At 48.6% G+C, this 121,896-nt stretch overlaps 3 protein-coding genes across 4 annotated transcripts; 2 read left to right on the plus strand and 1 right to left on the minus strand.

The window, feature by feature from the left end:
* Positions 1 to 60,223: 60,223 nt before the first annotated feature.
* LOC144169141 (uncharacterized) lies at positions 60,224 to 121,270 on the minus strand. Of its 2 annotated transcripts, none has more exons than XM_077698169.1 (6): positions 121,144 to 121,270; positions 89,540 to 89,685; positions 71,164 to 71,327; positions 68,528 to 68,610; positions 62,391 to 62,468; positions 60,224 to 60,512 (listed from the first exon to the last, which is right to left on the minus strand). In XM_077698169.1, exons 2-6 carry the CDS (start codon positions 89,663 to 89,665, stop codon positions 60,304 to 60,306), a joined length of 660 nt encoding a protein of 219 aa, XP_077554295.1. In that variant the 5' UTR covers positions 89,666 to 89,685; positions 121,144 to 121,270; the 3' UTR covers positions 60,224 to 60,303. The 2 variants fall into 2 exon arrangements, with proteins under 2 accessions (XP_077554295.1, XP_077554296.1); XM_077698170.1 differs by lacking the exon at positions 121,144 to 121,270 and adding an exon at positions 105,584 to 105,668.
* On the plus strand, positions 90,850 to 98,439 carry LOC144168246 (uncharacterized). Its single transcript, XM_077697270.1, has 4 exons — positions 90,850 to 90,869; positions 91,669 to 91,860; positions 94,815 to 95,087; positions 97,143 to 98,439. The coding sequence occupies exons 1-3, from the start codon at positions 90,850 to 90,852 to the stop codon at positions 95,068 to 95,070; spliced, it is 468 nt and encodes a 155-aa protein (XP_077553396.1). The 3' UTR covers positions 95,071 to 95,087; positions 97,143 to 98,439.
* Positions 108,086 to 120,064, plus strand: LOC144169143 (uncharacterized). Its single transcript, XM_077698171.1, has 2 exons — positions 108,086 to 108,471; positions 119,468 to 120,064. The coding sequence occupies exons 1-2, from the start codon at positions 108,397 to 108,399 to the stop codon at positions 119,987 to 119,989; spliced, it is 597 nt and encodes a 198-aa protein (XP_077554297.1). The 5' UTR covers positions 108,086 to 108,396; the 3' UTR covers positions 119,990 to 120,064.
* Positions 121,271 to 121,896: the final 626 nt, after the last annotated feature.

A 121,896-nucleotide genomic window follows, 5' to 3' on the forward strand; every position in this document is an offset into this window, starting at 1 on the left:
TCACGTGTACACCACGCAGTTATCAAGCCGCTATAACGCCGCTGAGTCGCCAACGCACGCCGCTGACGACGTAGTTTGAATGCGTTAAAGATATAAGGCGCGTCTAACACTGATATTACCGTCGCGTCCGTAGCTTGGTCGGTAGAGCGTCGCGCTGCGGCCGCAAAGTTCTCGGATCGAAACCTGGCGCCGGATGCTGTTTCTTCTTTGAAGAGCACTGCGGACGCCGCCGACGCCGCCGCCGCCGCCGCCGGCGGTGGATGGTTTGGGGTCGCTTATAAAGTGCATCGCACTTAAAACTGGCCCAGGAGCGACAGGGCAAAAACTGGCGCACGATATTGGACCGCTTATCACATGAGCGGCCGCTGCTGCCGCCGCTTCCACAACCGCCGATGCCCAGTTGAGTAAAACTGACTGTGGGCTGCACTGAAAGCGGGCTTTCTGTCGAACTGGAACCCGCGGCATGTGGCAATCAGACGCGCAACTCTTGCGCTACGCGATATACAGGAACTCTAAGAATAGGCGACTGCTCGCTCCCTCTGGTGAGAGGCAAGTTGGAGCAAGACTGTGCCGATGCCTTGGCTACTGGCGTCCGTCTTCAGGATGGTTGGAGCAACGTCATCAAAATGGGCAAGCACTGGTCTGGATGGGAGAGCGTATTTTATGGACTAGAAAGCCCGTTCGCATTCCTCATTACAAACGAAAGCGAAGCGAGAACGCAGGGGGCGGTTCAGGAGAGACGCAATTCTATCGAAATTTTGTATGAAGCGGCGAAAATAGTGTGCTAGCCCGAGGGTGCTGCGGTGGTGTTTCTGCTATAGTGAACATGGAAAATTTAGAACGGCGTAAATTTTCACTGGGTCGGGTTGGGTTATATTTTTTCTGACGACGTGTCCCAATATTTGTATTCATTTGCTGGCGAAAGTACACTTTTTTATTCAACTGCAGTCCTGCATTTGAGGGGCATGTCAGCACTTCGTCTATACGTTGCAGATGTTGATCAAACGTACCGTAATTACCCGATTCTAACGCGCACCTTTTTTCCGGAAAAATAGGTCGAAAAATCGCATGCGCGTTAGAATCGGATACGAAACCAAAACTGCCGAAACAACGGAAATTTCGTCTCGCCCATCGCCATCTCAAGATGGCGCCAAAGCTTTTAGCAACAATTTTTCGGACGCAGGAAGCATACGCGCCCAGGCTTTACTATCGGTGTTCACACAAATCGTCAAATCGTTCCACTTGCGCACTTGATAACAGCAATGGCAGCAGCGGCTCTCACACGTTCAACACGAGTCGTCCGCTGAAGCGTGCGCCTCTGGAGAAGTTCGCAGGGTGGGCGTGCGAGGCATGGACCACGATCCCATCGATCATGGCTGAACGTTCGTTATGAAGTGTGGCATCGCGAACGCGCTTGACCGAACCAAGGACGAGATGTTGTGGTCAGCGGAGAGCCACGAGGAGGGAGGTGGGTGAGATTACTCGAGAAATAAATCGCCCGTTTATCTCGCATTCGTTTTTCTTGCTCACAAAGTTCCGTGCGCGTTACAATCGGAAGTGCAAGTTTTTTCGGGTTTTTTTTGCCAGGAAAATAGGGTGCGCGTTAGAATCGGGGGCGCGTTAGAATCGGGTAATTACAGTAGCTGAAAAAACAACGATGTCGTCCGGATAGCAAAGACGCCTTTTCAATTTGAGCCCGTGCAGCACTGTCTCTATCATTCGTTCAAATGTCTAAGGGGAATTGCACAGAGCAAAGGGCATCACGTTGAACTCGTAGAGCCCGTCGGGAGTAGCGAAGCCAGTTTCCTTTTTGTCATCTTCGTGGATCGGGATCTGCTAATATCCGGAGCCTAGGTCAAAACTAGAGAAGTATTCTGCGCCTTGGAGACTGTCCAACGCGTCATCGATGCGGGGCATCGGATACACATCATTTCGAATTATCTTATTTAGCGCATGGTAGTCAACGCAGAATTGAACTCAACCGTCATTGTATCCAGAAGCACAACCGGCGATGACCACGAACATGATGAGGGGCATATGACAACACGGTTTAGCCTGCCAGAAACTTGGTCTTCTAAATTTTACGTTCGTGCAAAGGTACTATGTACGGACGACAGCGTACAACGGCTGGGCCGACCGCTTCAATCCGATACGCGGCGACAGACGTACGTTTGAGTGTGTTGGAAGACACGTCGAAGAATGCGCTGTCATTCTTCAGAACGGTCAGCAAGTATTCCGTCTGCGCTGCCGTGAAGTCAGGGCTAAGAGTGGCAGCAATGGCAGACAGAACAACCGAGGAGGAAGATGCTGCATGCGCGAAGATGTAATGGTTACAAAGAGGGGAACAGCTTAACATAGACGAAACACAGTAAGAAAGTGACAACCACAAGTGCTGACAGCACTCGTGGTTGTCACTTTCTTGTTGTGTTTCGTCAATGTTGCGCTGTTCCCCTGTTTGTAATTATGCACCAACTCGCCCAAGCCTTCACCATTGCAAGGTGTAATGGTTTTAGACAATATGGTGTTGAGCGCTGCCAGAGCTGCCAGTGGTGTGTAGTGCTGCCAGAGCTGGAAATCCCCGCGAAATCCGAACTAGGCTGTAGAAATGACGATTCCACGGGGAATCAAGAGGCTCGCAGGAGTAGCTATCACACCGCCTTCAAAAATGTTGCCCGATGAAACCTTCAGGGTTTCTTCGCAACCAGGCGGTAGGACGTGACCAGCATTCAGGGTAAAAAACCGATGTCGTAAGTTCGCAGCAGATGTAAACTCTGTATCTGTAATTTGAATGGCTGGGTGGTGACGGGATACAACGGCGGGAGCTGAGGAGAGATAGGTTCATCCCAAAATTACTTTATGAGAGTCCTGTGACAGGACCGAAAATGGATATGATGACGACCTTTCCTGAAGAACACTCGTTCACCACTGCAACTTGCGACAGGCTGCATAATGTGTCAGTTTGCATTAAATAACGAAGGGTCAGAGTAAGGGGTCTTCACTCTTCGTAGACGACAACACAGATTAGCCCCCATAACAGGAAAGCTGGCTCCTGTGTTAATTAAAGCTTGCACGAAACTCCCTCCCACTTCAACACAAGACACCTTTGAGGGGCGCTCTGAGAGCACAAGGTGACGAGAAACAGGGCTGATGGGCGACACAAAATGACGTGGACGGATGGGTGAACGACGTCCCGAGTCCCGGCCACTACGCGAATGGTAGTTGAGTCTTTAAGGGACGGAGAGCGCTGTCCGAAAGAGTACGCAGGTCTTTGAGGTGTGCTTTTGAAGCGGGCGTCGTGTTCGTAAGGTGCGTAGCCTCGGCGTTCTTCTTGCAGACGTCATCGGCAGAAACGCGTGATATGGCCACGAATGCCGCATCAGGAGTAAACAGGACCCGCCACGGTGGCTCAGTGGCTAAGGCATTGGGCTGCTGAGCACGAGGTTGCTGGTTCGATACCCGACCGCGGCGGCCACTTTTCTGATGGAGGCGAAAAGCAAAAACACCCCTGTGAACGAGGGTTTGGCGCACGTTAAAGATCCCCAGGTGAGCCCTCCACTACGGCGCGCCTCATCGCCTGCGTTGCGTCGGCGAGTTAAACTCTACACTCAATCAATTAGAAGTCAGCCGGGTGTTCGTTAGAACGAACGTCTAGACGTGGCCGCCAGTTCGAATAAGCACTGTGAACGGAACACCGGCGCGAAACGGCTGCTGACTGACCGAGCATGGGCTAGGTGACGAAAGGTCAACAGGCACAACCGGTGGTCGTTGCAGTGCGTCCGCGTAAGAAGCGCCGATGGGAGTAACTGGGTGACCATTGCGAGGACTGCCAGTCATCGACACAAACTCATTTTTGAGGACTTCTCCCAAGTCAGTTGCTGGCTGGGAGCAGCGGTCACTGTGAGCGCAGGAGCTCATGGAGCCTCGTTGCTGCAGCTCTTCGCGGATGACGCTGTTCATTAGACCTCGCAAATCTGGCTCTGGCGGAAGACGAGTGAGTCCCGTAGTCGGCTGTATGTGAATTGCGTGAAGCTGATCAAAGCGCTGGCATGCGGCCTCTGTGTTATTTAAGCTGTATGGATTTTGCAGGGCGAGGGCATTGAAGGCAAACTCAGCGATTTCCTTGAGGATGTGACAGGCTTTGTCTACTTGCGACATATAAGGTTAACCGGACGGCAAACAGTGCGGACATCCGGAATATACGACGCGCACGTATCATCGGGATGCTGCATTCGGGTTTCAAGTTTCGTTTTTGCTACATCCGAGCGAACGGAAGGAACGACGAAAATCTTGCAAAGGTCTTCGGTGAAGGTAACCCAATCAGTTATCTTTTCCTGGTGGTTTATATACCATGCTTCGGCAACTTCATACAGGCAGGAATAGACATTTTGAAGTTTAAAACCGTCGTCCCACCTTTTAAACTGACTGACTCTGTTGTACTATTCCAACCAGTCCTCGGCGTCGTTGCCACGAAGGCCACGGAAGAACGGAGCCTCGCGCTGGCGGCAAGTCACCAGGAATGCCGACGAGAAAGAGGCGGATGTGTTCGGCGCACTTTCTCGCTCCAAAAGGCGGCCGGAACGGAGTTCCAGGAATGTAGGTGGATTAGGTAAAGGCAAGAATCAAGCAAAACCCTCCCCCACTTGTAACGAGACAGGACGCTTCTCTCACGGAGGCAGCAGACCGAACAGTTGCCTGTGTTACTCGCCAGATCGCCAATATAAAACATAGCGACTTGTGGCGGTGATTGTGTACAAATGATTGTTATAATGGTTATGGACAGGTTAGAGATTGACCACAACGGTGGACGGTGGGCGGGCATGGTCTAGGGTAGTTCCACGATGCATTTAAGTCCACCAGTGCAGTACCTGAAGTGAAATATCTTGGCGTCACACTCTGTGCGGATCTGACTTTCAAACATCACATTGATAAAACCGTAAAGAAAGCAGTTAGTGTACTAAACTTACTCCATCGGAACCTTCGCAATGCTCCTTCATCCGTGAAAAAAGCCCCATATTTTTGGCTGGTCAGACCCATCCTAGAATATGCGAGTGTCGCATGAGACCCTCACCAAGACTATTTAATACAAAAACTTGAAGCAATACAGAATCGCGCAGCCAGGTTTATTCTCAGTAATTACACTTGGGGGGCAAGTGTCACAGAAATGAAATCATCAATAGGCCTAGAACCTCTCAGGGAGCGACGTAGAAAGCATAAATTAAAACTCCTCTAGTGTATATATAACAATTATACAGAAATAATGAAGGAGAAATATTTGCAAACCCCCCACTATGTTTCCCAAGGACCATAGGTCGGCAAAACAGAAAGAACTCACTGAAACTCAATCACAATTTTTTTTCATTCACGCTGTACTCAACCAAACTCAGACTCAAAAAGCTCATCTGTTCACAAAATCACTCGTACTCACTCATCAAATACTCATTTGTAATCATACTCACTTGTACTCAAACTCATTTGTCGTCACGAGTATTCGTACTCAATCTGTACTCATGAGTACTAAACTTGTACTCATGAGTACTCACTCTGTACTCATGAGTACTCAATCTTCTGTACTCATGAGTACTACTCATTCTACACTCACGAGTACTACTCATTCTGCACTCATGAGTGCTACTCATTCTGCAGTCATGAGTACTCTATCTGTACTCATGAGTATTGAATTTGTATTACTCACGAATAATCAACTTATCTGCACTGTTAACTAGGTCCTATCTCGAATGGGGGAATAAATAGAAAAAAATAAAATGTTTAACTGATTAGAAAAACACAGGTTACATATAGATCAGGACAGAGGAAGAAAACGTCTGACGCGGTGCACTGTCGTAGGGCGACTTACTGCGCGGAGGCACGTACATGTGAGAGAGCGAAACGGAACGTAAGCACTCTCGTTGCGTCTGGCATCTCCTCTTGTTTCAGAAATAAAACAACGAAGCCTAGGCCGGGTCGGGCTCAGGGGAGCTCGGGAATTGTCGGTGCGGCCATGGCCGTTAACTGCGGTTTTGTGCATGTCTTCGGGTGGCAGCTTTTGTCGTCCGTTTTCGTTTCCTGGCGCGCTGATACTCTCGTAATCGTGCTCCAAATCTGAATTGTGCCTGCCCGCAGGCACAATGAAACGTTTGTGTAGATTGACGTCCGTTCGTATCCAGATCACTGTCCGCTTATTCACAGATGCTCGATGCTGGCGTTTGTTTTTTATTGTTCCGGATACTAGTAACTTCGTTAAGGGGGTGTTCGTCTAGTTGAGTTTAGGTGAATTTCAAATCTGCTTGATTTTATTGTGTGTGTGCCGTGGGATTGCCTTCGTCAGACCTGAACTTGACAGTGTTTACGGCGTTGCGTTAGCCGCGCCGCTTCCGTCGGCGATTGTGTTCGTGTAGTCCGTCGCGTGCTTGATGCATGTGGGGGCGTAGACGTCCGGTTTGTCCGGTGGCGAGCTGCGTTGTGTAGGGATGGCATAGTTCGGCGTGTTGAGGACGTTGCTTGAATTGTCGTGTGTGTTGCGTATGGTGCGGGAGCGGCATGGCTTTTCGTTTAGTGCGCGGTAGCGTGGCGTTTTCGTATACGGTGGCATGGCTGATCGGTCAAGGTCGTTGCGTCTCCGTGCTCGCAGTCGCAGTGGTTGTTTCCCAAGTGAAACCGTTGTGGTGGGGAAGCAGGCGTGGTTCATGCTGTCCGTTCGGTACCACATTTCTTGGCGTCACAAGCGTGACTTCATCGATAGGGCATTCGATGCCTTTGTCTGGATCGGGTTCATTTGTTTCCGTTCTTGCTGTGTCCGTGTCGTCGCTCAAGCCCTCGTCTTTTGCCCGTTGTTTCGAGAATGCTATAATCACTATCTCTCCCATACAAGCAGCCTCGGTTCGTCCCGAGTCCGCTTGCTCGCGGTTGCGTCCTAAGCTTGTACGAAATGTTGTTTGTCGTGTGAGTCTCGGTCGGAGCGTGGGTACTGGGGATCTTGTTCGTTCTAGCTCGGACATGCCGCATGCGCTAGCCGTGTCGTTGCTCGTTGACGGACCTACCTGCACGAGCGTTATATCGTTCGTCCGCTGGACATCGGGCTGGAGCAGCGGGTGTGGAGAGCTCATACGTTCTGGCAGGGTTGAACTGCGTGCGCTGGGTCTATTGTTGCTTGTGGCCAGCTGATTTCTGCGGTTGTAACATTCGCTGGCCAAGTCCGGATAGCAGCAGTGGGAGCGGAGGATGTCACGAATAGTAGTTTCCTCCGTGTGTGCTGGCTTGGTGGCGTTCCGTGCGCTGTGCATTTCGTTCGTCGTGGTCAGCTCCACTGGTTCAAGTTGGATGTCGTTCGTCGCCTCTGGTGCGTTTCGTGCGCTGTGCGTCTCGTTTTATCTAGGAAACTCCCCTATAATTGGTGTGCGGTTGTTCGCCACGTATGGTGCATTTCGGCCGCCGTACGTCTTGTTCGCTTGTCGTGGCCACATCCACCAATCCGGATGTGATGTCGTTGGTTGCGTGGACCTGCGCCGGGACAGCACGAGCGAAAAATGTACGTACTGGCTCCGTTGCGTTCCGTGCTCTCAGCGTTCCATTCGTGTTCGTCTGTACCGGAATAGCGGGTGCCAGGAGCGTGGTGCCTTCTGGCTCGTGCACGCTGCGTACGTTGCTTGTCTCGTTTCTCGTTGCTGGAATGACCTGCGAGTGGGCGATGTAGCTCGTGGGCGATGTAGCAGAGCAACGTGTCTTCGTTATCTCGCCAGAAACGCACTGACCTTAGATTCGTTTCCGTAACCGTGGCAATTACCTGGGAGAGGTCCTGTGAGCACGCAATCACAATTTTGCATGCGTCGTCTCGTTCATGTGCCTGCCGTCGTGCATTTTGCCTGTGTCCGGATCTCGTGCAGTCCAGGCACCGTGGGGAACGTGCGGCCGGCTCTCGCCAGTTGTCTCTGAAAACTTTCTTGTTCATCACGCACTCTTAACAACTGACCTGATCATATTGTCAAGTTTCTTAAGATCGTTTTGTCATACCTTGAGATAGGGCACTGCATATGTTATGCGGCTGATGACGACGGCCTGCACTAGGCGGAGCGTCTCGCATTCCTGGAGGCCCCCGTGTTTGCCTGATACTCGACCGATCATGCGGTTGATTTGATCACACGTGGATTTAAGTTTGTTAAGGGCAATGGCGTTATTGCATTTGCTATTACTCCCTCCTAAAACGTCCACCGAACGTTTAACACAGCTCGGGATGCACAATACGATCACTGAGCTCATAGAGGCTCAGTACACGAGTCAAATCATGCGACTGTCAATGACAAGTACTGGCAGGCAGGTCCTTGAAGATTTCCGCATCGCTCTACCCCCTACCACTGAAGACAGAGCGGACATTCCTCCCCCTTGGCGCCGCAAACTAATCGTTAAAGCTCTGCCCCGTAGTATGCATCCTTACCGAAACTCAGGAAGGAGGCAAGCCCGAGCAACAGCCATAACAAAATAATATGGCACCCGTAAAGGCGTGTATTATGTAGACGCAGCGGGGCCCACACTGGAGGGAATCTGTACGGTTTTGGTCCTGCATTAGGGAATACAGGTGGATGGACTATCGGTGAAAACGAGGAAAATTGAGTTTGCTGAAGAGACGGCTATAGCTTTGGCCGCCACTCACTCCGAAGCAACGCACATAATGTCTGACTCGCAACAAGCTTGCCGAAATGTCATCAGGGGTCGGATAGCACTCCTAGCTAGAAAAAAAAATTTGCACAGATGCCAATCCAGAAGTATCCGACACCATAAAACAACTTGTATGGGTACCTGGCCACCAGGGAGTAGAGTGGAACGAGGCTGCGCACACAGCCCCCCGAGCGTATCTCCGCCGGAGTTCCTCTGACTTCCCAGGCTCTGACCGTACACTTGTACCTTACCCGCTAACCATATTCTCTGAGGTCACAACATACCTGCGCCACGGTAGGCGGGCGTTCCCAGTGCACGCCAAGGGCCTGGATAGAACTGAGGAGCGCCATCTTGGCCGGCTGCAGACGGGCTCATTCTACAGCCCCGCAATGCTATAACACATCAACCCGTCCTTCTCTGGTTCGTGTAACTTCTGCGGTCAGTGGGCAGACACGTATCATATGGTATGGGCCCGCCAGTGTAATCCAGGGTTAAAAGTCAAAGTGAAGCCAACGAGGGAGGGCTAGGAGGTGGCCCTGTCCGGCTGCTCGGACCTAGAGTCTCAGCGGGCTCTCGTCCAGCGGGCACGGGTGGCGGCCTCGACCAATGGAATCCCGGATTGAGGAATACCACCCACGCAAGAAAGGCCTAACCGCCGCTCCCTCTCTTTAACTCTGTCTTGTACATTAAGAAAGTTTTTCATCCTCCTCCTCCTCCTGCTCCTCCTCACGCGGCCTCCTGCTCTCAAACAGCGCCGCTTGCAGGGTCCTCTGCCGTTTGGTGTCGGAGGCAGCCTGAAGTAGCGTTGGCACATTCGTTCGTTTGGAGAGATGGCGACGTTCTCCGTTGTCCTCTAGAAGACGCAAGACGATGTCGTCCTTACGGCCAGAGCAGGGTAGCCTTCGTAATCGTAGTGCGCTCACGAGCTGCTGTTTCTTCGCAGAGCATAGGACGTAGCGTTCCGTTGAAGACAGCAGTGTGTCGACCAACACTGACATGGAGTCCGTCGGTGCCTCACGTCTGCGTGCCGCACTCTCGTAGTCGTGGTGCGGTTCGTCCACGTTGTTCGTCTCTTCGTCCGTTCGTCCTCTCATGGCCTCAAATCCTGATCCTGTCGACTGCAACATCTTAGCTAGGTCGTGGCTCGAATGAAAGACTAAACAGAAAAAAATTAAATGTTTAACTAATTATGCGAGGCTAAACAAAATAAATATGCGAGGCTGAACAAGGCGTCGCACGCGTTCAACTGGATATTATGATGTCCGATTCACAACTCACAAATGTGCTTAGGTGTACTCGGAATTTTCTTTCCATTGCTGGGGCAAATTCCACCGCCGCGCCTGTACGGTGGGGCTACATGCTCACTTGTAAATGGCACTACACGAGACCATATTACTAGCGAACCTGAGCAAAATGTTTCAAAACGGGAACCTAATAAAACCATATCGGCGCACGTACGTCAGCGACATTGTCGCTTGAATACGCACAGCGGAATAGTGCGGACAATTTCGGTGAGACAAACGTTACAAACCACGCAGTCGGTTTGACACGAGTTACGTAAATTAACTGCGACTGCTGAAATGAGCGGTTCGGCTCACGAAACGATTACACAGCGTGACATGCGTCTACGGAAACTTCTGAAGACCGAAAAATAGGGACTTCAGTACGCCTAGTGCGTGCATTGTTAGCAGCCTCCACCGCCTCTCCCCTAAAACAACTGGAAGGGAGCAAGCGCAATGAAGCCGCCACGCGTTCACAGGCCGCGTCAACAAAAATAACTGAGGCAGTCAAGTGCCATAGGTGAAGAGCAACTGCGGCCGTGTTTCCCGCCGGGCCCTCACCCCCTCGTTTTTCCCTCGTCACCGTGACCCCTTTGCGAGCGACCGCCGAGAAACGCTTACAGCGCCAAACAGGGACCGGGAAAGGGGGAGGTGCAGTTTTCGTTGTCTGATTTTGCCATCCTTGACTGTTAAGCTGCACATTGGCACCGCTAAATGTTTGCGACTCGTACACGCGCGTCCGGACTCGAGCTCGTGATAAAACTTGTTTGCACTCCTGTACTCACGAGTGCATATACTGAAGAGTGCAGTATTCATGAGTATTGTACTCATGAGTACTGTCTACTCATGAGTACTGTGTACTCATGAGTACTGTGTACTCACGAGTACTGTGTACTCATGAGTACTCATATTCATTAGTACTCAAACTCATGAGTATTCATACTCATGATTACCGTACTCATGAGTACTCACAATCATGAGTAGTGTACTCATGAGTACTGTACGCACGAGTAGTGGACTTACCCCAGTACTCACTCGTCATCATACTCACCTTTTTTTCTGGGTGTGCACTCAATCATCATCGTACTCACTCGTGAGTTTGAGTACAAATAAGTACAAATGAGTGGACGCACGAGTGAGTACGCCGACCTATGCCAAAGACAGGACCACATTAACAAAACACGAGAGATAAAATGCAGGACCAATTATAAAAAGTTTTCTTTTTTCCCTTTGACTATATCTCAGTGGAATGAATTGGCAGCCGACATCGTTTCGAATAGTGTTGTGACGTTCACTCGCGTGCTTAGTGTGGGGAGCGCCTTGGCACGACATCTTCTGGCCTAAAGGGTGTTGCCCGGAGCCTCTCGCCGCGAGCTCCCTTCCCTCACCCTCCTCGCCTTCCGTGCGGCCACCGGGCCGCGGGACCTGGGGACGTCGGGGCCCGAGAGATGGCGCTGGCGGACACGGGGCAGCGGGGAGTGAACGTGTGGGAGCGGGCGGTGTCGCGGTGGGGAAGAAGAACCGCGCGCGGGGACTCGGGGACTCGGGACGCCGAGAGTTTTGGTGGTGTGTGCGTATGTATGCCCGGACGGGCGACAGCGACGTGGAAGATGTAAGTAAAGAGTTCTTTCACGCAACCGCAGTGTGCCTCATTCCTTGGCATGCCGTAGAGAGCAGGCCCACATCTGGCGCCTGAACGTGGGGCTGATGTCAAGCCCACCCGTGGACATTTGCTCTCTGCGGCTGCCGGGAAGGGTTTGGGACGGCATTCCTTTGTTCCGGGAAGGAAGCGCCATTTTGGCAGTGGGAGACCAGGGCTTTGAGCCATGTAGATGCATGTTTGTAAATTAGTTGAGGCCAGTTTTTTTAGTTTGCTTAGGTTTTACTATGGCTGTGGATGCCTGAAGTTTTCCTTGCGTTCTTTTTTTCTGTTGTTTGGTTAACGGCCTAAGTGGTTCCATTGCGAGTGTATTTAGCGTTTGTAGGGATATTAGTGGTTTGTGTATTTTGACGTGTCCCTACTGTAGTTTTTTTTTTTGGTATTTTAATGTGGCTGTAGTTCAGCCCCGTTGGTCCAATGTATTGTCTTGGCGTTCCTTTTTGCTTCCATTGTAGATTTGTGTGTGGGGTGTGTTTGTCGCGTTGCGTATGTAGTTAGCGCGGCTTGCTCTGTATCTTCGCGTCTACGGTTTGGCGTGGTTGAGCCAGCTTTTTGTTGGGTAGTTCGCTGGCAATGGCTCCTACCACACGGAGAGAGACGGGAGAGAAGGAGGAGCCGCAGGGCTCGGGGGACGACTCAGCGGCCGCTGCGCAGGAAGCTGCTGATCAGTTGCAGCCCGCAGATCTCGCCTCAATGATGAGGCAAATGACCGGGATGTTCGCGGAGATGACCCGAATGCTCGGTTCGGCGCCAGTGGCTCCCAGCGCGAGTCCTGTAGTGCCAGTCTCGAAGCCGCTTTTGAATATCGAGGTTCCCTCCTATTCCGGCTACGGAGACGTGAAATCCGTTTGCGAATACCTGCAGCAACTGGATTTGTATCAGACTGCGGTAGGCGCATCGGATGATGACGTGCTGAGGCAGATCCTGCCCGTGGCACTGGTAGGAAGTGCTGCGCGTTGGAGACGCTGACAATTGGCTTTCGAGTCGATGGCAGATTTTAAGGACCGCTTCCGCGCTGAATTCCTGCCGCCTGATTACGAACACCGTATGAGGGACGAGCTCGCCCTTCGCACGCAGCACCCTGAGGAGAGCCTCCTCGACTACGTGCGGGCGATGCAGGAGCTGTACGAACGGGCCGACCCCGAGGCAGCCGACGCGGTCAAGGTAGCGCGCGTGTGCAGGCAATGCCACCCGCGTTTCTGACCGTACCTGCGGGGCCGGAGTTTTCGCAACTTGGAGGCCCTCGCAGAAGAAGCGCGAGTAATTCAGGCGGATTTACTCGCCGAGCTTCACTACAGGTTGCCGCCGAGACCCGAGGAATCGCTCGAACCGGGTTGCGCCTGGTCGGGAGGGGAAGCGGATAACGGCCCCACAAACTCCTCGGTCGGAAGCAACGCAGGCGACGGAAGAGGGAGGCAGGACGAAACAGCCCGCTTGTGCTGTTTTTGTCGCAAGCCTGGCCACTTTTCCCGTCAATGCCCCGAGAAAATGCGTAGCACGCAGGGAAACTCGGATCGCCGGCGGCGGTGAAGGGCGGTAGCTTGTCGTCGCCGGCGGGAAGCGAGAAGGGGGTCCAGGCAGAGGGGGTGCGAGGGATCCCCCAGAGCACCCCGGCGCTGGCACCGGCGGGCAGCTGGCCCCCTCCGCATGTAGGGCACACGGGGACCCATTCATGCGATTGCAATTGCTCGGTCGCGAACTTTTTGCACTGGTCGACACAGGCTCGACGGTGTCTCTAATAGGAGACGAAATGTTTGAGGCCTGCCGGAGAAGGAGAATCCGAGTTAGGCCCGCCGAGACACCCTTGAGCTTAGCAGCAGGGTCGGCAAAAGCAGAGGGAGCTGTGAGACTCACGCTCGCTTTTGATGCCAGAAAGCGCAGACAGCGTTTTGTTTGCTTGCCTGGTTTGTCTGTTCCAGTCATACTGGGCAGAGATTTCCTCTCGAGGGAGGGTGTTGTGCTCGACATGGGAAGGAACGGCTATAAGTACGGGCCGCAACCCCCTTTCTTTCCTTTCGCGAACGCGCCGATGCACCGTTTACAACCGCACGGGGCAAATAAACTCTACTGCGCTGCGGAAGGCCAGGGAGAGGCGTCAGGAAAGATGAGCACTGATGTAGAAGCGATCGTCGCATCTTTTTCAGGATCTGATGATCAGCGCCGAATGTTGGCGGAAAGTTTGCTCCCCTTATCGAAAGGGGGTAGCGGAAGCGCGCGCGCCGAGTGCAGTGGTTTCACGGGCGGCGCGGGCCGCCCCGAGGGGGGGGGAGGAAAAGGCCGGACGGAGGAGTCGAGGCCGGCCGCAAAGAGAAAGAAAAGCGGCATCTCGCAGCGGCGATTTCTCGCCCCCCGAGAACAGAGGCAGAAAAGAATCTGTCTTGGGGGGAGGTAGTGAGTAAGGAAGAGCTCATTGAGGCCCAGTAAGCAGACGGTCTGTGCCAGCGGGTGCTGAAAAGGCTAGCGAGCGGCGTAGCTTGCACCGGTAACGCTGAGGGGTTTGACGCGTATCTGCTGGGCGACGATGGCTTATTACTTCGCTACATTCCCCAACTGGACGACGAAGAGGCGGTTTCATCCCCCTTTCGAGTCGTGGTCCCAAGGAAGTTGCGGAAACGGTTCATGCGGTACTTTCATGACTCAGCGCTGGCAGGACATGGCAGCGGCAGTAAGACTTACGACAAGTTATGCCGTGTCGCGACCTGGCCAGGGATGAGGAGAGACGTAATGAGCTATTCCCGCGCTTGCCCTCTTTGCCAGGTAGCGAAGCCGCGCGCTGGGAAGCCTGTGGGTTTCATGAAGCCGGTGGAAAGCAGCTACCCGTGGCAGATTGTAGCGTGTGACGTAATGGGACCCCTCCCAAGCAGTGGCGTAGCCAGGGGGGGGGCTGACCGGGCTTCAGCCCCCCCCGAAATTTTTCCGGCCGTCGCCGTGCTGCCTGTATGCATGCCTGGTACGTCGCCTGTGAACAAAGCTGCATATCCTTCGAAAGTGCCACTAGTAGAAGCATTCACGACTCAATGTCTGCCCTACGCAAGGGTGTTAACACAAAACCACGGCCGGACTCGACTCTTTTTCCGCGCTGCGGAAAGGGAGTCGAGTCGGGCCGTGACAAAACGAAGCGCCTGAAGGGTGCGAACCGCTGACGGATGATTGCGGAGGGGGGCAGCCCCGAAAGCCACGGCGCCTTCTGGTAAGCTCAACTCACGGGACACCAAAGGCATGCGTTGTGTCCCTTTGTGCGAGACATGTGACAACACAGAGAATAATTGGCCGGCTGAGTCGTTCTCAGCAGAGGAGATTGACTCGGCCGGGGTAGCAAGGAGTGGTCCGACCTAACCCACGGCGGAAAAAAAAGGGACCGCCGGCCATTGATGGTTGAAGACTGGTACGATGCAGGCCCGAAAGGGAAGAGACGATCTTTGTATGTTAAGCAGAACAACGTGCAAGCGGCGGTGGCTGACCATGCACGGCCGCTCCATCTAGAAAGGGGGAGATCAAGCGGCCGTGGGCACACATTGAAGACTCGTGCAAAGTAACTGAAGAATGCGGTGGGGCTACGTAATGGATGAAACCTGCAGTTTAGCTGGATGAATGTCGTGCGCGGGCAGCGGGCCTTTGCGAATGAGACACACAGCAAGGTATGCCCCTCTTCCTCGCGCCAGCGGGCCCTTCATTCTTCCTTTTAAGTGCGAATGCACTTCTTAAGCGAGCCTGAATCGTCCGCCGCCGTAGTCCGCATAGCAACAGCTGCGGGTGCGCGCGCTCCTCGTCTTCCTCCTCGTCTTCCCTAGCAACGGGGGGAGATGGGCGCGCGCTACTCTCCTCCTCCTCTCTCCGCTCAGTGACTGCGGGTGTTGGGCGCCTCCTCATGGCACATACCCACGTGAGGGATTGACCAGGAATCGACGCATACTCCGGCGACGGTATCTTCGTGCTAACCGCCTACCTCGCCCCCAACCTCTCGCGCGAAGCGGTCCTCCAGTACGTGGACGCGGCCATGGAGAGCGTCTGCGCGCGTTCCAAACCCTCGGATCCCGTCGTCTTGGTCGGCGACTTCAACGTCGACGTCCGCAAGGACGGAGAGTGGTTGGTCGACTACATGCACGCCACGCACTTCATGTCGTGCGTACCCCTCGACTCGCCCACCACCATCAACGGCGGTTTCATCGACCTGGCCTTTGCGAGAAACCGCCAAGTCCGCACCGTCCTCCAGGAACCTTTGACGGTCCATTTCACGAACCACAAAGCGATCCTTCTAGCAATCAAGTACAACGACAACACAAATAGGTGTCTGTGAATAAATGCATCTTTCTTTTAAGTGCGAATGCAACCGTGCATTCGCACTTACACACTCTCCCCCTCGGGGAAGTGCGAGGGAATTTTTTTCACGTTTCTGTCGAGCCCGGGAGGGTTTTGTTGGAGTGGGCTCAGATTGCGCGCACTGAGTGTCCCCTTGCGATGGCGATGTTGCGACAATCAATTTCACCCCTGCGATTAGGCAGCTTTGTTCGGTGGTATTCTCCCTTAACCTAGGAAACTGGAGAACAGCGGGTCGACAAAAAAGGCGCGCTGCGGCTCCCCGAGCCAGTCCCAGACTTTATCCTAAATGTGAAGGCACGACGGTCACCAGCCCTACGGCCCCTACCACAGGCAGACGGCGTCGCGACAGTAACAACGATCAGATCGCCATATTCTACCTCGATCACAACTAAAGCCTCTCCATTGCGTCCACGGCCGCTTTTTCCCTGGACGGCGGCTGCCCAGAGTAGTGTATATTCAGGGGCCTGAAACACAACTGCAACATGCCGCGAGGATAGAAGCGTGCCTGGTTTTGAGAAGCTCATGTTGCAAGTTCCAACACCTAAAAGAGGCCTCGAATTGTAAGTCATTTTCTTCATGATCACTGATGTCTTTTGGCGATGGAGGTTGCATTGTACGTTAAGTTGTGAAGTGCAGATCAGTTATGCATTCTTTGATATTTGAGTAATCATTTTCTTATATTTACACGATGCCACAGTGCCTTGCGTCTGCGAGCTAGAAATGTGTATCTCGTTTTATTTCGAATGCAGTATTTGCGTTTGAATTGGTCGTTGAAAGCGCCGACGGTGGAGCGGATAGGTGATTTTTAATTAGGGAAAACGTAAATTTAACTCCTGTACACGCCTAAATATTTTATTATGCGCGTAGTTGGTGAGGGTTACTGAGAGTGTATCAGGACAGTGTTAGTATCAGTACATGAAGAGTGAAAAATATATTTGTTCTGGCTGCAGTTTTAATAGTTTGCTTTTACTGGGACGAAACTCCATGTGAGGTAGCCGCTGTCGCATTGTGTCCGCGATATCGGGACTTTTGTTACCGCGTTTCATATCTACGCGTGCATCCACTGCTACACCCAATTTTAAACCCATAGCAGCGTGCACAGCGCAAGTGAAGGACCTTCGTACTGCTGGCGAAGAAACGAACGTGCCTTTCTGGTAGGATTTTCCTTTAACTCTTCCTGGCCTTCTTTGAAGTTCTGTGGACGCAGGAGTATCATTAATTCAAGGCCCAATCGGTCGTGCAAGACAACAGAATTTCCAAATTATATAAACGGGCTACAGCCGCAGGCCCTCTCAAGAACACCAGCACACCTACGCTCTCCTCCTCCCCCCCGCACATACGGGTGCGCGCTGTTGTCTTTCTTCCTGAATCCACAACTGCTACGTATACATTCCAAAATGTTGCATGAAGGGCATTTTGAGCAATCGCCAGCATTTCTTAAGTAACCGAAATTGACCGAGGAATTATCACAACTTTGCAATGTTTAGCCAATCGATCCTGTTGTAGCCTGAAACCATGCTTCAGTTTCAACATCACGGTCGCTCTCAGCCAAGGAAATAGTTTAACTGCGTCATTACTGTCCGCTTCATGCTGAAGCATGGTAGTCTTTGGTCATTCTGTATGCGGGGCCATGCCAATACGCATGTTTTCTTGGTGCACTCCAGGAAACAAAATGCTGACCTTTTTCGGGCATCGTATACCATGCCCGAAGGTCATGCTCGCTCTGCACAGCTGCCCAGTCCTCCGTTTTCTTGTGGGCCAAGGAGATTCCCAGCATAATTTCCATTTACCCGCCGCGGTGGCTCAGTGGCTAAGGCGTTGCGCTGCTGAGCACGAGGTCGCGGGTTCGATTCCCGGCCGCGGCGGCCGCTTTTCTGATGGAGGCGAAAAGCAAAAACGCCCGTGCGTACGAGATTTCGGCGCACGATAAAGATCCCCAGGTGGTCAAAATTAATCCGGAGCCCTCCACTACGGCGCGCTTCATCGCCTGCGTTGCGTCGGCGCGTTAAACCCCACAATCAATCAATCAATCAATCAATCAATAATTTCCATTTCCCGCGTCTCTAACGAAAACTACCGAAAACTCCTGTGCGTCCTATACATTCCAGAGCCGCCCATGCTCATGAACTGCAAATACTTTTTTATCGTTTAGCTTTAAAACCGGCAGTTGGCTGAAAAATGGCAGCGCACGTGTCAGCTAAAAAAGTATGTCCTTTCATTAAAGTTTGAAACCAAAATGGTAGAACCGCATTATAACTCTTTCCTCAGATCTCACGACAAAATTCAAAACGCAGCAATATTTTGCTCAGCTTGCACAGAACATGCCTAACCGCAAGAGTATGGTCAGACATCGTCGTCTTTGCGTTATTATTTTTTCTTGCTAAATATAAAGTTCGATACAGCATCGAATGGTGAACTTTGCAGTGACTTGCTCTACCTCATCTGGGAGTGGTACCTAAATGGGGTGGCTGCTCCGGAAAAGTTACTGGATAGTACACGCCTTCAGGCAGACTATAGGGCATTTATGCACAAAGCATTGAAAACTTGACAGGTAATAATGCAACTATTTGAGAACACCAAGCTCATTACAGCAGACTACATTTGGGCTGTGCCGAAATGTAAACCAGGTCCATTATGTTACAAAGCACAAGATTCTCATGTACGCCTGGAGACCAGATAGAAGCTACGAAATGGACTGCGTTGAGACTCAAAACAGAAGCGCAAATTTAAACTGGCATGACTTGACAAATACTGATGGCTGAATTATTCCGCTTTGCGTGTGGACTAATCCTGCCATGTTCGTGCAATTCTCGCCCTTAACAGCGCTGTTATTGCGCGTGATGTCTGTGTGTTTAGGGTTGATATTTGTTAAAATTATTGCTACAGACATAATGCTTCTTGTATGTATCATTCATAGCCTCTCGTTTTTTTAAAGATAAAACCTGCGCTACACATAACGCAAGTGCATAGATTCGATGTATACTGCACAGAATGAGCTCCATTGGCCTTACACTGGCCGCTACTGTACGGGCGTCGAATGCAAAACGTTTTATTTTGCATCTTGGACAAGAACAACTAAATAAAAAAATCTAATTCTTACGGCCTACGTCATTTTATTGCGGATGTCACACTCACCATACTCCACATATTGAAATAATGTAAGTAATTGCATGAAACTATGGCCGTTCAATGCAATGTCTGTACAAGGTTCCCGTGCGTGCAATGTACGTCCAGTATCACGGGCAGAGATTTGCACCACGTGGTCTGCGGATTTCCGCCCAGTTTACAACTTCAGCTGGCACAAATACAATCATAATCAACACCAATATCATGAGAGAACCTTAAAGGGTCTTTTAAAGACAAAATACAACCTTGTTCAATTGAATAGCAACTAGCCTTTGGTAACTCGCACAGCTCCATTCCAATCGCAGGCGTTTTATTTTTTTTTTCAACCGAAGCAATGCAACAAATGTCAAAATTTTTTAAAATTTAGCGCTGCAGTGAAGTGATATCGGCAATGGAGGCCCCTCTACAATCGACCAATCATGTTCCTTGGCGGTGACTTAACGTTGGGCGCCAATCGTACAAACAAGATCCTGAACTGTCAGTGAAATCGCCGCCGGAAAGTGGGCGGGGATTCGCCATTGCTTCAAACGTTTAATTTAATATATCGATTATTCCTTTGAAGTTTGCGATAAAACTGGTATCATTGTTATCGGCCCACGGCAGACTTTTTAATGAACCAAACATGTATTTTATCTTGATAGCCTTTAAGGGCGCTTGCAAACTAACGGGCTTTTTCTTCTTGGGGGGGGGGGGGGGGGGGGGGGCGCGGGGTCAACCTTAGCCCCCCCCGAACAAAAATCCTGGCTACGCGCCTGCTCCCAAGATCCGCGCGAGGGAACCAGTTCATTCCACTGATCTCCACCAGAGTTACTGGATGGCGCTTCGAGCTCTCCGGCGCACGGCCGCCGGAAGTTCGAGCGCTCGTCCCGGAAGTCGGGCCGTTCCAGCATAGCGCATGCTACGCATGGGCTGGTTTCGCACGCATTCCGCCAAAAATGCCTGCTTGTTGCGCCGTAAACTGCACAAGCAGACCAGAGAAGTCGTCTGGGAAGACGTTCTACTTGGAAGTGTTACAATATTCTGAACGACGTGCGTGATACGCAGCGAAACGCAAATGTCATATCAGTGTCGTTTTTAAGCTGGGGCTCTTGTTACGTAGATTCCCTCGCTCTCAGCCGGATTTATACCGGCGTTGGGTGGCAAACTAGTTACACGGCGCAAGTAACCGCAGTTAAGTTTAACCGTGGTTACTAAACTTTAACCGCGGTTATCGCCAACTGCGGTTTTGGATGTTGCAAGCGAAATTGCAAGTTTGGTAACCGCAGTCACTTGATTATGAGCGCAACAAAAATAAATTACCACACTTTTAACTTCACGATAAAAAAAAAGAGAAGCAGTGTAGATAAAAAGAAATATTGTTAAAACATTCGCTTCTGACACAAACGCAACGCACTCGTGCGCGGCGAGAAGAGGGGCTTCCCCAACAGCTCGCAACCGGCTTGGTTTGCTTAGGTCTGTTCGGTGTTGGGAACTTTCATCTTAGCATCGCGGTAGATATTTGACCACCGCTATCTCTGCAACTGCGAATTACAATCCATAGCCCAATTTTTCACCGCACTAACATCCATTTTCTCGAATGCGGAAGTTCTTGCCCGCGATCAGATTGATTTCGAAGAGCGGCGATGCGATAAGCTGTTGCTGCCGTGGTCTGGGACGGTTCGGGCCGCAAGCAGTGCCGTGCGGGCAAGCGTGCCGGCGTGTTCACAGGCACGGCCGACGCGCGCGCCGATCGTTTCCGTGTGCTGAAAACGCTTCAAGATTGCCTGCTATATCCATTTCTGGCGGACGACGCGCGGAATGTACAAATTTAGCACGGCGTTTGTCGTAGTTGATCGGGCGGATCGGGAAACGAGCCGCTGCTGACGGGCAGTCGCGCTGATTGCGAAAGCGATGCAAAGAACCTAAGCTTTTGGGCGTCCGCTATTTGAGAACCTTTGTCTCTTCCGAACGCCAGGTGATTTTTTTTTTTCGCCTCCGCTGATGCGCCGCCACTTGCGTCCGAACTGAATTGTGCGATTTTGAGCACTGCGGCTGCAGAAAGTGCGGTTAGCGTGACCGAACTGAGGTGCCAAGCTCAGTTTGCGCTAACCATGGTTAGCGACGTAACCGCAGTTTTGTCTGTCGTGTAACGCAGTAAACTGCGGTTTTGTCTAACCGCGGTTTGCTTAACCGTGGTTAACTGTGCCCGTGTAACTAGCTCTCCATCCCCAGGCAGCAGGCTCTGCAATGACCACTTTACTGACAACTGTTTTGACAGAACGGGCGCACGAACTCGGCTACAGCCTGTCGCCGTGCCCACGTTGTTTTCTTTCGAGCATAAATCCCTAGCATAAATTTCTAGCATAAATCCCGTTAGAGCTGCGTCGTCTCTCAAACCAAGACCCAAGTGACATTTTCGTTGTCCTTTGCAATTAAATTCTGCTTCATATTAACGTCGCATATTTCGGTATAGCATATGTTGCGATCTGAACGCAATGTGTATAGCCAAAATGCAATAAAGTGAGAACAAAATGCCAAAATCCGCCAATCGGGACGCTTATCAGCGGTTGAAAAGCATAGTAGACGCCCGACTTCCGGGACGAGCCGTTGAACTTCCGGTGGCCGTGCGCGCGCCCGGCCGCCACAGCGGCGAAGCGCCATCCAGCAACTAAGTGGAGATCAGTGGTTCATTCTGGTTATAACGGACCACTTTTCTAAGTGGGTGGAGTTGTTTCCCCTTAGAAAGCTAGCGTCGGAGCGGATCGTAGAGAAGCTGTTGGAGACATTCACTCGTTTCGGCTTCCCCTCCGACCTGATCACTGACAATGCTTCGTATTTCACAAGCAAAGTCTTTTCAGACTGTTGTCGAGCGCTGCACATTCGGCATAGGAAAACGAATCCTTATCATGCTCAGAGCAACATCACTGAGAGGGTGAACAGGAACCTGAAGTGCATGCTGGTTGCGACAACCAAGGAGCATAAGGACTGGGACGCGCGTTTGCCTGAGCTGGCTTTCGCGACTAGGACTACCGTAAATAGGTCAACGGTTTTGACACCAGGTTACCTAAATTTCGGTAGAGAGATCGCTTTTTCAATGGAAAATGCACTGCTGTATGCGGCGGCGGGTAACGCCCCTTCTCTGTCGCAGTACGCGGCTAAGCTCCGGGAACGCGTTTTGGCAGCGAAACGAACGGCTCGGGAGAATCTCGACGTGGCGCGCATGGAGCAAGCCGAGCAGTATAACAAAGGCCGTCGTCACCTTGTGTACAACATCGGTGACCTAGTGCTAAGGAGAACACACCCACTCAGTTACGCTGCATGCGGTTTCACCGCAGCGCTCGCACACAAATGGCAAGGGCCATACAGAATTACGGCGCAGACGACTCTGCTCACGTATGAGATGCAGTCGCTTGAAAGCAACGAGCTGGTGGGTCCTGTGCACGTTAGCGATCTCAAGGCCTATCACGTTCGCACTGGCGATGACGAACAGGTGGTAGCGCAACCAGAAGTTGGGGGTCCCGCTTTTAATGACAGAACGGCCGGCGATAGGGTTCGCACCCATCGTTACGACCTGAGGGTGCGGTAGTGTCTACCCCCCACGGGTCCGGGTCTCACGTGGTTCTACCACGGAGCAACCCGCAGCGCAACACAGTCACCGCTTCAAGTTTCATCGCGCCACCTGTGTGGTGGTGCGAGGCGTGGTTTTGTGCCTGGCCGTTACGATGCCAGCCTGGGCCTGCCGACAGCGGGCCCTTCCGGTGCGACCCGGGAGCTTCGCGCCACCGGCCTAGTGGTGCGGGGCGATACGTTCGTGTCTGGGCGTTGCGAGTCTGGCCCGGGCCTGCCGAGCAGAGGGCCTTCCTGGTTCGACCCGGGAGCTGTTGCCTCGGTCCGGGGGTCCTGCTGCCCTTCGGAGATGTGAGGCGGCTGCGGTTCGCCTCCTGGTCCACGGCGGAGTCGTGTTCATGGGTTGGAGGCCTGCTGAGCTCATCGCGGAGCTGTAACCCTGGCGTGGAGGCGCCGGTGGGCGCAGAGCCTACAGCTCGCTCTGGGGCTGCGAGCGCCCGTCAACCGGGTTTGCCCCGGGCTCATCGCGGCGCCTCCGTTTCCGGCGCCGAGCAACGGAGATCGGGACACCGGGGCGCTGTCGAGAGGGGCCTGGCCGCTCCGTGGAATCCTACACCGGGCACCCGAGAATGCGCTCCTGCGGACGCCTACGTGGTGACGATGGCGACAGAGCGGCATGCTGCCACACTTCGGCGGGTGCCACCCCACCCACAGCCGCACAGGGCGCCCCCAGGCGCCGACCAGTGGTTCCTCGCGCACTAGTACCCCGAGGACAATCTTCAATGATGGAGCCGTATCCTGTGTTTGAGGGGGGGAGAGATGTGGGGAGCGCCTTGGCACGACAACTTCTGGCCTAAAGGGTGTTGCCCGGAGCCTCTCGCCGCGAGCTCCCTTCCCTCGCCCTCCTCGCCTTCCGTGCGGCCACCGGGCCGCGGGACCTGGGGACGTCGGGGCCCGAGAGATGGCGCTGGCGGACACGGGGCAGCGGGGAGTGAACGTGTGGGAGCGGGCGGTGTCGCGGTGGGGAAGAAGAACCGCGCGCGGGGACTCGGGGACTCGGGACTCGGGACGCCGAGAGTTTTGGTGGTGTGTGCGTGTGTATGCCCGGACGGGCGACAGCGACGTGGAAGACGTAAGTAAAGAGTTCTTTCACGCAACCGCAGTGTGCCTCATTCCTTGGCATGCCGTAGAGAGCAGGCCCACATTAGTGAATTGTGATTCTTTAGTTGTATAAATGTTATACTGTTGTGTGCTCTCTTTTAGGTATTATATTGTTTACTTGCGGGCTTAGTGAAGTGCGATGCTGTCGTTGTATAAATATTATTTTGTTGCGTGCTCCCTTTTAGTTATTATATATTGACAAAACAGTGACTGTGTTCTATTGACTTTATTGTCATTTGTACTATGAAACCCACTCCCCTGCTGTAATGCCTCGGCGCTGCAGGGTAATGTGTAAATAAATAAAATAAATAATAATTTCGATGGGTTAGTATCGCTTTCGATGTTGTAACTTATTGTTTCTGCTCCTCATGTGAGATTAGCTTACGTTGCGGGACGTCACTTTAGAAAGAGCGAATTGGTTCCTGACACGGCGGTTTGCGAAACTCCGAAACTCCAGTGGAGAACTTTCAGTGACTTCAGAAGACACTTTAGACACAGCGTTTATGAATTGCTTGAGCGCTGGCTCCCTCGTTCCCCCATACTGGGCGCCGCTGGGTAGATACTGGGCGCCGCTAGCGCCCAGTATGTACAGCCGGTAAAAGGCTTGTCTATAACACAGCGTTCGTACTCTCAGCCCTATCCTGCCCCGCCGGAGCGGGATTTGAATAAAACTACTATGGAATTCTGAAGTCTTAGCCCTTCGCTTTTGCCTCCGACATGTTTGGAACGAGTATGCTTCGGCAGTTTTCGAATGTAGCTGGTGGAAGTTGAAATCGCTGTTATAGACAAGCGTTTTACCGGCTGTACATTTCCCATCTCTCGATGGAAGGACCCATGTGAAGACACTAGGCAATCGATGCAAGTGCTTATTCGACGCTCTCTTATACATGATCGAGTCGTCTGACTGGCAGCCATACACAACACACTCCAATTCGTACCGCAAACTTCACCCTTACCTCTTCCGAAAGGGATAATGAACAGTTTACTGATGACCCTCCTGTTCGTTTCATCGTCTAGCTTCATTGTAGTTATTACGGTCGTCCCCCACTGTTTCTCCTCAAGACGGAGCCACCCGCACAACGAATATCGCAACGCCAGAGAACTGTCCCCGCTTGGCACATTCCGCTCCTTCTTGCAGGAGGCACTAATCCAAGGCCAATATTAATAAACAGTGTTTGCGTGGGAGCACAGCTTTTCGAGGGAGCACAGCCAGACATCACCTGAAGTAAGTATGGGGTTATATCACAACACAAGCCTGCCTAAAGTTCCCTAATTCAAGCGATCAGATATAAGTAACGTAACAGCAAACAGTAGCCTACAACGGACTGAACGTCTCATTCTAAAAATCAGCGTACCAGTATATTTACATGCAAAGCCGAAACCAACCTCACGCGGCCAAACAACCCAAATTGAAAAAAAAAACAATTTCAACCAAAATCCACCCAAACAATAAACAACCACTAAGTAAAAAACGATTTAAGGGGAGTTGCCGAAACAAACATATCAGAGACAAAACTGCAAAAGCTTACAAAGAAAAATCAGCTGAAACTGATCTAAACGAAAGAAATTTACCCCAAATCCCATTAGTAATTCCGAAGGACATCCTAAATAGATTTGACGCTAGCTAAAAATGTTACGCTTCAAATATGAACAATTTAAAACCGAGTTCACGATCATCAAACCCGGCTCCTTAACCATGATATCCGGAAGCGGCAAACTACACTATGAAATCAGGTGGCCTAGCTTTCTTAAATAGAGCATCAAAAACACGTTGATACATGTTCAAACGTGACCCTTGACTACGTCACGTCTCCCTTGGCTGTTCTCAGTAGGAAACGCCTATACGCTGTCTAATGTATTAGCTTTGGTGGCTTCATGTTTTAAAGATGTGGGACTTTCTTTGGCTACTTAAACAAACCCATTTTCCTGTGTCGCTCGGTCTTAAAAGATAAATTCGTTACCAAACAATCCTGGTATCAGTTATACCAAGTAACAACCATAAACAATAAAACTGCCGCAGGGCCCGCTTCTACGAAACTAACCTAGCCCAAAGGCTAGCCGTTCCAGGACTCTGTCTCTCCATTCAGTGGTACAACCAAAAGGTTGAAAAAAAGTCTTCTCGAAGAAGTTTATATAGGCAGAACCATTCCAAACTACTATAGCCGCTTGCGCAAGACATACTTGTCCGCATCGTACAGCGCAAAGCAACCTTAGGCACGTTTGAGGCAATGTTTTAATTTCGATTTCAATTTATTGCAACATTTAATTAACATTTAATACAGAACAATGTCCCAAAGTTATAAAACTGTCAAGGGGACCTTCTATTATTACATAAAATAGATGAAAAGTAGAATATTACAGGCAGTTTAAATAATGAGTATATAAATAAGAATAAATTCAAGACTGTAAGCTTGCTTACCCAGCATGAATAAGAACATCAGGCGAGAAAAAAGAAATCGACAAAATAAGTATACTGGAAAAAAATTATGCAACGCAAAGGATCATCAAAAACATTGATAACATTTACATCGTTAAAACAGAGGAGCCACAATAAACAATATGTAATAATTTAAACAGCGTTCATGCCATAGTTCTTACGAGGTAGTGTTTGACACGTCTTATAAATGCCTGAAATAGAACTCTTGATGTCAGTAGGTGGTTAATTCCAGAATATAATTCCCTTAAAATATACCGTAAATTTTCCGCAGTTACTTTTACTCTTGGGCAATAGTGCATTCTTGTTTTCGGAGAATTTCATGGGGTTGAGGTTAAGCAAGTTTGATTCTGTAAAAGTAACAAGGGATATTTCGTTTTTCACTACGCGGTAAATAATTGTTGTCAGCTTCGTTGAAAATGGTTTTGTAATAGTAGTACATTGAGACTCCTGAAAATTGCGTTTGCGTTGCTCCAGACCGTTCGGCCACGAGCCAGCGGTGCCCGCGAAAGGGAAATATAAGGTATACAATGTATAACCAGTTTGCACTTTTAGTTAGTCTTATAATTTCAAGCAACTTAAATGACTATTTGTTGTATAGCGCTCGTGCAGTAAGCGTCCCGCAAATTTCCACGATATCTCACGTCTAGCAATTGAATTTCATAGACGGAAAAGCATTTGCAGATGCGTAGTCGTGCCGCTGACCGCTGGCTTGTTCGCCCAGCGCGAAAAAGTGCTTCCTGCACCCTAGTTTTACGCTGTACCAGAGTCCTTCAATGCTTTACTGGTCACGAAACTTCGGCGCTCGTTTCATATAGGGACCGCGCGCGCCACTACAGGCGCCACCGCCGCACGAAGGTCATCCAGCCGCCGCGCGTGCGGCGTATTGGCCAGCTCTTGGCGTGCAAACGCTTGCTGATTTTGGTGTCTGCGCGCTGATTAAGTGGTTTTTTTTTGTAGTAGTAGTTAGCGATGAATAGTCCAGTCATTGTGTATATCACCTGCCTTCAATGGAGTTTTATTTTTCGAAGTAAATTACCGTAGAACGGCAACGAAGTAAATTACCGCGAACGGCAACGGCTTCTGTGTGCTCTGGCACAAGCGCTGCGTCGTCGTGTTTACGGATTTTAAAATCTATTTTGCTTCTTTTCTTAAAGCAAAGTTGTAATTACCACATATACGGTAGCTTTAGTCACGGACTGCTGCGGGCCTATCGGTAATACAATAAAAAAACTGAAAGAAACGAAGTACGCGTCGTTCAGACTACGCTTAATGAATCCGTTGATTGCTAGTGAGTTGCACAGAACGCTAAAAGAGGTAGCCCAATAGTATTGTCGTTACGATGAGTGGGTACATACTTGAGAACATCTAAAAACGCTGAAGAAACACGAAGGATCAAAACACGAAGAGATATATGTTGCACCATGTGTCTTTCTGCATCCACGCTTTGCAATACTTGCAAAAACAGGAATCGAAAAAAGAACAATGAAACTGATTTTATCACACGCAACAAAAAATTCAGTGTTACGAAGGGAGTCAAAAGAGCGTGGTCCAGCGTACAAAAATTTATTTTTTCGCGCTGCGATGTGCAGCACACGGAAGAAACAGAATATTTCCACGTAGCCAAGAACGAAGCAAAGCTTTTCTGAACGCAGCGAGCTAGCGATCTCCTGAACTACAAAAGACTAGAATGAAACATAAACGTCGAAGAAGCAGTCCGCAGTGTGACGTGCACAGATGAACGTCGATAAAATGAGTTGCGCGGCGTTTGCTATGCATGCATTACTCTCGGAACGTTATTAATTTCAGATTCATGGAAATAGGATCGAGAATGTGGAAGAAACAAAAAATCAAGTTAGCGACAAGGTGGCACCCTTTCCATATCAAGTAATATTGCCCGACTGGACGTACGACAGAGCAAACGGGCGCTCCGGTTGAAACGCGAGATAAGAAACCGGAATCGCCCACGCGCGGTTACAGAACAAACAAAACAAACCCTAAGGGATAATTCGCGGAAATATGAACAGTAAAAGCCCACGGACGTCCAAAAGCTTTTTTACACGCGAGCCTGAGCGCAAGGTAATACAAGTTTGCAAACAGGTAATGAAGCACCGCTACAACCTGACTTATATGACAAAAATCCGGCTTTAAGTTAGCCTTGTACAATTCTAGGTCCACGATGCTCTCAAAATAGTACATTGCTTTTTCCATTCTCACACACAGTGCATTTCCACACACTGTCCCTCACTTATTATCGAAGCTGAAATCTCCCGTTGCTTGCCTTGGAATGGCGCGCCTTTAATTCTCGCGCAGCTGCCCGTCGCTCGGTCAACAGAACAAGGAAACATTTTCTGTGGTATCGTTGTACAAGGAGCGACATCCCGGGACGCAACACATGTTCGGCATCGTCGTTGAACTACTTAAGTCGCATCACGAGAGCGCGATATGCACGTTACATTTTTTTTCCCGCACAAAACAAACACAACTCGCCGCGGCTCCGCCGTTCGAGCCAGCGCAACGCCGCTCGAGGAGTGACCTCAGTGAGAGGGTGGCGCCACCGCGCTGCGGCCAAACGCAGCATATGAAGCTCTCCCATTGAGTTACGGAGCAGTTTCGTGACCAGTAAAGCATTGAAGGACTCTGGCTGTACGGTAGACGTTTCAGCTGATTTTATTTTCTTAGTACCTAAATTAACTTCGCTGACTCTCCTCCTGCTTTCAATTGGCCTTAGATTTTCCTACTAGCGTACCTGTCAGCGAAGCGTCGCATGTGCGCTTGTGCAGCAATTGTGTGGAGTGACGTCGACGTGGAGCTAGATATAGTGTACAAACTAACAAACTAAATAAAGGCGCATTCTTCCATTCACAGACGTGTCGTGGCTTAGTTTCAAATGAGCGAACGAATTGCGACGACCCGTCGGCACCAGGCGGACTAAACGCTGGGCCGACCAACGCTGTCGGAAGGTCGGCGAGCCGTGCTATAGCGCAGTCAAGCCAAGTCATTTCCTCCTGACGTCACACGAAAACTCCGCAGAAAAAAAGCGAGGATGCGGAGAGGAAAACAGCATTTTTCAATAGATTTTTCTACTAAATAGATTCGCGTAAACGCACACGGAATGGTCGAAACATGGCCTAGGGACTGCAGACTACAATTTGCGCTAGTAATCCTGCAATGTTCATAAATTACTTCAGTGTCCCTCTAAGTTCGCACTATGATATCGGATTATTTAGGTGTGATTTTAACTAGAATAATACTTCAGTTAGAGATTTCTTGTTAGCAAGTATAGTAGTGTAATCAGACTACAACGCGATAGTAGTTACCTTAAGACAATTTGGAAGTTCATTGATGTACACTAAAAATAATAGTGGCGCTAGAATGGAACCCCGCGGAACACCTTTTTTATTAATAAATTGGGTTGTCATAGGCAACCGTTAATTTCCACAACCTGAGACCTATTTGTTAAAGGAGTACTGACACGAAATTTTTATGTTACGTTTTTTTCGCTGCTATGCGTGCCTACCAGCCCACTAATCATAGAATGACAGATTAGACGGTCGAGCGCAGCGTAAACATTCATTTACGGCGTCGTTTATTCGTGCCAGTTTCGGTTTCGACTGAAAAACGCCGAGCGGCCGCCATGACAGCATGTATAACATGACGTCACCATTCTTGCCGTATCGCTGCCTCTCTGGAAGCGCGCGCGAGCGAGCGCACGCGCGCGCCCAGACCGGCCGAGGTTTTCGCCGTCCCCACAGGCCCGGGAAGCATGACGTCAGTCCCAAAACCATGACGTGTACACACGCCCGAGCAGCGCGCGCCAACCACAGCCAGCGCGTCGGCTTCGTCACGGGAGCCCCGACGTCGGCAGTTTGGGGCACGTAGCAGATGATGTCACGTCGGCCCGCTCTGGGCTTTCTCGTGCGGGCGAAGATTAAAATGGATTTTAAATATGTTTCGCTGAACGGTTGCTGTTGAAACTTGCTGGGAGATATCTTCTGATAAAAAGGAAGCGTTTTACATAGTTATCTCAGCTTTGAAATTTCGTGTCAGTACTCCTTTAAGTAACTGGGTATTAAAGACAGAGGATGACCCCGATTTCCAAGTGCATCAAGCTTGTGAAGAAGATTAGTTTGGTTTATCATATCGAATTCTTTAGTAAAATCTATAAAGATTACCCTCCCAATGTGACCCATGTCAATAGTTGGCTTTATAGTATCCGTAAAAAAAATAGGGCAAGTTCTGTCGAAAATCCTGGACTGAAACGAAACTGATGAGGGAGAAACGATAGAATTTGTTGAAATATTTTATAGGCATGTTACAATTAGCTTTTCAACGATTTTGCTGAAACATGGTAAAATAAAAATTGGTGTATAGTTTGGAACCCCTTCCGCGTCACACGCTTTTGGCACTGGGGTAATTTACCTGCTTTAAACTGGTCAGGAAATGTACCTTGTTTAAACGCAGTTTATAATATGACTTAGAGGAGCGGAGACGTCTTCCCAATCGTTTTTAGTGAAGACTGAAGCACTCCATCAAGCCTGGGGCCCGTTGATTTTAGATTAGATATTATGCCGCTGATTTCGGAGGGGTTCGTAGGGTAAAGATAAAAAGGCTGCGGCGACTGCACAATCTACGTAGGAGAGGCATCGGTGGTGGTAGGTATTTCATTACCGGTAAAAAAATCCGTTAAATTAATTTGCGATATTTCTTGGTGCCATAAGCGTCCGCGATGCCGTGTTGATTTTAGACATTGTGTGCCTCATCAATGGAATATTTTGAAATAGCTTTATCAGTTCGCACGTGTTTCTTGGATCTCTTTTACGTTTAATAATTTCCTTTTCAAAATATTCACGCTTGGCGTTTTTCAATAGTGTCCTAAGAGTATTTAAATAGTCATTGTATCATAGTTTAAGGTGTACATTGAATTATTGGAGCTTAGTTTTCTTATACAGGTTGTGTCTTTTAGTGTTGCTGCGCAACAGACAACGTGTTATCCAGGGATTTCGTGGCGTCAAAGACCATCCTGTAAAGTTGGCAGTAGAGCTGTATTGCTGGGATGCTGGCTCAATAATGGTACTGTACTTTTTAAAGGCAATACAGGGATCTGATTCAGATAAAACAAAACACCAATCAGAGTTAGAGGTTAAAACAGCAAACTTCTTCTTATAAAAGTTTTGTTTTTGTTTTGTTTTGAATGTCCTTGGATTGTTAGATTGTGAAGACAGTGTAACGATCAGAAATAGAAATATTTACTGCACCTGAAAGTTGCTCAGTGGTTAGGTTGGAAGAGATGTGATCTATTCAAGGTTCCGTGCCGGTTGAAGAACATCTAGTAGGTGCACTAATTAATGATTGTACGCAATGCCCAAAAAAGAGTATATATAATTTCAGCATAGCTTATCCGTCGGATCCAATAAGCTAATAATAATGTCGCTGAAAAAAGAATATTTTTATCTTCACTTGCAAGTTTATTTAGAGTTGTTTCATGTTCTGAGCAGACCTCTGTGTCTGATGATGATAGAGATCGGTAGGCAGATCTGATTACTGTGCTACGGCTACTGCGACGCCGAAAGTTGATATCAAATTCTAGCCAAACTGATTCATTGTTAGCAGACGAAAATGAAATGTCACTACGACGACGATAAGGCTGGTTGGATGATATGTATGTGGCAGACCAAACCATATCGGATATCGTCTCGACAACAAAACTCAGCAGAATACGGAGGGATATCATATACGCTTATGTCGCTTGAGCGTAGCCAAATTTCCGAAAGACATACAACTTGAAATGGTGATCTAACGTAGTGAAAAAGTCAATCATTGCATCAATGATTTTAGAGAGACTGTGGATATTGAGGGGGCTGAAAGATTTATGATCTATCTTTTTATTATTTATCAATTTTTATAATTATTTCTATTTTTATTTATTGGTTGTTTTTATTGTTATTTTTATTTATTTTATTTTTTATTTTATTATATTATTATTTTATTGTTTATTTTATTTTTTATTTTTAACATTAAAATTGTTTAAGTGAGCATTCACCCGGCCTGTCCGAGAGCATAGTGCATTGCAGAAGGTAGTTCTGACCTAGGTGATGCGAGACAGACCAGCAGCACTTCCGATGACGTAAACGTTGCTGTCCTCAGTTTAATTCGGTGGTGGTCGGTCCAGAAGAGCTTCCATTCTTTTTCTTACTTTAGTTTCAGTGCTTGCGCGAACAGGCATTTGTTGTCGGGTGTCAGATGCTCTTTTACAAAGATTTTGCTTTCTTCCGATTCTGGAAGATTCAGGGTCCTTGTCGTTATGCGAGCTTTCCTTGCCTTGCGAAGAAAGTCGGTTTTCTGTGTGCGTGAACAGAATCTAGCGAAAATGTTCGCATTATTTTCCGCAGTAACGCGGTGCCCAACATCTACATCAGCAGGAGTTACGGAGCAATCAACTGCTGCCCGATTATTCCCAGTATGTTTGAGCAAACCTCGCCTTGCGCGCAAGGGATCCCCTTTATCTCGGCGTTATTCAAGCGACTATACTGACCCGATTCTGCTAACCGCTTATACCACTGCTCGGTCTCTTTTTTTTAGCACTTTTGTTTAGATGTGAGCTGCTCTTCTTTTTCCTTCAGGTTTTCATACAAAGCATCGAACATCCAGGGGATCTCTTTAATATTTTCAATTTCTTGATGCAAAGATCACGCGCCAACTCAGCATTCGTCGGCATCGTTGGGATCAAAACACGCTTGGCAGCAGCAGCCGTGGGCAAAAAAATGGAAACTGAAACGCACATGGCCTTGGAGCTGACCTTCGTATCAGAAAGGGTGAGTTCAGCAGCACATGCTTGTTGTCACGACTGCCACTGCCAAACGATGTTCTGTGGTGGTCGAGGCTATTTATACGTAGATTTCAGCAGCAGCGCCGGCTGGCGGTTGCCACAGGCCCTCTGAGATGATGGACCGTGCCACTTCCTTGACTGCGCAGCATAATGTCGATGTCGTCACTGGGCCGTAGCGCGTGCCGGGGACAACGCAGCTGAGATGTTATTCGGGACGCAGTGGTTACCGTGCCCTCTTGCCAGCAGCTCGATGATCTGCGTATCAGAATGGACGAGTTTAGTAGCGCATGCTTGTTGCCACGACTGCCACTGTCAAATGACCAGTTAGCACTTACCTGGTAGTTCCCGCGTTTTTTTTTAGTTGGGAATGTCAGTTGGGTTGGTTTTACGATGGCAAGTAAGAAAAATCACGCACTCTTCCGCCTAACGACGACGATGGTTGAACGCGGAGCTTTCTTGTGATTGATGTTTTGGTTGGCCAATCCCACACTCCAAGTATATGCTACTAGAGGAGAGAGAGAGAGAGAAAGCTCTTTATTAGAGGAAAGGAGAGAGGTCTGCCGGCATGTTAACGCCGACATGCCACTCTGCGGGGAACAGAGGAGGGAATAAAGTTGCAATACGAAGAAAGGCGGAAGGGAGAGAAGAAAGAAGAAAATAAAAGAAGCAAAAAAAGGAGGTAGCGTGTGCGTTGGGGACCGTCAGTGCGACACGTGAAAAGTCTATGGACGGTTGTATAGTGCAAGAATGGTCTGGTTTTACATCAGCTCAGCGACGCCGATGTCACTGAGGTATTCAAATAATGCGGTTAGCACTTTACGCTGAGAGGAGGGAGATGGCCATGGTCCCAGAAGTGCTTTTAAAGTCAAGGAACTGTGGTTGACGCACTCGATCTTCTGTGCGAGGTTGTTCCTTGCTTGACAGTATGTAGGGCACTCCAGTAAAATATGCTCGACGGTTTCTGGTGAACCGCAGTTGTCACAATAGGGGTTCGAGGTTAGGCCAAGGCGATAGCGGTAGGTATTTGTGAGCGCCACGTTGAGACGTAAGCGATGGAGCAAAGTCTCTAGCCGACGTGGAAGTCGCTCCGGTAACCTCAGTGCCAAAATTGGGTCGACATAATGCAGGAATGGGAGCTGGTTCTCGGGAGAGACCAGAAGGTGCTTCTTTTCCCGAAAACAAGCTCCTTTCGTAGTCTAGAGGCATGGTGGTTCGTGAAGAAAATGTTCCTCACGTTCCGCAGTCGTAATCCTCTCTTAGCAGCCTCATCTGCTTCTTTATGCACCTCTTTTGTACCGTAAGCTACACTGGCCGAGATTGAGCAGTTTCACGTGGACACTGAAGGGTCGTGCTGCGCAAGCGCGAGGAGCATTGGATTGGATAGGATTTGGATTGGAATATACTTGATTGAATTGGAATAAATTGGAGTGTATTAAATTGTATTGGAAATACAATCCAATTGGAGCACCGGTGTGTAGAGAATTGGGTCTGCATATTTGCCGGTCTGCGCATTCCAGAGGAGTAACGTCATAGCTGCGGCAGACGCACCGGCACCGGCGCCTGCCCAGCTGTACGCCTCCGTTGCGCAGTAGCCAAGTCTGACACTGCACCGGAGCCGTTTGATAGCCGTCTTGCGTGGCTACTGGAGAGCCGGGCGGCGCATGCGCGAGGAGCAGTGACTGGACTGGACTGGACTGGACTGGACTGGACTGGACTGGACTGGACCGGACTGGACGGGACTGGACAGGACTGGACTTGACTGGAATCGATTGGGTTAAATTGGATTGCTGCACCTTAGCTCACGCTACATATATTCTGCCATAGCCGAGCTAAGCCATTGGTATTTTTGTTAGGATACCCACAGCAACAATCCAGTGTGCACTCCGTAGACCTAACGTTTGGGTTTGGGGCGTACGGTGCGAATCGGTACCTACTGCTTGGTATTCGGTGAGCAATTTTCCGGGGTGGTGCCGGTTTGAGGTGTTAAACCCCAAGATGTGACGTTAGGCCTCACATTGTAAACCTCAACAGGGAAAGTTAGGCCTAACGTCTTGTGGCTAACGGCCTTACGGCACGCAGAGGAACGCCATTCTTCTCGGGTAGGATTCTTTGGTTCTCCGAGTTTTCGAAACCGCTTCGACAACGTCGAAATGGAGCAATAGGATAGACACCGGCTTCATAACGCCAGGGAACGAGGCTCGATTTCGGCCACGGGAAGCGTTTTTTTTTTTTCTCACTTCACCACCCATCATTCATCGTCATCGCCAAAAAAAAAATTGGCTTTCCTGCAGAGTGCATTTATGTAGAACGTCATCAGTGAGGACACTGAAGCTTCGCCATAAAAAAGCGTTCAAATTTAAAACTACCGCTGAAATCCTCCACATCGCGCGAGATAAACCAAGCATGAAAAGAACAGAGTTTCCGCTCGTGCTGTTCCAGGCAGAACAAAAAAAACATGAAGAAAGATAAAGATGAAGATAAAGATGAAGCAAGGAAAATTAAAGATAAATACAATAAAGATACTAAAAAAGATAAACAAGGATAAACAAAATATTGAACCTGCGCCAGCAGATTGCGCGCGAGCTGTCCGATGGCGGGAAAATTATATTGCATTGAACAAAGCTTCGTCCAAATTATCTCGAGTGTACCAAAAGACATAGAGGGGTACAGCATGAGGGGTGGTAGCGGAGAGCGGAGAGTGGGTTACGTGGAAGAGGCGGCGGGCGACTATCATCTTTCGACGACAGTTGCAGAGAAGCGAGCGGATGAGCACGCGCTCATTTTTTACACTTCGTTTTGTTTCTCAGTGTTCACAAAGCACAGCACAAAAACTTCGACCAGAATTTCTTATCAATGCGATTACTATAAATTGTTGTTTTATTTGTTTTTCATATTCAACGCCCCAGTGGGAAGTGGTTTTGCGTTCGTATTTTCATCATCTTGTAGTTGTTTATACACGGTGCCCGCTTGAGAGATATATTCGTTTTCTTTTCGCGAGATAACGCGTCTGTACAGATCACCGTGGTTTCGGTCTTCAGCGTCACATATCGACATTCCTAAATAGGCGGAAAAACCTATTGCGGATCACTATATGTTAGGTTCGTCGGCTGGTTGTGTTGTCCGATCAGGCGGCGTTTGCCTGGCAAGATGTTCGGACAATCGCTCCTCCGACCGCCACCTAAGCGTGAATAGAATGACCACTTCACGATGACTTCGCGAGGTCCGACCTGGCGAAGTCTTATTTTCACAAGGAAGCTAAGAAGTTACGATATCTCCCAATGGCATATTCAACGACCCCTTAGGAAAACAATGTGGTCCATAGTGGTGCATCGGGCTTCCAACTTTCTCACATCTGAGAAGGGTTCCGCCTGCTCTGCAGCATACCCCGGGAAATATGTTAGGTTGAATTAGATATCTCCAAGCACTGCACATGACGAGTGGAGACGCCATCGCACGAGGCCCATCTTGAATCGTCAAGCAGGGGTGTTCACTTAGCACGCTCGAATGCGGCGCAGCAAACTTGCATCCGCTGTTGTAAATCTGATGGTGATCACCCAAGGACCCTCAATTAATAAACAGAAACATAAGACCGGCGCACCGCCCATTGACACAATTCTGTTCCCGATGGCTACCAGTTAAAGACGCTAAAGCTAATTATTCTTTGTGGACAAACTGCCCATGGTCTCGAAAAATTGTCGACAACTGCCCACCTGAAGACGATAGATTGGTCGTAGGAAACTTTACCGGTAGGTGCAAATTACGGAACATTCCGTGCAAACTGCTCAGTGGCCTCATTGTCCTTGACGCCAGCATAGGCTAATTTTTCCCTAGTAATGTTATCTCACTACAGCAATAAATTCTTATTGTTTCCTCTCACCGTCTTCGCGGTGCGAATACCTATAATACAATTGATTGTCAGTAGTTTTCAAGCTGGGGACATGTGAAGCTATGTTGCACCAAGTTTTATTGGGTTAATGCCTCAAGCATTAGTATTCATTGCGGCCCACTGCGAATGGTCAACCGCCACTACCAACTGCTCTGGAGCTAATCTCTCTTGATCACCCTCATTAGAGAGTAAGTCATCGGCGAGTATCATTGACTGACGCAGCTTCTACACCACCGGTTCGTGGTAATAAAGCCAATATTATCAATCCTCAACCGCCAAGATACATCGTCAACATGTGCGTTGCTGTGGTACTACATATGTTGTTTGTAATTACCATCATCCTGTGCATCACCATTGGGGATATTACCAGAGCAATCATCATCGTTATCATAAAATGTACACTTGTTATATGTTTTTCCATCTACAACCTACTTTAACAGAACTAGTTACTTCCTCATCTGCCTGCTTTCTTGCCTGCTTTCTTGTTAATTTTTATTTGTTTCCGAAGTGGCAAGGAAAAACATTTCTTTGTTCTGAATCTTGTGCATTTTTGTTTATTGTCTTCTAGCTTGTTGATCTGTGCTTGTACCGAATGCCCACTCCTGCCTTGTGTCTGCCTTGTAATAAGGCTGGCAGTACTTTACAATAAATAAATAAATAAATAAATCATTCTGCGGTTCCATGTTAGTGGATTGCCCATTCGGACAAAAAATGTGACTTTATCTGGCTGTAGTTGTGGACCAATTACCCTAATTTAGCACGTTAATGAATTACAGGAAACAGAAATAAGGAATACACAGCCTACATGAGTCTTGATCATTCTTTTGTATGCTTTTATTGTGTTACTTCCCAAATCTTGGCAAACCTCCTGACCTTCAGCTATGTTCAACTCGTTCACTTTGCTGCGTGCAATAAAAAACGTAATCGAAGAAGAAGAAGAAGCAGACGTTTAGAAGTGTGGCAGCTTTCCACGACAACTCTGCGCTTCAACCATGGAGATTTTTTTTACTGAGCGGCTCAACGACCGCGACTTTGTACTTAGCGAGTCATTCGACTGCTTTGATGGCTTCGGTCACGGAGCTTTTCAGAAGCGCTTGTTTCTGATTTGCATCATCAGCATATTTGCTGCCAGCAGTCACAGCTACATCACGTCGCTCATCACCGGAGACGTCGACCACTGGTGCAGGCAACCCCCGCACACCAACATGTCGGCGATTGCGTGGAAGACCGAGGGCATCCCCCTGGAAGCAGATGGGCAACTAAGCAAGTGCCTCCGGTACGACGACCCAGAAGACCACAACCGCAGCCGGATAGTTCCTTGCGAAGAATGGGAGTACGACGATGACCAGGCGATGACGACCATGCGAAGCAAATGGAACCTTGTTTGCGACAGGCAAGCGCTCTTCAAGGCTGCTGTCTTGAGCGAAAGGGTCGCATCAGTCGTGTTCGGGGTCACCGCAGGATTTCTTTCAGACTGGTTAGGTCGCATCCCGATTATGCACATGGCAGTTGTGCTGCTTTTGGCGTCAACGGTGAGCAGCTGCTTCGCGAGTACCTACGAATTATACGTAGCCTTCAGATTCCTTGCTCAGGGCGGCGCCATAGCGACGTACTTGATCACTGGAATCTTGTTCTTTGAAGTGACGACCCACAAGAATAGGCCGATCCATGTCGTGATAAGCGGGGCAGCCGCCTCGGTGCTTTCGGAATCGTGGATTGTAATTATGAAAGAGGCAAGGCTGGCTTGGGAAATTAAGCAAGCGGTCTTTGTCGCACCAACGCTTTTATTGATAACGACATTTTCCATTCATCTGGAATCACCACGGTGGCTGATTTCGAAATCCCGGCTTAAAGGAGCAGAAGACGTCATGCTTGAGGCTGCCGAAATAAACAACTTCCCATTGCAAAACACGGCCTGCCTCATTCGAGAGCTACAAGACGAAGCCGCCAAGGCACCCCGCAAAGTTGCCCTTACTGAAGCCCAAGCCCCCCTTCTCAGTGGAGCTTCGGTCCGGAAACATGCGCTTGCCACATTCGCACTTTATTTTTCTCTTGGGTATGCTCTGCGTGCGGTGAACTTGCTGACTGAGATGCGAAATGAACCTCGAGTCAAGCAGGCTGCCTTTGCCGTCAACTTACTATGCTTCCCCGCGATGATCCACCTACTGAGAACAGTCACAATGCGCCAATTTATCACAGCGTGCTTCTTTCTCCTCGGCGTACTCATGTGTCTGCTCAGCATCCTGATCGCGCTTGAAGCCTCAGTAGCGAGCGACGCGTTTCTTGCACTAGCCAAAGCTCTGAGCACTCCTGCGAACATAGTATTCACCACCTACACGCTGGAGCTGTTCCCTACTGGCGTACGTGGAACCGCTTCTGGCTGGGTCTTCGGCTTCGGAGCGACGGGCTCCCTCTTCGCAGCGGCCAGCCTGACTCTGCGCAAGGACGCGCGCAAAGCCGCGACTTTAGCTTCTGCCGCAACGTTTCTCTTCGCTTCAGTTCTCGCTCAGCGGGCCCTTCCACGGAACACCACAGCGGAGTGTGCGATGCTTTCAAGCAGGCGGTCGTCCGCAGCTCACCTGAAGGTGCTGAAACATATGATGAGATCCCTCGAAACACCGGCGCAACGCCAAGGCAGAACTGATGTTCTCGAAGACTTCTAGCGCCATGCAGAAAGTTTTCAGCACTGAAGCCTACAGAACAAACGATTTGTCGCAATTCACGTCACCCTTTTGCTTCCCAGTTATAATGAACCCTGTAATGTCATGTGACCCCCCTTAGACAGAGTACTGTACAGGCGGTACAAACATTTTTGCTTTCTCCGTACGCCCGCAGTAATATCCCTAGAATTATTACTAAACTTCATCGTTTTTATTATATTTCAATAGTCTTTTTCTGTTGCTCAATTCAAGGAGATGAAAATTTGCTGTGGCACTCTGGTTCAGAATTAACCGAGAGAAGGGCTGGGATTAGCAATGAGAGTTTACAGCGGCTCTAAGTGTTTAAAGAGGAGTGGTGACCTCTCGCGATATGAAAATGGCCGAGTAATGGGTGAAAGGCTTACGTCTACATGTTTAGTGGAACACATTGCGATCTATACAAAATAGGGGTAAGAGGGGAGGAGAGCGCGCCGGGAAAGCGAAATAGTAACTCCGGAGAAGGCTAGGCCGCTGCCGCATATGCAATGGCAGTCGCCTTGGAAGGTGGAGGTACCGTGTGGGCGAGCAAGAGGTTCATGACCATGAAGAGCGAGCGGAACGGACTTTGTAGAGTGCTGGTCAAGTGGTCACGGGTGCGGTCACCAAGTTCAAAAGAAATTGCAATACCAGGTTAACCGAAGGCCGGAGTAGCTTTGGCCTTCTCATTCTTAGAAACTCCTAACCATCGCCCGTAATTTTTTCACTGTACACGCATTCTTTGACACCGTTTCCGTTTCGAGATTACCAACAGGCCACGCCGTTCAGCATAGCTGCTCTGCGAGAAGCGATTGTACGACTTGAACGGGGATGTGGTCTGCATCCTGCTTTCAAAAAAAACGGTAGAGAGAGAGGGAAACTGGTGGTAGATGAGGTAGGAGAGCGCTCACGCTGGAGTTGTCTCCGTGCTGGCTCGGGAGCTGGTCTCAAGAAAAAAAAAGGTCTTTTGGTAGGGCGCCACGCTTCGCACATCGCGGCAAAGTCATTTTACTTGCCGTACACAGACATCAGGAGATAATGTGGAGAGCATGCTCCGCTCATTAATCTCATTAGGGACAAATGCATTTGTTGTGCGTTCCCGGGCTTTAACATGAAAGAAGGCCATGGTGCTGGGCCTGTTTGTTTATACTTGTGAAAACGCGACGGAACATAGCCTTCGAAGACGCGTAGACTAGGAAGAGAGATGCACACACACGCACGTTGGGAACATGCGTGGCCCATGAAGGGGAACAATTATGTGAATGCTAATTGGAATATAGTGACCTTGTTTTGACCCTTTAGTCGGTAAAGAATGTTCAGGTTACCGTCATCTAAAGCTGCTTTTTTTAGTTTAAATATTGCAAATGGACCGGTCGCTATCACGCAGGGGAGAATGACGTTCGTTAGAAGTTTCGTTTCTGCTATTTCTTGACGTTAAAAAAAGCGTTTAACTCTCTCGCCACCGCAGGAAAATTGACCGATTTTAGTGGTCCAAGAAAACATTTCTTCCTGCTAAACCAATTGGTTAGGCAATAATCATAGGAACACAAAATGCAGAATATTGAACGGCCTTTCAAATAACACCAGTTTTATAACTGTTTTTTATATATCATAGTTGTGAAAAAAATATCAAAATCAAAATTTTTTCAAGTTGTCGAAAAAAAATGATAAAAAACGAGTTGTGGATATGAAACCACCGGTAGTAGAAAACAATTGGTATATACATTTTGCAGGGAAATATTTCAAAAACACGCCCTAGAAAAACTGTCCACTTGCGCGGAACAGTTTTTCGGACATAAAAAAATGTTAGCACGCACGGTGCTCGTGTCATGCGGTGAAGCCCAACCTCCAATTCAAAATGTGCAATTTCGGTTGCTTCCCTGGAATAAATCTGGCGGTGTGACATTATCAGAGGCGCCAATTTGCCCCCACATAACGTAACAACATCTTGTCAATGACTGACTTTGCATTTACAGCGACTACAATATTTGGGACAAGCACGCAATGCGGAAAAAAACATGCATGAAGTTGAAAGCGGAACGCCGTGGTTGATGCTTGTTGACGTTCACGGTCAGTTATATCTCAAAACATAAATCTGAGCTTTATTATCATCTTCTTACTCGCAGTTGTAGCCTTGCTTTCAAAAATGAGGCACAATGCGCTGGAATCGTGACCTGCGAACTGTGGCCTAGTTGCAGTTGCGAGATAAAAACTATCAGCACCACAAGCCTCCTTTATTGCAGCGCCACCTAACATTTTTCAAATGAAACAGTACAAAAACTTATCGAGGACTCCGAATAGACAGTTCAACTAAGCGGCGAACAGCTGGCAGCGCATGGAGGAAAGAAAAGGTTAGGAGAGGCCCTGATGTCAGGTTGGTGAAGCGGTGAAGCCACAGCCGCAATGACATGATCCATGCATGATCCCATTGAGCCCCGCACTTGTTCCCACTATCCTCTGCTGTTTCCGGTTTGATTTGACTAACATGGCGTCGCCCTGCCCTCCCGCTTCGCAGCGAAAACAGCTTCGTCGCTAATTCCTCGGTGCGCTGTCATGGTCTAAGCTGTTCATTTCGCCTTCAATTTGGCCATTCTAACCCTCACCAAAAGTTTCAATCGAAAAACGGTCCTTGTTCTTGAGATAGAAGGACGATTTTTAGCTCTTAAGCCTGGCAAAGTAGCGTTTGTCGTCGTCATAGCAACGGGATTGCGGGATCACGAGTGGCTACTGCAGTGTCTGTTCGTAGACGGCGCTAGGACTCCAGACATCCCACGCGCGGCGATCGTCGCGCACGAGTTGGAAACTACATGCGGGTGGACAACGTACGCTTTTCACGTTTGCGTACATGAACTCCGTACACTCGTGAATCTAAAACTGTCTAATTTCATTTTACGGGAATAACTGGCTGCACTGGTTTGCAAGATGCCTCACTGTTGCGTGCCGGGTTGCCGGTCGCACTCGCGGTTCACAGGAACGTATATTCGCCCATGCGCTCTTTTTCGAGCAAAACGGAAGCACTACGTGTCTGCCTCTCTTTGTTTTGTGTTCGTTGAGAATAGATTCCCAACTGAAGCAAATCGCCGCAGAAAGTGGCTCGACGCTGCCGAAGCCGCCAGCGCGCACCTTTTCACCGGCAGACGGATAAGGATGGAAAAGAACTGCGCGAATCGACGAGATATCGCCACAAGATAACTATGATCACCGACCATGCCAATTATTAACCATCGGGTGTTGTTTTCGAAGGAACATTAGAGCACAAAGAAATGGCAGTAGAAGAAACGCTGCGAAATCAGCTGTAGTGAACAGATTGCAGACGACGATGACGCCCCAGCGGCAGCCGCGCTGTGGTGCCAACGTAGCGGGGAAGCCACAGTCAAAGCGCCGTAAAAAAATGTCCGTGGCATTTTGTCAGGTTTAGCCACCACAGCCGTAAGAAACTAGGCAACACTGTTTATGGGCTCAAGAAAAAAGACGTCACTTTCTTCACACTTTTTGCAATGAAACTCTATGGCTAGGGGGCCTCTCCTGAGTATTCTTTCCTCCATGTGGCAGTGGTTTGAAGCGCTGTCCTCGGCGGAACAGATATCTGGCGACTGGGTGTGATCTTTTCGTTTGCATCCGAAGTCCTTATCGCAGAAATCGGGTTGTGGCGGGGGGAAATCAGGAGCGGCGTGCTTTGTTCGAGGATCAGTCGCGGACGCTCAAGGCGCCCTGGCAGGTAGCCTTGAAGTTGGGTAACTGTGTAGTAGCGCTAAATATGAACTTCGCGATGCAGAAACGAAACCTAAACTGTTGCAAACTGTTCGTGACTGCTCCTGGGGTAAATAGAACTACCACACCACTTACAACAACGTGCGCAAAGGAAATAAAAATGCCTAAAATCATAAAGTAGCTTTTCAAACAGGCACTGTTTGACATTTTCAGCCGATATCTTGGATTATTACTGTAAGAGTGCGAACCTGACGATTGAAAATCGTTTGCTGGTTCACCATTCACGCCCTGATAGCAAAAAACAAACGCTTGTGCAGAGTAATTACGAGTGGCACGCATTTTTCGTCGGTAGCAGTGACGCGCGATGACCACGCCCCTTTTCCACACCCAGGTGATTCGAACGTGTGTCAAAAATCCCGTTTTCGTTCCAAAAATGAAAACAAAACTGATTTTGAAAGGCCATTTTCCGATCTAACTCCAATTTACTTGTTCGAGCAACGCCTGGAACACTATGAAAAGGCGCTCCCAAAGTATCGATTAAATTGAACGATTTTGAATAGGCGCGGTAGTTATTACAGTGAACCACGATATATTCTGCGATATATTTAACCGTTATGGTTTCCCCCTACCATTTCTATCTCTGCTTCTAAGTTACTTTCGGGATCGCTCTCAGGTGGTATCACTTGGATCAGTGCTGAGTGATTCTATCCGCCTTAAAAGTTGTGTTCCGCAACCATAGATCTTGTCACCTTTCCTAATGCCTGTATGTTGCACAATCTAAAACTATTATTGCGTTTCTCTTTTCAAAAAATACTTGCTCAAACTTTGGGTATAGTGTTTTCCGTTATTGCATGTGCTGTTTTCCCAACTGCTGGACTACCCGGAAAAATAGAGCCAATAGTATTTTTAAAAATGCATAGCCAATAGTGTTTTTATAAGTCACACATGCCGGATTCGGACGGTGTAATTAAAGCAGGCGGTTTACAGTAATTTCATATTTGTTGAAGGAAACCGCACTGCTGAAATATTTTAACTGTACGAATTACCGAACCCTCAATTTTAAGCCTATACCTCTGGGGCATATACCTCGCTAGGTGACGCCAATGGTCCGTGCCCATTACGGAAGGGCTGCAAGGCAGTATTATATACCTGCTATTTTGAATGAATTGTCTGACAAAATGTTCTCTTCAACTACGCGATAACATCCACATGCTGCCATTCTAGCATTAGAATGCTGCTGAAGTATATATGTGTGCGCGGTGACCGTTTACCTAGTTCTTTGCTTTCTAGGTGTGTCTTGATGATGAGAGCGCTTACGATGGTTTGCAAGAGTACTAATCGGTTACAAAAGTGTGAGGAGTTGTCCTGACAAATGCTCAGAATGTAGGTATACCCAATTTTGATTGGTTGCACTTTTTGTTTGTGTCTGTTGGTCCTTGTTTTTCTATTTGTCTTCTTGCTTGTATTGTTCTGCTTCTTTTCTTTTTTCGTTGCTTTTTTCTCTTTTTTCACCGCATTCATTTATCGCTACCAATTAGTACTTTTGACTGTAATTATGGCAGATGTTGCTGCACGAAGCCGCTAAAGCCCATGGCTGTTGGCTTTGGCGGGCCCATTTAACCTCTGTATTACGGTGACGTGAAGGAACACTTCGAGCAAAGAGGTAGTCACACAGTGTATTTACAAGCCTGAGAGCACCACGCAGGCAGGGCGCAAGATCATCTTCTGCTTCTACTGTTAGCGCTGTCCCTGAGTCTCAGAGTGCAAACTCCGTCTTCTTTCGGCGGCTAGCTGGCGCATGTCCGAATGTTGCGCGTAGGCTACGAACTACAGGTCCCGTGGTTCTTCCTCTTCAGCTGAGATACTGTAGCAGTAAATACACCTTATTAATAATAAACAGCAATATTATGAGAAATGCATTATTGAAAAATGCACCACGCACCATCTGAGTTCATTCTGTTCTGCACACATTAAAGGTAAACCAGCACATGCATCTGTCATGGAAACAATAAGCAAGCAAACCATAACAACGGAAGAAGTCTTGACGCAGATATTTTCAGAGGAGGAGAAAGCAGGACAGCTTGGCCCAGAAGTCAGTGTGCCGCGCCAAGTCAGTGTGTGTGTGCGTGTGTGTGTGTGTGTGTGTGCGTGCGTGTGTGTGTGTGCGTGCGTGCGTGGGCGGGGGCGTGGGCGTGTGTCTGTGTGTGTTTGCGTGCGTGTGTGTATGTGCGTGTGTGTGTGTTTTCCTGTGCGTGTGAGCGTATGCATGTGTGAGTGTGTCTGTGCATGTTCGAGTGCGTGTGCGTCTGCGCGTGCGTGCGTGTGTGCGTGTGTTATTTCTGTCTATATATATACCGGGTGCACGAGGTAGTTGAGGACGCTATTCCTTATCGCCATAGGCACCAGCAGGCTCATCATATATATTTAGGCGTACGGCTTCATATTCGTCCACACCTTATGCTTCATACTGCGCAGTTTGTTCAGAGGTGGAATTGTACAAGTTGAAGCAGGGAATCAAACGCCATGCAGTCCTTGTCAGCCTGGCCGCGCACCACAGGTACTTGGAAATTGCTACTTTTCTGAAAGGAGCGAAGTCTTTCGTGTACAAAGTGCGGACGGAGGTGGTATGTTGTGGCGGTTGCGTGGCATGTGTAGCAAAAAAGAAAAAAGCACGTTCAGTGTTCAGACATCGCCAGGACCCCTTAATTTCTCCGGCGGTGGTGTTCTCCGTTCTCCGCAATGAGGGTCACGGCATGCTGGCACACTTTTCAATGCAAGGCATCTCATGCTCGCCCGTCTGTCCTTCCTGCGTCTGTCCGGCGTTGTCCGCACAGCTGCGCCTCTCCTCCTCTCCTCTCTCTGGCAGCGGACATCTCTCCCAAACAGCTTCCGGTTGGCGTAGCGCGCTCTCACTCCGTTGCTAGGCGCTAGTGGGCGGCGCTGCGCACGCTGCGCCTGTGCAGTACTCTCTCTCTCTCTCCGCGCTCTCCTGTCCTTCGGGCGCTGTGAATATAAAGCGGCATGCCGCGCTCCGACGGTCTCAGTCGACGGTGGAACCATAATGTACCGCGGGTAGAAACTGGCCCTGAGATAGTATGTGGGTGCGTCTCTGTAAATGCTTGTTTGAAAGCACGCGGAACAGACCACCATTGGTAGCCTCAATTATTTCTCACTAAATTTGCAACTTGGGCTAGTTCTTCTGCATATTGTGACAAAAACCAGCACGTAAACGAGGACAACAACAGGAAAACAGGAGAGCTCATATTTGTGTTTTCCTTTCTTCGTCCTTGTATTTGCACGGTTTTTTGACAAAATGCCGACAAGTCTCAATTATTTCGTTCGTGACTTCCAAATTTTTGATGCAGTGATATTTTACTAATCAGGTAGCTCATTTGGAGAACATAAGTGTTGCACTCACTGCAGCATAAACGAAAGAATGAAACAGGTACCCGTGTCGTGTGTGATGGGACGCGTGGTCCTAATTTGGAGCCTTCCTTTCTATAGCGTCCAATATTGCCAATGTGTGCTTTCAGCATAAGAGCAAAAAACCGTATTTTTATTCCCCGGAAGCCAAATAGCCATTCTGTGTAACAAACCTTTACTTTTACAAGTCGCCTTTCTAGCTAGAAAAACACAACGCACAACAAGTTTTCTTTCTCAGAGACTTGCCATCGAAAAAGCACCTCGACATCGAACTTGGGGTGGTACGAATGTGATACTACATGCTTGCGAAAACGCTACGCACAGACTAACTCGCTCGGTTGCAATATCTTATCCGTTCTGGGGATTGCCCGGCGCCAACGTTCAAGTTGAGCGGGCTCCGACGGAGCTCTAAAAAATGTGGTTGACGCATCTTTCATACGAATCGGTAAAACACGCAAGTGCAATGTGTCTTCACAGGAGCATTTATTGTGCATCCATATGAACTTGCACACCGCTGTTTATATTACGTGGATATGGCACCGTTTGACGCATAAACGTTAGACGCTGGATTGCACGCGCCGGAACGTTGCGTCAATCCGACTGAAACCGCAGCCCCTTGAAAACCGTGCGAACAAAACGGAACCGAAACCGAAAGCAGTAGGTGGCGGAGCGTGCCTCAATTCACCCGCGTCCCGCGTATACGAAGACGCTGGCATCGAGGCGCCAACTGTCGGGGCTCATTAGTGTCATAATGACCTACTTCGCTTGACTTCTCTTAGACGGCATCATCTCCTAGATGGCATCTGAATGCAGCAAGTAGTGGGAGAGATATAAGGCGCGTTCGTAGATCTACTTGCGCTTGAATTTGTAGCGCAGTGGGCGGAGCGCTGTGTACCTCCCGTTGCGGCGGGAGAGTTCGTGGCTCGAATCCGGACGCAGCCGCGTCAATGGAACGTTTTTATAACGACGTCATTTCCGTGGCGGATATGACGCCGGTCAGATCTTGGTGTACCCGGGCATAAAACACTTTCGTGTTAAAAGTGGCACCTGAACTGGACTACTCTGGTAGTCTGATCTACAGTTGGGTGCGAAGCACTTTTGACCCATGATCGCGTCCAGTCGACTCCTGGGCCCGGCTCGATTTCGAAAGCGTGGCACTGCAACGGCCAACACGTGACAGCCACCAAACACATAGGCCACGACATCAGCGCGCTGCGTCGGCCCGCTCCACCAAGTCAGCTTGCACAAGGATCATTGCGGCTGGTCCCAAATCGTGACACAAAAAGCTACGCACGGTGCTAACCACAACGTGGAAGCTGGAACACAATGTCTAATCCCCGTGGTTCGCTAATTGGCAGCAAAAAACACCGAAAAACAGCTTGAAAGACACCAAAGAACATCTTGAACCACGCCGCGCAGCCACTCCGCAAGCGATGGCCTGATGATGATCATCATCATCATCATGATTAGTTGCTCTCCCTTTGAATCGAGGCGTAGGTTGTCAGCAACCGACTTGCCTGTTTTATTTCACTTGCCCTACTCCTAGCTAACCTAATAGATTTGCCTTCCCTCATCTCCCCCTGACCCCAGTTTTAAACTCCCATCGCTCCCTCCATATTTTTTGCCTGACCCCGCTGTTCTAAATTCTCATCCGTATGATTACTCCAGCTGCGTACCCATCTCTTCCCTACTTTTGCTCCACCACCACTTCAGCCGCCTCTTCGTCACCTCTATGGCCCTGAAGATGAGGCTCCCACTCACCCCAAGTCCCAAAGCCTCCGCCAACGTCGTTTCCCCCTCACCCCGCGGCGGTCGTATCTCTGTGCAGTCTCTGAAAATATGGCCTATAGTTTCCCGATCACTGCCGCATCATGCACATGTTTCATCCTGCTGCCTATAGATACCCGTGTATGCCCGGGTTCTCAGGCCCCCGCCTTGGGCTTCGAAGAGCAATGCACTTCCTCTCGTGCTGTCATAGGAACCTTCCTTCCTAATTTCTAGTTTCTGTGTCCTATAAGTCTCCAGGGTTTTTTTCGCTTCCATTCTCTATGCCCACTTCATCGTCTCTGCTGCCTTGACCTGCTTTTTAACTGTTGTGTAAACCCCGCTTTCCCCTACCGACTTTCCGTACCGCTTGGTCAGCTGTCTGGTCCTCCGTCTCCACCGCGCGTCCACGCTCCTCAAATACAGCTACTTAAACACCCTCGCGGCCTATTTTTCATCCTCCATGTTACGAAGTCGTTCCCCAAACTTTATCTTGCACTGCGCCTCCCTTTCCTCAAAGGGCGACCAGCCCATATCCCCCTGTACTGCTTCGTTCGAAGTTTTGCTGTGGGCTTCTAGGGCCAGTCTGCCTACCGCCCTCTGATTTACCGCCAGTCCCGCTTGAGTCTTTGGTTTCCCACATAGAACCGAATTTCCGAAAGTTAATCCTGGTACCATGACCCCTTTCCAGACGCCCCTTATCAGCTCGTATTTGTAGCCCCAGCCGGCTCTATGCTTCATTATAGCCGCGTTCCGTTTTCCTTTCCTCTTAAGGTAAGCCTCATGCGCATGCGTATAATCTTCGCTGTCGTTAAGCCATGCTCCTAAATATTTATACTCTTTCACCTGTGGTATTTCTACTCGCTGCACTGATACTAGACCGTCATTCGCAGCGCCCCCACGCCGCTGCGGTTGGCGCATCTACTAGAAGGCGAACAAGATCTGGTCGCATTCTCCGCCGCGGCATCCGGCTAGTGTCTACACCTAAATATTGTTACAGCGCGGCCATCCGGTCCGGAAGCGAAGGACACCAGAAGTGACGATTTTCAAGATGTTCTATGTAATTATTTATAGGGCGCTCAAGTATAGAAACTGCTATTTCGGGTTGGCTTGCCCAATAAGCATCAATAATAGGAATAAAAAGAGAACAAATGTTTTGTAGCACTCCTCCTTCATATAGGGCAGAACGACATTTCTCTTGTTTTCCCCTATTATAGGGGCCCAGGGACCTTTCTGGCCACCTTGTAAGGCGGAATATTTCGGGTTCATACTGCTGCCCCGAACCATGCGATTCCCGCGAACCATGCGAACCATCCGTGAACTGCACAATTTTCCAGCTCTCTGGCAACGTCGTAAAGTGGCACGGCTGTCAGCGAGAGAAATATACATCTTTTTTTTTTTCAAAAAAAGAATTTCACGAAATTTTGTCAAGTTTCTTTAAGTTGCTTAAAACTTCAGATATATGAAATGGCCAATTTTTCACTCAAGAAGGCCTCACATCGAAGATAAATTCTTACTCATCAACAGGGAAGTAATTCGTTTCGTCAGTCTGTAGAGCTGTTAATACACACCTTGATTTTTGATATTGTTGGCTGCGGGGACTCTGCCATAGCCGTTTGTAAATAGTGGGAATAGATCGTTCATAATCATTGATGGTTCGCGTCCTGCCGTCGTGTAACCAGTGTTATGTCCTGATGGACGCGGGCGTAAACCCTGGACCGGTGACAGGCGGCCAGAATCTATTTATTGAGGGGTACTCACCTGTTGACATTCTTACGGGACTCACTACTTCATCACCCACGGACTTAAAAACAATCGCGCACCAATACGAAAAGCTTTACACATACATATCAATGTTTACAACGGCCTAGTTTGCTTATTTTAGAGATATATCACTTCTGTACTGAAAAAAAAAATTACACCATCTTCCCGTAGGGGAACCCTGAGTAGTATGCGAAGCAACCATGGGGTCGACTGAAGTGCCCATTAGTTTTCAGTTCGTCGTTTCCGTTGACGTTCAGCTTCGCGTGCCTTCGTTGTATCAGTAGCTTCTTGACGTAGTTTGAATGAGTGAAGGACATAAGGCGCGTTCGTAGCACGTGCTCCCGTCTCGGTTTGCAGCGCAGTGGGAAGAGCGCCACGTACCCCCGTTGCGGCCAGAGAGTCGTGGGATCGAAACCGGGCGCCGCCTAACTATTTCTTTCTATTGTGGACTGCGCTGACGTCAGCCCAAACGCTGACGGGGCTGAAGAGACGCGCGTGCGTAGTAGAGGGCGGACGGCGGACAACGACTACGACAACGATGGAGGGAGGGACACAGCCCCGAGCATGAGATGCTTCGCATCTAAAAAATAAAACTCTTGCTTGCTAGGCAGCTAGCGCCATGAAGTGAAAAACTGGATAAACGAAAATGTGTTTCTTGTTTCTTTTTTTTTTTTTATCTCAGCAAAGAAGTGATATGTTTTTAAAAGAAGGAAACTTCGCCCTTAGGAACATTTTTGCGAATTTTTAAACCCTTTTATATCCGTACACGATTATTATTAAGCCCGTGGCTCTTGAATTAGTAGTCCCATGGGGAATGGGGTCAGGCGAGTGCCCCTTAAGTGAAGCGCCTGATGGCAGAGACCAGACAGAGGGGACGTTTAGAAGGCGGCCCCTGAAGATGGCGGTGAGATACAGGCACGCGATCGCGGAAGCTCGAGCTGGTGGTGGTGGTGATTTATTAACAAAGGAGGGAGAGAGAAAAGGCCTGGGGATATTGTTGAACTCAACGGGGAGTTCACCCTCATACGACCCAGTCCAGGGAAGGGGATTGGGGCTTCAAAGGATAGGAAGAGAGAAGGGGGAAGAGAAGAGCGGTAGGAGAGTGGGAGATAGTCTATATCGCGTTCGTTTAGTCCATGACTCGATAGCTACAAACGCAGCGCTAGTCCTGTTGTAACCAGGAAGTTGACTAGGTGCTGGAAGACCTCCCGTCGGATGGCGTCCGGTCCAGTGGGGAACAGGAAGTCTTCTAGCTTGTGGCTTGGGGCACCGAGTCGCTGGAGTTTGGCCCGGAGTTGTGCCCCGTCGTCGTCATGCTCTAATGTTGTCCAACGCACATGGCGCGTACCCCCAACAGGGAGATTGTACGAGGTTAAGAACGTGGTGGTACGTGTCGCAAGGTGGTGGTACGTGTCGCAAAAGGTTGTACGTGTCGCAAGAAGGCAATTGTCCCAGTATCGGCGGGACAACATTGAGATTTGGGATGTCCAGCACCCCTCTTTGGACTTGTTCTGTAGAATGCATGGTGTTTGCCAGCATCCCAACGCACAGGGAGCTGTCGAACATGGCTCAGCAGCCATTGGCTACAGCGACTAATTTTAAGACGCAAAGTTTTCCCAAGAGTGCAAAAATCTAGACATGTGGGAATTGCTCTGTAGATCTGTGTATTTGCTGAAAGAGTGGTAGATATACGCATAAATCCGCAGGTGTGGGTATAGTAGTAATACATGTGCGTTGTTAGCTCTCTGACTTCAAACCAATGTTTTGTTTGTTTGTTGGTTTGTTTGTTGGTTGGTTTGTTTGTTTGTTGGTTGGTTTGTTTGTTTGTTGGTTTGTTTTGCGGTCGCTGTCGATGAGAAGAAAGCACGTATGTGCAGTTACACGGCTTTCTAGATACAGCGCAAAAATCACATCCGGGATAAACGTATACGCCGCGCGTTCGCACGTCTGTAGCTCACGCGCGGACAAGAAGAAAGAAGCGACAACTGTATTTGTGACCGACTGGCACGCCATCCGCTTGCCGCCCCGCTCCCGATACGGCCGTTCCACATTTGGCTTCACAATGCGTAACAAGAGGAGGCGCTCGCATTTCCCTTCGCCTACCACGATGCTCTCCTTCTCTCCCTTTCGGCGTACACAAAAGCGGCGACTCGCTTCCAGCCGCACGCGACGGGAGGTCAGCTGCCGCGCCGCGCCGGGGCATACGGAAGGACCTGAGAACCGGTCATGACAGGGGGCTGCTCCTGCCTTCCTCCCTCCCTCTGCAGCCGCCAGGACTCGTGTGTTGCTACAACAGCATCACCCTAGACCCAGAAGGACTGACCACTTTCGTTCGCGTTCCACCAGGACCGATCCGCACAAGTCTTGTTAACAGGAAGGAAGGAAGGAAGGGTGTAGAAGGAAGGCAGGAAAGTTAACCTGGCTGGAGCCTAGTTTGCTATCCTGCACGTGGGAAAGGGAAAATAGGCAAAAAAGAGAAAAGAAAGAATGAAGAGAAGTTGGAGTAGACACGTATGCCCAGCGCTGAAGCACTGACACTGACACTTGAGGCGTTCAGTCTATAGTCTCGTGTTTAAGTTCCTCGCCCGTTGAAAGCGTAAAAGTTCCTTAGTCGCCTTCTGAGCGGATGACAGAGAGGGCCAGTAGCGCAGAATCGTCTCTTCTGAAAATGGCCGCCGAGAGTCCAGGTTTCCAAGTGCTAACGACAGGTTTTTTTTTTTTTTTTTTTTTTTTTTCAGGCGAGTAGCAGAACACCGCGATTTCTATTGCAGCTGAACGAAGAAACAGCACTGGCTGCAACTTTCTTACAAGTGATACTTACGATAAAAGAGAGTTATATCATAGAAGAGTGCCGGTACCGGTAGGGCACCTGGTTCGCGACCGGCGCTACTGCGCCTGCGCCGAGGTGTAAAAAACAAAAAAAAAACTGGCTGTGCGCATGCGCAGGCGTACCGGGTACCGTACCGGGACCGGTTCCCCGCTCCGCTACAACTGTCTAATTTTACCGCAGAAAGACAGGACACGGTACAGGAATACAAGGAGCAAGCGCTAGTTCCGTGCATTCCGAACTCGTGTCCGCACTTCAGGCGCTAACATTGTGTTTTCAGTATCATGCAACCAATTGTTCCAACTTTCCAGCCTTAGTTCTCTTTGAAATGGTCCACCAAAACCGAGCGTCCCTTTCGCCGTCCAGTGGCCCATGAATTTGTTGGCCAACCCATCCTCGCAGCATTTTACATGGGTAGTGTTCATCTTCTGCGCTCTGTGGCCTTTGTTTTGCTCTCCGCCCTCCGTGTATCCAAACAATTTCTATACATGGTTTCAAATTCCCCCTGTTAAGATATAATAAATACCTTGGTCAGTATACTTAATCACTATCATTAAAAAATCACTAGACAAAAACATATATACATATTCTTTTTACGACAATCCCCTCAAGATCGCATACGTGACTGAAGGCACGAAGACGTGCGGCCCAGCCATCCCCTTCCTATAATCCCAGTAATATAAGGGCCCGTAGCACTTGGGATACGAGTTTCCTCGTTAATAAAGACAATCAATCGATCCACAACGTATCAGGCCGATTAAATAGGAATATTATTAACAAATGAACATTGATAATTCTCACCCTTCCAAAAAAATTGTTGGGAACAGAGACGACGGAAATATAAAACGACAAAATGGAAGAAAGCAGCCAAACAAACGCGAACAATTAGCAAGGCTGTCGACCTGTTGCTCTTTTCTTCATAGATGCTATGCAGATTCACGCGATACTGTTAAGTATAACTGTTTCGACTCCTTTATACAATACATGCGAGCCACTTAACTTCAGAGCCCCACAGCGGGCAGGCCTTGTCGCGGCGGTGGCGTTGCAGGAAGCCACTCCGGCAGGGCAATCTCGTGGGGAGAGGGTAGGCGTACGCCGTGACCCAGAGACCGTGAAATTCCAGATTGGCAATGTAGTATTCGCGGTCGGTCGCCTCACCTCCCTCGCCGTCTTTTACGGAACCACGCGAGGGGGCGTGGCGCGTACGAGAAGGCCCAGGCTCCGACTGCGGAAGCCCGTTTTGCGTCTCCTGTTCCTCTTGGGGGGACACCCGCATTCGATTCACACGCGGGACTTTGCCCCCGGCGACAGCAGCGAAACGGTCGCTGCCGCCTCTCAGCCCGTGCCTGGAAAGGATACCGTTGCAGCGAGGTCCCGCACCACTGACGATGCAGCGGCAACGACCGCTCGACCAGGGGACCTTCTTGCGGTAAGTGGGCGACATCTGCACGCGAGAACGATGCAGGCACGAAGGTCCGTTCAGATACTCATTGCTTGTCGCATGGCGCATATTGTCTGACGCTCTGATCATGTATTCGCGTTGACGATTACACAGCTCTTCTACCTGAATGTTTAAAACTAGTCTCACGCTCTATGCCGAGGCCAGCGATTAATAACGCGCCGCAAATGTTAATCATTTATAAAGGACGTTCAGAGCTGTTTACATACCTTCTTCCAACTCTTAAACAGAACGCACAGGGTATCCATTCACCTGGTATAGAGAACTAGAGAATGAAAATTCAAAAAAGTTATGAGCGAAGTCTGCAGACGTGACAGCATTCTCGCCTTCAGGTACCGATAACGCTAAGAACGTTCCGAGGTTCTATACTCAAGCAAAGGAAACAGCGCCTGTAGCACAATGACAACCGCAGGTGGTTTATTTCAATTTGTGCCCAGTGGGGCCACTTTCGTCACTTTCGTTCCCGTAAAGACGACAGACAAACAGGAGACGCGCTTCACGTAACCAGGCCGGGCTGCCGCTCTGTTGGGTCTATTCGTTTCACCTGCACTACATGAACCAGTTCAGGCGGTGCAGCGCTTCGCCGTTCGTTATAGTGGTGCAGGTCGCGGCACATAGCTGAACCGTGCCGTTCGGTTCACCGGTGGTGTAGGGGGGGTGCAGGACGAGTTCATGGTTTGCCTGCACTCCCTGCCGAGGAGGTGCAGAAACAGACGAAAAATGGCAGCATCTCCACTCCGTGGATGATGGCGAGGGTGCGGAGTACGGGGCTTCGAAATGACATCCAAGTTGCGCCCCGAGTAACATCTGATTTGCGGCCCGACCGCCATTTGATTGGAACCGTGAGTTGCACCTTGAATATTCCCTAAACGAAACTGCCCCTCACGGCTCAAATCGCATTTCGCTTGATTTTCTCTTGAGGGTGGTGTGCTCACGGATGGACGCGGACGGGTATTGGGAGGTCCTAAGGTACTCCGCACCGTTACAGGCGAGGAAGTAAGGCGTTTGACTCTCGGGCACTAATTCGCGGTCGTAGCCCAGTGGGTAAGACGACTGACACTGACAGATCTGTCTGGTCTACCAGACACAGGCTCGAATCCTGCCGGTGCCTCTGTTATTTTTTGCGATTGTAAATGCTGTGCGCGCGGACGCGGATCGACATTGTGCGGTCCTAAGGTACTCCGTACCTAGAAAGTGCAGGTCTGATTCCGCCGATTATTCAGGATGGCGGAACCCGGTTTGCACCGCTGTGAACTGGTTCAAGAGGTGCAGGCTGAATCGAATGGACCCATTGATAGCGACCTGCCTATGCGAGTAACTCCGCGTGCGGAATTTGTTTTTGCATGTTTGGATTCTTTTAGTTCGTTACGACGCCACTGCACCGGCTTGCTTTGCATTTGGGCCACATTTCACCGCTGCATGCGCATTTGCGCGGCCTGCCGCCGTTCTTTTGTCTTTTCCTCACTCCGGTGTGCTCAGTCTTCGCCGATTCACCCTTGAGGAAGATCACGCATCCTGTGAGGTCGACGGTATGCTTAAATAAGAGTATTTTTAACGAGAAATTGTTACTCGGCTCGCTTGGAAAAAGTACGGATCCGGCTGTCGCCCTCCTTGAGCGCACCCATCCGCATATATGCAAAAAGCGTCCACAGGCGCTAACCCTTTGTTAACGCAATCCATAGCGTTCCACTCGTTTCATAGCGCGCGTACATCAGAAAGAAAAAAAAAGCACAAAGAAATATTCAACGCGTTTTGTTCCATAGCATGGATAAAAAGAAAATAAACACAAAGGGAATTTTTTTTCGCCATGTTCTCATGGCTTCAGCAGCGGGGCAGCGGCTCTAAAACATATCCCGAAGTCAACTGTGGTTTTCTCCCTACGCATTGACTGGGACGGCTATCATGCGTGTTATACCGAAGTTCGACATTTGTTGCGCTTGTACGCCACCGTGAGAAAGCTCTTAAAAGCGTGGCACCAGTCATACCGTGGAAGGAGTCGCCGTCGATTAGTGCTCTCTTCGCCGGAAATACATTCTGGTTCCGCCCAAGAATCACGGCGCTTCAACACACAAAAGGACCCTGTTGGAGCTCCTTTACACAAATTCTAGCTATCCCTTCAAACTCTTCCATGTGCATAGGCGAGCTTGATAAAGCTTATAGAGCTAAACCCAAAGTTCAGAATGTTTCAATGAGGGGAAATGCTCAAAAATAGAGAATTGTAGAGGAGGCAAATGTAGTAGCAGTGTGACTTATTTGTCTACGTTGAAGATTGCTTATCTTAGAAGCGGTTTCGGACTGAACCGTCCAGGGGGGTATTGACACAAATTTTCGGTGTTAATATTATTACGTAGTTCGCTCCCACTACTCAACAGAATACCCTCACGAAAATGTGAGCGACCTGCGACGCAGGGAACATCCTCCAATTTGATCTCATTTATCACGCCGACGGAACAGCACGCGGAGCGGCCAGCCGCAAATGGACGTAGGCGTGACATCACTCTGAGGAAGCGAAAAGAAGTGAGGTGGCCGCGTGCCTACAGCGCCTGTCAGAAACTCTTGACGTGACTTCACACGCGCGGCCGGGTGAGTGGAGACTGTGCCCCTGCGCGTTCACAAACTATGCATGTAGTCAGAGCTAGTCATAATAGCTGCCCAAAAACGCACTATTGAGAAAAATATAGTTCCACATGCGGTGAAGGAGCCGACAATATAGCCCACAATGGCAATACAAGTCGCCATCAGGACTTTTATTGGAAACGGTCATCGAATTTTCGCCGCAATGGTAGGCTTTACGCGTGTACCGCATGGTGCGTTTTCTGCTCGCGAAAACGCACCGCGCACGCCACAGGCGCGCTGGCTCTGCCGCGGAACCACCCGCACGCTGCGCGCGGCGCGGCCGGCGGCGGCTTCGGCCCATAGAGGTAATACCATGGAGGAAAGAAAAGGTTAGGAGAGGCCCTGACGTCACATTTGTGAAGCCGAGTCCCGCCATGACTTGAGCTCACTGAGCCCAGCACTCTATCCCATCATCCTTTGCTGTCTCCGGTTTGATTTGACTAACATGGCGTCGCCCTGCCCTCCCGCTTCGAAGCGAAAACAGCTTCGTCGCTAATTCCTCGGTGCGCTGTCATCTTCTAAGCTGTTGATTTCGCCTTCAATTTGCCCATTCTAACCCTCACTCAAAGTTTCAATGGAAAAACGGCCTTCGTTTTTTAGATAGAAGGACGATTTCTCAGCTCTTAAAGGAGCCATGAAGAGAAAACAAAAGTTTGTTTTATTCGAAAGATTAGGTGTTTCATAGTACCCTAAGCGCTTTCCCGGAAGCAAATGGTGCTTTATTCACTGAGAAATAAGGCAATTTAAGCCAAAATTTTAAATCTCCCGCTAAATTGCACATTTCGTGACGTGAACAATGGCGTCATACGAGCCGGTCCATGAAGCAGATACTTAGTATGTCGACTCCATATAGCACCCACACGCGGCAATCAAACAGGAACCGGAACTCGTGCCGAAACCGAGACGGCGGCCATTTTAAAAATACTAGTAAAAACTAGTGCACCCGCAGCCCTAGTCATGGAATCGCCTGATCCGGAGAACAAAACTCTTTCCGAGAAGCTCGGGCTTGCATTTAACAACCTCACACCACTTGAACGCTCAATGCTTCTAAGTGCACGAGCGGCAGGAGTTGTGGGATACGCGGATGGACCGGAAAGCGACCATTACGCGATAGCCACAACAGACGAACGCCCAGCCGTCGGCACCGCTGCCTGGTCAGCCCCGTCGCGACGGACGAATACAGACTGGTACGTATGTGCCGTATTTTTATTACGGTTAATAATAGTTCAATTTCAGTAGCAGTATCGCTTATGCCAGTTGGCCGGTGTCGTGTACGGAAAGCCGTTCGCGCGAGCTCTCTGCTTCGACCAGAAAGATACGAGCGTCAATGCGCGGTGTGTACGGCATTTTTTCCCCCAAGCTCAGAGCGCTTTGACGGCGATTTGACGAAGTCGGCTACGAGCGCCAGCATGTCCCAGGAGTGAGCTAACGTAAGGGTCCCTGCCGTAATCACTTCCTCGTAAATGAAGCGAGCACACTCGTACTTCCTTTAGCTCTCTTTCTCCTCCGTTTGCAAAGTTCACAAAACGTAGCCACTTGCTTCGCCGAGGTTCGTCGTTGGGCAGCACATAAAAGGAGATCTCCTCACCGGCGGGGATGTCGCACTCCCTCGACGATTTGCCCGTACTAAATGGGCATTTCAAAACGTAGCAACGAAATTTCATTGAAAAGTACACGAACAAACTGAAGTTTTCAGTGGTTGTAAACTGGAAACTAGCTCCTAACAATAGCAGCAAGCCAACACCATTCCGAAACTGCGACGACTGTCACTATCTCGTCGCTGCTTGGCGCAAACGTCGCTGCATGGCGGCCGCCTTGGCGCAAACGCGACTTCAGCGTAGCTGCGTACGGCCATTCTAGAGTCCCAGAGCACTGTGCGGCACTCAGCGTCGGTGGCGTCGGTTCACCGCACACTCGCAGTCGTGGTCTTGGTGCCCGTGGAGGCCTTAATGGCGACCGTGACGTAGCCTTCATGCTGGTACTCTGCCGCGTCGACGTAACGCGCGTGCCCGTATTTGGCGAGCATATCGATGCGGGCCAAATTTGCCTCACGCTGCACGTTCCTCCTTGTTATGCTCCGGGTGGGCGTTCCTGGGTATCGGGTCAACGCATAAGTGCGCCATCACTTCCTCGTTATGTCGCGCTGTTGCCGGTCCGGCGTGCGGGGTTGTAGCCAAGGTTCTCGAGGATTTGGCGTCCCGTCTTTGTCTTGGAGAGACGTTCCAGCTGCGCCGCCAACTGCGCCTCCACGATTTCTTCCAGGATATTGTGCACTCCTAGCTGGAGTAAGCGCACCGTGCTCGTGGTTTCCGTGAGGCGCAGTGCCGATTTGTAAGCCTTCCGTGGGAGTGTATTGATCTTGGCCCGTTCCATGACCCTCCAGTTATGGTACGCGGCCACGTACGTAATGTGGCTGACGACAAAGGACTAGAGGAGTCTCACGAGGTTGTCCTCCTTCATCCCCGTTCTTCTCGAGAAAAATGCGGCGAATGAGGCGAATTGCCTCGTCCGTCTTGCTGCTGACCTTGGCGAGGGTTTTGTCGTTGTTGCTGTTCTTGCCAATGATCAAGCCCAAAACCTTGATTCTTGTTACTTCGGGGATGCGTTGTCCCGATGCGGTGACTATCTTCACACGATCGGCTTCGCGCTGCGGCGTCTTGCCCCTGCGTTTCGGTGCGAGCACGATTAGTTCAGACTTCCTAGGCGAACAGACCAGGTCGGAACCAACGAGGCGCTGCCCGATGGCGATGACCGCCGCTTGAAGTTTATTCTCGATTTATGCAGTACTCCTTTAAATTCTTGGTGTTGGCCGTTATTATAGCTTCTGACTGACAGGGGCAATCGGTATTGATTGGTACGGCCTCTACAATTTATGCGAGCCGTCGCAAATCGCACTGCGAGCGAAGCGAAGCTGGAGAGGTTTACCGTTTAGGATTACATTTTGCACCTCCTCACGGGGCGTGCCTTCCCTACACGGCAATATTTTGGCACGCTGGCTCCCATTGTCGATGGCTGCTATGGGCATAAAGCCGGTCATGCTCAGAAATAATCAGATCACACGCGAAACAACTCAAGCATGAGTACCTTGACCTTCAGTATTGTTTTATTGTTTTAGATTCAGACAACTTTCTGTGCACTCAAATATGAGAATGTACAGTGACATGTATACCCTATCATTGTGTTGGGGCAGCCGGCGTTGTTGGCTTCGGTTTTGGCGGAAACGGTGGAAGTGTAACCAGCAGCTTGTCCTGAACATTACGGCATATTGTTTCGTTGTAAATGTAGTACTTTTGCGGTCCACATAGCAGCTCATAAACGAATTCGCAACAATCCGGGAGTGGCTTGTTGATGTAGCTTTCGTGAACGTTGAGATCGCAGCCACCTAATAGGACAGTACAGATATTGTATTGAAATATTTTGAGTTTATTTCACAACCACGTTGCAGCAAGACCAGGAATAAAAGCTGTTAAAACGGCTTGAAGGGTCCTTGCCACCTTACACATAGCGCAGGAAGTCAAGCAATGCAAGACGAATTACACAGGTCTGTTAAAGTCGTCCACCGTCTTAGCTGGAGCAATGCTTTACACGCTTATCGTCTTTTCCTGCCTTGATATAAGGAAAATTAGCCCCCACTGCTGCCAGTTTAAGGGCTAACTTAAGCATTACGCATTCTTTTAGGAGTGCTTCAGAATTTTAGAGATATACCACGCTAAAGACGAATCTGGTGCTCCAGCTAAGCCTGTGGACGACTGTACAGTTCATTCAGTACAGAGCAATTATAAATGTCAGGTATAGCCTGAAAACAAATCTTGTTACGGTGCATTGGTTTTACAAATCATATCACACAACTCTCTGAATGAAAGCGTTGAAACGGGGACTTTTTCAAATGACAACAGTATTTAGCGTTGCAGGTAATAAGTACTGGATCATTTGTGTGCCGTAGTTTGCGTGGCATCTATTTACATTCCAAGGTTCTGGGGTAAGGGCCTTGTAGACTCCGCTGTTTTCTTTTAATGCAGTAATCCTGGTTAGTACATCGTCATTACTGATTCAACTAATTGAAAACAACTATAAAGCCCATAGGAAGTCATGAAATTAATTGAAACAATGTCGAAATTTTCAACCAGCAGTGTGTGAGAGATAAGGAAATTTACAACACTTCCGAACGACTCGTTTTTGAAAAACTGTGAGATTGTGCAAGTTTTCATTCGTGGCAATACTCCAAATAAGAACTCCAAAGTTAATCAAAAACAGAATAATGAGTTATACAGAAGCATGTTCATTGATGTTGGAAGATGAAAATTGTGGCGGTGTATAATGCCGATAGTTCTAGACAAATTGCCGATAATATATAGGCAATGCGGTTATCCCATAACATGTTATCATTGAAGTACACTGTATGATTTTAAAAGATTTTAGTACTTCGATTTCTGTGTTGTTTAATTTATTAGGGAGTAACTCAATTCTTTTGTTACGAGGGGGGGGGGGAGTAAGCGAATAGCCGTAGTTTTACCAACATTTATTCTTATACAATTATCAATAAAGTTTCGTTGTTCCTTCAATGTCATTGTCGTTTAAGTTTTGGCAAATAATCTCTGTCTCAAGTATCGCACAATCTAAAGAACACGTCCCAATCAAAACAAGAAAGGGGCAGCAATAAACCGTCTGAAAAATATTATTCGTTTAGTTTAAAATTCGGCCTCCATGAAACTTGTGCGCACGTGAGTTTTGTGTTGGTCCACCTACAATTTTGGGAAACCATTTTTAAACTCTCAAGGACCTTCTGATTAATGAATGTTTTTGTTTTCAGAAATTTTATGGAAAAACTTGAGGGATGGAGCAACTTTTCCGCATTTCTGTGCGACTGAAGTTATTCTTGTCGGATAACTTTTTCGGTATGGGAGACTTGGAGCTCCTGGGCTCTGGTCATTTTGCCCTAAACTGGTAACTTCAAAATTTATTTGTTCATTTCCTCGCTCAACACAATTAAAACTTACCAACCCTCCTCCGAAATACAAAAATTACTTTTTTAACATTTCTACTCCCCGATAAAACACATAATTTCACCACAGACAACAGCTTTGATTGCGAGAAATTTCCCCGTAAGGTTTTCGCTTCATAAGCAAAACAATAAAAAGAGACGTGAACAGTTGATCTGCGATTACGAGCGACCAGAAGCTTCTGCACTCCGCTTTATTTGACATGACAAATGAAAGCGTCATGAATGAAACACGTATGCAGCACCAGAGTGACGTCTTACCTCCATAATGTGGCGCTCTTAGGATGTTGCAGGCTTCGTAATCGGAGAACACAATGGTGAAGTTAAAGGGGAATCCACCTAGAAAGCAAACCGATTATTACAATCGGCTCACAATGGTGTTCTGGTTGATGTAGGCGTTACGAGTCCTTCACTACTTTACTGGTCACGAAACTGCTCCGTAACTCAATGGGAGAGCTTCATATGCTGCGTTTGGCCGCCGCGCGGTGGCGCCACCCTCTCACTGAGGTCTCTCCTCGGGCGGCGTTGCGCTGGCTCGAACGGCGGAGCCGCGGCGAGTTGTGTTTGTTTTGTGCGGGGAAAAAAATGTAACGTGCATCTCGTGCTCTTGTGATGCGACTTAAGTAGTGCAACGACAATGCCTTACATGGGTTGCGTCCCGGGATGTCGTTCCTTGTACAACGCTACCCCAGAAAATGTTTCCTTGTTCTGTTGACCGAGCGACGGGGAGCTGCGAGAGCAATGGATGCGCGCCATTCCAAGGCAAGAAACGGGAGATTTCAGCTTCGATTATAAGTGTGTGACAGTGCGTGGAAATGCACTGTGTGTAAAAATGGAAAAGGCAATGCACCCTTTTGAGAGCATCGTGGACCTACAATTGTACAAGGCTAACTTAAATCCGGATTTTTGTCATATCAGTCAGGTTGTAGCAGTGCTTCATTACCTGTACGCAAACTTGTATTACCTTGCGCTCAGGCTCGCGTGTAAAAAAGCTTTGGGACGTCCTTGTGCTTTTACTTTTCATATTTCCGCGAATTATCCCTTAGGGTTCGTCTTGTTTGTTTTGTAACCGCGCGTGGCCGATTCCGGTTTCTTATCGGGCGTTTCAACCGGAGCGCCCGTTTGCTCTTTTTGTCGTACGTCCCGTCGGGCAATATTGTTTGATATGAAAAGGGTGCCACCTTGTCGCCAACTTGATTTTTTGTTTCTTCGAAAATGTTCTCGATCCCATTTCCATGGATCTGAAATTAATAACGTTCCGAGAGTAATGCATGCATAGCAAACACCGCGCAACTCACTTTATTGACGTTAATCTGTGCACGTCACACTGCGGACTGCTTCTTCGACGTTTGTGTTTCATTCTAGTCTTCTGTAGAACAAGAGCTCGCTAGCTCGCTGCGTTCAGAAAAGCTTTGCGTCGTTCTTGGCTACGTGGCAATATTCTGTTTCCTCCGTGTGCTCCACATCGCAGCGCGAAAAAATAAATTTTTGTACGCTGGACCACGCTCTTTTGCCTCCCTTCGTAACATTGAATTTTTGTTGATTGTGATAAAATCAGTTTTATTGTTCTTTTTTCGCTTCCTGTTTTTGCAAGGATTGCAAAGCGTGGAAGCGGAAAGACACATGGTGCAACATATATCTCTTCGTGTTTTGATCCTTCGCGTTTCTGCAGCGTTTTTAGATATTCTCAAGTATGTACCCACTCATTGAAACGACAATACTATTGGGCTATCTCTTTTAGTGTCCTGTGAATTCCAGAGCAATCAACGGATTCATTAAGCGTACTCTGAACGACGCGTACTTGGTTTCTTTCAGTTTTTTTTTATTGTATTATCGATAGGCCCGCATCAGTCCGTGACTACGCAGCTACTGTATGTGTGGTATTTACAACTTTTGCTTTAAGAAAAGAAGAAATAGAGATTTAAAAATCCGAAAACACGACGGCGCAGCGCTTGTGCCAGAGCACGCAGAAGCTGTTGCCGTTCGCGTCCGAAGTCTACGGTAATTTACTACGAAAAATAAAACCCCATTTAAGGCAGGTGATGACTGGACTATACATCGCTAACTACTACGAAAAAAAAAAACACTTAATCTGTGCGCAGACACCAAAAGCAGCGAGCGTTTGCACGCCAAGAGCAGGCCAATACGCCGCGAAAGCGGCGGCTGGATGACCTTCGTGCGGCGGGGGCGCCTGTAGTGGCGCGCGCTGTCCCTATATGAAACGAGCGCCGAAGTTTCGTGACCAGTAAAGCATTGAAGGACTCCGGCGTTACGTAGTAATCCCGCGCATACGAAATGCTTCAGAAGAAAATGCATCGATTATCTTGCGGTGCTTTTATCGGCAGCCACAACGCTTGTGAGACGCAGCGGTCGTGGGCTGGCTGGTTATTTACTGTGCCATCGCTGCATCTGATGCAGATTAGGCTTCGAAATATATGCCGCCAGCTGTCCTTCTTACGCTCCCCTAGTGTGGCACTAAATTCCGAGTTTTTCACAACATGATAACCCTGCAGCGATTTAAATATGATTAGACTTTTCAGGCTTGCGATATTTAATTCACGTTTAAAGGGGCCCTGAATGGAAGAGAGAGAGGCAAACTTTACCAAAAAAAAATGACAGAGAGTTTGTGCTACTTTGGCTCATTCGAAAGGTCGCCTCGTTAAAATAACACTGACACCTCTTTTGAAGCAAACTTTACTCAAAAAATGGCACAGCTTGCAATAGTGGTGCAAGGCTGGAGAAACCGCAGAGCGGACGGCCCCTCTTCCTTCGTTGGAGACCCGGCTGTTGCACCTGACATTGATTTCCGAACTTGCCGCTGAAAGTTCTCCATAACTGGCAGGGCGGCATCGTTTTGTCCGCAGGCTTTCAGATCTCTCCCAAAGTGGGCCGCGTAGCACGCGCTAGAAACCGTGGCAACCGGCTTCGCGAACTCGGTTCACTGTGCTCCCCTCTTCGGGTGCGAACACTCGTGAACTGGTGAGGAGAGCAGCATACAAGAGATCACGCCACGAGCACAATCGCATAGAATCCGGTTTATAACGTGAGGTACCCATGTTAGATTCCGTCCACGGGAGGCGTTTTTCCCCTGGTGCGTCTCTTTTTGCTTCACGTCGCACCGGTCTAGTAATTGTTTTCTGTTGGGCTTAATTTGGGGGGTCAGGTTATCGCTTTTTTCGTTCTTTTATTATTTCTGACTGACAAATAGAATTTCCAACCTTCAAACCCATGTGTGCATTTGCCTTCCAGTCTCGTAATGAGACGGCCTGGGAAGGCGAGATGCAATGTTTATTTGCTCGATGTGAGCGCCTGTATTCGTTGTAAGGTTTATTTAGTTTTGTTCTGCTTGAAAATTAACCCATTTCCCTCCAATACTTGTGAAAATTCCAATTTGGCCTTTTTTCCTTGTAGTTGTGCCGCACTGCGTGCCAACACATTTTTTTTTCTTTTTCACATGTTATTGTTTCCTGGGGCTGTTAACCCGGTACCCTCGCGCCTTTGGGGTGGCCCAGTGGGTGGGATGCCGGTTTACACGGCGAAAAGGTACCGGGTTCCATTCCCGGGACCTCTCTGACCGCATTTTTTTCTTGAAGCTTGCACTACCAACTCCTTGCCTCCTCGCCACTTTTTCTTACATTTAGTGCTCTAGCATTTTCCCCTCTCCGCTTCGCCTATGATAATATTTTTCTGGTAACGCTTTACGGCAGAGCGTTACCAGAACATCTCCGCCGTTAAAAGTTGTAAAATGAAAAAAAAAAAATAGACAGAAAATACCGACGACTGACAGAAAACATCTCCGCCGTTAAAAGTTGTAAAATGAAAAAAAAATAGACAGAAAATACCCACGACTGACAGAAAATAGACAGAAAATAGCGAATCACCGACGACTTTTCTGCACTGAACTTTTGACGTGTTATCGGCAGCTCGCTGCAATTGGCAGCTTGTTGCAATTGGCGGAGGCCGACAAAATCCAACGCAAATCAAACAGTGTAAACGGATTATAAGCAGGGTAAATAGGGATTACATATTGAAGGGGCCATGCAGACAAAACACAAGTTTGACTTATTCGAAAGATTTAGCGTTTCATAGGGCCCTAAGCGCTTGTTCGGCTGGAGACGATGCTTTATTCACTGAGAAATTAAATATTTTCAATCAAAATTTCAATTCTCCCGCTAAGTCGCGTGTTTTCCTGACGTCGACAATGACGTATTGAGAGCAGGGCTGTAAAACTAAATATAGCCTGCGGACCGGGCCTGCTGACATCTCACAGGCGCAAGTTTGATCGTGGCCTCCGCGATCGGCTGCCGGCGGCGCGCCGCCGGCAGCAAATCGCGGAGGCCACGGTTTGATTATCTTATTTATCGCCCGCTTTCACAGGTGGCGCTGCAATACTGCTGAAGTGTCAGTGTTTGGTTATCTTGTTTATCGCCCACAGTGACAGATAATGGCGCTGCAATACTGCTGCTGAAGTGCAATACTGCTGCAATACTGCTGAATAAGTAGAATAACAGAGGCAAGTCGGTTGGTGACAACCGACGTCCCAATACAAATAGATGCCCTCTAATCATCATCACCATCATAATCATCGTCAGTTCCAGTGTTCACACTTTGCTTCTGAACGAACTGAAGACCTGCTGTATTTTATTTACGGTTCATACCAATCGTTTCCTAAAGAGGGCTACGGCCTAGCTCAGCTAACCTTGGATATGCAAAGCAAAAGCTTGGCTCAGTCTGGTTGAGTCTTCGCTTCGCTTGGTTAAAGGAGTACTGACACGAACTTTCAAAGCTGCGATAACTATGTAAAACGCTTCCTTTTTATCAGGAGATATCTCCCAGCAAGTTTCAACAGCAACAGTTCAGCGAAACATATTTAAAATCCATTTTAATCTTCGCCCGCACGAGAAAGCCCAGAGCGGGCCGACATGACGTCATGTGCTACTTGCCCCAAACTGGCGACGTCGGGGCTCCCGTGACAAAGCCGACGCGCTGGCTGTGGTTGGCGCGCGATGCTCGGGCGTGTGTACACGTGATGGTTTTGGGACTGACGCCATGCTGCCCGGGCCTGTGGGGACGGCGAAGACCTCGGCCGGTCCGGGCGCGCGCGTGCGCTCGCTCGCGCGCGCTTCCAGAGAGGCAGCGATGCGGCAAGAATGGTGACGTCATGTGATACATCGTGTTATGGCGGCCGCTCGGCGTTTTTCAGTCGAAACCGAAACTGGCACGGATAAACGACGCCGTAAATGAATGTTTACGCTGCGCTCGACCGTCTAATCTGTCATTCTATGAATAGTGGGCTGGTAGGCACGCATAGCAGCGAAAAAAACGTGACATGAAAATTTCGTGTCAGTACTCCTTTCACCTCCGGTTTAGCTGTATTACCGACCATGTCTCAAAGCCGTTCGCGTGCGTGCAACGCTCCCAGATGGAGGCCGGGCGAACGCGGCGTTCGCAGGGGCAAACGCGGCGTTCGTTCACAGCGAACGCACTGTTTCTTTCCACCAGGCGCGAGACGAGTCACGTTGCCCGAAACGACGCAGCGCCGCATGCATGGGAGGCCGCGGGTTTGGTCGGCTGCCGATGAGCTGAGCGGCCGCTCCCGTCACGGCAGCCGCCGCAGAACGACTTAAAGTGGAGCCTTGTGCGCAGCGCCGACAGCGGGCCCGGCGACTCACGCGATGCGCTTCGAGAGGTGTGTGGCCGAGGGGTGTCTCCGGTCACAAGGTCACCTTGCGCAACCTCCGGGAAATAGCTAAACGAAAATAGTAAAGCATTGCGATAAAACTTAAGCTATGACATGACAAACATGGTCACGTAAGCGACCGTGCCACTTGTGTCAGTTGGTCAGTGTTGTTTGAGACAAGTCCAACGCGTCCGACGGCTGTTAGCGATGTCAGCCGGCAAAGTGCCGCACTCACTGCTTCGGTATTTACGTGTTCGTACGTAACTCTAATTGTTCACTCCACAATTCTTACTGCTATATAAAGAATGTGCCCTGCATCTAAGCGCGAATATCTCGTTCGGCAGACGTATAAGCCCTACCTAATATGCGTTTGCTTTTGACGGTCTCAGCATAGATTATAGGTTATAACATCATAGGATCAATTGCGGGAAATGAGCTAATGGGTCGCATGGCCGTTCTCTTTTTTTGCTAATTATGTAGCTTATTTGAGCCAAGTGTGCGTTAAAAGTGGTGTCAGAATGATTTTAATGAAGCAATCTTTGTACGGATCCAAAATTGTGCTTTTTCTGCATGGCCCGTTTAACCAAGCCCTATCCTCTTCACTGCGTCCCGGGTTACTTCACCCAGTTCATGAGAATCCGCATTCAATGATTAAACTACAAATTTTAGTTGACATGCTGTTGACAGATAACTGAAAAGACAGGAAATCGTTACCTACCTGGAGATTCTCTTACGATGAATTCATTATTCACAGAGTAGTTTGTTGTGTGGTTCACACTTACGTACGTGGGCCGGTAAAATCTTCAATGAAAGATATATAAATCGCAGCGTATTAATCGTCTTTTTATTACAATAAACTACAGGCACATACACACTAATACACAAGTTTAAAGGAATATTTTATGCAGGGGAGGGCGGATGTACTCTATTGTAATACATCATGCTTTTATGCGTCCCTTAATGCTCCTAAATATCTATATTTTGGGAATGTCCGAATTATCATGATCTGATATCTCTATATGCCATTTAACTGTCGCTAACTACAATAGCTGCTTGGTAAAACTATATTATGGTTGATAACTTTCGTTACGCCAATGTCCACGGGTATTAGGGTGGTCACAAACCTCACTTTGACTGCTTTTGTCCAACTCTGTGCAGCAATTTTAGTGCGCAAGCATTTTGGCGGCCGCTAATGTAGTTTGGCGGAGGCGATGGCGCCGGCGACGGACTCGGCGTTGTAACCGCGCTAGCGAAGACAAAAAAAACGGTGGAGGAAAGTGTGGCGAAAGTGTGAGGCGGAGGAGGAAACGCGCTGCTATGACATCATCTCCATGCCTCCCCCTCACACTTTCGCCAGACGCTACTCCTCCGTTGTTGGCTCATCTGAACCACGTGAAATTTGCGCGGAAGGTTCAAACACGATTTGCAACAACATGCGATCGCCGCCGATGGCGATGCGCTGCAATGTAAGAGCACAGTAGCGCGCACCGCCCCGCGTTCGGTGATTACACGATCACTTCCTGAGGCGCAGCAGATATTGGCCGTGACCGAGAAGACTGCAGTTCGCGCTCCGCAAAAATTTTGGCATTAGGGAGTGTAGTAATCGTCAGTGCATTTTTTTACTGCGATCTTGCAATGTCGATTTTAAAAATTAATTCCATCGCACCTCAACTGTACAGTCCAAACTGTAAGACGATCAAACATTACATCCCTAATGAGCACGAAAAAAAGCGTGTTAAATGAAACCCAGTGTGCATAGTCCCATACGAGAAAAAACCCGGACATTTTAGGTGAAACCGAATACGAGGTAACTTTAAATAAAGGTCATGCTAGGTGCTTGTTGGATTTGGGCGTAGCTTGTGCTGCTTATGGTTAAATCTGTACCTAAATTCTTTAAAAATTGCGGGAGAAAGCTCCGCAATTGGTAACGCTCAAACTTGTTTGCGTCTGACAATAACCGCCTCTCGAGTCTTACATGCCCTCACTAATTACCACAGCTTCGCAGGCACCAACGTCTTTCCTCTATATTTCGCGCCAATCATATCCACTGTGGTTTTCTATGCTATCGCATCCATAAATAAAGCTGTCTGTTATGCAGAAGATAGGTGCCATGACTGTATAAAATGTCGGAGCCGCATAAAAGTACATTTTGATCAAAGGGAACTATTTTCGAACACTGCGCTTGCGGACCAATATATATTTATAGTACGACCCAGGATATTGGCCAGAGAAAGAACCAAGAGAAGACATGAGAGCAGACTAGACGGGTCCCTACCAGCGCGTTTCCCAAATTACACGAGGATCACTAATAACTTGTCTCCTAAAAGAAAACTTTCAGTACAAGCTGGCGTATCAGCTTATTGTGGGAACATTTTCGTCGTTGTAGAAATGAACATATGGCTGAAGCTATCATGAATGACGCTGAATTAAGGCTTCCGAATTTTTCCCATCCATACTTTCGCTGAAAGCACGAGGTTAAGAGATTTAACCTTGGCCGTATAACATTTTTTTCTGTTTCAAGAACTTATTACAACTATGTCACGCTACCCTTGTGTAAGCGTCTTGGGTAATGAGCACCTGCCCTGCTAGCACTGCGTTATTGTTCATGTTAAATGAAAAACGCTTTCTTGACACTGTTGCTAAGGTGCACCTATCTGAATCAAGACTGGACGAATGTACGTTTCCTTTCCATGTGTAATATCTCTTCCTCTGAGGTCTTCATCGCTCAGACATTTTCGTGCACTCAGGCACCAGTTCGTCTCACCCCAACCGCCCTCCTCCAAATACAAATAAGTTAGCCTGAAATATAACAGTGAAAGCAGCGGGTAGTGTCTACTGTACCGTTAACAAAATAAGCATTAAACGAAGGAAACTATTTGAAAGCAAGAGCGACGCATTCGAAAATATTTTTTGTTTAGCAAAAAAGATTAATCAACTCCATTACGGTTGGCCGAAGAGAATTTCTCCCTTAACTAGTGGATGTGAGGAACTCATTCTTTACTTCGAGCATATCTTTTGTTCGCACTGAAGCTATAGCCCCTGCGTCATGAAAAGTTTATTTCATACACGAACTTCATCGCCACCAAACCTCGTACGTCAATTGGTACAATTCGTCTTTTTCCCTAAGTGAAAATAGAGCCACGTGAATAAAGAAAACTAGAAAGGCAAGCTTTTCCAACCCGGTAACGAAATAAAATTTCCAGGTAATGGCAATGTGCGTTAAAGGCCGCTACTTTATTCTGTGCACATACTGCGGAAAACAGAAGCTGCGCACGCAGTTCGCCACTCATGAACTAGCTGTTTCTGCGAACCTGACAGCAGTCCCTATGTCGCGCTTAGAACTGCGAAACTTACAGTTTACCGGCTGTTGCATTGTAATATCCCATATCAAACACCATGCTGCCATCTCCACACTGGTCTGTCAAGTTTGCGAAAGCACAGGAAGAATTGCCGCCGAAACCAAGATCCCATGGATAAGATCTGTAGTATGAGTAGAACGTGCCGTTTTTGCGTAGTGCCTGGAAAGAAAAGAATATCGCGAAAACAGACGCCGTGAAAACCCTAAGCTATGACGTTGCTCGCATAAAACGGCAGTGACGTTTACTGAACAGATCAATGCAAGGAAATTCCTAAGAAAATTCGTATAAAGATTCCTCCAATAGTCTCGTTACCATTTTGGCTGTATGCATCCCTTGTTATGCCCAAGTAGGTTTCACACCAATACACTTTCCCAATGTGGGTATCTAACTTGGCACAAAAATAAACAGGGTGCTCTCTGCATAGATGCTATTCACATAACAGTTTAGAGGGCGATTTCTTCCCTTGGTAACACTGAAAACCGCCATGACCGCGTCCGCCATGTCGATCACTAACTACCGTCGAAACGACGGTAGTTAGTGATCGCAGTACAAAACTTTCGTCTTGGTATATCGTTTGGTCGGCAAACTGTGCTTCGGCTGTTTTCTTTTACATAACCAGCATAGCTGAGTTAAGCCGCACCCATCTTTCCCGATACCAAGACGAAAGTTTTGTACTGCGATCACTAACTACCGTCGTTTCGTCAGTTTCCGAAGCCGAATTCGAACGCTAGGAGTTCATATCCGCCTCTAGAGCTCGTCGCTGTCGCCCTTCTCCATCCTTCTCCCGACGCTTAGCTCGACGAAGTTCCCATTCTTCACTCGTTTCAGCCAGCCGCTTTGCTCGCTCGTACTCGCGTTAGCAAGCCTGGCGGCGTCTGCAGGATGGCCGACGCAACTTGCCACTTTCGCCACTGGGACTGCGAAGACACCACAACTTCGGCACAGATGCGCCACGGTCCTCGCTCCCTACACGCTGCGGTCGCACTCGCCCTCCTCCTTCTAACACCCTCATCCCTCCCCTGCTTTGCTACTTTCACTCCGCGACGGTGTGAAGGAGGGAGGAGGGATGCGCTCGAGCAGAGGCGGCACCCGCCGCAGCCGCAAGTCCCGTGGTATCACTTTAAGGTCAAACTCAAACGCACGGCATGGCTTTTGGGTAGGTCAATATTGCTTCCGCAATAAAATCGCTGTTGGGCTGAATAGGTTCTGCACTGAGCGCAAAAAATTCAGCTCAGGAATTTGAGCCTATTTAAATCGTGAATCGGTGTAAGTTCTGGGTCAGTCTGATCCATCTGTCTATATGTGTTGCGAGACTTTGTGAGTTCTAAATTCAGTCGAGTTCTGAGTCTGTCTAGGCCCTTGTGAGCCTGATGTGTACCTGAGCCTGTGAAAATGATCGAGTTCGAATAAGTTGCGCTTCGAAATGAGTCCATATGAGTTCAGCACCCATGGAGATTGCTGATTCTGGCCTAGTTGTGAATAGAAATTAGCCGTTAAGAGTTGTGAGCCCATGGTGAGTGCTCAGTCATTGCAAGTTTTGAGTTAAACTAATTCTTGCTCTAGCTCTGAGCTTGGGTTTGGGTCAACAAAGAGGGCTAAAGCAGCGGCACTGAGTTTTAGTGAGCCCAGACGGAATGCTATGCCAGTAGGCTTTGGTGTCGGGCTAAGCAGTGTAAGCTGGGTCGAAGCGATGACGAAGCAGAAGTCAGACCACTGCCCTGGGAAGTCTACCAGGAACTCTAGGATATTGAATAAGCACATTTCAGACGACATAAAGACAAAGAACAAAGCCGATCTGAGACGCACGGTGTGGAATCTACGCATGGGGCTAAAACAAACAATTAACTTCCCTGAGAAAGGAAACGTGTGGTTCATACAAAGAATAGGCAATTTCGCAATACCTAGCTGTTACGCTAACACAAAAGGTAACAGGTTCGGTACCGCATGAATCTGGTGCCTACACCGTATGAATTGTCAGTAAGTGCGAAACTTCAACAACAATAAGCAAATGACGGCATAGGTGCCACCAGGCCAATAAGCAACGTCGGTGAAAGTAACCTGATAGCTCCCGCATTCTCTCACAGCTAGACTGGGCTACCCACAAGCCTGGGTGTGCTTTTAGTGCGTGTTTCTATATGCGAAGAAATCTTGGCGCGCGTCGCCAAGTCTGTTCGTGTCAATTCTTTGGTGCCACTTCTCAGAGGGACGCGTTTCTGGCGGGACATTTCTGTGTTTGTCTTAGAAATTCTCTCGTAAGAAATATAGTTCACAAGGGTGCTGCTTTGGGCCTGTTGGTATGACATGACGGAATCTTGAAGCGCTAGGACACAAGGACAAGCGAGTGGGACAACACAATGCGCTACTTCCAACAGTTTTATTAGCAGACGAAAACACATATATATACACATGACCACTGGCCCACGTCATAATACATTCTTACACGTCACATTCCATTCAGAAAATCACGCTCTTTCTTCGATAAGGCGACAGACGCCGTACTAACACAATCGCGGCCCGCTTTCGCTATCATGTCAGCTTCTATTATTTCTCGCGTAAGCTGATTCTTATGTTTGGCGACAACTGCGCACTTGTCGAACAGGGGCTTGCAACCATGCTGCTTACAGTGTGATGCAAGCCATCCCCCCGTGTTGTTTTTTACATTATTGCCGTGTTCACGGAGACGATCATTTAGGCACCGCCCTGTTTGGCCGATATACCTTTTCCCACAGTCCAACGGAAGGCTGTAAACAACGCCTTCTGCGCAAGCCACAAAGCGATTTAAGTGCTTTTTGTTGCACCTCGGTCTCGTGGGAAGGCTGGGGTCAGTCAGTTTGCAAAGCTTGCCCAATTTGTTGGGAGCCGAAAAAACGACCCTTACTTTTGACCGCTCGGCTATCTTTTTCAAATTGTGAGAGAGTTTGTGCACGTAGGGTATAACTGCCGTTTTTTGCTTTTCGATGGGCGTTGCCTCAAACTCACCGTTGCCTCTTTTTTTCTTTTCCTTGAGCAATGATTCCGCTACTGCAACTAACACATGTTTGGGGAACCCGGCCTGAGACAAGCGCGCATCTTGATTGCCAAGGCTCTGACTCATTAAATGAGGACAAGATTTATTTAAGGCATTTCCCAAGCATAATTTTACGATTCCTCTTTTCACGAGCTTGGAATGTGCAGAGTTGTAGGGGAGGAGCGGCTTATTTGCTCGTGGTGCGTAGCTCCAGCAGACATGTTTATCTTTAAATGAAATACATAAATCTAAAAACCGGATTGATCCATTGTCGGGAAGTTCATGAGTTAGTTCTAGCGGTGCGAGGCACTGCCTAACTTTTGTTAATACATTGAAAGCCTCCGACTCAAACATGTCACGCTTGCAATTAAGAACAAGTAAATAATCATCAACAAACCTAAAGATCCTAACAACCGACGTCCATTCAAGAGAAGAGGAGACGACCTTGTCGAGTCTTGCAAGATAAAGATTACTAAGAATGGGGGCAATACTACGGTGTTATTGCCTTCCAAAACACTACCGGAGTAGCTTGCAGTAATTTTTTAGAACTTTTAGCTTTTTATCTTAGGTCTACCTTTATCAGGTGGAACGATCAAGCGCACCTTCAGAAGTCGGGCATTTGCATTGGATCCTGTATTGCCCCCATTCTTAGTAATCTTTATCTTGCAAGACTCGACAAGGTCGTCTCCTCTTCTCTTGAATGGACGTCGGTTGTTAGGATCTTTAGGTTTGTTGATGATTATTTACTTGTTCTTAATTGCAAGCGTGACATGTTTGAGTCGGAGGCTTTCAATGTATTAACAAAAGTTAGGCAGTGCCTCGCACCGCTAGAACTAACTCATGAACTTCCCGACAATGGATCAATCCGGTTTTTAGATTTATGTATTTCATTTAAAGATAAACATGTCTGCTGGAGCTACGCACCACGAGCAAATAAGCCGCTCCTCCCCTACAACTCTGCACATTCCAAGCTCGTGAAAAGAGGAATCGTAAAATTATGCTTGGGAAATGCCTTAAATAAATCTTGTCCTCATTTAATGAGTCAGAGCCTTGGCAATCAAGATGCGCGCTTGTCTCAGGCCGGGTTCCCCAAACATGTGTTAGTTGCAGTAGCGGAATCATTGCTCAAGGAAAAGAAAAAAAGAGGCAACGGTGAGTTTGAGGCAACGCCCATCGAAAAGCAAAAAACGGCAGTTATACCCTACGTGCACAAACTCTCTCACAATTTGAAAAAGATAGCCGAGCGGTCAAAAGTAAGGGTCGTTTTTTCGGCTCCCAACAAATTGGGCAAGCTTTGCAAACTGACTGACCCCAGCCTTCCCACGAGACCGAGGTGCAACAAAAAGCACTTAAATCGCTTTGTGGCTTGCGCAGAAGGCGTTGTTTACAGCCTTCCGTTGGACTGTGGGAAAAGGTATATCGGCCAAACAGGGCGGTGCCTAAATGATCGTCTCCGTGAACACGGCAATAATGTAAAAAACAACACGGGGGGATGGCTTGCATCACACTGTAAGCAGCATGGTTGCAAGCCCCTGTTCGACAAGTGCGCAGTTGTCGCCAAACATAAGAATCAGCTTACGCGAGAAATAATAGAAGCTGACATGATAGCGAAAGCGGGCCGCGATTGTGTTAGTACGGCGTCTGTCGCCTTATCGAAGAAAGAGCGTGATTTTCTGAATGGAATGTGACGTGTAAGAATGTATTATGACGTGGGCCAGTGGTCATGTGTATATATATTGTCACGAAGACAAGGACGATGCAGTGGTGTTGAATGAGAAACACGTTTATTGGAGCGAACTTGTGCTCCCCTAACAACTCAAAAGAATACAGAGGCGGCGAAGCAGCGGTCAACAAAGTGACTTGCACAGGCGAGTGTCGTCGAATCGAATGCCCCGGCGTCCGCACTGCAGGCTTTTTATCTTTCGGTGCGCGTGGTTCTCGAAACGTCGATTCACATCGAGAACATAGTAGATCCAAGAAGATTATTCTGGGCTGTTCACGTTAGATCGGAATGCTCTCCCTATCACGACAGATAACAGATGCGGCACAGAAAGAAAGAATGGAACACGCGCTTCCCTTGGCGCAGAGATAACACAGACCGGCGCAGCCGGGCGGTAAAAGCAAAACACAAATAAACAAACCCAATGTATGGTTCGCGGCATTACCCCCCCTCTAAGAGTGCATCGACCCGATGCTAACATAAGCGACAGTCCGAAAATAAAAATAAAATTCGTTATCGTCCGTAGAAAGGTTTTAAGCGAACCACGTGGACGACTTCGGGCCGCGTGCGTCGTCGTGATGTTCCGGAATCACCATCGGGGATCACCTCGTAGGTAAGTTGGCCGACACGTCGTAGAATCTGGTAGGGTCCGAAATACCGTCGCAGGAGCTTCTCACTGAGTCCGCGTCGTCGGATGGGAGTCCAAACCCACACACGATCCCCTGGTTGGTACTCGGCGTCTCGGCGTCGGAGGTTGTAGCGGCCCGCATCCACCAGCTGCTGGTCCGTTATACGAACTCGAGCGAGCTGGCGGGCCTCCTCCGCACGTTGAAGATATCCGTGGACGTCGGCGTTGAGGCCGTCGTCTTCTACGTGCGGAAGCATGGCGTCGAGCATCGTAGTCGGCCTTCTACCGTAGACAAGCTCGAACGGCGTCAGCTGCGTCGTCTCCTGGATAGCCGTGTTGTACGCAAACGTGACATACGGGAGCACTTCGTCCCAAGTCTTATGTTCAACGTCAACGTACATTGACAGCATATCTGCGATTGTCTTGTTCAGACGTTCTGTTAGTCCGTTCGTTTGGGGGTGGTACGCCGTCGTTCTTCGGTGATCCGTGTTGCTGTAGCGTAATACTCCTTGCTTCAGCTCCGCAGTAAATGCCGTTCCGCGGTCTGTGATTAGGACTTCCGGGGCTCCATGTCGCAGCACAACTTGGCTTATAAAGAACTTTGCCACTTCTTGTGCAGTCCCTCTCGGAAGAGCGGCGGTCTCTGCGTAGCGCGTCATGTAGTCTGTCGCTACGACAATCCACTTGTTCTGTGATCGTGACGTAGGGAACGGGCCTAAAAGGTCCATTCCAATCTGTTGAAATGGTCTCGATGGGACGGCGATCGGTTGTAGAAGTCCGGCGGGTCTTGACGGCGGCGTTTTTCGTCGCTGGCAGTCACGGCAGCTCCGGACGTAGTGGGTGACGTCAGCGGTAAGGCCGGGCCAGTAGTACCTCGCCTTGATTTTTCCAATAGTGCGGGCTGTGCCGAGATGTCCGGAAGACGGGTCGTCGTGGCACGCTTCCAAAATTTCGTCACGAAGGTCCGCGGGGATCACGAGAAGGTAATTCGCTCTTGTTCCGGGGCTGAAATTCTTCTTCACGAGGACGGAGTTTCTCAGGCTGAATGCTGGTAAGGTGCGTTTGAAGGTCCTAGGAACGGCAACGTTGCATCCCTCGAGGTACTCGATTATGGCGCGTAAGTCGGGGTCGGCACGCTGCTGGGCGGCTAGGTCGATCTCCGTCACGATCCCGAAGAACGCGCTGTCTTCATCAGAGTCTTGTGGTGGTGGGTCGACGGGGGCGCGGGACAGGCAGTCGGCGTCGCAGTGTTTCCTGCCGGATTTATAAACGACTGTAACGTCGAACTCCTGCAGGCGCAAGCTCCACCGCCCAAGACGGCCAGAGGGGTCCTTCAAATTGGCGAGCCAACACAGCGCATGGTGGTCTGTTACAACCTTGAATGGCCTTCCATACACGTATGGGCGAAATTTTGAAATCGCCCATATAATAGCCAGGCACTCTTTCTCAGAGGCAGAATAGTTTTTCTCCTCCTTAGACAGACCACGGCTGGCATAGGCGATTACCCTTTCGCAGCCGCTTTGCTTTTGGACAAGGACGGCACCCAAGCCTATATCACTGGCGTCCGTGTGCATTTCCGTTTCGGCATTTTCGTCGAAATGAGCGAGCACGGGCGGGCTTTGCAGGCGTTTTTGCAGCTCGCAGAATGCTTTTTCTTGGTCGTTTTCCCAGCTGAAATGGGTGCTGTCTTTTGTCAAGCGCGTGAGTGGCTCTGCAATGCGTGCGAAGTTTGCGACGAAGCGCCGGTAGTATGCGCACAGCCCGAGAAATCTTCGCACGCCCTTCTTGTCTTTCGGCCTAGGGAAGTTCGCGATAGCTGAAGTTTTTGCCGGGTCAGGTAGGACTCCCGCGGCGTTGACGACGTGGCCCAAGAACTTGAGTTCCTCGTATGCGAAACGGCACTTTTCAGGCTTCAGCGTCAACCCCGACGTACGAATGGCCTCGAGTACAGACTCCAACCTTGCAAGGTGTTCGTCGAAAGTCCGGGCGAATACCACTACGTCGTCGAGGTATACGAGGCAGGTGTGCCACTTAAGGCCAGCTAGCACAGTGTCCATGACTCTTTGAAACGTCGCTGGTGCTGTGCACAGCCCAAACGGCATCACCTTGAACTCGTATAGGCCGTCTGGGGTTATAAATGCAGTCTTCTCTCGGTCTTTCTCGTCCACTTCAATTTGCCAGTAGCCGGTCTTCAGGTCCATCGATGAGAAGTACTTCGCGTGGCAGAGGTGGTCGAGGGCGTCGTCGATTCGGGGGAGGGGGTACACGTCCTTTTTCGTGATTTTGTTCAGTCGCCGGTAGTCAACACAAAACCTTAATGTGCCGTCTTTTTTCTTTACGAGTACGACGGGCGCAGCCCAGGGGCTTTTCGATGGCTGTATAATGTCGTCGCTGAGCATGTCGTCGACTTGAGTCCGGATGGCTTCCCGTTCGTGTGAAGAGACGCGGTACGGTGACTGTCGGGTAGGTCGGGCTCCATCTTCGGTTATTATTCGGTGCTTCGCTAGAGGGGTCTGACGTAGTTTTGCGCTCGACGAAAAACATTCGCTATAGCGACGCAGCAAAGCCAATAATTTGTTCCGTTGTTCTTGCGGTAGCGCCGGATTCACGTCGAAGGGCTGCGGGAGCTTGACGGTTTCTACGGGGGTGCGTTCAAAGTCGGCGACCGCGATCACGTCACTTGCTTCTTGCGTTTCTTCGAGGAATGCAATTGCCGCGCCCTTGTTTAAATGCTGGTACTCCTCGGTGAAATTAGTAACCAAAATGTGGGATTGGTGTTCCTTGAAGCGCGCAATGCCTCTTGCGACAGACACACCGCGGTCAAGAAGCAACCTTTGGTCACTCTCCACGATAGCGTCAACGTCAGGAGCAGCACCTTCACAGTAGACGGTGATCATCAAACTTGCGCGGGGTGGCAGGGTGACATGATCATCGGCTATCCTTACAGCTGCACGGATTTCGGGGTTCGATTCCGGCGTCATGGAGTGGTCGGAGGAAAACGTTATCGACTTCGTCTGCAGATCGATTATTGCGCCGTTGTCCGTCAAAAAGTCCATTCCGAGAATTACGTCGCGGGAGCAGTTGGGCAAAACGACGAACACCGCAGGGTACGTCGTGCCGTCTATGGTGACGCGCGATGTGCACGTTCCACTTGGCGTCACGAGGTGGCCTCCTGCTGTGCGTATGTGCGGACCGTCCCATCTGGTCATAACCTTCTTCAGCTTAGACGCAAATGGTCCGCTCAACACGGAGTAGTCGGCTCCCGTGTCTACGAGGGCGACTACATCAAAGCCGTCGATGGACACCTTGACGTCGGATGCCGCCTTCCTCGAATTCCGGGTGCGTCGGGGCGTCGCATCTCGGCTTGTGCGTGTTGACGGTCGGGCACTGTGCGTCGTCGTTGTCATCGTCTTCTCAGCGGACGTCTCGGTCCGGTCGGGTGCGCGTCGCGGCGTATAGCTGTCGTCGTGTACGGAAGTCTCGTCAGGTCTGGGTCGGATCGTCGGGATGAGGGCATGTTGTGAGTCACTGTTTTCCGCGAGTCGTTGCGTCGTTGGAGGGTTTTCATTTTTCCGCGATCGTGCAACTTTACCTCCAGAAGTTGCTGCTTTTAGTTTCCCCCGCGTGGGCTGGGGGACCTTCCACGTGAGAACTCAGCATTGCTACGGCGGTTCGGCGACTGGTATGGGTAGGGTGACGGCGAACGGTTGAAACGGGCTGGTCGACGGCTGGTGTTGGACAGGTACTCTTCGATCTGAGCAGGGCGCTGGCCGTATCGGGGGCGTGGGGCGTCGACGGAGAACCCTCGCAAACCGAGCCTCTTGTAGGGACAGCGACGGTAGATGTGGTCGGCCTCTCCGCAGTGGTAGCACAGCGGGCGATTATCGGGCGTTCGCCACACGTCGGTCTTCCTTGGCGTCTGGTATTGGTCTACAGGGCGTCGAGCGGGCGGCGTTGGACGGCGGTATGGCTCAGCCTCTTGACGACGGGTTGGAGCAGGGCGGGGTTGACGAACAGCCGAGGAGTAGGTCATGGCTTGTGGTTCGCGGGGTGCTTCCGACGGCGTAGAAGTTCCCAGTGTGTTTTGGACTTCTTCTCGGATTACGTCGGTCAGGGAAGCCACTTGAGGTTGCGGCGTCGTTGGAAAAAGCTTCCGAAGCTCCTCCCTGACCACTGCTCGGATGGTCTCTCGCAATGTATCGGAGCTTCCATTTGCAGCACCGATGGTCTCCGAGAACAGCGCGTTGACAGGGCGGTCGTACTGCCTGGTTCGAATTTCTAGCGTCTTCTCCATCGCGGCCGCCTCAGACGCGAATTCGGCCACTGTCTTCGGAGGGTTACGGACTAGACAAGCAAAAAGCTCTTGCTTCACTCCTCGCATTAGAAACCTGAGCTTCTTTTCCTCGGTCATTTCAGGGTCCGCACGACGAAAAAGTCGCTTCATCTCCTCAACGAAAATCACGACTCCTTCGTTGGGGTGCTGCGTTCGAGTTTCAAGCAAAAGCGCAGCTCGCTCTTTTCTCACCACGGTAGTGAAGGTCTTAAGGAACTCCCTCTTGAATTGAGTCCAGTCGGTCAAAGAGCTCTCATGGTTCTCGAACCAAGTTCGAGCAGCATCTTCTAAGTAAAAGAAGACATGCCGGAACGTTTCTTCATCGTCCCACCTGTTGAAGATGCGGACGCGCTCCAACTTCTCCAACCATTCTTCGGGGTCTTCAGCGGGGGCTCCCCGGAACGATGGCGGTTCTCGGGGCTGCTGCAGGATGATTGGCGACGTTGTTTCTTGCACCATGGTGTTGGTTGCAGCGTTCCTTCTCTTGGGCCCTTCTGGCAGAAGACCGAACTCGGGCGGTAAATCTTGCAGGCGGGGGCTGGCTCTTGTTGGACTGGCTTGGCGGCTTTTCGAGGTTGTAGTGGGCATGAAGGGTGCGTACCCCGCACCTCTACCAGATGTCACGAAGACAAGGACGATGCAGTGGTGTTGAATGAGAAACACGTTTATTGGAGCGAACTTGTGCTCCCCTAACAACTCAAAAGAATACAGAGGCGGCGAAGCAGCGGTCAACAAAGTGACTTGCACAGGCGAGTGTCGTCGAATCGAATGCCCCGGCGTCCGCACTGCAGGCTTTTTATCTTTCGGTGCGCGTGGTTCTCGAAACGTCGATTCACATCGAGAACATAGTAGATCCAAGAAGATTATTCTGGGCTGTTCACGTTAGATCGGAATGCTCTCCCTATCACGACAGATAACAGATGCGGCACAGAAAGAAAGAATGGAACACGCGCTTCCCTTGGCGCAGAGATAACACAGACCGGCGCAGCCGGGCGGTAAAAGCAAAACACAAATAAACAAACCCAATGTATGGTTCGCGGCATTATGTGTTTTCGTCTGCTAATAAAACTGTTGGAAGTAGCGCATTGTGTTGTCCCACTCGCTTGTCCTTGTGTCCTAGCGCTTCAAGATTCCGTCATGTCATAAGAAAAGGCATGACTACCAATGGCACATCGGCAAGACCTACCGGAACTACCTGCACTGGGGTAAAGGCACAGATATGACAACGATGTCAGAGCTATGGAAACCTTCAGCGTATTTTAAGCATAACTGAAGCACAAAGAACACCTCCGTTGTTTTGCTAAACATAGTCGTTTGATTCACTTTTTACCGAAAAAAATCGGGTTGCAAACCGGCGTCGGTATGACAAAAAAATAATATATCGAAATAATTCATCGGGGCGCTTGCGTTTGTTTACGTGCTTTGGAGGCGAAAACCTCGTGATAACTATTAACAACTTCTTTACTGCTGCGTTGTATTTGCGTCCCTTTCTTCGCTTTCTTTTCTTTCAGTTTTCGATCAAATTACTTAGAGAAGCTTCTTTTCTCCTACACCGTGTTTGCGACTCCTTTTTTGGATTTCACATCCTGGTCTTACTGCACGAATCACTCCAGCAGACAGACTAGCACCCGCCACAGCTGCCCTGTAATCAGTGTTATGCATGGCTGGTGTGGACCAGTTCCACTTAGGCGCCATCATGTTCAGGGGTCCCGGGGCACGCACTATTCTGCAACCTCTACGTTTCCAGTTTGTAGTTTTGTGAATTTTGTGAATTTTGTGAAAGAGGCACACTAACCCCGCCGAGCTGCGAATTTCCGGCAAACCTCCTCAGTGTGTTCGCCCCACGAAGAATGAACCAACAACAACGACAACTTGTTCCACCACTGAAAACATCCGCTGATGGCGCAATGGTGGAGCATAGGATTTTACCTGTAGAGACCCGGGTTCAAATACAGTGGGGTTACACGTCTTTTTTCTTTACTCCGTACAACGGCAGCCGCTCCATCGACCATACAAAAAAAACAAGGACGGTTTGTCATGGAATTCGGCCCTTAGGGCTCTCGCCTTAAAGGGGCCATGCAGACAAAATACAAGTTTGTTTTATTCGAAAGATTTCGTCTTTTGTGGTGCCCCAGCACTTGTCGGGAAACAAACGATGCTTTATTCACTGACAAATTAATCAATTTAAGTTAAAACTTTGATTCTCCCGCCAAATCGTGTGTTTTCGTGACGTCTGCATTGATGTCATATGTGCTGGGGAGCCTTGTTTACCGTTAGTCAACCTAGATGGCGCCACCATACCGCGGCAGGCCGTTTTTTGCTTGTGTTTTTGACCGTTTATTTACCTGGCTTGTTTTTGTTAACGTAAAAAATAATCGTTTCCTGAAACATGGTGTTCGCTCAAAAAATATGTTCACCTAAGACGCCGTCGTTTACGCCAATCGACCGTGTCGTCTGAGACAACCCCAAAGCGCCGCAGTTCTGTGCAGCTGAAACAGCATAGTGCGCGCAGTACCAACACCAGTACGCATCGGTACTTGTATGTTTACGTGTACTTTCGTAACTTCCACTGCTTACCTCCCCATTCATACGGCTATAAAAAGAATGTGCCGTAACTGTAAGCGCAATTAAGTAGCTCGATCAGCAAGCGTATAAGCCCTGCTAATTTGTGATTGCGTTTGTCTGCCTCAGCCAATCGCAGAGCTGTCACATATGACACCATATGTTCTGTTGCGGGTCGCATGGTCATTCCTTTTTTTTTCATAATTATGTAGCTTATTTGAGCGAAGTTATTTATTTATTTTATTTATTTATTTTCAATACTTCGAGTCTCATTCCGAGACCATAGCAGGTGGGCAAACATATTGAACATGGAGGTGGTACATAAATATCAGCGCAGAAAACAGTCCCCAGTCCCAGTTAACGTTCCCAGTTAACAGTCCCAGTTAACGTTAGAAGTGGTGTCAGTACGATTCTAACGAAGCAATATTTCGAATGAACCAAACTTGTGTTTTGTCTGCATGGCCCCTTTAAAGTAGTAAGTATGCAGGCGCTGTCTTGCACCATCGGTTAGAGCCAAGCCAGTCATTTGTGGATTGTTAAACCACACACACCCAGTAAGGCCCTTCCAGCGGGTGGTTGATTGCGCAAAAAGTGCACCCGTGTCCGCTGGCTTCGCTGGAAGCGACTTCGACAGACGATCCTGTAATGTTACCTCCTCTCCTCTTTCTCTCCCTCCCAATCTTGTCGCTGTGCGTCTCCCCTCGGCACAATGGAGGCATTTAAACTGAGTGATTTAGCATTCCGAGTTACCTCCGCACGAACCAGGTGTTTTGGTTCGACTGGAGTTTTAAATCGCGCTTTCCGGGATAGGACTGGACTGAAAAGACTTTATTGAAACAATTCCTGCAGTAGGCAGGAGCCGGGTTACGGCTCCGCCTCGACGTGGCCTGGCGTCGCGCCTTCTTCTGCGACCCTACTCGTCACAAGCCCGTTTTACGGAGCCCGTGGCTCTCGAGAGCGGCGAAGACCTGCTGGATAGCCCATGACTGGTCGGTCGTGCTTGTAGATTCGATGACTCTCTGGAGTTCCTCCGGATACTCTTCGAAGTGCGCGCCGTGTGGGTCGGCGGCACAGTCCCACATGATGTGCCACCGGTTGGCCGGTCCTTTCTTACAAACAGTGCACTGGTCACTCGGGTACTCGTCCGGGTACATTCGGTGTAAGGATGCCGGCGACGTTGTCGATGCCGGTTGGAGTCTTCTTAGATGTAGCGCCTCCTCTCGGCCCAGTTGCCGGCGGGGCGGCGGGTACGCTCGTCTGGCCAGATGTAGGGTCTTCAGTGTTTCGCCGTAGCCCCTGGCTCTGTCGTTGGTTTCCGTCCACCACTCCCATTCGGGACGAGTGCCCACGTTGGGAGCGCGGTGTGTCACAGCGCGCGCTTCCCTGTGGGCCGTCTCGTTGTGGTTCGGCGCGTACGGCGAGCAGTTGCCCGCGTGCGCAGGGATCCATCTGACTTCCACTCGTCTTCCGTCTCGAACTCCCGATCTTTCTACAATTCTTGCCGCCTTGCCGCTCACTCGACCTCTTTCCAGGTTGCGGACGGCCTCTTGCGAGTCGCTCAGGATTGTGTCGCAACGTCCCTCAGACATCGCCAGGGCTGTGGCGATCTCCTCAGCCTCAGTGGCGTTCTCGCACTTCGCGCTCGCCGACTTGGAAACCCGTCCCGTGCGTGCATTCACAGTCAACAACGCGTATCTTCCTTGCCCGTACTCCGCCGCGTCGACGTACCTCGTCCGCGGGTCCCCGCCGTACTGTTCGATGAGAAACTTTGCTCTCGCCCGTCTTCTCTCTTGGTTGTGCTCCGGGTGCACGTGTTCGGGATGGGGCTCACCCGCACGTTCTCGCGCACCCTGTCGTCGAGTTCCTGGAGGTGTCTTCCTGTGACCCGGTAGCGTAGCCCAGGGTCTCGAGGATGCTTCTGCCCGTTTTGGTCTCCGCCAGCCGCTCTCGCTGCGCTTCCAGTTGCGCCTCGGCGATCTCGTCCACCGTGTTGTGGACGCCCAACTGCAACAGTCTCTCGGTGTTCGTGACTCGCGCAGCCCCAGTGCCCTGTTGTACATTCTACGGATCATGGTGTCGATCTTATTCTTGTCGGTCTGCGTCCACGTGTGGTACGCCGCCGTGTACGCCACGTGGCTGATCGCGAAGGACTGCAGCAGCCTTGTGAGTCCTTCTTCACGCATGCCCGCCTTCTTGGTTGACACTCGCTGGATCAACCGCAGGGTAGTCACCGTCTTGGTTGCCAGCTTCTTCAGCAGGTTGTCTTTGCTACCGTTACTGCTGATCAGCATGCCAGCACACTGATCTCCGAAACCTCGGGAATTCTCCGGCCCGTCTTCGTGATCAGCTCCATGCGATCACACTCCCTCGGGGGCGGCGGCTGCCACCCCGCCTTGCGAGGCGAGTACACCAAGAGCTCGGACTTGGACGGCGAACACTGCAGGCCCGTTCCGTCTAGTCGTTCTTCAATGGCCGAGATCGCCCTCTGCAACCTCATCTCTATACCGGCATCCGTGCCGCCGGTCGTCCACAGGGTAAGGTCGTCTGCGTAGATCGTGTGTCTCACGCCCTTGACGCCCGACACCGCTTCGACGACCTGTATCATAACGATGTTGAACAGCAGCGGCGAGATCACCGAGCCTTGAGGTGTGCCCACGCTGCCGACGCGTCGCTCCGGTAACTTGATCTCCCCCGCGTGCAAGGCGATCTTGCGGTCCAACAGAAAGTTTCGTATGTTGTCGTAGCTTCTCTTCCCCATGTTGAGCCGCGATGCCTGCGCCAGGATGGCAGAGAGCTTCACCCGGTCGAAGGCGCTCTGAAGGTCGAGGCCAGGATCACCTTGCTGTCCTTCGTCTCGTTCTCGATGATCTCCTTCTTCAGCTGCAACATCGCGTCTTGAGTGTTCAGGCCCCTCCGGAACCCGATCATCGAGTCCGGATACGGGCCCTCTTGTTCGAGGTAGTTTTGCCATCGTTTCGCCAACACGTGCTCGAGGACCTTCCCCACGCACGACGTCAGCGAGATGGGCCTCAGGTTCTCGATGTTCAGCACTTGCCCTGTTTCGGAATCAGCACCGTCTTCGCCTTCTTCCATTGGTCCGGCAGCTTGCCGCTTCACCAACACTGGTTGTAGTATCGCGTCAGCGTTCTTAATACCGCTGTTGGTGTGCTTCTGTGCACATGGTTGCGACCATTATAGCGGGCTAATACGTTCTTGCGTGGGTTTGCTTGGTTAAAGGCTATAGGCGTTGAGAGAGTTTATGCACGGTTTATGCCAGTGGAGTTTCGACGCAAAAGTGGGCATTTTAAGAGAAAAAATGCAACCTTTTTATTTACAGCGCGTCTTAGGAGGATGAAGTGTCGTTGTCGTAACAGTTTATTGGGGTTAAGGAATCACTATTACATTTCAAGGGCGAGGTTTAGAGGGAAGGGTTCGGCAACCGAAAAACAAAACCAAACATGTAAGTCCGAAGATTATTACCGCCTTCGAGTCGCCGAGAGGTTTGAAGGGTTTGTTTCGTTAAAATACTGCAAAGTTGGGCTACGTAATGCCGTTAGAAACAATTGTAAAATGATGACGGGGTGAGGGAAGGTATTATTGCAGAAGCTCACGCACTCCATTTTTCGTCTGAGGTGTCCAGGCGGCTAATGGCTGAACCTAGTCACAGAGGAACAGGCGGTCGAACAGACACAGCAAATTTTCGCGTGTACGTTGCCCATGCAGAACTACTGGCTTTAACAGCAGACAGCAGTCGTGCGCTGCTTGTGCCAGCTGGCGCTGCGCTAGTCACGTGACTCAGGTCAGATGGCCAAACACGCCCGTGTTGCTACTGCTAGCAGCTGTGTCATCGTTTTGGGAGCTTCGAATAGCAACGGTAATTCCCCCAATTTACCGTATTATTGCCTTATTACCGTATCATTGCCGTATTACGGTATTATTGGTACAAGGATGGGTCGACCTCAGTTGAATCTTGTGTCTTGTGAAGATAAGCTCTTCTTAGCTTTCTTACACAGACTCCGTAATGTGTAATCGTCCTCCGACCGTCCATAGCATAACGCGTTCCGCTTCAGGGTGGGGCAGGGGGGCATTGGGAATTACTGTTGACAATACCTTGTTACTAGGCATGACTACTGAGTCCTGTCATAGGATTACTCACGACTAAATAGACATTACTGAAGAGTCCTTGTCATTGAGAATAGTTATGTCAGTTAAGGTAAATGCTGGCATAATGCATTATTCCAACCCCCTAGGCTCTTCATATTTCAATATCAGCATGCTTGTACTACCATAAAAAAAATGGCTCCCCTCCAATGCATTTGTGTATTGCAGTGAAGCCGGCTTTAAATGTGGCAAGTGTGTGTTAATCAAGCCGACGTCGCCTAGAGTCGGCGTTCCCACATTCCGTTTGGATTCTACAGTGAAGCCTACCAGTAAAGCAAATGATGTCTGCTGTAAAAATGGTCTGCTGTAAAAAGATCAAGAAGTGTCCCTGTTGTGAGTCGACAAGTAAAAGCTGCATAAGTGCGTCGAATGAGGTCATAATGCTTTTGAAGTATCGAATTCATCAAAGGAGTGTGCCTAAATGTGTTGTAAACGGAGCCAACGAAGACTCTTGCCAAGTGTCTTATTATGATTGATTGCCATTCCGCGCGCAACCCTGGTGTAACCAATTGTAAGTTCTTCATGCTACATGACCTGCAAATTTCTGGCTCGATAAATAGAAAGAGAAGGATTATTTCATTGGGCGGAATTTGCGAAGCTATCGTTCTAATAAATCCTGCTGTGCTTTTTAAAATGTAATCTGTCGCACCAGTAGAATAGCCGAGTCGGAGTTATCAACTCTTAATATACCGTGTTTACTCGCGTAATGATCGCACTTTTCATCGAAAAATATGGGGTGCGATCATTACGCGAGGTAAATTTTTCGGGAAAAAGTTTCATCGCGGAAAACGCAAGTTGCAACTCAGAATGCTTACGCTAAGTCTCATGAACATAGTATACATAACAAAAAAAACATAATAAAAACTCCACTGACCACCGAATGACCACCGAGTGATGCAAAATGCAGTGTTTTCATTACGGAATGCGCCGGAATTACGGCATTACAAAACGCGCCGGAACGAGTTTGCTGTGAGGTACTGTGAGGCGTTTGCTGTGAGTACATTATGTGCATTCATTTAGTGAGAGTCTATTCCGCACCAATAATGAACTCACGCGTGCCGATATCGCTAATATCATCAAGTCCGCCGCAATAACGTAGCCATGTCCGCTTTGAAAGAGGAGGAAACTAACGTAAGCACGACCATCGTCGTCTAGACTTGGCACACACACGACATATGGCTGCGGCAAGTTTAAGGTGCGATCATTGCGCGGGAAATTAAAACAAGTCATATTTTGACGACGAACTTCAGGGGGCGATGATTACGCGAGTGCGATCATTATGCGAGTAAATACGGTACTAAACAAGTACCCTGATATTTCTGTTACCGTTCGAGAGCCACGTGAGCACAGCAAACACTCTGCGACTAGAGAATGAGCGTAACTGCGCCTCCGCCTTGCTTTTGAGGAAACGCGCAGACCGAAGAGAAACATGAAGGGGAAAATACACCGGTAGTTAGTCCCAAATCAAGCGCGAAGGTAAAGCATCACCCAAAAAAGCACATTGGTGTTTTTATTTTCAACACCGCGCCTAAACAACATTTCACGGCATTGAGTGATCACAGAGCAGAGCAGAGGTGTACCCAAACGGTAGTCGCCTCGGAACTAGTCCTACCTATTCTAGTGAGCGTGTGGCCTCTCCTTGTTGCTCCACCCCTGGATGTCCCTCACTCCAGATATATGTCACTGTATGCGTTCCTAGCAAAGAGGCTGTATTTTACAGGAATAATTAGGTCATGTGATTACTGGGCGTGTGGAGAAGGTAATCGGAATAGTTTCTTAGAGGTTCGTTTGCGTTTAATGGTGACCTGAGTCTGCCTCCTCATACATATCACCAAGCCTCTCGAGCTCGTTTTGCTAGTTCAAAATGAACTATCTCTTGCTAAAATGTCCTAAACGCCACGTGATATTTAGACAGGTAACGAATGTTTAGTTCTTCCGCCTGTATCATGAAGCATCTTACCTTCGACGCATTCTGGTGCTTTCCGAGATAAGCCTTCAGTTCGTAAGGTGGCATTGAGGTTGTCGGAAAACGCAAAGCTGCCGTCACAACATTCCAAGAAATACCCATGACGAGAAGAGGCAGCATAGTGCTCTCTGAGGAGGAACCTGTAAAAGACAGCGGCCCGTCCTGTTTGACAACCGTTTATGTACAATTTGGTGACCTTCTTTGAGTGGATTTCTGCGAACGCACTTGCCATCGTAGAAGCCGTATAATGGGATGACGCGACACCCCAACGACCAGAAGCAGTTTCGTCACCCTTTCGGATCGTTTAAGGACCCTAGCTTCTCTATCGTCAGAGTGTCTTGTCTTGCGTAGCAGGTTACCGCCATTCCGCGCACCACAGCCAAGTTTTTCTGTCCTTTTCCCCCACCGCGTTTCGGCATTTGTTTCGCATGCGTTCACATCCAACCTAAAAAACTCCCAATGTTTCTTTCTTTTTGCTTTTCTCTGCCGACGGTTAAATGAGACGTCATACAAACCTAACAGTTAATCAAAGCAACGTTAATTATAAAAATGCGAAAGTCAGCCAAGGTTGGCGTATGCTCTGTTGTAAGGCTAAGCTACACCTGCGGTTTGTCTTTTGTAGGTATTTTACCCAGCGCAAGCAAGTCATGGAATAAATTTCGAACGAATATTTCAATTTCGTGCTCAGAATTCATCTTAATCGTCATCAACAACAACAGCCAACAAGGACCGCTGCAGGATGAAGGCTTCACCCATCGACCAGCAACTGCTCCTGTCCTGCGCTGTTGGAGTCCATTCTTTGCGTGCAGATTTCTTTATTTCGTCCCTCTATATAGAGTCATTGGCCTTCCCCTTCTTCTAGACCCGTCCCTTGGTATCCACTCTGCTACCCTAATAGTCCACCGGTTGTTATTTCGCCTAACTACGTAGCCAGCACAAGTCCATTTATTTTTCTTTAGTTGAACTATGATATCCTCTACTCTAGCCTGTTCTCCGATCCAAGAACCAAGGCGCGGCGGCGATGGCTTCCGCAATGAAAGCGTGTAATCGTTCGTTCGTTACAAAGGGAGGGTTGCGAAGAAGGGGTAGCCAGAAAAAAGTAAAGGCGCGCGCCATTAAAAAGCCATACAAGGCGCTGGTTGCATGAAAGTTAACGGTAGGTTCCCCCCAACAGTGTAACTACTCCGAGCACCGTCTGTGTCTTGTCTTGCCGTGCAACTTTGTGCGCGTTCACTGCCTGCTCTAGCCCGAAAACCGATCTTTGTCTGTACCAACTCGGCTTAACCGCGTTCAATTACGGCAAAATGTATGACTACGATTGCATGTATGTATCGTGTCCAAGACGAAACACACTTTCTAGTGAACAATCGCCGTCCACGTTCGATTTAAATAAAATTTGCTCACACCTTTCGCCTTAATTCTGTCACCTCTATATCGTGTACTGAGGATCTTCGCTGGTCCTCTACCTTCACAGAGGGAAATGGCTGTCATTTTTCACACGTTTCTTCACACTTATTGCGATTGTTTTTCTTTAATTTTGTGGGCACTCCTTTGTTTTCTGGCGGTGTCTGTGCTGCATTGCGGCAGTGCACCGCTCCGACAATATCTCCTTACCTATGTGACAACATTTTTGAGAAACCGTATCTCTTCTGCTGTGATGTTAGGTTTAGAAAGCGGTTTTTGCATATACCGGAATAAATGTCGAAGGAGATTGGAACCCTTTTCAAAACCTCCACGCTGTGATTTCCCAATCCGACTCGTACTGTAACCGGCATGTCTTTACAGCAAACACCTATAGCCATGCTGCAATGATTATGACGGAAATTATGTGTTTCAGCACCACCGGGTTCAACAACAATGATGGACACGGGTATAATGCGTCGTGGCATTCGTAAATTCACGCAGCACGGCACAAATTCATCATTATCCGCAGCATTCTTTGACAATGTTCTCCGTGATCACTATCAGGTGGCTCCATGCGGTGCCCGCGCAAGTGCGAGCGAAACTTTGCTGTGCTAAGACAACTGCAACAATTATAACTATACGCCCTTGTTTGAATTGCAGAGTGTGAGGCAGTATTTCAAGTGCTGAAAGATGTTTGGCGCCAATTTCGTCCCTCGCAGGCGGCACCGGCGCGAGGCCGACCGCGCGCTGGCGGTGCTGCTGTGCCTGGTGCTGGCGCAGCGGGCGCAAGCGCTGCCCATCGTAGACCGCTTCGTGCAGAACCTCTTTGAGCCCGACCGGCTCAACAGGTGGTACGCCCTCTGGGAGAAGGTCATACACCTCACCAAGTTCCACATACACAACGTCCCCAGGTTGGTCCGATGCGCGCCGCCATGCAAGCGCCGATCGATGCAAGTGACTGCGGGGGATAACCGCCGTAAAGCTGGGGTATGAGGGCTGGTGGCGGACTACACAATAAACATGCAAAAAAACATGCAAAGCACAATATAACTATGAAGGAATCGGTAAAATGTCCTCTGGGGGCTTCTATGTAGCTAGGCAAGGTTTCGGGCTGTTACAACACGACTGTTCACATTACGGATACGAACATTACGTATACGAACGTTGCATGCGGTAATATTCAAGAGCAATTTTCAATCACCAACATCTATAGCGGAATTGGTGACTATTCGGTGCAACAAAAAACGGTAATTTGATTCAGTCTGATTTCTAAATCTCGGCGTTGCCATGTCTGAAAAGATAGTTGTTCTCCACGTTATAACGTTATATTATAATATAACTATAGTTATAATATAAGATATTACAATATTATAATATGTTATGATATAATATGGTACATTATAGTTATATTATAGTTAAATAGCTGTTACTGCAATAAATTCTGCGTGAAACCGCGGCCCGCCATTATAGCGTGTAAACGCCATGGCCCCCTTTTCATCTTCAAACCTTTTCGAGTGACATGGGCGGGTTAGTTTCACCTTATTCAAAAGGTATAAACGTGGGTTCCTAGAATTCTTATTGGGAATGAAATCAAATCAAAGAGAGTTAGCTGGCTCTCGTTTTGTGCTCACACGGGAGTACGCAGCTACCGGCTGCGATAGGGAAGCTCGGTTCACGGCATTTTGCTTTTCTGTTAAAAGGCGAAAGCCTTAGGTGCCTCATGAAATGAAAAAGTGACCGTCTTCCTCGTCGGGGTCGGCGTCATCACGAATGGTGTCCAAATGGCAAATAAAAATAAATTGGGTTTGTGTGGGAATAGCATGGGCTTAGTTTTGCCGCTTGCTTTTTTTATAAAGGCGCGCCGCGGCAGGGTTTCAGTGGAGCCACGCTTCAGATTTCTGGGTGGAAGGTCCTCCCTACGAACGGAAGATGATTTGTGGTGACAAAAACAGCGTGTTTCTACGAGGGCATTTTCATTGCACGACTCTGGGGGCCGAGGGGTAACCGTGTGAGCACCAGATTTAGCTTATTGGAAACATTTATTTCCACACCATTCGTGGCCGACACCGGGCAGTGAAAATGGTTAGGGAAGGTTGGGCGGCTAGAGGATCGAGTGGAGCGATGTGATGGCCACACGATCCAGAACTGTCTTGCTTTGATATGATCACAACTACTGATTTCTGCTTTAGTTTAAAGGGACATTGTGAAGTTCATAGTGCAAAAAGTTTAATTGACTGTGCAGTGTACGATTTGCCTCAGCCGTTATTCAAAAGCGAAAGAACTCAGCGCTTGTTATAGGAGCACTGACACCAATTTTCGGCGTTAATATTATTGCACAGTTCGCTTCCTTCACTCAACAGAATACCCTGGCTGAAATATGAGCGGCCTGCGACGCGAAGAACATAGTTCAATTGCATCGCATTTATCGCGCCGACGGAGCAGCGCGCGGAGCGACACTCAGCAAATGGACATCAGCGTGACATCACTCCAGGAGAGGAAAAAGAAGTGACGCGACAGCGCTCGCCAAAAACTCGTGACGTTACTTCACGCGCGCGGCCTCACGAGCGGCGAGCGGGCGCAACACCCTCTCAAGCGGGCGCCGGTGACGTCTGCACAAAGCGGTGAGGTCAAACCGGGAGGCTGTCATATGCGCCGTTCGGGATGAAAGCGCGGGAATTTGAAACAAACGATTTTCAGGCCGTTCAATGTAATTAACTATCGCGCGCTGAAGTATTTGAAGTGCTGTTTCAGTTTCGCCAGACATTTAAGCATCGATAAAAGCAATAAAAGTGTAACATAAAATTTTCGTGTCAGTGCTCTTTTAAGTACGTCTGCAAGGTCTCCGCTGTCAACATGAGTATGATACGTCACCGTGTAGAACATTACTAAACGGGTACTAAAAAAGCACTGCCATCCTGGTTTCTGCAGTCTGGAAGTGCGTTTACAATGTAAACAATGCCGACAAAAAGGAACAGATCATTAAAATTGCAGTTATCGCTTTACGAAGAGGTTGCTGAATGCATTTGGTGTGATGTGTTGTGTGCTTGTGACCACTAAGCTGTTGTGGCTATCTACACACAGCTGGTGTGATTCTTGGTGTGGGCCTTCTTTTAAATCCGAAGCATAATTTGGCTACCAACACCGGTTTCATTAGCCTGCCCATCGGCTTTAGACGCCTAGGATCACAACTGCTGCGCGTCAGTCCGTCAAAACAGCAGCCGTTAGTGGCTGTTATGACACACGCACGAACGCACACCAATTCGCATTATCCGGACTCTGGCTGCGGGCCCTCCTTGTGTTTATATAATTTTTCTGTTCTTTTCATCAGAAGAATAAAACTACTCGTTACCCTGAAAAACACATACACTCAGTCACACGAACATGCGCACTCGTGCGTAGACACAAACTAATACACACCCCGTCTCACACAACCGCTATCGCACAATATGCACTAAACACGCACGCTTTGGTCGTGACCCCCGTACTTGCACTGCTCACTTGGAACTGCTTGCACTAGCATTATTTGTACTACAGGATTCCTTTTCCAGAAGCACCAATGAACTCCTAATATCGAACTATGGTCCTAAGCCACACAATTCTTTTCATCTGAAGAAAACCAGTAGAGACCACATTCAGGTTCATATTATGTGGTTAAACGAGCCGAACCTACCCCTGGGCTATAGGGCACGCTGTGTAGAAGGGCTCCGGAATAATTTTTACCACCTGGGCATGTTTAACGTGCGCCGAAATCAAAACCAGTGGAAATAAATTCTGCTGTAATTGTTTTCGCTCTTCCCGCGTATCTAACAATCTACCAGCTAATCCTACCGCTCAGCATAGTCACGCAGTCGCCTCTTGTACGCAGGATCTTGATGATGCCCTTCTCGAACATCAACGCGCCCCATCGGCGGGCCATGGACCTGCGCAAGGGACTCACTGACCTACGCCTCAAAGCGCTCCGGGGGCGGATGCACGTGATCGCCAACCAAGCCGGAGTTGGCGGTGTCGGCGGCGAAAGTGAAACAAGAACTCTCCACAACTACGCACCATCAGAGCAGCCCGGGCCAAACAAGAACCAGGAAATGGCCACACAGCCTGTCATTGTGCGCGCCAAGCAATAGCGGGGAGTGAAACTCAGGTAAATCTCATTCCGTGGCACTGTACCTTGTCGGAAGCGGCAGCGTTGCTCTAATTGCATTCTAATAATATTAGATCTTATTTTTGTGCATGTGTCATACCTTAAAGCGTATATGCCTGGTTTAGGAATGCGCTCATCGTTGGGTATTGTCTAACATGAGGTTAGTAGTTCGACAAGTACCTCAGAGAGGGTCAAGCGGACGGTTCTCCGACACGAGCAACAGGCTTCAAATTTTAAATGTAACGTACAAGCCCCCCGGCATACCGTCCCCCAAAGCAGCGTGGATGGAAATTTTCCCATACTGTTGCCTGCTGGCGAAGGAAGTGAACAATGTTTGCAACGAAGAACACAATAGCAGCGAAGCACAACGCAGCTAAGCACCACGCAGCTAGTACAGTGCCCGAGCTGAGAGAGTCCTCGCTATTGTCTTATGCGAGAAATTCTCGAATGAAGTTGCACTCATTACTTATGGTGTTGTACTGCAAATGAGCCGCTAAGTATCCTGTGCCAATGTACCTATATGCATAGATTGGAAGACTGGGTGCCGTCTTGCACGCCTTTTGAAGCTATTGGTTATGTGAGTGACATTTTCGCCGCTGTCCAGTTGGAAGGTTGTGACAGCGGTTGCGACGGTTCACTTCAGAGGTATAGCCACTTCAATCATAGACGAGCTACGCCTTTTGAAAATCGCCTGTAAGTAAGCGAAGCTGAGGCATTGCACGCTGCGAGCTTGAGTAACAAAGCGGGCCATCGGCATCGGAGCCCTTATAAAAAAACGGCTCCTTCCTCAGGTTTTCTACTGTGCGGGCTTGAACTCGACGAGCTTAACCTTAAGAACTCGACATGAGGTAGTCGTCCTAATCATCAGGAAGAACAAGTAGCGACAACCACCATTGTTGTTAACTCGTCCATTACACGATGGCATGAATGAGCAGCAGCGCAGAGCGTGGTAGACAGATCGAAGCCATCCAAAAGCAATAAGATAAATCTCAGAGAAACGCGTCTCCCGCGGCAAGGTTTAAATGCATTCAGACAACGCGAGGCCAAACAAGTCGTCTCAGGCAATCAGCCAGGCGTTTATCTTTTTGCATTCCCAACTTTAAGAAGCACTCTGATGCACCAGGATTTTTTTGTGCCGTGTTTTTGGTTTGTGGTGATTTTGCTTAAATCGAGTACTCCATGTTTTGCTTGGTAACAACTGATATCAAGCCAGCCAATTATTGTGTCAAGCACCAAACTAGATCGTTTTATTATGTCGACCTTGGCAGTCCACAAACTCCTTCTTAATTAACGGTTGTGCATTAAGATCCAGCCAACATGGTCGCCTAACCAGCAGACCAACAGCGACAGCATCGGCAGATCCCACATTTTAGCCGCACGTGATGGCAACGACAGATTTTCTAATAGCGTATACTGGCATATATATAATATCGCATATATCAGTATACACCTCAAGCTTCATGATGCTTCCTAGTCGTTCTAGTCGCTGTTTATAGTACCATTACTAGCTTGAGTACCCTTGGTTAAACCCCACACCAGGTCCCACACTTCTGTTAGCCTACTTGATCGTCGGCTACCCACATTTTCTTATTCTAAGACAATTATCTCTGTTTTAGTGAAAAAAATTATTCCTACAGCCGTAACTAAAGCCTCCACTCCACCGTAAGTGAACTTAGCAGCGGTAAGCACTCCGCAGTATTTCCCCTTCAAAGCAATCTTTTTTATGACACCTCAAGACATTACTGTAAACATATGTATTTTTTCTGAAACAAAAATAAGGTAACTCCTCCTGGGAATGGCCGAATCAACAAAGTGTGCTTGTCAGGATAAGCGAGCCTCTCAATCATATTTAACATTGAATTCCTTTGGGAATCTTCTTGGGCTAGTGCAAATCTCAAGTGTCTGTGCTTTTGCTCTTGTTGTTTCGAGTGTTTCTCCCGGCCACTTGTTTTGTGTATTTCGCTTTAGATCAACAGATAGCTCTTCAATTGAAGAATGTGACTATGTTGTTTGGAGTGTTGTCCACTGCCACTTGTTTTGTGCGTTTCGTTTCAGATCAACCGATGGCTCTCGAATGGAAGAATCTGACGGCATCTGCAACATCGAATTTTACCACACATCGGGTGACCACAAGCGCATTTTTTGTGCCCGGCTCATGTTTTCATAAGTTGTCATGGGCATTCTACGCTAACACTTATTTTACGACATTCCTACGTTCAGATCATGACAATGCAGGTATCTCGTTCTCACCCGACGCAAAGCGCACATATTTACTCCATAAATAAATGCGGCCACTGGGCGATGTGCACTTTGTAACCAGACCAAGACCACACATCACGGGTATTGCTTCACAATAGTTTTTCATCATGGAAGACATCATTGAACGCATTACCGTATTTTTACTATGCTGTTTGAGTATAACTTACCGAGTGTTCCTCAATTTCCATTGGCTTAAATGCAGACGACAGCTTTCGATCTACTTTTGTACATTTCTGGGGTGCCTAAAACATTCCGGCTGAGCATTACTTCCCACGTTATACAAAACCGCAAGTCAGGAGATCAAACACATTTGACTTCACTCAGATTATTCTCCATTCCGCTGCGCTCTCAGGATTTTGACACAAAAGCCGGGGACGTTTCTCATTACCATCCGGTGACCGCAAAAATCACTTCGCACTAACTCGTTTCTAATGGCAATAGACGAATTTCATTTTGTCAGTGCTTCGCCACAGAATCGAATCAGAGTTGGCATAATCTTAGAGCCCTACTCCATACTTTGACTACGTTTCCCATCCGTTTCAGTTCTGCATGACTACAGGAGCGTGAATACACTATTTGTGCGCATGCGTTTTCCCTGAATACATCCTAGCCGGGCTGGCTACATCTGCAGGGAAGACTCCGGCCAAGTCATGAAGACCTAGCAATAGGACTTTATTCGCAGTTCCCAATAAGTTTTCCCAATCCAATCCAATCCGCTGCGGCTCTGCTTATGCTCGTGGCCTACATTGCTCGTATCATCTTGACAACTGTCACAGAAGCGAAAAGGCGCTTTCATCTACGGAATCAATCGTCTTCTTTATATTACAGGTCTTTGTTGGCCGATATGCGTTTATAAATACACGCAGCACATGGCAAAGTGGACCACGAACTGCACAGTTAAAACACCATTAATTCGCCACTCTCATAACTAGGAGCAAAAATATCAGTTATATTCAGTTGCGGAACAGCAACCAACGTCCTCGCTGATATGTTCCATCGGCCATTCGTGAACCATATACACAACCTCAACTCATGCGCAAAAAATCGCAGGTTAGTAATATAGGCGTCGCCGTCAATGTTTCGGCAATAAAAACTGCACGACACGATTTTCAATTCGAAAATAAACATTTGAATTTCGAACGAAATTGCGTCCCTGTGCCTTTCCTCTTTCCTTAATACGTTTGCCCTTTTGTACATCTTTTAAAATATGCAAGTGAAAAAAACTACAAAAAAAATTTCCCCGCATTTCCCCGAGGGGAAGAATGTGAAAGTGCGAATGCAGGAGTTGAATTTGCGCGGTTCGGTAATGTTCGCGAAAGAGAGATCACACACACACACACAACTACAAAGAAAGAAAGATGCATTTATTCACAGACACCTATTTGTGTTGTCGTTGTACTTGATTGCTAGAGCGGATCTCAGCTTTGAAATTTCGTGTCAGTACTCCTTTAAGCGGGTGCATTAGCCCTTCTCACGCCCGATTCCTGGCCAATCCCCCACGTGGGTATGTGTCATGCACAGACACCTATTTGTGTTGTCGTTGTACTTGATTGCTAGAGCGGATCTCAGCTTTGAAATTTCGTGTCAGTACTCCTTTAAGCGGGTGCATTAGCCCTTCTCACGCCCGATTCCTGGCCAATCCCCCACGTGGGTATGTGCCATGTCAGCGGCCAGGCAGCGCGCGCCCATCTCCCCCCGTTGCCAAGGAAGACGAGGAGATTCCTGGCCAATCTCCCACGTGGGTATGTGCCATCTCCCCCCGTTGCCAAGGAAGACGAGGAGCGCGCGCACCCGCAGCTGTTGCTATGTGGACGGACGGCGGTCAACGGAATTCAGGGTCGCTTATAAAGTGCATTCGCACTTAAAACCTCGTGCTTGGCACATGATACACCGTTTACAGAAGAATTACTGGCACCAAAACACTGTTTCTACTGCGTTTAGTCTCTGGACCGGTAGTTTGCTACTGTGTATTGAAGTAAGCATACGGGGTTTTTCTCGAAAACAGTAAATTTGGGAATAACACTTTTTCTCGTTTATTGCTAGCTGAGAAAGGCTAGTAATGGTGACAAGACAACGACGAAAACGATGATGTTGTTGTTGTTGTTGATGATGATGATGATAGTATTATGATGATGATGATGATATTTGTTAAGTTCGCATGCCTCACTTACTTAAAACCACCCGGTAACTAGATATCATTCGCTGGGGTTCGATACTTGGTGTTATTTCAAGGGACATCCACACACTACTAGACACGTACCCCTGCCCTCTCAGGCTGGTGTGGGTTAGGCGGAATACGTTCACCGCTCACATTGCAGCGGATATGGCTGGTCACCTGACGTATATTCCTCGGCCGCTGCCAATGTTAACAACTGGTCCGATAGAAAACTTTTTCCAACGGAAGGACGATCTGCGTAGCGCCACACGTGCCCTCATCCCCCCGTGTGGAACGGACCTCCCCAGTAGACTTACTCGCTGGGAAGAGGTTTTGCTGCGAAGACTTCGCGTTGGAGTGGCGCTTTCACCTGCTGTGACCCGGGCGTGGCCACCACGCTACCATGCCCGTTCGACGATACCTGCCCCTTCTGCACAGCTCCGGCCGCACAAACTGATGCGGACCATCTCATATGGGCGTGTTCTTCATTGGCCTCAGCCAGAAAGCGACACCTGAGAGGCACAGGCCTCCCCCTGGAAGACCCCCCGACCTTCAGCGGTGGCTCTGGGGACCCCACCACCGCTCCCTTCTTGACTTCCTTCGAGAGACGGGTGCCCATGTATATTTGTAAATAAGTTATTTTTGTGCCAACGGGCATTCTATCGCAAAAAAAAATCGCTGGGGTTAGCTTGTTTACCTGTAAGGGGTTTGTTGTTACATCGGCCGAGCTGACTCGGGCGCGAGGGGCGTGAGGGGAAACCGCGGAAGCTCCTTTCTTGTTCGCCGCGCTATTGTGTTCACCCGACGAGGGGGCGCGGAGAGGACTTATAGAAATGCGTCGATTGCAGCAAAAATAGTTAAAACTGACGTTAGCCGTCCAAGGAGGATTTCCTTTCGTTCGTTTAGAAAACTGACGGAGGGGAACCACTGACATCTTAGCGACCATGATTACCGCCATGAGAATGCCGGAAGCGGACGGGAGCTGGAGGTCATTGAGGGGGTCAAAAGTATGAAGGGGGCACTATGGTTACACAGCTCAAAGCTACTGGGCGATGCTTCCCTTCGCTCCATGTCTGACCTTGGCATCTCGGTGGCTGGGATGCGTCAATGGGCAGGTGACCAGGCTTTGTTGTGCACTGGACGTGTCTACAAAACAAAAGAATTTTGGCGGTACGGGCCGCAATTATAAGCGCGCGTGCTATGAACAATACTTTAAGACTAGCCACCCGAGAGGCGATGGTCGTCAGGTTTGCTTTTATTTAGTTGGTTTCATTTGTGTTATATTTGTGTTTTGCGGAATACCTCCGGGTTTCTGTATGAGAGTGAGAGAGGTGGGTTGCGTGACTACCTTGCACTCCCCTAAGTACGTCACTGTGACCAATCAGTGGCCTAGGGTGGGTTAATCAATGAGCCATCCTCACTCTCAAATTGTGTCGTCCTGTCTGTTGGCGGGGTTTTCGTGGTAAAACCGAGGAGTTTGATGTTTCAGCAAAGGGAGGAGAGCGGCGAGCCCCGTTCGACACGGGCCTTGCCCGACCCTTTTCTGCTATCATGAACTTTGAGAGCTGTAAATACCTAGTGTAAATAAAGTACACATATTGTACAATTTCTTGCAGGATCCCATCGTTTGCTACGTGCCGTCGACAGCGAGCCATCGCTTCATCTGATCATGGGGTGACCGATTTACGTGATAGGGTCACATCCCCTTATCCTCATCTCCTAAATTTAACTATGATGATAATGAATTCTGGTTTTACCACGTGAGAAATGAAAGGATGTGTATTCTGGAATGCATCATCTTTACAAGGCAGAATAACGACATCCAGTGCGTTTGTTTCAGCGTACGAGCAACAGCATTAAAGCTGACCCCTGCAGAGCGACCCTGCAAAAAATCGCTATTTTACCTGGCGGCGTGTCTGGGCTTGGTTCTGGGTAACCAAAGTGCCCACAGCTGTTTGCCAATATTCACTCAGCACTGGGTCAGTGCTTACTACACAAATAATATACGAGCATGGTGACATTGACGACTGACCAAACAAACCGCCTTTCCTCGTATCAGGCAGTTATCTACCAGGAAATTGCAAAACAGCGCACATCTTTAAATCTTCGCGCTTAATAAGGGTCCCTTATGCTGAAACGAATATGACAAATTGTGTTAATGAAACCTCATTATTTGGTGTGCGAAAGAGTTTAGAGTCACTCCATTTTGACTGACATTACGAGTGGAACAGGGAGCGGAACATTGATCCGTCAAGCGTAGTGTTACTAAAGCGAAAGCAATAAATACTTTGTAGGTAAAACAAGTGAAAAACTGCGTGGATACACCAATGTTACAGACAGAAGGTTTTGTAAGCAAGGTAAAATGAAGTAAATTAATGAAGCGGAAAGAAATGGGGGCAAATTTGTGTCTCCGTAGAAATAATACCCAGAACCTCCGTAATGAGAGTAGCACGCATCCCCAAAAATCCATCACCTCCCCTCGCGGCAACCCCTGTGTAGATGCGACGCATAAGGGGTTCACGTTGCAGCGTTGGACAGCGGAGGAACGGCGCTGGAACGATGGAGCGGAGCGGCGCAGGCGCCGCGTTTTATAAGGCGCATAACGGTGAGGGGACGCGCCTGCGCCAGTGCGTCTGCCGCGGCTATGACGCAACACAATCCAACACAATCCACTTTAATCCAAATCCAATCCAATCCAAGGCAAGCCAATCCAAGCCAATCCAATCGAATCCAATCCAATGCCCCTCGCGAGAGAGTGTTCGCTATCGGAGCGGAGAGGGGGTGAGCGGCGGAGAGCGCAGCTGGCAGGGCGAGGAGAATGGGGAGGGGCGGACGCCGACGACGACGACGCCGGATGCAGGGACAAGGCGGGTGAATGAGATGCGGTCGCATCTAACACCGCGACGCTGGAATGGCTCCAGCTGACTAAAGATGAACCTGCAATGAGTGCGCTGCGCTTTCGACCTAGAGACGTATTCGGCTTGCCGTGAGGCCTACACTAGTAATTTGAGTATGATGCTAATATAGGACCAACAGTAACACGAATAAAAGGGCGCGTTATTAAAATGCCCCCTTCGCTTGGCGTACAACATTTACGCCATATTCATTGAAACCTGCGATTGTACGGCGTTGTGCAACAGATGGAGTGTGAGCAATGTCAACGCGGCAAAAAACGCCAAAGAAAAGGTGGTGGTAATGCGAGGAGGCTTTCGGCAAGTCATCTCGCGTGCTTTCGCATTCACTGCATATTAAGAAGTGCTTATAGGCATCCTGGTATTGTTCTGCATTCCGCTCCTTAGTAATGCGGCAGGGAAAAGGAGCAGGGCATTGATCCTGCTTCGTACTTAATGCGGTGGCTGGACCACACATGGCGTCACAGGCAAATAGTGTGTAGGAACATACATAGACTTCAATTGAGCTTTTTACTCCTACTGAAAGTTATATTCACCAGAGAAGGGCTGCTTGTGACCCAGGTGTTCAGCGTCCCTGGTAGCCGCCAGCCACCGCAGAAGTGAACGGGTCTGACTGGGGGTGCATACCTCAATCGCACTGGCCAGCCAAAAGCACACGCGGCTGAAGGCGATGCCACGACGCCGTCATGAATATGACATACATGTGTCGCTTCAGGGAGATCAATTGCGCTGCTGAGGCTCACAATACCGCGAATAGGAAAGCGCAAACTAGCAACTGCTTATGCTTTGGAACACCTCCTACGGCTGCGCACAAAAGAGAAGAAAAAGCAATTTAGAAAAGGGGGAGGTCGGAATGAGGGGAGGGGGAGGCACTTGAGGCGGGAAAAAAACTACGTATTACTGCAATTTTAACTGGGAACTCCTCAAGTGGAATGCGCAGCGGCCTTATCTCCAGAATCCTTCGCGCACGCATCTAGGAGGGCCAGGGTGTGTCTTTTACAAAGGCAATTTCGCAAGAACGTAGGGAGGAGGACGCATGCCCACACATTTTGCGCCTTCGCCTGACTCATGCGATAGGAGTGCACAATTTCCCTCTTCTACTGTTTGGGTGATCTGAGCAAAACCTTTGTCTGCACTATTAGTACTTTGCACCCACGCACTTTGCAATGCTCGGCCAAGTTACCAGGTCCGCTACTGTGTTCACACGCGTAGCGGTGCTCCTTGAGCCTGACCCGCCTGTCCGTCCGATATAGCTCCTTTTGCAGTTCAGGGGGATGCGGGGCACAACGCCGACGGAGCATTTGACAAATTTTGTTTTGTGCTTTGCAACACAGTGACCTTCTCGCGGTATGTTGCCATCCTGATTTTCCATTTGCATGCATACATACATACATACATACATACATACATACATACATACATACATACATACATACATACATACATACATACATACATACATACATACATACATACATACATACATGCCTGCATGCATACATACATATATACATGCATACATACATATATACATCCATCCATACATACATATGTACATACATACATACATACGTACATACATGCATGCATGCCTGCATACACCCATACATACACATACATACATGTATGCATACATGCATACATACATACATACATACATACATACATACTACATGCATACATGCATGCATGCATACATACATACACATACATACATGCATCATCATCATCATCATCATCGCCAGCCTATCTACGCCCACTGCAGGGCGAAGGCCTCTCCCATTATTCTCCAATTACCTCGGTCCTGTGCCAACTGTGACCAATTTATCCCCGCAAACTTCTTGATCTCATCTGCCCATCTAACTTTCTGCCGCCCCCTGCAACGCTTGCCTTCTCTAGGGATCCACTCTGTTACCCTTAATGACCAGCGGTTATCTTGCCTTCGCATTACATGCCCTGCCCACGTCTATTTCTTCTTCTTAATTTCTACTAATATGTCTTTAACACCAGTTTGCTCCCTGACCCACTCCGCTCTCTTCTTGTCCCTTACTGTTACACCTATCATTTTCCGCTCCATTGCCCGCTGAGTCGTTCTCAATTTAAGTTGAACCCTCTTAGTGAGCCTCCAAGTTTCTGCCCCGTAGGTGAGTACCGGTAAGATGCAGCTGTCACACACTTTCTTCTTCAGCGACAATGGTAGGCTGCTATTCATTATCTGAGAATGTCTGCCATATGCACCCCACCCCATTCTGATCCTTCTAATTATCTCTGCCTCATGGTTGGGATTTGGGGTCAAAACCTGGCCTAAGTAGATATATGCATGCATGCACGCATGCATGCATGCACGCATACATACATACATACATACATACATACATACATACATACATACATACATACATACATACATACATACATACATAGAGGCATATATACATACATACATACATACATACATACATACATACATACCCACATACATACATGCATGCATGCATGCATACATACGTACATACCTACATGCATGCATGCATGCATGCAACATACATACATACATACATACGTACATACATACATACATACATACATACATACATACATACATACATACATACATACATACATACATACATACATACATACATGCATGCATGCATGCATACATACGTACATACATACATACATACATACATACATACATACATACATACATACATACATACATGTCCGCGCAGAAGTAAACGGAGCACGGGAGTGGTGGCCGAACTGCATCGCTGCGCCGCGTATGGGCGCCGATGGGAAGAGTGTGTTCGCACTGCCCCCGCCGCCCTATCTGATATGTTTAATCGCCGCTCTGCTGGCGTGTCATGCTCGGCGAGACGGTTTTCAAAAGGCAGCGCTGGGCTATAGAGGGGCGCTGGTTGCATTTCCGCTTGCAGGAATCAGCGATGACCGAATCCGCTGCTCATGAGCTGGACGAAGCTGCGCGCGCCCGCAAACGTGCCTTGTTGCGCGCTGTAAAGGGTGGCATAAAATTGTAGGCCGCTGCGGTTTGGCATAGCATGTCATTGCGATATAATAAATTGTAAGCCGGCAACAAAATTGGAATGTACAATATAGAAAGCACATTTATAGACATTTTCCTTGTTCAGAAAAAAAATCTCGCTTACAAGATTTCTTCTTTGATTTTGGGTTTGCCCAAAGTTATTGCTGCCGGTCAGTCCTGGTGTGTTCGGAAGAAAGGAAAATAGAAAACGTCCACTCGGTGTAAATTCTGTATTAGAGAACACCGTAAAGAATAGGTACAATCGTTGCCTGCTATTACAGCTGGCCTCATACGGCTCATATTTTGTTGTCGCATTAACCCTTTCGCTCCCATTGACGAGGATAGCCGTCATAAGATTTTGTACCAAATTAACCGATTAACAATATGGTCGCCATCGGCCATGACGACTAAACTCATCATCGGTCATTTTGGGGCCTTGTCGGCGTTTTTTTGCAAGACATTGAGGCCATGCGGTGAAGCCATCTTTCAATTCAATGCGGAGTTTTGTTTAAACCTGTAACACTTTCTTAAATAATATAAGATGCTCGTTAAAAATAACAACGTCGGTTTTAATGCGACACTAAAATATGCGCCCGGAATCCTTATCCGCGGGCCGTCATGCATTTTCCGAGCGTAGATCTTGCCATTCTGTACCCAGACGTACTTCCAGCCCGTCTCCCGCTTACGCGCAGTAGCCTGGCCAAGCAGGCGCTTCAGTTCGGGGAAAATGTGGTCATTTACGAATACCGTTTCCTCTGAGTCCAATCCCACGCCGGAAGATTTCAGACGAGCGGCACGGGCTTTCTGTAGAAAGTTGTAACGTTGCTGTCTTCGCGCGAACTGAACCACGATGTTCTGTTGGGTGTCATTTTTTTGCAGTTGGTACTCTATGAACAGCTTCGAAATCAGCTGCAGCAAGCGATACTTCCACTTTTTTACCCATTCTGATGAGTAGATCAGTTAAGTCTTCTGAAACGTTGTCTAATTCATTTTATTTCTACATTCCCACTACGGGAGTACTGCTCGGCTTCAAGAATTCTGGCTTCGTGGTCATGCAAGTGCAAGTTCAGTGCAAGTGCAACCTGCCGTGCAAGTTCAGCGCACTGTTCTTAAAATTTCGCGTTTGATGCTTGAATACCTAGTTTTCGGCCTTGACTTCTTCGCAGTGTTTCTTTGCAAAAGTTATGAAAGTATTCATTTCTCTCAATTCTTTACGGACGTCCAGATCGAACGATTCTCTTAACTCCTTGAAATCAGCTCCAAGGTCACGCTTAAGTTCATCAAATAGGGCTCTGAGCTCCGTGGCCATGGTTAAAAAAACGCATCAACAAAGAAACAGTGCAGTTTCGGCAGCAACGGCAGCACCAACGCAATCGACAGGAAAGACGGCAAAAATTTTGCACAAACTTGCATCAGATAAGTAGAAAATGCTTCAGTCGACGTTCTTCACTGCGGCCGTGCTGCCAAGTGACCGGTGAAGCCGTCGCCCAGTGGTTTCATACGCCTGGCGCTGGGGGGCGAGCCAATCCACGACTGGTGATTGAAGAACCGTCACAGAAGCAGACGGAAATTTCGCCGTTATTTGCCAACGAAGATAGCTTGATCTGCGCCCTATGAATTACAGCCGCAGCGAGCTGCAACGGCCAGTATCGGAAGCCCTGCACTAGATAAGTAGAAAATGCTTCAGTCGACGTTCTTTACTGCTGCCGTGACGCCAAGTGGATATTGAAGCCAACGAACGGCATTTCGCGTATGCCTTTCCTTTCGACGAAGTTTGTATCCTGAATGAAGCAAGGAAGGGCAGCAGAATTTTAACAGTGGAGGCATTTCTGAACCCCTCCCGCAAATCAGTTGTCAGATCTGCGCACCATTCACGCGTAAGATGTAGGGTCATGATGTCATTATTCACTTAAGAACCGCGGCACAAAGCGTCACTGCAGTTCACACACAACAAAATGCCATTCCTCGCGTATACCTAAACTTCGTTGAATGGTTCTAGCTTTTCACAGCTAAGTTGCTTAGGGGAACACAGATTTGTGGAGCTTTTTCCGAATTTCACAAATATTTTGCCGGTAACCAGAATTGGTGAGGTGACACTGACCTGTAATGGTTATTTTGAACTTTAGTGCTCAAATTTTTACCACCCAGAGATGTTGCGTATGCACACGACCGACTACGCTCCTTACTGGCGAGTTTACGTAACCCAAGACGTGCCCCATCCGGGTTGCGTGAATAATGCGTATCCTCCTTGGAGAAAAATGGAAGTATAGTGCGCCAGCTTTCTCCATCGGCCATAATATATACGGGAGTGCAACAGCCGCGAAAATGCAAAAGTGGAAGAAAGCTCACAAACAGCCACAAAAAACGAGCTGTGCCAAGGGCACATTCGCAGCTCATAAATATTTAACACCCCGCATTCACTGAACCTCGTCTATTCTCTGCTCACTTGGTACTTAACCGCGCCTCTTACATAATGACTCACCGTGTGAGGAAGGTCATTGGCACGTTATTTATAGCCATAAATCCTTATCCTGGAGCTACCCGCCGGAGAACGTACGGGTAACAACAGCATAATGCGCGGTCCGAATGCCTCGGCAACGCAAGAGTGGAGGTTTGCGTGAACAATTCTCGGAGCGCGACGATGCGTTCTGCGCTCGGGAGACGCCTCTTCTCGCGCCCCGAGACTATGTATGCAGCTTGGGAGCGCGCGAAGCACTCTTTGTGCGAATGGATGCGGCCGTGTCGGGCGAGGCGGCCACGCGCGACCGTGGTCGGTAGCATCCGGAACATCTAGTTCCTCCGGCAGGGACTTGATCCGTGTCCTCACCGCGCCTCGCACGTAACGCGCACTCTCCCGCGGCGTATAAAAGCTTGAAGCACTCAAGACGCCTTCGGTGTTGGATTACATTGTGTCTGCAGGCAACAGTCAAGACAGATATGAGTTGTGGGTGCGTCGAAGGCGAAGGAGTACCACTTTGGACTACCCGCAGGCCACCTTCTACGAATCATCAGGTTGGTTTCATTTATAGCCCATCAAAATGTTCCTCTTAATATTACTGAACGATTTTTAATCCTATGGAAAAGATCGCACTCTGTGAAAACTACGCACTGCGAGGTTGCACCACCCACTGCCAGGGTGTTGATTGTAGCAGATGGAGTCTTATACGCAGCGTCGAAGTGTGTGCTTAAGGGTAAACCTTTTAATAGACATGGCGTGTGTTCTCACTGGTTGAATTTCTTACCACATTCGATAACGTATAACGAATAAAGCTTCTTACGACAATACTGTACTCCCACCAATAGCAGTGCTCAATAGGGCGAGTGGAAATTCAGGATAAAACCGAAGTCAGGAAAAATGCGCTACTCAAAAGAAAAAGTACAACCTTTTTATCCCATCCCTATACACGTAAATGAAACACTTGAGCGCATGCTAAAAATAACAGTGCAGCAATAACTTTCAGAAAAGAAGACACCACATACACAGAAACATACAGGATCATTTAGCAAAGCTACATATTTTCAACATTAACGCTAAAAATACGATAGAACATCTGAGCACTACTTCAAAGTTGTGAACTCGAAAGCGCGCTGTCTAAATGAATGCCACAGAGTACTGCCTGGAGTGATATGTTGAAGGAAGAGCTCACAGGAATTCGTGAATTACCTGTGAGCCTCTGACGATGCCGTGAGTTCCTGGCGGTAGCTGTACTGGTCAGCGGCCAATCCACCCGAGTGGATATGGTGTCATGCCTATATTCAGCCCCAACGTGTGGTTACCTTAAGTTCAGCCTAACCATGTGCCCCAAGCAACGCAAAACTACGTGTGCGCTGAGCTGCATGTAGCGATTATCGAAGTCTCCCAAGTCGAAGGCCGCATCACACTCACTAGGTATGCGTTCAGTCCGCTCTGCCAGGAAGCCGTAGTTGTGCGTGGGGTGTACATGCCCTACTTGAATTCAGGAGACCCTGTTTCAACTCCCAACCAGACTTCAATTATCCTTATTTTATTTTCTACAAAGTTACGTTACTTTTATTTAATTTGCCCCTCGGACATCTTAGCAGTCGTTTCACTGCTACAGACGCCTGACGCCTGTTTTTCGGCTTAATAGGCCCTTTCGTGATTGATCAGTGCGCTGTCATCCATAGGAATCGATATAAGACACTTCAATGCAGCGTCTTTGCAACTGCCGCAAGACAGCACTGCGTATTTCTCTGGACGTCTGTTGGTTTTACAAATACGTTTTCCCAACTGCCAATATTATAACAGGCAGACCATTCAGTACCTTGGTTTTTGCACATTCTGAGATCTTAGCGTAGATGTCTTTTGCAACTTTTAGATCGAAGTCTTTTACCTTTATCCTCCAATGTCGCGATCATGTACTCACGCCGATAAAAACTTCGAGCAAAATATCCTCGGGGCACTTAAGTGTACCTAGGTGGTTTGAAAGCGAAAGCCTGGTGATACTTATTAACAGGTGTCTCATTGCCGCAACGTGTTTTCGTCTCTTTCTTCACTTTCGTTTCTTTGTCTTTTGGCGCGAATTACTTAAAATGGCTTCTTAGGGTTTTACGGGGCGAATTCCGCCAGCAAGCAGACTGGAACATGCCACAGACTCTCAGAAAGCCGTCAATGCTGATTTACACAACCTGGTGTGGATGTGCCCCAAATTCTCTCGATACAAGACCTTCATTTCCCCACACCGAGAACCGTCAACCTATATCCATCCCATCACATTAGATGAACACAAATTTGATGATTACAGTTCACCACTAAGAGCGGTCTAGTGCTAGTTAGAAAGTGATGGCGTACAACAGTTAATAGTCCATTCAGAGCTGAACAACCTTCCTGTGAAAAACTCATGCTGCCTTTAGACAACCATGAACTGATGACCTACGAACCTCTTTGGTCAATGAATCCTCCCCCCCCCCCCTTGCTCCCAACCTCCCAACGTGGATTCCGGCCTTCCCCTTTTGAATAAAAAAATTTAACAACAACCTGCCTAGAATCAGGGCACTGCGCGGCTGGCATGCGCCTGTCCTACCCACGTGCCATCACGTTTAAGTGTAAGGCGGCCCGCTCTATTCGACAATTTTTACGTTTGGACATCATGGTTTTATGATTTGTTTGAAGCGGGCACATTTTCTCCTCAAAACTCCCGAATCCTCCATGCAGGTATGAGCTTCGAAGAAAGGAACAACGAAACAACTGGTGTTCGACCGCTGGCAATGAGCGAAGAAGGCAAAGTGGTAGGGCACCTAGCTGCTACTGCGGAGACACACGCTCTAATCTCATCGGATCTCTTTACAGCGGCCGCCAATGTCTTGACCGGACACGGTTTTTCGTAGAATGGGGCACTTAAGGCTGTCGGTTTAAGGGTAAAATCGTGGACGCCGCGTCTAAAGTGGCTGAACAGTGGACAACCTTTGCTCTATTCGCATGACCTCCTGTTTTATTCGCAGGACCTTCTGTTCTATCCTTTGGTCTATTCGCAGGACCTCCATTGTCACGTGTCAAGTCCCCCGAACGACAGTGACCTTTAGCCTGTTTCGCGGCATTTTTCTTAGACTAGTCCTGACGTTGTGCTTTGAAGTCTAGCGACGTTAGCAAATATCCGCTGCTTGACGCTCTTTGAATTTGCCCGCTCTAAATCCACCTTTCAGGAAGATGAAGCGCGGTGAAGCACATAGTTTTTGGTCGCAGTATCTGTTGGCGTGCGGACACGATCCTATCATTGGCGGTAGAGGCAAGCGCTTCGCTGTAAATAAATATACTGTTCGAATCGAATTTATATGTTAATAAAATAGCTAAACCGTGGCCGAAAGCTTCACATGCCTACAACTTGGTGATGGAGACATTACCTGGGCCTCTATTCCATTAACGTTGACGTTTTTTTCATATTACGCCGTTGCCCACCGTTTTTTTTTTTATATTACCGCGACCACAATAATATAGGTTTACCAATGTCAACAACCATACCGGTTTGTCACCTGATAAAATACTTGTAGTCCAAACATGGGAATCAGGTTATTAACGACAAGGAGAATTAGGAATTTTGGAAACCTGCTGCCTGTTTTTTTTTCTGAAATGCCTCTCAAGAGGCACCTACTTTCTTTTTTGGTTGTAGGCTTTTTAGAAGCATCCCGTGTGCGAATTCAGCAACGTAAAGTACGAAAATACAAACAAGCAGCGAAAGAATGATCACTTCCGACCTGTACCTATACTGTACCTGTACCTATACCTGTACCTATACCTGTACCTATACCTGTACCTATACCTATACCTGTACCTATACCTATACATGTACCTATACCTGTACCTATACCTGTACCTGTACTTCTGACCTGTACCTCGCTAAAATAAATTTACCATCCCTTCCGAGTTGAGAGAAGCGCGTAGGCTTTCTGACATCAAGACTGTGTCAGAAGTGCGTCAAAACCTTCGCTATAAGTGCATCCGACCATCGCTGAAAGGGCTCTCCAATCGGCTGTCAAACCTGCAAATACCGAAATCGCAATCGAATAACGAACCAATGCGACGATTTTTCGTGCGCTAAGTAAACGCATCGAACGATCTAAATGTATACCGATACGTCGTCTATGGGATAAAGGTATACAATCGTACTCCTACTTCATGATCAATGCGTGCGTTCATTGTCTTCTCCATAACCGCTCCTTTTTCGCGATTTTCAAGTAACCGTTTTGGCACAATGGAGACCAGTTTCCCGCACGCGCCGCGTGTCCAGAGCTCATATCCGAGATTTCCGGTGGACCAACGGGTCCATCGAGAAATGCATTAGTTTTTAAAGACGACAGTCTTTCTTGGGTTACTTAAACGCAGAAAATTTTTTCTGTCTGTATGTCTGTCTGTCTATCTGTGACTCGATTCAGCCAGCTCGTCAAAGTTGAAGAGAAGCTGTGCAAGAGTCTTATATACCCACAGTCAAATCTAAACACCTAAGTCCGGTGTCGATTTTCATACTTGTCAACATTGTTGAACAATAACAAGACATTACGCAAATATCAGGCAGAAAATCAATATATAAGTGATATTTGCAGTGTTACTTAAAAATTCATGGACGCTTGATTTTTCAAATCAAAGACTATATCAACTGCAGAAAACCGTCGCCTGCTGTTTGCCACGCTACTATAGCTCCTGGCGGCGTTTCAGAAATCAAACGGCAACAGCAACGAAAGGTTCCACTAAATCGGTTCCACATTCCGCTGAGAACTCTTGTAGTATGGTGCCTCGATTCACGCACGTCTCCGCCGTACGGCAGCGCTGGCATCGAGGCACCCGATTTCGAGCAGTGGAACGCGGTAAATTTAGATTGACTTGACCCATCTCCTAGCGTGTTATCTTGGGAGGATTGAGGCCAGAGAAGAACAGCATGAGAGGTGAGCGGGAAAGAGAAGGGAGGCATTTAATTGGCAGGGGCGCCAGTCGACTATAGTCTTTCATCGGCATTTGCAACGAAAGGAGCAGATACGCGGCCATTATTTGACAAGACGCCATTGGTCCCACTGAGAAAGCTTTCGCTTTTTTTTTTAATAAAGTTGTCTCCTTTGTCACCGTAGAGAATGGTGTCGAGAGAGAGAAAGAGAGAGAGAGAGAGAGAGAGAGAGAGAGAGAGAGAGAGAGAGAGAGAGAGAGAGAGAGAGAGAACCACTTTGCAGCTATCTTCGCCATGACCTCGATATTTTTTTAAAATGTCAATGGCAAAATTCATACTCGCCAAGGCGTTTGTCCTAGCTACATGGCAGCGCCCAGCATGGCAGACTTCGTTTGCTTCTTTTCGAAGTCTAGAAACAGTAAACGTTCGGTGGTAAGCCCCAGCCTGTTTGTACTAGTCACGGGCAATACGTTTTCCGGTCACCGGGATGAGGGAAACACGTCGTAGCTGGCCAGCTGTACATACGGCCACGCAAGACCCATCTCCGCTCAAAAGGAAGGCAGCCGGGCATCGCTCCTTGTATGTACACTTTTCTGGGGCGGAGTGGCCCCGCCTTTGTCGCTAAAGGACAAGGGAACAATCTGGGACGCTTGGACAAGAAGTAACTCATGAGCAAGCAAATAACGAAACTGGTTACATGATACGTCCGTGCGCGCGCATGTGTGTGTGAGCGCGCGCGTGGGTGTGTGCGCGGGTGTATGTGCGTGTACATGTGCGTGTGTGCCTGTGCGTGTGTATGTGTGCGTCCATGTGCGTGTGCGCGTGTGCAGGTAGGTGTGTCTGGGTAATCGCTTGAATGACGGTATGGCCCATTTTCGGCCCACAGCCCAAATAGCTGTACCTGTTGGAGCATAATTCTCATCCGACATAGGTGCTCCATACGCGGGAATCAGTCTCGATGGGCTGAAAACATTACTGGTTATTCAGCTGTAGTCGCCTTTTATTCATGGAAGCTGTGAGTAGGCCTATAGTTATCTTTGCCTTGCTCAGCAGTGACGAAAAAGCGACCCCAAATGCAAGTGTGCCGATCGAATTACTAAACATTTACAGGGACGTGCGAAAACATGTCCGGTAGCACTCCACATTTGTAGAAAGTCAAATCAACAGCACCACTGCGCATTGATACCAAGACGGTGGGGAGGCCGTAATAATTTATTTCCTGTTACCCTTTATTACCACCATAGCAAAAGTGATTTGGCAGATACATTATCCTTCATATATGCCAGATGCGTAATTATAGAGTGAGTGAGTGAGTGAGTGAGTGAGTGAGTGAGTGAGTGAGTGAGTGAGTGAGTGAGTGAGTGAGTGAGTGAGTGAGTGAGTGAGTGAGTGAGTGAGTGAGTGAGTGAGTGAGTGAGTGAGTGAGTGAGTGAGTGAGTGAGTGAGTGAGTGAGAAAACTTTTTTTGGAGCAGGATGGCTCTAGGAGAAGTAGGAGAAGCGGTGCGAAGGAATAAAAGTGTCGGGGATAAGCCTTGGGTGCGCCTGCGGCGAAAGGAATAAATCTTGTGAGTTCGCGGTAACGTTAAGGCAGCTAACTCTCGGCTTTATACTTCTCGTACTACACAACCTCGAATGCTGTAGCGTGCAATGTTAGTCTGTGGGTGCCCCTTGTCTACGTTCTATGTATGATGAGGGTCCGCTGGGAGGAAGATTGAAGTTTCTATAGTAATTCGGATAATTGGGCAGGTTGGTGCAGATTCAGCGTAATAACTGCGCTAAGGACTGTTAGCGCAGTTATCATGCCGAATGTGTTAGAGCGGGTGAATATTTTACAGTACCATATTAGGTTATCAAGATCAACCAGTGTGAAGGGTGATAACAAAGAACACAACTAATGCAGCGTTCTATTGGGAGACAGGGTTTGGTATGGCTGGAATTGACAAGATAGAGTGAGAGAAAGAGCAACTTCATTTTTGTCCAGTTATTTATAAGGAGGACTAGCCTTCCACTTAATTGGCGGCCAGGAGCCTTTGTGCCCTGGCGGCGTTTTCACCCAACTGGATGGACGTCCAAGTGTTGCTCGTCTGGGTCGGGGCTGAGCAGCACGGTCTCACACTTCTAGTCGCTTGCAATTTTACGACCTTGTTATGTCTCCTGAAGGCGAGCCTATGGTACATGTGACATGCCCTCCAGGTCCGTACATAGCGCCCACAGGCCTCAATACTGACCGGTGTAGCAGTGACCGTATGCCACAGGGTTTGGGTATACACGTGTTTGTTTGGAGGAGACCACAGAGCACCGATTGTCTTTTGTTTAGGAATGAATGGGCGGGGGTATACGGGCCAGGGAATTCGCGAAGTAATTATTACCTGAAATATCTCAGTTTATGTTAGGAGAGGGAGGTAGCGGTTAGAAATACCGGTTGCGGGAGGGCCATTAGCTGATCTTACTCTCAATGTAGCATGGGGAAGCGAGGCTGTGGAGGTGGCCGAGTCAAGAGAGAGAACAGTAAAGCTATATGGCGCGTGCACTCCTGCGTCACTGCATAGGGCGCGTCATTCCTCTTTGATGAGTCCTCGTGTACAGGCGACCCGTTAAAGCAGAGATCAATTCTATTGCATTCCGGTGCGGTTACCTGAGAAAACCGTTTGCGTGTGGACTGCATGATTTCGATACAGGTTCTGAGGAGTTATAGGTAACTTACGGTTTCCAATGACACCCTTATACCTAACCTCCTTCAACTAAGCAAAATGAAAGCGTCTGACGAGACAAGCAGCCCAAATGCATAATGTGCCAGCTTTAGGAGCTGTCGATTGTAAGCAATCGTTTCGGTATGCATTTCTCATTGTACCTAATTTTTTTCGGGAAGCATGATGCTCACCCCGATTATTGAAGCTTGGACACCGATTTATAATTCTGTGTCCCTTCTTACGGCTTGTCCTATGCGTGTACACTGCATTATTTTATTGGTATAGTTATTGCAGTGTGAAGAACCGAAAAGAATGAAGAAAGCCCACACTAACGCGTGAGACTTGAAGGTAGCGAAGCTGTACGCAACCTTCACGACCATCAAGAAGGTTTAAGCCCACGTTTGCAGCCGATTTGATTCTTCTTCGTTGCCACAACGACCTTTACTCCATCACTGTTGCTATAAGTGTGAGCTTCTGTCGTTTTTTTGGAAGTGATCGTTACTGCACGTCACCTTGGAGGGGCGTACACTATGACGTGTCTTTCTAGTTCCGAGCAAGTGTTGCACAATTACGGCGAACGCTCAAGCTTTTTTTTTGCCAATCATGCCCAGTCTCCCTCAGTTGGTATGCTGGCTCGACAAACGTGCGCCGGGGAAGCTGGGAAGTCGCCTTGAAGCACACACACACGAGCGCTAGGCATCCTCTTGGTTTTGTTAATTGCCGGGCGGTCGCCACAAGGCTCGCGCCCCCGTGCGCATGCCCACGTGCGTGCGCTAGGCAGTTTCTTTGTTTTTTTTAACTGCGGACACGAAAAATTACGATTTGCTAAACAGCTTTGCTGTTAAAAAATACAGGTTTGGTTATGGTTGGGGTTCGGGTGAAATAATTTCGTGCCGGTTCAGTTCCGCTTCCACTAAATTGCACACCAAACCCGTGCGCAAACCGGTTCGTGAGCCTGAACCGGTTCGGGAACCGGTTTCGAAAGAATAATTAAGACTAAGTGCGAACAAAATTTTACTTTGTGGTTCAAAGGTAGTTTAAGCGAAAAATACAAGTTTGGCTTATTCAAAAGGTTGCTTTGAGCTAATGGCAATGATGTCAATTATAATGGCAGCTTGAAAAAATTAGGCTAGATAACCTGGTAAATGAATGAAGTTACCATTCACCAGGCAATTTTTTGCCCCGCCCTTCTGACATCACAGGGGCACATTTGCCCGATTGGAAGCCGCCCTACCAAAGCCACCGCTATAAATAAGGTTTGTGAGATTTAGTGGTCCCTCGAGTTTTGTTTCACGGTATCTCTTATTTCTAAGATGTCATTAACGCACTGATAAATCGGTTTTTCCACTTTACGTCAGCGCCGACGTTGGGTAGAGCCAAACTTGAAGGTTTTTCAATACTTGCCATCTTTTTTGGTTCAAACAACATCTTGCGGGGCCGGAATAGCGTACAGCGACTTACCAAGGGCTATTTCTTTTGAATAAAACAATGCCACGGTTTGTTTTGCTTTCATGGTTGCTTTGACGTACCATGCAGAGCGTGTTGGCAGACGCAGCTGAGGAATAGCACCGACCATCTTAGACGGCTTCGGTATGGAGCTGCCTTTCACGTCCAGCCAAAAAAAAAAAAAATCGACTTGCCTTTTTATATCACTATCTATAAAAATTGTTTAAACATTTTGACAGTTGTGTACTCATGCGTAAACATTTTTCCAGCAGATCTCTTATGTATACAGTCGGCTTAACCGCTTTACAGAAGTGAATTTGTGGGGCGGCACTTAACCAAGAGTAATGTAAGCAGTTTTATATAAGAGTATCAAAGCACCGAGTATTCCTCTGCATCCCCAGGAATTATATAGTGCAGCAATTATGCACTTTTACGGCGGGGGTCACTGTTGCACAGTGCAACAATCTGGTGGCCTGCCTGCCCATCAACATTTTTGCTCATTACACGCGCTCTTGGTCAAAAAGGCAGTGGGTGATTTCTCCTTTAAATCGGCCAGGGAATGCATGTAAACGTACCATGAGATCGCTGTACACTATTGTCTTGAGCTGTTAAAATATTGACCACCCGACAGGTCCCTCAGCGAAATTCAGCAAATCACCTGGAGGAAGCTCCAAGCTAATGCATTCGCTAACACCTACAAGCTATCATTGATATATCCAGGAGCTTTCCGACCCGGATGCTCCTTATGTAAAGCCGAACAAGCAGATTTAACCCGCATTTTGTTTGGCTGCCCCGTGGAAAGCCCTTTTAGCTGTCCGCAATTACCTAATTCAGAGCTGTGAGAGGGCACGGTATTTAGCACCGACACTTCGATACAAGTTTATACCGTGACAAGAGTGTTGGAGGTTGTTGGACGGTGTGGTCTTGTCGCAACCCCTCTTGACCAATAAGACACCGTACACTGCCCCTGCTTGACGAAATTAAAGTTTTATTCCTCCATCCATTAAGCGGGATAATACACAAGGCACCATTTCCCTGCCAACAATGTATAAATGATCCAGAAAAATTATATCGTAAAATTTCGTTTCTTGTGCTATGTATAAAAGTAAAATATTTCGCAAGATATTTGTCAAAAAAACTATTCTTTTATTTTTTATCGTTACTTTTGTGAGAACTGTACCTGGAAGCGCAAAGCATGTGTTTCATATCGCCTGCACGGAGCCGGGAGTAAAATATTCAGTGGGCGACCAGCAGTGACATACGATTTCAATATTGGTGCGCATTTCTTTCCTCGAGTTGCGACCACGAAATGGGGGACCGTTGATAGTGTTGTGATTCATCTAAAGGGTTGAAGTCCATCGATGATCACGAAGTTGATGGTACGTAAACAAGAAAAATCCCCAAATCACATTGATCGCGCTATATCAACGAGTGGTCGAACCGTTTTGTCGTGAACCGGTAACTCCTTTATATTTTTTTGGTTCAGTTCCGCTTCGTGTTCCTCGTGATAAGAAACTAACGGTTGGGGTGCGGGTTCAGTTCGGGCAAAAGTATCAGTTCGGTTTCAATTTTCGGTTCAGTTTGAGTCCGACACCCTGAATTAATACTTGATCGTCCAGTGTTTCTATCCAGAATGACATGTCTTGGCTAGTAATATTACTTGTCGGTCTCGCACGTCGCGGACTTCACGGTGTGCGGGGCCAGGGGTGATTGGCTGTTCTCACACGGGTCGCTGGAGTGAGGGAGCTTGGCAACGCAGGCACCGACTGATCATCGAGGCTCACCGCTGAGACTCCAACCCCTTGGCTGCTTGGCCTCCCGCAAGGGGCTCAACAGAAGTCTCTATATCTCTCTTCCTCTCTCCTCTCTCTCTCTCTCTCTCTCTCTCTCTCTCTCTCTCTCTCTCTCTCTCTCTCTCTCTCTCTCTCTCTCTCTCTCTCTCTCTCTCTCTCTCTCTCTCTCTCTCTTTCTGTCGCTCTACTGTAAAATAATTGATTGATTGTAGGGTGTAACGCGCCGACGCAACGCAGGCGATGAGGCGCGCCGTAGTGGAGGGCTACGGATTAATTTTGATCACCTGGGGATCTTTGACGTGCGCCGAAATCTCGTACACACGGGCGTTTTTGCTTTTCGCCTCCATCAGAAAAGCGGCCGCCGCGGCCGGGAATCTAACCCGCGACCTCGTGCTCAGCAGCGCAACGCCTTAGCCACTGAGCCACCGCGGCAGGCTCTACTGTAAAATATTGCTGAGACCTTTACCAAAGCGCGACCCCCATTTTTATTTCATGCATGCTTTTTGAACAGAAATGAAGTGGTGTTTAATTTAAAAAAGAATTTCATGTTCTATTTACACTTACAGCTTTATTCAGTCACGCACTGAGGCCAGTCATTAGACGAGAATTTTCAATTTTCACGTGTCGCAAAAGTTTCATGTTACTTATCACTTTGGTTTCATTAATTACTGTGCTTATTCCACGCAGGCACTGCCGACCACTCAAAGGTGCGGAATGACCTCGAAGGCGTCGACTCAAAACACAAAACCGAGACACTCGTCAGCCTTGTGCTCACATTTCATCCTTGCCCTCACAATCACGGCAGTGATCCTGTTGGCTTTGGCCCCCTCCTGCCAAGCTGCCAGTTCAGAATTCGAGGAGCAGCGCTCGCTGTCTTCCTTCTCTCCGTCGGCGCTGAAGAAGCGGCTGGGAACAAGCCTGCGTCCGTCGGGCCGGTCCTACTTCGACGCCGAGGACATCCTGCTGTTCATGCTGGGCCTCGGCTTGGCCTCCATGCTGGGCCTGGCCACCTTCATGGCGCCCTTCACGTCCATCCTGGCCACGGGGTTGACGCCCGTAGCGGTGCAAGGGAACGTACCGGCAGCGGCGGCCACCGTTACGCAGGGCCGAAGGCGGCGACGCAGCGCCTCTTGGGCTGAGGGCAGCATTGCGGCGAGACTGCTCAACGCCATAGACGAAGCACACGGCCGATACAAGGATCAGCCATGAAAGACGTCCCGGCCGCCACTCTGAGCAACATCACCGGGTGCTGGTCACCCTCAGTTACCCACTCGATTTGCCAACCCAAGCTGGCTCATTCATGCATCGTTAAAGACCTTCACACTTTTGTACGCGGATGATTTACCTTGGAGTGCCTCTGGGTGTCTTATCATGACCTGTGTTTTTAATAGTGCAGAATGTGCTTTTCGTTCGAATCTTATTACATGTCGTGCATTCTCGCATGTCAGGAAGAGGTTTTGTAAACGTAAGCAAGTTTCGAAGGTGGCAATTTTAAAAGACAATGACATCCAATTTGTTTATTATAACTATTTACTGGCCGTAGTTAGATTGGCCTTATCATAACACATCGGTATTTCTAGGAATCTCCCTGAACTGTATTACAGAAGCTAGCAACAGTAGCATCTCATGTATATTTTATTTTGACATCCAGCCAGTCTCCAGGCAACTCTCGTAGTTTCACAGTTCATCGAAAGCAGTTAAGAGCTTAGCGAGCTCGTATCCTTCTTGAACGCTTCAGAAGTTGAAAACTAAGTATTATCAATCTATTTTCCCTACCAACTTTATGGTATTTAAATTACAGGGGCGTTTTTTTGCCAATATTTTTTGTCCCTCTGCTATAAAATTCGTCAATACACAGTTGTCTTAGTTAAACGTGTTGCACCATGAAGTTCATAACTGTGGCACGTGAATTATTGTTAAACTAAAGCAAAGTGCGAGCCACAGCAAACGCACCAAGTGGCGAAACGGCATCATTGCGAGAATTGCCTGAAATGTCGCCTTGCCCTTCTGTCTCTGGGACTACATATAACGCCCGGTCAAACCCAATCACAATTCACACCACCAACACCAAACTCGTGCAATGGTTCACATCATCTCACGCGCATATATTGCTAGCATTTTTAGCGGTAACAAAATCGATCGAAACTGTCTACATCGTAACATACGGTATCACGTCTAAAAAGTTTGTCAGGAAATGTTACCGCGAATAACACGTCCACCATGACCAAAAAAGCGTCCGCTTCCCGAAGCCGTACTCTATTCCAAACGTCATAATTCAGTCTCCAGGCGACTATATCAGTAGTTTAAAAGAACGTTTACACTTGGAGGTTGACAAGAAAGTCAAATGCATGCTCGTGAAATACCTTTGCACGTTGAGCAGTTGAAAAATCCGCAAGTGTTCCAATTGCTTAAACGTCCTTTTTTTGCGCATAGCTCAAATGCACTGCATGACGATACATCTAGCAGTGTTTAGCTAACATTCACAAGTTCCTTTACGGACCAAACAATTCCTAGCGTCGACCTCTATGTGCCCTAAAAAAGGCGGCGCAAAGGCGGGACAAAACAAGGTATTCTCACTTCACAAGCGCTGACGAACAGCTGGTCGGGGTTTATTGTGGCATGAATATATATGTAACAAAGGAATAAAAAATAGGCCGTAACGTATAATCTGAAAAATGACAATTGCAGAGCGTAACAACATGTCATCCACCGCGTGTCGAAACAGCGCCAACAAGCGCGACAAGTGGACTATCTCCTTCTTCTCAAGAGGTACGGTATCATCAACGATTCACCAGTCGTCGTAGCATGTCGAGGTCTTCTTGACGCACGCATTCCCATTTTTTGTAATTAGAAAGCGTCCCAACTTCCACGCGTCTTCGGTCAGGATGTAATGTGAGGACCGCAGAGTCATCGGAGAGAGGAGCGCAGCCCCAGGAGACGAACCATGCTTTGACAAAGTGCTATTCGTCCACAACCTGGTGCTGCATGCGTGTTCTTTTATCATTGCGTCGGCGACACATCAGCCTACCCGGACGACAACGGAGTCTAAAAGGCGTAGTTGTCCACGTAGTCGACGTATCGTGACGTGGCCTTCTTGACTCACGCGTGCCTTCAGA

Source organism: Haemaphysalis longicornis, unplaced genomic scaffold (assembly GCF_048455015.1).
Source record: "Haemaphysalis longicornis isolate Haplotype H1 unplaced genomic scaffold, Haemaphysalis longicornis Haplotype H1 scaffold_2, whole genome shotgun sequence".
In the NCBI taxonomy this organism is placed as follows: Eukaryota; Metazoa; Arthropoda; class Arachnida; order Ixodida; family Ixodidae; genus Haemaphysalis; species Haemaphysalis longicornis.

Coding starts and splice junctions, on each gene's coding strand:
- LOC144169141 (XM_077698169.1), bottom strand. CDS start 89,665: ATGCTGCCTCTTCTCGTCATGGGTATTTCTTGGAATGTTGTGACGGCA. Junction 68,611..71,163: donor AATGCAACAGCCGGTAAACT/GTAAGTTTCGCA, acceptor CTTTCATTGAAG/ATTTTACCGGCCCACGTACG. Junction 62,469..68,527: donor CATCGTAAGAGAATCTCCAG/GTAGGTAACGAT, acceptor TTTGCTTTCTAG/GTGGATTCCCCTTTAACTTC.
- LOC144168246 (XM_077697270.1), top strand. CDS start 90,850: ATGTATGACTACGATTGCAT. Junction 90,870..91,668: donor ATGTATGACTACGATTGCAT/GTATGTATCGTG, acceptor CGTCCCTCGCAG/GCGGCACCGGCGCGAGGCCG. Junction 91,861..94,814: donor CACATACACAACGTCCCCAG/GTTGGTCCGATG, acceptor TCTTGTACGCAG/GATCTTGATGATGCCCTTCT.
- LOC144169143 (XM_077698171.1), top strand. CDS start 108,397: ATGAGTTGTGGGTGCGTCGAAGGCGAAGGAGTACCACTTTGGACTACC. Junction 108,472..119,467: donor CACCTTCTACGAATCATCAG/GTTGGTTTCATT, acceptor TATTCCACGCAG/GCACTGCCGACCACTCAAAG.